This window comes from Pyxicephalus adspersus, chromosome 2 (assembly GCF_032062135.1).
Source record: "Pyxicephalus adspersus chromosome 2, UCB_Pads_2.0, whole genome shotgun sequence".
In the NCBI taxonomy this organism is placed as follows: domain Eukaryota; kingdom Metazoa; phylum Chordata; class Amphibia; order Anura; family Pyxicephalidae; genus Pyxicephalus; species Pyxicephalus adspersus.
The window spans coordinates 7,385,412-7,509,787 of record NC_092859.1 but is presented as its reverse complement, the minus strand read 5'-3'; the positions used below and the strand labels follow the sequence as shown (position 1 = coordinate 7,509,787).

The 124,376-nt window shown below is 41.0% G+C and overlaps 6 protein-coding genes and 2 non-coding genes across 13 annotated transcripts in view; 5 read left to right on the top strand and 3 right to left on the bottom strand.

Moving 5' to 3' along the window:
- The first annotated feature begins 3,448 nt into the window (after nucleotides 1-3,448).
- LOC140322302 (homeobox protein siamois-like) lies at nucleotides 3,449-5,447 on the top strand. The gene is made up of 3 exons (XM_072398882.1): nucleotides 3,449-3,767; nucleotides 4,346-4,566; nucleotides 4,891-5,447. The coding sequence occupies exons 1-3, from the start codon at nucleotides 3,449-3,451 to the stop codon at nucleotides 5,017-5,019; spliced, it is 669 nt and encodes a 222-aa protein (XP_072254983.1). The 3' UTR covers nucleotides 5,020-5,447.
- Nucleotides 5,448-12,317: 6,870 nt separating this feature from the next.
- Nucleotides 12,318-34,305, bottom strand: LOC140322778 (uncharacterized). Of its 2 annotated transcripts, none has more exons than XM_072399377.1 (6): nucleotides 34,244-34,305; nucleotides 26,259-26,476; nucleotides 23,647-23,785; nucleotides 20,247-20,386; nucleotides 19,262-19,314; nucleotides 12,318-18,535 (listed from the first exon to the last, which is right to left on the bottom strand). In XM_072399377.1, the coding sequence occupies exons 2-6, from the start codon at nucleotides 26,459-26,461 to the stop codon at nucleotides 17,667-17,669; spliced, it is 1,404 nt and encodes a 467-aa protein (XP_072255478.1). In that variant the 5' UTR covers nucleotides 26,462-26,476; nucleotides 34,244-34,305; the 3' UTR covers nucleotides 12,318-17,666. The 2 variants fall into 2 exon arrangements, with proteins under 2 accessions (XP_072255478.1, XP_072255479.1); XM_072399378.1 differs by lacking the exon at nucleotides 34,244-34,305 and adding an exon at nucleotides 30,619-31,102.
- A 7,129-nt stretch (nucleotides 34,306-41,434) lies between these two features.
- On the bottom strand, nucleotides 41,435-46,538 carry LOC140322777 (snRNA-activating protein complex subunit 2-like). 3 transcript variants are annotated; one of them, XM_072399375.1, is made up of 6 exons: nucleotides 46,273-46,538; nucleotides 45,277-45,480; nucleotides 44,639-44,758; nucleotides 44,481-44,549; nucleotides 42,793-43,441; nucleotides 41,435-41,818 (listed from the first exon to the last, which is right to left on the bottom strand). In XM_072399375.1, exons 2-6 carry the CDS (start codon nucleotides 45,463-45,465, stop codon nucleotides 41,571-41,573), a joined length of 1,275 nt encoding a protein of 424 aa, XP_072255476.1. In that variant the 5' UTR covers nucleotides 45,466-45,480; nucleotides 46,273-46,538; the 3' UTR covers nucleotides 41,435-41,570. The 3 variants fall into 3 exon arrangements, with proteins under 3 accessions (XP_072255476.1, XP_072255477.1, XP_072255475.1); XM_072399376.1 differs by lacking the exon at nucleotides 46,273-46,538 and having other exon boundaries at nucleotides 42,793-43,047; nucleotides 43,096-43,441; nucleotides 45,277-46,242; XM_072399374.1 differs by lacking the exon at nucleotides 46,273-46,538 and having other exon boundaries at nucleotides 45,277-46,242.
- TRNAL-AAG (transfer RNA leucine (anticodon AAG)) lies at nucleotides 46,500-46,581 on the bottom strand. Its single transcript has one exon. It is a non-coding gene; the product is annotated as a tRNA-Leu (tRNA).
- Nucleotides 46,582-49,879: 3,298 nt separating this feature from the next.
- Nucleotides 49,880-50,014, top strand: LOC140325076 (U8 small nucleolar RNA). The gene has a single exon (XR_011919659.1). It is a non-coding gene; the product is annotated as a U8 small nucleolar RNA (small nucleolar RNA).
- A 4,769-nt stretch (nucleotides 50,015-54,783) lies between these two features.
- Nucleotides 54,784-65,493, top strand: LOC140322775 (aurora kinase B-A-like). The gene is made up of 8 exons (XM_072399373.1): nucleotides 54,784-54,969; nucleotides 58,360-58,444; nucleotides 58,608-58,674; nucleotides 60,084-60,278; nucleotides 62,183-62,321; nucleotides 63,315-63,463; nucleotides 63,538-63,712; nucleotides 64,797-65,493. The coding sequence occupies exons 1-8, from the start codon at nucleotides 54,934-54,936 to the stop codon at nucleotides 64,968-64,970; spliced, it is 1,020 nt and encodes a 339-aa protein (XP_072255474.1). The 5' UTR covers nucleotides 54,784-54,933; the 3' UTR covers nucleotides 64,971-65,493.
- A 6,285-nt stretch (nucleotides 65,494-71,778) lies between these two features.
- On the top strand, nucleotides 71,779-92,792 carry VAMP2 (vesicle associated membrane protein 2). Of its 2 annotated transcripts, none has more exons than XM_072399371.1 (5): nucleotides 71,779-71,866; nucleotides 89,791-89,902; nucleotides 89,984-90,142; nucleotides 91,007-91,058; nucleotides 92,404-92,792. In XM_072399371.1, coding segments are annotated over exons 1-5 (342 nt in total). In that variant the 5' UTR covers nucleotides 71,779-71,864; the 3' UTR covers nucleotides 92,421-92,792. The 2 variants fall into 2 exon arrangements, with proteins under 2 accessions (XP_072255472.1, XP_072255473.1); XM_072399372.1 differs by lacking the exon at nucleotides 71,779-71,866 and adding an exon at nucleotides 76,235-76,253.
- A 15,943-nt stretch (nucleotides 92,793-108,735) lies between these two features.
- PER1 (period circadian regulator 1) overlaps nucleotides 108,736-124,376 on the top strand; it is a 45,492-nt gene continuing 29,851 nt past the window's right edge. For both annotated transcript variants that reach the window (XM_072399368.1, XM_072399367.1), the window contains exon 1: nucleotides 108,736-109,179. The gene's annotated coding sequence lies outside the window, so the exon portion shown is untranslated. The remainder of the gene's footprint in view (nucleotides 109,180-124,376) is intronic.

Sequence of the window (124,376 nt, the reverse complement as noted above, 5' to 3'; positions counted from 1 at the left end):
AGATAGATAGATAGATAGATAGATAGATAGATAGATAGATAGAAAGATAGATAGATAGATAGATAGATAGAAAGATAGATAGATAGATAGATAGATAGATAGATAGAAAGATAGATAGATAGATAGATAGATAGATAGATAGAAAGATAGATAGATAGATAGATAGATAGAAAGATAGATAGATATGGGATATATAGATAGATAGATAGATATTGGATAGATAGATATTGGATAGACAGATAGATAGATAGATAGAGGGATAGACAGATGGATAGACAGATAGGTAAATAGAAATGTAGCATGACTGATAGATAATGGCTAGACTGAGATATAGATTGATAGACATATATGAGATAGATAGATATACTGTGATCAATGGAAAATGGATATATGGATAATGGGTGGGCATACATGAGATGGGTAGATAGGGGAAATATAGTTACATAGATGTATATTACATGAATAGATAGATAGATAGATAGATAGATAGATAGATAGATATAATATACATCTATGTAACTAAATTTCCCCTATCTACCCATCTCATGTATGCCCACCCATTATCCATATATCCATTATCCATTGATCACAGTATATTTATCTATCTCATATATGTCTATCAATCTATATCTCAGACTAGCCATTATCTATCACTCGTGCTACATTTCTATTTATCTATCTATTATCCATCTATCTTATTATATGTGATGTATATTTCACCCTCATCTGATCTTAATGTTTGAACTCTGTTCTGTATAGAGAAAGGAAATAAATACAAAACTATCATCCTAAAATATTAAACTAGTTTCTATCCTAAAATGTGATAGAACAAAGATCATAATCCCCTAAAAAAATAAATCTAATAACAAACATTTACCCATACAACGATACAATTGGGAAGGATGGAAAATATTTTAATTATTGTCCTTTGATAAACTTTCCTTTGAAGTTCAATTTATGGCTAATCCATTTATATGAAGTGTTTTGAGGATCCACAGAGTTTTATTTGATATCAAAGTCATAATTTACACATTTCTTGCCATATTGTAATGAGGTGTGAACACAGGGAGACAAGTGGCATCTAGGAGGTTTCATTCTTGATCCACTGATTGACATCAAAGTAGACTGCCCAATCAAATCTACTTGACACCTCATGGCTCTCCTCTCTATATAAAGAGATCTGGACTATGGACAAATAGTTTGAGAGAAAGCTTAGAGGAGCCAACATGGAAAATGATCCTGAGCTGGACCAGGTGATCTGCAATGCTCTTTCCTTACAAGATGACTATCCTGACCTTTATCTGCCATCAAGTGATCATGACAAGTTATTGGGCTTCCCTGAAACATTTCCTGGATTTCTATCAGATATGGAACTACAGCCTCCCTTACATAATCCAAACATCCTTCAGGACACGCTATTGGAACTTTATTCAATTCTTGGGATTCCACATGAAACCAAAGCAAGTAGCCCAATGGCTACCATGAAAGGAGAGGAACCAACTACAGCCACATGCATCGAGGATCAACCCACAACTGGGTCTAAAAGTAAGTTGACAATGGTTTCTCCTATTTTTGTAGGAAAGATAGATATAAAGTGTCTATTTTGTCCAAAAAAGTTCTCTATTTGGAGTATTTTTTGTTCTGTTCTCAATGCCAAGTTACTGAGGAGTGGCACTAAATCAACCTACAGCAGGTCCTTAACAACCCATATTTTTTTTTTAATTTGATTTTTTTCTCAAAAAGTGGGAATTCTCATCAGTAGAGTCATAGGCAACAAACCAACAGAAATTATGACTTTTCCTGATTTTTTCTCAAAAATATCTGGCTGATTTTCAATTTTTCCATTCTTATTATAGCTTCTTGGGCGTTGTGGATTACTGTACAAAAACTGGTGCTTTGACGATATAGTTCAAGTTCTTTCATTTCTAACAGCAACATTGTACAATTTGTGAAAAGTTTATGTATATTTCAGGCCTTTTAGATATGATCTGGTTTAATTTGTATTATACTATTTTATCATTGTGTTTATCATTGACTGTTTTGTTGGGTGCCAAGTACATCCTTTTGTACATGCCATTTCTGTTCCTTATATTAATGTCAGGCCATTTTGGTTTCCCCAACAGGACATTTCACTACAGAGGAACTGGAAAATTCTAAGATGACCAGAGCTGACAAAGCAGAGCCGATCCCATCAACATCAAGTCAGAAGTCTAGAAAAAGAACCCTGTACAATAAGCAACAAACCCTCTATCTTCAAAAACAATTTACCTTCAATCCCTACCCGGACTACGTGAGCAGATGCAGCTTCTCCCGGATAACTGGGATCCCAGAGCCTAGGATTCAGGTAAGAATTTAATTTTTTTTGGTAAAGAAAATGTTATAGAGCAACAATATATGTCAAATAGATAGATAGATATATAGATAGATAGATAGATAGATAGATAGATAGATGGTTTATTTATTTAGATAGATAGATAGATAGATATATAGATAGATAGATAGATAGATAGATAGATAGATGGATAGATAGATAGATATGGAATAGATAGATAGATAGATAGGTGATAGATAGATAGATAGATAGATAGATAGATATGGGATATATCGATAGATAGATAGATAGATAGATATGGGATAGATAGATAGATGGATAGATAGATATATAGATAGATATTGGATAGATAGATAAATAGATATTGAATAGATAGATAGATAGATAGATAGATAGATAGATCTCCCCTATCTATATTTCCCCTATCTACCCATCTCATGTATGCCCACCCATTATTCATATATCCATTATCCATTGATCACAGTATATTTATCTATCTCATATATGTCTATCAATCTATATCTCAGTCTAGCCATTATCTATCACTCATGCTACATTTCTATTTATCTATCTATTATCCATCTATCTTATTATATGTGATGTATATTTCACCCTCATCTGATCTTAATGTTTGAACTGTTCTGTATAGAGAAAGGAAATAAATACAAAACTATCATCCTAAAAAATTAAACTAGTTTCTATCCTAAAATGTGATAGAACAAAGATCATAATCCCCTAAAAAAATAAATCTAATAACAAACATTTAGCCATACAACGATACAATTGGGAAGGATGGAAAATATTTTAATAATTGTCCTTTGATAAACTTTCCTTTGAAGTTCAATTTATGGCTAATCCATTTATATGAAGTGTTTTGAGGATCCACAGAGTTTTATTTGATATCAAAGTCAAAATTTACACATTTCTTGCCATATTGTAATGAGGTGTGAACACAGGGAGACAAGTGGCATCTAGGAGGTTTCATTTTTGATCCACTGATTGACATCAAAGTAGACTGCCCAATCAAATCTACTTGACACCTCATGGCTCTCCTCTCTATATAAAGAGATCTGGACTATGGACAAATAGTTTGAGAGAAAGCTTAGAGGAGCCAACATGGAAAATGATCCTGAGCTGGACCAGGTGATCTGCAATGCTCTTTCCTTACAAGATGACTATCCTGACCTTTATCTGCCATCAAGTGATCATGACAAGTTATTGGGCTTCCCTGAAACATTTCCTGGATTTCTATCAGATATGGAACTACAGCCTCCCTTACATAATCCAAACATCCTTCAGGACACGCTATTGGAACTTTATTCAATTCTTGGGATTCCACATGAAACCAAAGCAAGTAGCCCAATGGCTACCATGAAAGGAGAGGAACCAACTACAGCCACATGCATCGAGGATCAACCCACAACTGGGTCTAAAAGTAAGTTGACAATGGTTTCTCCTATTTTTGTAGGAAAGATAGATATAAAGTGTCTATTTTGTCCAAAAAAGTTCTCTATTTGGAGTATTTTTTGTTCTGTTCTCAATGCCAAGTTACTGAGGAGTGGCACTAAATCAACCTACAGCAGGTCCTTAACAACCCATATTTTTTTTTTAATTTGATTTTTTTCTCAAAAAGTGGGAATTCTCATCAGTAGAGTCATAGGCAACAAACCAACAGAAATTATGACTTTTCCTTATTTTTTCTCAAAAATATCTGGCTGATTTTCAATTTTTCCATTCTTATTATAGCTTCTTGGGCGTTGTGGATTACTGTACAAAAACTGGTGCTTTGACGATATAGTTCAAGTTCTTTCATTTCTAACAGCAACATTGTACAATTTGTGAAAAGTTTATGTATATTTCAGGCCTTTTAGATATGATCTGGTTTAATTTGTATTATACTATTTTATCATTGTGTTTATCATTGACTGTTTTGTTGGGTGCCAAGTACATCCTTTTGTACATGCCATTTCTGTTCCTTATATTAATGTCAGGCCATTTTGGTTTCCCCAACAGGACATTTCACTACAGAGGAACTGGAAAATTCTAAGATGACCAGAGCTGACAAAGCAGAGCCGATCCCATCAACATCAAGTCAGAAGTCTAGAAAAAGAACCCTGTACAATAAGCAACAAACCCTCTATCTTCAAAAACAATTTACCTTCAATCCCTACCCGGACTACGTGAGCAGATGCAGCTTCTCCCGGATAACTGGGATCCCAGAGCCTAGGATTCAGGTAAGAATTTAATTTTTTTTGGTAAAGAAAATGTTATAGAGCAACAATATATGTCAAAATAGCAAAAAAATTCCAAAATAAAAAGGTAAATTAAAAAAAATACAGAGATCAAAGATATCCTTTGGATTCCTTTCTTTATGTATTATGGACCATTATGTGCCTTCTCTGGGCCCTAATGCCTTGTCAAATAAACGTTTGTACTACAACTGAGTGTTTCCAGCTAGTCAAAGCCAAATTATAATGAAATTGTGGATTTAATATTTGTAGAATTTGCAATATAATCATAAAATATTGCCTCTAATATCAACTTTCCTTTCTTTGTAGGTCTGGTTTCAAAACCGAAGAGCAAGATACCTTGCAAAAGCATCCAATCCCCAGAAAACTGAAAATGCTGTAATGGTGGGAAGAAAGCCAACCCTTCTGTGTGCGGGATCTCCTTATCCATCAGTATGAAAGCATAGCTAAGGGCTTCTACATTGGATCTTTTACACCTGGATCAAAAAATATTAAGATCAAGGACTATTTATTTTTAATGTCATTTTGAGCACTATCTCTTTGCTCTTCCTATTGCCTAGTGTAATATCCAAAAACAGCCCTTTGCTATTTCTATCTAAGTGAAGACCCCGTGTCCACCACTTTGGGTTGTGGTTTTTAAATAACAATTATATGTTTAATTAAAAAAATGAAAAAATAATGAAATAAAAGAAATCTTGTTTTTGGAAATAATATGTAATAATATGTTTTTGGAAATGTAATAGTAATGTATAGAAATTTTAGCTTTTTTATGATAGCAAATATTATTATATTGTTCATATGAATATTTTCTGTAATGCAAATCTTTTGGAAAATAAATAATATTGAAAGAATAAAACCTGGTGAAATATGTGGTGTTTTTTGTAATATTAGCACAGTATTTTATTTACATCTACGATGCCCACAAATCAATTACCAAGAAATTGTCAGTTGGCTGTTTTTGCCCCCAGGCTAAAAAGAAAGTATTTTTTAATGTATTTGTGATAAGTGTTCTTGTAATATGTATTATATAATGTTTTTTTCTTTATTTTGTCTTTAAAAATTAATTCTTGTTATAATTGTAATATCAAGCAAATCTGGAATGGATTTTGAAAAATCGTTTGCTATTAGTTGGTAAATTATTTCAATATTGGACCAGATCCATTCCAAGTTTGCTAGGTCACCCAGGTTCTACCATGATAGTCTATCTTCTCCAGTCTTGGAGAACTTTAATAAATCATGCACAGAGTCTCAGTAAACTGGAGTCACAATAAAAACTAACTATAGACAAATACACAAAATACAATTTATTGCAATTAAACATTCACTAAAAATGTATTTATAATATAAATTTTATAATGGCACCAAAATATGTTGCTGTGTGCTGCTGTGGTCTATGTGCTAACAGTGAACATACATTGAGGGCAGAATGAGGAGACGGATGGATCTCTTTTCTGCTGCTTCTTCAATGCCCAATAAGCAGGATAAAGTGTGTAAAAAGGGTTAACATGTTAACTTTCTTATATTAGGACAGAAATTTGAATATATTAGAACTATGAGAAGCTGAAAGCATAACCACCATAATAAGTCAGCTTCAAGTAAGATCTGAGAACATTTGGCATGGGGAACAAATCTGGAACCCAGTTTAGGATTGAAAATACTTCCCAATTAATTGCAAATGATTTTTAAGAAATTCTGCTGGTTCACCCAAGTTATAACCCCAATAGTTAATCTTCTCTAGCCTTGGGGTGATTTAATCAAAATCAGGCCTATTGTGTTTTGCCATACATACATGTGTGTAATAGAACAAGAATTAAAAAATTAGTTACTTTATTAAATAAAGAAGATAAAGGTTTAGAAAACCGTTCAATTTGAAGTTTTATTCAAAAAGTACATAGATAATCAGGTTCTAATGTAAAAACAACTTTCACCATTATTAAGAGTGGAACTTTTCAAAAAAATTTTTTTTAATTTAAAATATAAGACAGGGTTAAATTTTAAATACAACTTTGTTATGGATACATGAAAAATGAATGATGTAAAATACAAAAACATTAAACTGTCTTAAAAATATTTTAAATTAAATAATTACATAAGATTTAAATAGAAATTCTTTTCTAAAGATAATATATTAGCATTTGTTTTATCAAAGCTTGTATTTTGGTTTGGACACAAGACAATTACAGTTTTTTCACACTCAATGTTACATATTTTTTATTACTCTGTAAGAGGGGTATGACAGGGATCAAAGAGTACCTACTTGTCCACACCTTCTCCATAATTTCAAAAACATCAAACAGGTGTTTTTATTTCAACCCCGGTTTACTGTCTGGTCTATAGAAATAGGCCAGTATCATGTATAGGTCACATGGTGGGCCTGATTTAATTAAGTTCTCCATGTCTAGAAAATATAGACTATCATGGGGCAACCTGGGTGATCCATCAATTCTAGAATGGATTTTGTAAAAATCATGTGCTATTAGTTGGCAAAAGTTTTCAATATTAGACCAGATCCCTTCCAAGTTTGCTAGGTCACCAAGGTTAAACATTAAAAATTCACAAAAAAATGTATTTTTCTTTAAAGTTTTTAATGGTATTAGATGGCTTTTTCTTAGTAGGACAGAAATATAATAATATCAGAGTTAATATAAGCTGCAAACACCACCACCATAGTTAGTCAGCTTCAGGTAAGATCTGGGAACATTTGGCCTGGTGGACAAATCTGGAATCCAGTTTAGGATTGAAAATATTTCCCAATCCATAGAAATGGGTCAGTATCATGTATAGGACACATGGTGGGCCTGATTTAATTTAGTTCTCCTTGTCTAGAGAAGATAGACTATCATGGGGAAACTGGGTGATCCAGAAAATCTAGATTTGATTTTGTAAAAATCATTTGCTATTAGTTGGCAAATCATTTTAATATTGGACCAGATCCAATCCAAGTTTTCTAGGTCACCCAGGTTCTACCATGATAGTCTATCTTCTCTAGACTTTGAGAGCTTTATTAAATCATGCCCAGAGTCTTAGTAAAATGGAGTCACCAAAAAACTAACTATTGGCAAATACACGAAATACAATTTATTGCATTTATGCATTAACTAATAATGTATTTTTTAATGTAAAGATTCTAATAACACCTGAATATGTTTTTGGTTTGAGGCTCTATACTCCAACCCTAATGGTTTCTGCTGTGGTTTATGTGCTTACAGTGAACAGACAGAGAGGGTAGAAAGAGGAGAAGGATGCTCTCATAACTCTGCTGCTCTGTGTGTAAAAATAGGTAACATGTTAACTTTCGCTTATTAGGACAGAAATATAATCATATCAGAGTTATGATAAGCTACAAACATGACCATCATAGTTAGTCAGCTTCAGGTAAGATATGAGAACATTTGGCCTGGGGACAAACCTGGAATCCAGTGTAGGATTAAATATATTTCCCAACTAATTACAAATTAGTTTTAGGAATGTGTGTAATAGAACAAGCGTTAAAAATGAGTTACTTTATCAAATAAATAAGATAAAGGTTTGGAAAAATGTTTAATTCAATACGTTTTATTTAAAAAGAACATACATAATCAGGTTCTAATGTAAAAACACATTTAAAGGTAAGTTAAACCATTAATAAGAGTTGCACTTTACATATAATTTTTTAATTTTTTTTAGTTAAAAACAAAGACAGGGTAAAATTTTCAATACATTTATGGTATGAAAATATGAAAATGGATGGTGTAAAATACAAAAAAGTAAAAATGTATTAAAATAATTTAATTACAAAAATACTTAAGATTTAAAGAGAACTTCTTTTCCAAAGATAATATGTTAGCATTTATTTTATCATAGCATGTATTGGGGTTTTGGTGAAAAGACAATTACCTTTATTTTACACTCAACTTTACATAACTTTATTACACTGTAGGGAGGGTGTCAATGTATAACAGGGATCAAAGATTATCTACTTCTCCACACCATTTCCATAACTTCAAGGAAACATCAAACAGGTGTTTTAATTTGAACCTCAATACACAGTCTGATCCTTAGAAATGGGTCAGTATTAAGTATGGGGAACCCGGGTGATCGAGCAAATCTAGACTGTATTTTGTAAAAATAATTTGCTATTAGTTGGCAAATAATTTCAATATTAAACCAGATCCATTGTAAGTTTGCTAGGTCACCCAGGTTTTACCATGATAGTATATCTTCTCCAATCTTGGAGAACTTTAATAAATCATGCCCAGAGTCTCAGTAAACTGGAGTCACCACAAAAACCAACTATAGGCAACTACACAAAAAACAATTTATTGCAAATAAACATTCTCAAAAAATGTATTTTTAGTATAAAGTTTCTAATGGTATCTGAATGTTTTTATTTTGAGGATCTATACTCAAACCCTAATGGTTTCTGCTGTGGTCTATGTGCTTACAGTGAACATACAGAGATGGTAGAATGAGGAGAAGGATGGTCTCATAACTCTTCTGTTGATTCTTAAGTGCCCTATAAGCAGGGTAAGGTGTGTAAAAGGGGTTAAAATGTTAACTTTTTCTTAGTAGGACAGAATATAATAATATCAGAGTTATTAAAAGCTGCAAACACAACCACCATAGTTAGTCAGCTTCATGTAAGATCTGGGAACATTTTGGCCTGGGAGACAAATCTGGAATCCAGTTTAGGATTGAAAATATTTCCCAAATAATAGAAAATGATTTTTAGGAAATTTTGCTGGATCACTCAAGTTATCACCCTAATAGTTAATCTTTTCCAGCCTTGGGGTGCTTTATTAAATCAGGCCTATTGTATTTTGCCATACATGCATGTGTGCAATAGAACAAGCATTAAAAAATTAGTTACTTTATCAAATAAAGAAGATAAAGGTTTGGAAAAACTTTCAATTCAATATGTTTTATTTAAAAAGAACATACATAATCAGGATCCCATGTAAAAACAAATTTCAATGTAATTTAAACCATTATTAAAAGTTGAACTTTACAATTTTTTTTAAATTAAAATAAAAGACAGGGTTAAATTTTAAATACATCCCTGGTATGGATACATGGAAAATTAATTATGTCAAATACAAAAAAGTTAAACTGTATTAAAAATATTTTAAGTTAAAGAATTACATTACATTTAAATAGAAACTCTTTTCTAACGATAATTTATTAGCATTTGTTTTATCATAGCTTGTATTGTGGTTTGGAAACAAGACAATTACCAATATTTCACACCCAATTTTACATATTTTTTATTACTCTGTAAGAGGGGTGTCAAAGTATAACAGGGATCAAAGAGTACCTACTTGTCCACACCTTCTCCATAACTTCAAAGAAACATCAAACAGGTGTTTTTATTTGAACCTCAACAAACAGTCTGGTCCATAGAAATGGGTCAGTATCATGTATACGACACATGGTGGGCCTGATTTAATTAAGTTCTCCATGTCTAGAGAAGATAGACTATCATTGGGAACCTGTGTAATCCAGCAAATCTAGACTGTATTTTGTAAAAATAATTTGCTATTAGTTGATCCCTGTAACTGTCCAGCAAATCTAGATTGTATTATGTTAAAATCATGTGCTATTAGTTGGCAAATTATTTCAATATTGGACCAGATCCAATCCAAGTTTTCTAGGTCACCCATTTTCTACCATGGTAGTCTATCTTCTCCAGTCTTGGAGAGCTTTAATAAATCATGCTCAGAGTCTCAGTAAACTGAAGTCACATAAAAAATTAACTATAGGCAGATACACGAAATACAATTTATTTAAATTAAATATTCACTAGTCAGGTATTTAAAATATTAGGTTTCTATTAGCACCTCAATAGGGTTTTAGTTTGAAGGTCTATACTCAAATCCTAATGGTTTCTACTGTGGTCTATGTGCGTACAGTGAACATACATAGAGGGCAGATTGAAGGGGAAGATGGTCTTCAGTATAAGGTTGAAAATATTTCCCAACTAATAGTAAATGATTTTTAGGAAACTTTGCTGGATCACCCAAGTTATTCCCCAATAATTCATTTTCTGCAGCCCTGGGGAGCTTTAATAAATCAGGCCTATTGTGTTTTGCCATTCATGAATATGTGTAATAGATCAAGTATTTACGAATGAGTTACTTTATCAAAGAATGAAGATAATGGTTTGGTAAAATGTTTAACTCAATACGTTTTATTTAAATAGAACACATATTATCAGGTTCTAATGTAAAAACAAAATTAAAGGTAATTTAAACCAATATTAAGAGTTTAACTTTACCACTGTATTTATTTTTTAATTTAAAATAAATACAGGGTTAAATTTAAATACATCTTTGTTATCGATACATGAAAAATTGAAAAAACATTTTAAATTAAAGAATTACATTAGATTTAAAAAGAAATTACTTTCTAAAGATAAGTTATTAGCAGTTATTTTAATATAGCATGTATTGTGCTTTGGAGAAAAAACAATTACCATCATTTCAGGCTTTATTTTACATATTTTTTATAACTCTGTAAGAGGGGTGTCAAGGTATAACAGGAATCAAAGAGTACCTACTTGTCCACACCTTCTCCATAACTTCAAAGAAAAATCAAGCATGTGTTTTGAACCTCAATAAACAGTCTGGTCCAGTGGTTTTCGGTCCCATGGACCAGTAACACTGCCAACTCTGGACCCTGCATGCACGGCGAGCCAGGTGTCTCTCAAAGGGGGAGGAACCTGTCCCACAGTGATGCCATGATGCCATAACCCCGCCCACTCTCCCATCGCAGATCTGAGCCTGGGATGAGAGAGTGGGCGGTTGTGTCCAGACAAAACCCGCCCACTGCCCTGAGCCAGGGATTTTTACGGGTGACGTGGTCCGCGGCTCTGGCTGGTGCGGTCTGCCTGTGGGGTATTTCTCCTGACCCCACTCCAGGGGGGTGGGGAATCGGCCAGAGCCGTGGACCACCAAAATTTTCTCGTGGACCACCACTTGGGGACGGCTGGTCTGGTCTACGAAAGTGGGTCAGTATCATGTATAGGACACATGATGGCCTGATTCATTTAGGATACTATTCATGTCAAGAGAAGTTAGACTATCATGGGAAACCTGGTTGATCAAGCAAATCTGGAATGGATTTTGAAAAATCATTTGCAATTCTTTGGCAAATGTAATTAATTGCAATTGAACATTCACTAATAAAGAATTTTTCATATAAATTTTCTAGTAATTTTCTAGTAGTTGAATATGTTTTAGTTTGAGAATCTATACTCCAACCCTAATGGTTTCTGCTGTGGTCTTTGTGTTTAAAGTGAACATACAGAGATGGTACAATGAGGAGAAGGATGGTCTCATAACTCTTCTGCTGCTTCTTGAATGCCCAACTAGCTGGCTAAGGTGTGTAAAAATGGTTAACATGTTAACTTTTTCTTAGTTGGACAGAAATATAATTATAACAGAACTATGAGAAGCTGAAAACACAACCAGCATAGCTAGTCAGCTTCAGGTAAGATCTGAGAACATTTGGCCTGGGGGACAAATCTGGAATCCAGTTTAGGATTGAAAATATTTCCCAATTAATAGCAAATGATTTTTAGGAAATTTTGCTGGATCACCCCAGTTATCACCCCAATAGTTACTCTTCTCCAGCCTTGGGGAGCTTTAATAAATCAGACCTATTGTACTTTGCCATACATACATGTATGTAATAGAACAAGCATCAAAAAAAAATTGTTACTTTATCAAATTAAGAAGAGAAATGTTTTGGAAAAAAAGTTCAATTCAAAAAGTTTTATTTAAAAAGAACATACATATTCAGGTTCCAATGAACAAAACAAATTTCAAGTAACTTAAACCATTATTAAGAGTTGAACTTTACAAATGTATTTATTTTTTATTTAAAATAAAGGACAGGGTTACATTTGAAATACATATTTGTTATGGATACATGAAAAATGGATTATGTCAAATACAAAAAGTTAAACTGTAATTAAATCATTTTAAATTAAATAATTACATTAGGTTTAAATATAAACTCTTTTCTAAATATAATGTTAGCATTTGTTTTATCATAGCCTGTATTGTGGTTTGGAGACAAGACAATTATCATTATTTCACACTTAATTTTACATAAAGTTTTATTACTCTAAGAGGGGTCTCAAGGTATAACAGGGATCAAAGAGTACCTACTTCTCCACACCTTCTCCATAACTTCAAAGAAACATCAAACAGGTGTTTTGAACCTCAGTAAACAGTCTGGTCTACAGAAATGGGTCAGTATCATGTATTTGACACATTATGGGCCTGATTTAATTAAATTCCCCATGTCTAGAAAAGATAGACTATCATGGGGGAACCAGCAAAATGGATTAGATTTTGTAAAAATCATTTGCTGTTAGTTGGTAAATTATTTCAATATTGGACCAGATTCATTCTAGGTTTGCTAGGTCCCACAGTTTCTGCCATGATAGTCTATTTTCTCCAGTTTTTGGAGAACTTTACCAAACTATGCCCAGAATCCCAATATAGTGGAGTCACCATAAACACTAAGTATATGCAGATACATGAATTACAGTCTTTTGCAATTAAATATTTACTAGACATGTATGTTTAATATAAAGTTTCTAATAGTAGCTGCATATGTCTTTAGTTTTAAGATCCATACTGAAACCCAAATGGTTTCTGCTGTACTTTATGTGCTTACAGTGAACATACATAGAGGGTAGAATGAGGAGAAGGATGGCCTCATCACTCTTCTGCTGCTTCATTAATTGTCCAACCAACAGGGTAAGGAGTGAAAAATGGTTGAGATGTTAACTTTCTCTTACTAGGACAGAAATATAATCATATCGGAGCTATGATAAGCTGAAAACATGACCAGCATAGTTAGCCAGCTTCAGGCAAGAACTGGGAACATTTGGCCTGAGGGCAACTACAGCAAAAGCTACGTATACACGTCCAATGCTTCTCGTCCGATAATCTGGTCAGGGTGAATATCGGACGGGAATCTGGTATGTGTACAGCGCCCGTCATCCATCATCCGAACAACTGTCCTGGCGGTTCCACAGACGATAGACGAGGAACGATCGTAATGGAAGTGAAGGGGGAGAACCCACAGCAGGGTGCCGTTCCGTTGTTCTCCCCCTCCCCTCTCCATAGAGCAGAACGGTGCTGTATGTACAGCCCTCGTTCATGCATCAGTCAGTCCTTAATCGTGGGAAAGGATCTTGAAAGATCCTTTCCAACAACAAATTTAGTGTACCAAGCTATACTGACTCTCGCTTGGTTGGCTTTTCTTTGGGCTGCAGAAAGTAATTGGTGGACATTGTGGTAGATGTAAATAAAATACTAAGCTAATCAGAAAAAATGCCTCATATTTCACAGATTTTTATTCTTTCAAAATTGATTTCCTTTGCAGTCTTAATAAAAGAGATTTAAAAAAATGATCCTGACAAACTTCCCTCTATCTGGTGCCGGTCTGAACAGGGATCAGGTAACTGTTTAATACTCAAAAGTTGTCTGATTGTGCTCTTATCTAGGAATTGTCTCCACTCAACCCAACATATATAATGTGAAATGGTCCAGGGGGCAAATTCCCCCTTTTTCCATAGCCCAATCTTTCTCAGCGTCTTTGCCATGCCAGCAACCCATATAAGTATTTCCAATAAGTTGGGTTTTCAGACAGTGGTATTATTTTTTAAATCTTCTTCCAAGTTTCTGCTTGGATTGTCACATCATGCAGGTAATACCAAGCAGCCATATTTGTTAAATGTTAAATTTTCCTTTGCAGGATCAAAGCCAATCTGATGTGTGTGATCACACCTCACCTCATTGAAGAAACAAGTTGACAAATAAAGAAAATATCACAAGTGATAGGCCAACAGACTATAGGATTATATAAAATTAATTCTCAGCAGACATTAATGTGAATTCATGTACTTAGAGGGACCTAATGGCTTCCTGGTGGAAATCTTTTGATGTTTGTGTTCTTCGAAGATACTTATGTGGTCAATTAAATATTCCAATGTGGAAGCTTCCAGTAAGGGCTTTCCCGTTATAATCAACGTCTCACTTTGTTCATGCAGCACAAACAAAAAAGTGTCACTTAGATGATATGCAAACCCAAATACAAAAATGTATTGCAGCTTATCAATCCTTAGATGTGGAGGAAGCTTTAGTTTAATTTTTTTAGCTTAAGTGCAGAGAAGTTTCCATTGATCCTGCCTGAAACCTAGCACCCTTGTAACTTCCTGTGAGCTGAACCGAAATCCCAAAGTATTATCCATTTTCACCTATCTTCCATGAACTACAAAACACATCCATCTATATTGAAGAGAGATAATCTATGGTTTCAATCAAGGAGAACAGCCTAGGATGATAACACTGCTCTTCCACAGGTACAAAACTCTAAGTGAGCAATGCCATCCTAGGGGATGGGTGATATTGGCAGGATCAATAGACAAAAAAAGGCCATAAATGCCACTGCCAAACATTGATAGGCTACAACGTGTTGCATTTTGGTTTTGGCTTTAGGTATGAATTAGCCCCACACTCCCCATAAGCACTTATCTTGCCTACCCATTCAGCTGCTAGATACAAAATAAAAATCCCAGCATTTCAGGGTACAGGGGAACCTCATGCCTCTTCTACCAGGTGAGAATAACGGAGCTTTGCGATTGGCTCAGCCTAATCACATGGGAGGGGGAAATGATTCCATAGCCCTGTGTAAGCTCCTAAAAGAGCTTACATAGACCGTTTTTCTCTCCAGCAGTGTTCTGACTAAGCAGCACAAAATTGACGAGAAGAGGTTGGAGCTGGGGAGATTTGTGGGGAGATAAGTAGCTTATTTGCCTTGTATAGACAACTGAAAAGGTCATATTAAAGTATAGATGTTTTTTTAATTTTAAATAGAGTAGGGTTAGTTAGAACTAAATTAAAAGATTTCATCTCAATGTCACAACAGGTAGGATAGGAAATCTCCCAAAATATGGGCAAATTATCCCTTGAATGTGTTCCCACTGGACATTTTCCCTTTTTAGCCCACTAGCGTTCTAATTCTGTCCGTATTTTCATGCAAAGCGTTACATTGTTTTGCATGTAAATTTATTTTACATTGTAGGCATATGATTCGTAGGCATAACTCACCGAAATATGTCCAATATTTACTACATTTTATAATAAACTTTAATAAAAAAAATATTATGTTTATATATATAATATAAAGATTTGAATCCAATACAAAATTTTTCGAATTTCCCACCGCGCCTCCCACAAGAACTAATGCATGCACCAATGTCACCGTGAAACACCGAAGAACATCAGTGCAGTCGCTGGGAGAAGATCGAAGAAGGAGGACGCCGCCTGAGGACCTGGAGGGATGAGCAGCATGGCGGGGGACACTAAAGGAACAAGGTAAGTGGGGTTTTTTATTGTTTTTTAGCGACCCTAAGTGTGACTCTGGATTACCTTTTTGCAGGTAAAATCTACACCTGCACACTTGGGTATACCGCTAGGGGGGTTAATTCTTTTCCGATGACAGTAAATTTTTGGATTTTCCATTTCCAGACTTCCCCATTGTATGCTGCTTCCCCACCACCCTTCCCCTTTTGACCCAAAACAAAAATATTGTTTTCAGATACATTTTAATGATAAGCAAATTCAAAAGGATTCCCACTGCTTGCAACCTACATACAACCTTATACAACCACACACAACCACAACCTTATATAACAACATACAACCTTATAAATAGCCCTAAATATAAGAGGAAGAATGAACATGGAGTTTACTTGAATTGTAGTAGGTGAATTAGCCATTGGGCATTCATTGATCCTGTAAGCTTGGCCTTATGGCCTTGCCATACCATCATAAGGTAGGTGCCCAAATATACCCTGGGTAAAATTGTGGTGCCTTGTTGACTCGTCATTATGCCAAATGGTCATTGAGTACAATGATGTTACATTTTATCTTCATATCAATACAGATGCAAATACAACCAAAGAAGGACCAATCTATTTGGTGATCCAATTTTATGGTATATGAAGGAGTCAGCTGGCTCAGTTTTTTTTGCTCTATATAAAAAAAACAATATTTCCCAATTCTAATTTAAAAATAGCTTTAGATTTACATATAAAACTGTCTAACTAGGCTGTGTAAATTGCTCCTAATGAGCATACAAGACACAAGATCCTAGAATCTCAAGAATCAAGATACATATCCCTTCTAAATTCTGTCCATACCGAAGGGGTAAGAATAACATTAAGCAGCAAGCCAACCACATTCCGTTTGTTGACCAGGTTGCAGTAGTGATGCCCTTGGAACAATAGCAGCTGAAGGGCTATTAGCTCACATTCAAGCTCCAGCCTATCACGGGTGATGGGTGAATCTTTCTATTCACTAGAAGTATGCCTCAGAATTGCTCTTTGTCTACAGGAGGCAGAGCATTGACCTTGTACAAACTTAGTCTTGCAAACAGCAATGTGATTTTGTTGGAATTACCTAATAGGAAGTGGAGGTGCTTTACAGCCTCTAGTCATATTTTGGTAGCTCATTGCTCACTTCAAACATCCCTCTTTAAAGAGGAAGAGAAGAATCCATAATCTAAGTTTTCAATATAATGAAGAGTAAGTTTTCCAAAAGTTCCAGATAGATTAATTTTGTTGAGCACAGGGACCAATGGTTCAAATCTTGGTGTTTCTGCAAGCCATTGGTTGTACTCCCACGGTGAAGGTGCTTCAAGGGTAACTCATATATCTGGCCTTTAAGGACTTCTTCATGGGATTCCACAAGCTTCTTCTCTGGAGGAAGTGGAGGTGCTCTACAGTCTTTAGTCATAATTTGTTAGCTCACCGCCCACTTTAAACACCTCTCTGTTAGAACCTGGAAGTTAAGCTTTCAATATAATAAAGGGTCATAATTCCAGGAGTTCCAAGCTGACTAATTTTCTTATGCACAGGGTCCAATGGTTCAAATCCTGCTGTAAGTGCAAGCCATTGATTTTAGCCCCACTGTCTTTCTCCAAGGCAGTGAAGGTGTTTCAAGGGTATCCCAGATATCTGGGCTTTTAGGTCTTCACGGGAATCCGCAAGCATCTTTTCTGAAGGAAGTGGAGGTGCTCTACAGTCTCTAGTTATATTTTGGTAGCTCACCTCTTACTTCAAACTCCTCTCTGTTCAGAATACGGAAGTTAAGCCTTCGATATAATGAAGGGTCCAAATTCCGGAAGCTCCGAGTGGACTCGTACAGTTTGCTTAGAACAGGAGCCAATGGTTCAAGTCTTGCTGTATTTGCAAGCCATTGGTTGTATTCCCATTGTTTTCCTGCAAGGCGGTGAAGGTACTTCAATGGTATCCCAGATGTCTGCGCTTCAAAGACTTCTTCACGGGATTCCACAAGCATCTTCTCTGGAGGAGGCAGCTTGCATTTACCCTCAAGGACGGACAGAAAAAACTGAGCCTGGCAATGAAAGAATGGGAAAGGGACAACAATTTTACAAGCTCCAATGAAGCCCAAAGTAGGGTAGCGAGCATGAAAGAGGTGCTTGTAGAGTGGAAGGAGGTGACCCTGCTCCACATTTGTTCCAACAATATCTTCATCCTCCAACAAGTCCACTTTAGCACAGAGCAATTGCACATTTAGCTGAGGGTTTTCTTCATTATTTTCCTTATATTCCAGTTCTTCTTTACTGTCAGACAACAAGAATGGGTAGTTATATTTATAACCGGTACAGAAAATCAGAGTGTCTGCTATAATTTCTGTCCCATCTTCGCAAATCAGACTGGTGGATGTCGCCCGAACCAATGGAGGCACAAATGAGAGGTTCTCTGGTGGTTTCCACTGAAATGAAGGACCTCTGTGGCTCAGAGTGACATGCTTAGCATGTGAAGACAGCTCCAGGGCAATATCAAGTCCAGATGGCCCCGCACCAAGGAGGACAACCGAACGAGAAGAGAAGACCTCTGGGTAGCGGTAATAATGGCTGTGCAACACTTGACCTGGAAAAAAAAACTTAATTACAGACCTCTTAATGTATGGATGGTATGGACTGACCTTATGAATAGCTTTATTGCCCCTTATGCCCCTCATATCCCCATTTCTTTCACAGAGGGTTACAGGGACAGGAAGTGAAGAAACATCTCCTCAATTTGCCAAAATTCTAAATTTTAATTATTTTTTTCAAAATTCTAAGTCTTAATCTTTCTATCGAGCTTGGCTCCAACGAAGAGACACATTTCTGTCTCAATCAAATAATCAAAACATTCATCTGCTGCCTTGTTGTGTTTTGGATGTCAAACGTTAGAGCTTCTAACCAAATTGCCTGACCTTGTTTCTGCCCACCTGGGGATTCCTGTCCACCTTTCTATGTTTCAGCAGGAAGGTTGGGCCTCATTACCCAGAAACTCATGGCAGGGATAGTGAGGAACAATGGCCACAGGAGCAGAAGCAGGAACTCAGCACAGGCTTGGTGAGGCTCCTCTTAATGGGCACAGCAGATGTACAGAACCAGGAACTCTGCACAGGGTTTGGAGGAGCTCTTCATAATGGAACCAGCAATGCTAAAACCCCAGGAACGGTGGGAACCCCATAACAGGCCAAGTAGATGTAAGGAACCAGGAACTCAGTAAGAGGATGGCGGGTAAATGGGAACCCCCATAATGAGCACATGTGTTTTCATTAGAAAATTGCTTTATTACATCAATTACACCCTAAAATCATCTCACCTTGAAAGTCTTTCAGTCCTTCAATGTCTGGCACAAATGGATGGGAGTAGTGTCTATGGAATAAAAGAAGATAATGTGAAGAGAATGTAGAGTTACAGTTTTCATTAAAATCTTCCTGGGGAACAGTTAAAAACTGTCACTGCAACCTGTATCCCATTGGGGAGATTTTCCATCACTTCCTTTCCTGTAGAGCGGTGGTCCCCAACCTTTTGCAGCTCGCAGACCACTGAATCTATGGACTCGTGACTGAGTCCTGTGTCACTCAAATGCCAGGACCTGCCCACTCTCCCATCGCAGGTCTGAGCCAACCCACCCACTGCCCTGAGCCTGCGATCCATACGGGAGACATGGTCTGCGGCTCTGGCCAGTGCTCCCCCTCCAAGGGGGGTCTTTCTCCTGATCCCGCTAAGGGGTGCACCGGCCAGAGTGCTCTCGCAGGCCCACCTAACGGACGATCCAGGGGTTGGGGACCTGTGGACACAGAAGGAAGTGAGAAGAAATCTCTACAGCACAAGGAAATACCCCTCTTAGACAGTTGTCACTGGAACAGGTGTCACCAATGGACGATTCTGCTTTATCGCTGTTTCAGTGATGCTCAAAATTTGTGGATTCTCTATCACAGTGTTTTTCAACCGCTGTTCCGCGGCACACTAGTGTGCCTTGAGAGATCTTCGGGTGTACCATGGGAAACCACTAGATGGCAGCAGGTAGCTAATTTACGTGTCTGACTTTTTGGTGGTGTTCCGTGGGATTTTTCTAATTGTAAAATATGTGCCGCGACTAAGAAAGGTTGGGAAACACTGCTCTATCACATACTCAGGGACGAAGATCACGAAGACATACGGAGGGTAAATCTCCCAAGCGGGGACATGGACAGCAATAAAAATCTTGCAGATATAAAGCTGTTGGGGCGATTTGTCAGAATGAAAAGACTTTTTGGCTCTTTGAACACAAAAAGGGCATCAGGTGGGCATTTGGTACTTACCCCACACAGACCATGATGGCATCAAACCTTTCAGTAACAGGATCACCGCTGTCCTGAGTTTGGGATGTCACATCCCAGGAAACGTTTTCATCCCTTCCTTCTCCCAGTACCGGGGTCACTGACACCACCTGGGTATTAAACTGCAAGACATAAAAGATCCGAAGATTAGATTTTGTTTAAAATACCACACCCCCTGCCCTTGGTGGTGGTGGGTTCACTCACTGGGCCTGATTTCCTAAAGCTCTCCAAAGCTGAAGAGGATACATTTTCATCAGCTGGGTGATCCAGCAAACCTCGAATGGATCTGGTCCAGGATTCAAAACATTTCCTAGAAAATAGCAAAAAACTCCTTCGAGGTTTGCTAGATCACCCAGCTTGACTGATGAAAGTCTTTGCCTATTAGACCCATTGAGAGCTGTAATAAATCAGGCCCACCGTATCTATAAATGAGCAGCGTTGTCACCTTGGGTTGCTCTGTACTTGCTGAAAATGTTCTTTGAAAAAAGAAACTAATGCATCTAAGGACTGTTATTCGTTTCTCAGCTAACATACCCTTAAAAATTCAAAAACCTAATTGCCTGCCATTTATTTTGGTAAAGCACTGTGCCAAAATACATTTTCATACTTTTTCATTCTTAATTTAGTGATTGGGTCTGGATCTAATGTAATGCTATGTACACATGCCAGACATTAGGAACCAAAGATGAAAGGCTCTGCCCTTCTCGGCAGTCACTTGGCATTGTTCATCAATCTGCCATGGCAGCTTGATGCCGTTCATCAATACGCCATGGTGGATTTATGAACAATCAATCAGGAATGACCACTGTTCATTCCTATAGAGGGGAAGACAGTGGGGTGCCACTCATTCCTCCTCCCCCTCTCTCTCCATTAAACAGAATGGCGCTATTTGTACAGTGATTGTTGATTCATCTATCACTGGAAATATTAACGAAAGATCATTTCCAGCAACAATTCTCTGATATCCATCAGATGTTTGTACAATGATTTACACTTTGCCAAAGTCCTATTTGCTAATAGCAAAATTCTATTTGCTAATAGCATAGCAAATGCATAACTTAAGTGATAGATAGTTGGTGCTAGATAATTCTGACTTGGAATCAGGATTAGAACTATTCTCTGAATTTGAGCAATTCCGGTCTGAAATTAATAAATCTGTCATTGAAGGTATAGCGGGGCTATCTGACAGACCCTTGATCCCCTTCCTTTCCTTTGTTTTATATTTTCTTGCCCTTACTAGTTTTCCGTTCTCCATATCAGATATCTCATTCTCCATATTCATGGCCAAAGTATCCTTTCCCCATCGGTAGCGGGGTAGTTCTGGAGCCTGGCACAGAGGGTACCACAGCACCCCCCCTAGTGGTTATTGTGATCCTTTCCAGGACCTCCAATGCACACAACAAAGCATTTACTGTGAGTTCCAGGATATTGGATATTTTTACTTGCAGTCAGTGGCCAGTGTTCATTTCATATCCTACCCCGTGCCAATCTGGCCAAGCACTGTTACTTACAACCCACAGTACACAAATCCTTCAATTCTTGTGACACGTGGCTCTGTAAAGTTCAGCATTTTGTAGGTTCTTGTGGTCCACAGAAGATTCATACCCCCAGCCCAACTAGTGGAATAGCTCCAGACCTACAGGCTCCAATGGAATGTGGACTTAAATGGACCTCCAATGCAGAAGTTGGACCTAATATCCATCCTTCCTAGAAGGGGTCAGATTGGGGACATTGGAGCCCAACCAAGGAAGTGAGAAGGAAGGCCCTTTCCTGAAACAGTGGCATTTTCTGGCAGCCAAAGGCACAAAAAAATAATTTGGGGGCAAATAAATGGGCCCGCCAAAAGATTTTTCCCAGCCCACCTGTGGACAGGTCCATTCCTGGTTTTATATTTCAATATTTTTATTAAGATTTTAAAACAACAAAAAGGTAAACAACAAAAGTAAGACAGTCAAAAAACCAACGGGGTCCAAAATATGGGCGAATAACCCAGCAACCAACATAAGATTATGTATGCCATCTTCGCTATATGTAGAACCTGTTAACAAGCCCCACCTGGAGTGTTATCTAGGACATATTAAATTGTAGACATTAAAATTGGCATACCAAGCAAGGTCATAGGCATGGGTTGTAAACAAATAAGCATTGCCACATAACTTCTCATATCTGGACCATAATTCTAAACATATAACATATAACATATAAGGGTTAAGACACAAAAGGACAAAAGGGAAGGGACACTAGGAAACCAGAAAAGACACATCAGGAAAGGGGGGGGTAGAGGAAGTACTAGAGCAAAGTATTCAAATCCCACGTTCCATGAGAGGCTCCCCAAGATCAAGATTTATGGAGTATTAAAGGAGATCCACGGCTCCCAGATATCCTCAAATTTGTCTAGAGAATTCTTCAATGTGTGTGTAAGTCTATCATTCACCATGATCCAATTCAACTTGGATACTATGGGGTCCAAGGAAATCGTGCCATTCCTGGTTTTAAACCACTGTCACTAAGGGATCTATTTATAAATTATTCCCTCTTCAGTTTGGCAATAAAATTAGTTAAATTCCTATTCATTTCCCATTGTGACAGCTGTGCACTTTCAACAACTGGCCACTAGGTGGCAGAACAAATCATTGTTTTATTAGGAGACCTGTAGAAAAATACAACCATAGAATTCACCACCAGGGAATTTCGGAGAATTTGGCTGGGGAAATAATTTATAAATAGAGCCCTAAATGTCCCTGTTACAAGAATTTCCATCATCTTGTGTTCTGTGACACTTTTAATATTTTGCAATTCCTATAACTTTCTTTCTCATAATAAGGGTACAAGCAAAGAGAAGAAACCTTGCTATATTAGATAAACCTATGGCTATACCTCTCCAATCTGTCTGAAATGTTTTGGCTGTAGACTCCTATTAATAAAGACATATCAGAACACTGTATTTTTAAGAGCATGGATGTTCTTAGGTATTTATGTTAGAGCAGAATTCCAAAACAAAAACAACAAAATAAAAATGAAAAGCCCACTGAAAGTTAAAAAATAATGTAAATTATACTCCAATAGTTATAGTTAATACAGAGATTTCCCTTGCAGTACTGCGTTTTTACCACTAGATGTCCTCAGTCTGATAGACAGCATCAGAGAGCAGTTATCATTAACCCTACTTTAGACTGTTCTGGACACGCCCCAACCAGTGAATGGACAGTAAAAGATGAAGCAGCACAGTAAAAAGCCAATCTCAATGTCACAATGCTTTCTCTTACAATCAGTATGCTTTATGACAACACATATACAATAAACCGATTAATAAACCGACTCTTCGTCCATACTTTTTTTTGTAGGGCTGGGAAAATATCTCTTACATTTCACCCCTTCTCACCTTGATGTGGGGTTGGATAGAGAACCTGTCTGTATATTCCTCCAAGTATTTCAAGACTTCTGAGTGGTGAATAAAGGATGGCAGAGATTGGTCAAAGGCAAAATCAGGGAACTCCATGATCTCTTTAGGGAGATTGGTTCTGCAAGCGAAAAGAGATTGATTAGACATATTAACGATCCATCATAGAATTTACTCAGTGGAAGGGATTTATCTAGATTATAGAGGAAATGAAAAAAAGCCTGAAAAAATAAAACCATTGCAGCCACCCCATCAAATGACTTTGCAATCTGCAATATGTAATATATAACATTAAGGTATGTATTTATAAATGATTCGTCTGTCAATTCCTTTTAAATTAATCTACATTATTTGTTTTATACCGGCCATCGATAATCCGGTTCCTTCAGTTTCCCTGCATGAATTTCGGATCGCATTTTCAATACAGGGGCTGTAGTACACTATTTGGCCATTTATGTTTTGATGGCGCTGTTCTGCAGAAACAGCTCTTAGGTCTTGCTTGCTACACTAAATACACATTGACTTCCCTGCTGCCTGCTCCCTGGAACTGAGCCAGATGTCCCTGGGTGCTGCGAGAGGAAGATTGTGTGTGGAGGTAGGTATAACTTTTAAAAAATCCACGATTTTCTCAGGGCCGGAGGTTGCCGGTTTTTTGAATGTCAAAATATATAATTTGCAATTGTGACATATTTGCACCTTGACAATTGGCCACTAGATGGCAGAATGAGTCATTGTTTTAATAGACACTAAAACAAAGTGTGGAGAGATGTGATACCTAAATTTTGGAGGAATAATCTATAAATGCACCCATAAATGTTTTTTCTGAGCAAAGAATCCTAAGAAAATATACCCCAAAAACAACCCACAACCAGTTCCCGATGAAGTAGGGAACACAATACTCCAGCAACCCTTAATGAAACTTTAAAATAATTAGAATTTATTATAATGAGAAGGGAAGAGAGTCAAGCGCAAAAACAGTGGTAATGTTCTGGGAAAGTCCAGCTGTACCTGTAAATTTTTTAAAAAAAGTCTGCAAGAAAGTGCCATGGGGATGCATTGAGGTATAAAATGCTGTAGCTACTCAAGTCCCACTAGTACTCCCCCTGGTGGTGACCTTGCGCAATAACCATGTACGGAAGGTTAAGGTTTTACAACAAACCTACAATGAGCAGAGTTCCATTCTCGCTCCCTGTTTCTATTCTCTACAACCATCCCTCTATTTCATTTTACATCAGCAGTTACCCACACAATATACCTCCTACAACTTCCCTGCAAAACACACAAAGAGCATCAATCAAAAGAACAAAAACATAAACCAGAGAACTGAAAATATTATTCACAACTACATAAAAGTCCTCCGAGCTGTACTGCACATGCTGTGCTATTTGTGTAGTTGTGATGTGCATTTCCTGAGTTAGCTGCAGCTTTACAGGGATTTTAATCCTATGAAAATTTCAATCAAGTAAGTTTGTCTCAACTAATACTAGGATGTCATATCTCTGCTGCAGTCAGGAGGAAGCATTTTCACAGTCACCCCACCTTTATACATGTCACAAGGTGTGAGGCTGCAGTAGTGGTTGATTTGTGTCAGGCATTTGTGAGCACAGCTGAAAATAGCACAGGCACCAGGATTTATATGACTGTATGATTTCTGAGCCAGCATCTTAGTCTAGGAAGAAGAGGCTGACCCTGGGTGATGCCTAAACAAAGATGGCACCGTTCTTCTGAAGAGATGAAGACATTGTCAGGGGAGAAGGGGTTCACTGACACATGACAGAGCCTGCATGCATGTAAAATGAGAAAATATATCTAATGCTAAGAAATTGTAGTTCAATTCAATACCATGTGGTCGAAATAACACAAACTGCAATTCAAGGTTCATCTAAATTGCAATTAAGTCTGCACCATCAAACTTTTCCAGTTAATTGCAAAGCCCCTAAACATGGCATTGCTGCCAACCCTGCAGAAAACATTCAGAGGAGCCTGTAGGATTATGATCCAAAAGAAACAACACTTAAAAAAATTGTATAAACCTGTACATCAATGTTAAAGTCATACTGGGAATACATTGCCTGAAAAGTGCCTGTCATTCTCTCATTTATCAACTAGGCTGCGCTGTGTTTTGTTTTTTTACAGCATTCTAGCTCGCAATGTTACAATCCTTGACATAGCAAGAAAGTATTCATCATAGAAAAACACAGCACCATCTAGTGGATGAATTGGAGAATTACAAGCGAATTTGCAACCTATGTATTTTTAACATAACTTGAAGTTTGATTTATAGAAAAAAAAAACATTTTCTCCACATTTATTTCTTTTGGAGCACCATCTACTCCGGCTATTTTTTGTGATAATATTTTGTTCCAGGTGATTACTTTGAAATCTGTTGTTATATGTAAATAGACTGGATTAGATGAATTGTATTTTGGCCTGCTTATCCCCATAGCCACTTTAAACTTTATCACCAAGTTTTGTGACCAAGGTAAAAAAAAAAAAATAAGACATAGCGGTGCTGTATCATTTCAAATGGCCTAACTGAGAATGAACATGTAGTATACAGTATAGAACAGTATGGTGGCACCTGGAGAACTTACTTCAAGTCTCTGTACATGCTGGAGTGGGTGTGTGTACTAGGGTCCAACTCCCCTGTATACACCCAGGTTCCCCCCACTTGTCCAGTCCTCTCAAACACAATGGGAGGTTCAAAGGTTATAGGTCGGGAGAGGATGTGATGGGCACTACAGAGTCCAGCTGCTCCGGCACCAATCACCGCCACCCGTAACTTGCCAGATGCCATAGTGTGTTGTTTGTGCTGTTGAGAAAACAAAAACTGAAGTTAGTTTATGAGGACCAATAAGGAAGGAGATTTTAAAAAACTCAAGATAGCATTCAATATGTGTGAAAAAGTAAGTGCACCCCATAGAAATTGTTGTCTTTATCAACCTATTGTAATAGGCAAAAATGAGACCTTTAAAGTTGACCTAAACCTGCAATACTGACCTGTCCTCATTCCATTGGAGGGCATCTTCTTCTCTTGGTGGAGAGGATCTTCGGCCATCTTGGTCCTGCCGGGATGATGTATTCCGCTCACAGTCCATTCACTAAGACTGGGTGGTCCAGCAAGTTCAGCCCAAGAGCTGATCGTTTGAAGAAGACTCCCAAACCCTCGAAATTATACTGCCGGATCTGGAGGTAGCTCTTGGAATGGCTCTTAACCCTTACACTTATGTTTGTAAATTTAGATTACTTGAACCCTTCCTATACATAGAAAGTTATTCATTGACCTACCACTGCCCCTGAGGAAGCCCACAATGGCGAAATGCGTAGGGTACTACGATTGATACGAACGATACTTACTAAACCATGTTATGGTGATGTATATGCGCTTATTGTTAGTTAAACTTTGTATAGTGGCTTAGAAGGCCATAACAAACTCTTGTATGTATCACAAGAAACTATTGTGACAAGTAAAAGTTTAAAAAAATTTTTCTGTATTATTGTGTAAAATTTGTATCACCAAATACAATTCTAATATTTTTGCTGAAAACTCATCTTTTCTGTTCTTTATTATAAACATGTAGCTCTTGGAATGGTCAGTGTCGATCTACATCAATCAGGAAAAACTTGCACCGATTTAACCTGGATGGGAGATGTGCGCAGAAAAAGCCCTTGCTGTCCAAAATGAACATCAGAGTATTGTTATATATTGCCATAAAAATATGGGGAAGACCTCGTAGAGAAATGTGGTGTTTAATAGAGTTGTTTGGCCACCGTAGATATGTTTGGCTCAAAAAGAAAACTATATTTCAGAAGAAGAATCTCATACCAACTGTGAAGCGAGGCGGTGGAAGGTTATTTGTGGTTAATAGCTAGTAGTTTTATCTTACAATAAAGCATATTTGTTGAGAATGTGAAGCCATGTGATCTTTAAACATGATATTGGTCTGAAGCACATCAGCATATCTATCCACTCAAAAAAAAGAAACGGAGGATTATAGACTGGACTGGCCTAGCCAAAGTCCTGATTTGAATCCCACTGAAATGCTGTGGAGTGATAATAAACGTGTTATTTATGAAAGCAAACCCACAAACATGTTACAATAGATGAAATTGTGAAAGACAGAGCAGTCAGATGTCACAAGATGATGTCAGGGAGTGACAGACCCTCTACAAGAGGTAATTTCTTCTGAAGGGAGATCTGCTTCTGAGGACAGGGGTGCACGTATTTTGCTTATCTTGTGTTCTGTTTTTACTGGCAGCAGGGAATCCTGGCCAGGAGGGGTCAACTAGAAATTAAGGGGCCTCCCAGCAAAATTTTGGATGGGCCCCAGGCTATGACCTATGAGGGTTTGTCCGGACTTCCTAGAGGTTACCGGTGTTTCTCACTTGCAAAGTATTCCAGGGTACTGTCCTTGCATTTTCTTATCCCTACCTCCTCCATTGCCCAATCTCAACAGAGGAGGAGGCAGAGAAGCAGCCCCCGTCCTTACCTGCTGGCTCCCCGTCTGTGGGGGTCGCAAGGTAGTTTTAACATCCTTAAACACTTACAACGTATTTCACTTGTCAGTTTTGTCTGTTCTCCATGTCATCTAACTGGGTGTTGCAGCCTCGTGGACCAATGTGGTACGGACTGATGAATCAAAGATAAAGTTGTTTGGCCACAGTAGACTTGTTTGGCTCACAAAGATAACTGTGTTTCAGAAGAAACTCATACCAACTGTGAAGCAAGGTGGTGAAACGCTTGTTAAAGGGTAATAGTAATTACTTCTCGATTAGGATAAAGTGTGTTTGATAAGATGCCACCTCACATTTTCTCTTCCCTACCTTCGCCTGTACTCATTCTAAACAGCAAAGAAGGAAGAAGCAGCCCCCTGGCCCCACCTGCTGGCTCCCTGTGGTTGTGGGGGTTGCAGGGTCATTGTTACATCCTTATACACTTACACAGTAATCCTTTTGCCGGTGTTGTCAGCATGTCGTGTCAGCTACACTGCCTATGTAACGGACAGCCCAACACACAGCAGGCTGACAACGCTGATATTAATTTCAAGACAGTGGGTTAGAGTTGTCACCCTGCAACAGGAAGTGCTGTTACTGGCAGAATCTCAAGATAAGACACAGATTTGCTTAAGAAAACTGTATACAGTGAGATGTCCTATTAATCATACTGAAAAATAGATTTTTGGTTTTACATACATGTGTGAACACAGCTGATCCCAGATACTCACCGATTCCAGGTTACTTTGCTGCTCTCACAATGTTCCTCCTCGTTGTCACAGGACAGGAGGTGAATAATGAACTTTGAGCCTCCCAGGTGACTGATCTACCGATTTCTCTGTTAATGGCAGAATTTGGCACTGAACGTGCAGCAACCCAATACCAAGGGTCACACCCTGATCTGGGGCATAAGCTGCATCTAAAGTCAAGAATTTCTCCTCCGCAGATACAATACAGTAAATCACCACAGTCACCCCAGGATAGGAAGTGTATTGCTGGCAGGATCACCATTTGGACGTAAAAGGGCAAGGGGAGTATGCTGATGCAGTCACCACATTCTAAACACTTAAATTCCATTTTTGCTTTTTATCTTATGTGCCCTTTTTTTGTCATGTGACCATTATCACCGGGAGAGAAAGTAAAGGTATAGTAACTCCATAATTTTTATCAATGGAAAAGGAGGTTAAAGGAAATTTTTCGATGGGCGCGCCTGTTCTATGAGGAATTTCCCCTGCATTGGAGACCCTGCAGCATGCTCAGTCAAGAACTCAACACCAACCTGCTGATTGGCCATAGAAGGAGCAGCAGAACACCTAGGAGTCATCATTTTTGCTTTGGATCTCCCTTATATGTCAGCATGGAACATGTGTATGCAGCTGCATCTGATTGGCTTTTGATTGCTGCCCCGCCTTCTAGGTTCGGATAGTAAGGTGTAAATGCTCAATTGTCCTAGGGGAGTTTTAAAATCGGGGAATACTTAACCTTCTGCTCTCTCTTTCAGAATCTTTCACCCTATTATTATATGGAGGTCAACTGGGTGTAGGGGGGTAAAAGAGAGGAGGTAAAAACTACTCATTTTTCTCTCACCCCCTCAGGTGAAGGACCAGTGAAAAAGAGCGACTTTATGGGACATGTACAATGGTAGGCAGTAGGAAGGTAAGTGGACCTTCTGCCTCCCCACCTAGGACTAAGGTAAGTATTCTTCCGCATAAAACTCCTCCATGAAAAGAGCATTAAATCTAGCTTTATGTGGAGGTCGACAGACCACTGAGCTGTGTGCCCACCTCTGCAAATCCCAAGAACCTCCCCAGCGGTACTGATCTCCTCCGAAGGCACATGTTAATGCAGCAGAACCTGATTGGGTTCTAAAGTTTTATAAAAGAAGAGTACTTAACCTTCTGCTCACTTCTTCAATAATTGGTGTTCTCCACCTACTCCTCAATTGGATGGGCCCTTGGTGTTCTCATATACAGCTTAAGACCGCTGGTTCAGCATTGTACATGATGTTGGTGAGGGGGAGGTCGTAGGACCGGTGAAGAGGAGTGACTTTATGGAACCCGTCCTCTGGTAGGCAGGAAGAAAGTAAGAGGACATTCTGCCTCCCCACCTAGGACTAAGGTAAGTATTCTTCTGCATAAAAACCTAGCTGTATGTGGAGGTTGACTTTGGGTGTAAGGTGGGGTACAAAAGAGGCGGCAAAAACTACTAATTTTTCACTTGCGCCTTCAATACACTGAGCTGTGTCCCAACCTCCTTCCGAATCCCAAGCACCTCCCCAGAGGTACTGATCTCCTTCAAAGGTTGTGCCCTCCCCCCACACCAATGGCACAAGCCCAATATCTAGTACCAGGCTGCGTGAACCTGAAATCTAATATTGCCCTCATGGTGGAAATACATTTGCAATCAGACAGGGCTTTGTTGTAGGAAGGCACATGCTTACCTGTCTGATCACTCCCTTACCTGTCAAAATTTGCACATTAGCATGTAGTTGGTTGCTGGCATACCCGGCACTTCCCGCCGGTGCTGGAACTAAAGGAACTCTACACCTGTGCAGGAGTTACGTCATTAGGACCGCACTAATCAATATGGTTGAAGATCTAAACAAAGAAGAGAAGGAAGAAGATGGTGGCAATGGAACGGGACAGCTCAATTTCACAGGGTTTAGTTGCGCTGTCAATGGGATATTGCTCCTGATCTTTGGTACATTCGGTTAAAGTCTGTAGTATGGTAGTGCATAGGCAACCTGAAAAGACGAATTCTTCCAATAGGGTCACAAATCAAACAGAAATTGTAACTACCCAATATTATCCAAAAGAAAAAAAAATGGCCTGGGCTTAAGAGTTAGAAAATTACAATTTTACCAAAATATTCTGCATGTGCAGCATCTGTCTAGACCAGGGGTGTCAAACTCAAATACACAGAGGGCCAAAATTAAAAACTTAGACAAAGTCGCGGGCCAAACTTGAAACTGAAATAGCAACGCTACTACAATTCCCTGCGTCAAGAAAACAGTCCATTGCGTGGCTTAATGTTATGAGTGGCTGGAATGCCTCTTCACTGAAATAGCACCACTACTACAATTCCCTGCGTCAATAAAACAGTCCAATGCAGGGCCACGCATAGGCAGAGTGGCCCCTGGTCTATAGACGCGAGTCATGCCGGGAATTGTAGTAGCAGCGCTATTTAAATGCAGCAGTGGGCCAGCTGCAATTCATATTTAGGGTTCCTTTGGGGACCATAAAAGAAGGACGTTGTGGGCCAGATTTGGCCCGAGGGCCAGAGTTTGACACCCCTGATCTAGATGGATAAAATTGAACATATTTTGGTAAATTGTACATTGAACTGTCTTATCTTTGGTTGACGTACACAGGAGCTAATATTAGTCACTGGTTGAGGACTGCAGGCTTCTGAGTGCTGATATTATCACAGGACCCCCCATCACATCCATGGCAATCACCGAGGACAATCTACGGCCATATATACGTAGAGTGAATTATGGGTGTGCAATGCTACGGTCAGGAACCAAACTTCCAATCAACACAACATTGCCATATATATTACAAAGCATGGTTTAATCCTTGTTTTAGGTAGTTGAGGAGCCATGCCAGTCATCATTCTTTTTTTACCATTTTGGCCAATTATGGTTCTATATGAATGAAGCCAATACAAGGGTGAGGGATCAAAGTATAGGCAGCATACTGCATCGGCAGTTTATTTTAAAGTGGACCTGTCACTCAATCCCAAGTCAATGCTTTCATGTAAAGAAATATGAAAGGGTCTCTTAATACTCCACCTCATTTGGTATCACCTTTTATCTTTCCTGTATTTTCCTTGCCGCCCATTCCCCTCCACGCCCAGAACTTTTAGTAAAGATCCCAGCATGTAACTTTATTGTTGGCCCTTGTCAGAGCTTACACCGGACTAATGACTCCACCCCCAAGATGCCAGGCCTTGTGAAGAGTCACATGATCACACATACGTGGAAGTACAGTGTGATCCACAGGGCTCTTCCTGGTATGTCGGACATCGGGGGTGCTGGGAAGTCAATTGTCTACCTCAGGGGTTTGAAACTCAAATACACAGAGGGCCAAAATAAAAAACTTAAGCCAAGTAGTGGGCCAAACTTGAAATTTATTGAAAAATTGCTTCACATTCAATCTAGAAAAAGCCTATAATATTTTTTTAATATTTATTTAAGAACAAATTGTATGCCTCTTTCTCTGTTTGTAGCCTTCTGAGTTAAATTTCAATGGGGTTACTGTGCCAAGGAACATATTTAGATCAATACATTGCATATTACTGCATTCCCATGTGTTCTTGTTTCTTCTTATTGAGAATAATTGTTTTAATTTTCCAGAGAATGCAATGTAAAACCAAATGAATTGCTGCATGCAACAGCTCTATGATTTCAACATTTAAAATAATCAGTAATAATTTGCAATGAGCTTACCTATTAGTATAAACTCCAATGCGGGGCCACGTATGGGCAGAGAGCTCTTCTAGTGACGCGAGTGATGCCGCTACTACAATTCCCAGCATTACTTGCGTCTATAGAACAGTCCAGTACAGAGCCACGCATAGGCCACTGGTCTATAGACGCGAGTGATGCCGGGAATTGTAGTAGTGGCATCACTCGCTGCAATCTATAGTAGAGGCGGGCCAGCTGTACTTTAAGAATTCTTTTGGGTGCGAAGAAAAGGATGTTCCGGGCCAGATTCCTCACACGGGCCAGATTTTGACACCCCTGGTCTACCTGAATGTTTCTCAACCAGTGTTCCTCCAGAGGGCGCTAGAGGTTCATTGAGGAAATATGCACCTCTCAGGTCAGTTTAGGGGACACCAATGATCTTTTTGGCTATCTGTAAGGGTGACATTCTTCCCAATTGTTGTAATACAAGAACCATTCTTCCCATTGACCACCATGCTAATATACTGTTAGACATCTAGAAGGGGTTCCCCAAGTTTCAATTGCCTCCTCAATGTTAAAAAAAGTTTGAGAAAGGCTGACCTACCTTGTCCAGTCTCTCCGGGACTTGTGAAGAAGAGAGCGGAGAACCACGGAGGTAAAGGTAAATACCTACAGACATTGGAATCAGGAGAACCTGTTACTTTGCCCAGAAGTATCTAGTTTGGGTTTATTATAAATGCAAGCTGGGACTCGTAATTCAGTCTTATTGCTGCATCAGCAGGATTGAACATATTAATTTTTTTTTCTTTTAAAAAAGTCCAAAAGTAATTTGGCAAAGAATGTCATGCAGGGGTGGGGAGCTTTCCTCCTAGATTGTAAGCTCTTCGGGGCAGGCTCCTCTCCTCCTCCTGTGTCACTGTCTGTATTCGTCTGTCATTTGCAACCCCTATTTATTGTACAGCGCTGTGTAATATGTCGGCGTTATATAAATCCTGTTTATTATTATTAATAATAATAATAATAATAATAATAATTCATAGGATATCTCCTAGATTGTAAGCTCCTCTGGGCAGGGTCCTCTCCTGCTCCTGTGTCACGGTCTGTATTCGTCTGTCATTTGCAACCCCTATTTAATGTACAGCGCTGCGTAATATGTTGGCGCTATATAAATCTTGTTTAATATTATTATTATTATTATTATTATTATTAATAATAATAATAATAATATTAATAGATCATAGGATGTCTCATAGATTGTAAGCTCTACGGGGCAGGGTCCTCTCCTCCTCCTGTGTATCTGTCTGTCATTTGCAACCCCTATTTATTGTACAGCGCTGCGTAATATGTGGGCGCTATATAAATCCTGTTTTATTATTATTAATTCATAGTAGATCTCCATTGAGAAGAGCCAGGAGATGTATCAAGTTAATAAAAAGTAATAAGTTTTGGTGGGAAAATAATTAATTCAAATTACATAATAAAAATGAAAAGGATTTAAAGATAAATCGTATATGTATGGACCACAGGATGTGATCAGAAAATTACATATGCACAGTTACAAAAACTTCCCCAGCTCAATGAATTGACTCTTCCAATATATTCTACAAAATATTATATACAATGTAACTTTTTTACACCCCTTTGGAAGAGAAACAAAGTTTCCAAAGCAGAACTCACCTGGAAATCGTCCTGATGATCTCTGGACTGGAAGGAGCACAAATCTGCACAGCTCTGACAACTTCACATCTGGCAATGACTTTTGCACACAAGTGTCACAGGCTTCCAATTGGCTGCTGGAGTTAAAGGAAGTCAGCTGATATGTTGCAAGGCATCCTGGGAAATGTAGTCCAGAGGGGAGGGTGAGCTTGCAGGACATGAGACTTAAAGGAACTCTAAGCAGTCCAATCTAATTGCACAAACTTCTATAGAGTAAATTATATTTTTCCAGTTATTTGCAAAGCCACTCAACATGGTATTTTCACTGGAAATTGCTGGGTGGGGGATTGCTGGAATTCCTTTCTGTATCTGGAAGAATTGCGTCCATGGTGGAAGTGTCCAGTATGCTGATCGCATGATGATCTTGCAGAAAAAAAAATGTATGACCGCTGTCACATGACTTGATCACAGAATGCTGTGTCATGCCTGGCAGCACCCAGATCTGTTGGGCAGCTGTGAGGAATTTAACAAATTTTATTTTGGGCTGTTACCTGCTTCTGTTCTGTATATCCTGGGAAATTCCTGAGAAATCACATGATCCACATCTTTCTTTCCTCAAGTTTTTCAGACTTTTAATAAACGAGCCAATTACAGGAGCAAGGGAATACTGAGATAACTGGTGCTTCCCATCTGCAGAAATATTTTATATATCATATTGCTGCAGGACCCAAAAAACCCCACCAATGAACAGCCAACGGGAAACTCTGGTGCATCACATGACCCACCATAAAGCCTCTTCTGCATGGGACTACCAGTGATCCAATGCTTGGGTGGTCTGGTTGCCACCCCTCTTGATGACATCATCACATTGCTGCAGTCATTGGACTTGAGAGGACCCCACGAATGATCAGCCAATGGGAAATGCCCACATCACTAAGGCAGGGCCCCCCTGTAGTAAAGACTCCGGAACTGGTGCATTTCATGACCCTCTGTAGGGCATCCCATTATCCAATGATGGACCAGGCTGGCTACCACCCCTCTTGGTGACATCAACAGAATGGTGTAGTAATCACGACCCAAGAGGAACCCACAAATGAACAGCCAACGAGAAGTGCCCATATTACCCAGACAGGACCCTCCTCCTCTGTAATACCGAATTTGGGGCTGGTGCATCACATGACCCTCTATAAGGCCTCTTCTACGAGACTACCAGTGATCCAGTGCTGGACTGGTTGCCAACCCTTTTGGTGACAACATGACATTGCTGGCGTAATCAGGACACAAGAGAACACCACCTATGGACAGCCAATGGGAAGTGCCCACGTCACCAGGACTGGGCCCTCCTCCTTTGTAGCGAAGACTCTGGAACTGATGCATCACATGACCCACCATAAAGCCTCTTCTGCGCGAGACTACCAGTGATCCAGCACTGGGATGGGTGGGTTGCCACCCCTCTTAATATTATCATTACATCGCTGCAGTCATTGGACCACCAAAGAACAGCCAATGGGAAGTACCAACATCACACAGGCAGAACTTTCCTGCTCTGTAGTGAAGACTTAGGTGCGAATGGATCACATGACCCTCTATTGCGCCTCTGCTGCACAGGACAACCAGTGATTCAGCACTGGGGTGGTCTGGTTGCCACCCCTTTTAGTGACATCATCACACTGCTGCAGTCATTGGACTGCAGAGGACCCTACCAATGATCAGCCAATGGGAAATGCTAACATTGGCCATGCAGGACACTTCTTAGTAAAGACTCGGGAGCGGGTGCATCACATGACCCTCCATAGGTTCTCTTCTTCTTGGATTCAGTTATTAGTTACTTTTAGCTTCATTTTCCTATTTTTTTTTAGGTAATTAGAAATATTAGAGAAGGACTTATTGGGGGTGTCAGGTTGGGGTTCCACTTTTTTATTCTTTTTACCAAGGTTGTACAAAATCACCATAACATCATATTACAACATGACTTGTGCAGCAATTATGTGAGAAATGTGTTTATGGAAGGTTTATAGCGTCACCCTTCCCCCTCTAAATAATTAGAATAGTTCCATGCATGCTTCATTTACACTCACAGTAAAACATTAATCATTGTTAGCTTAGCACTTAACACTTTTTTCTTTTTTCTTTAAACCTAACTTGTGATTTTCAGGTTCATTTAAGGCTGTGACGGGCAAAACAAAACATGCAGAAATACATTCATATGTGCCCATGTTTTAAAGACCCTGCAAGTACCGGAAAATACCCGTTCACCCAGCTTCTTCGTACTACTGGGGGCTGACAACACGTAGCATTTGTGTGGACGAAGCGTTGTCAGACCCCCACAATTTTCCCTGTGCCAGACCAGCGCATTCGCCCACGTCCAAAACATTTGGGCTAATCATTGTGTAGTCCCAGAATAAGGAGTGAGGGGATAATTAGAAAATACATAGGAAGTGTGCAGAGGACAGAATTTTCTGGTAGGTTCAACACTTCCAACAGAATATTTAACAGACCAAGCAGGAATGAATAAGGGAAGTTTATGGGTTTACATACACTTAAAGTGGAACTAATTCCTGGGGACACTCATCTCCATTCATTTTTTCTATAACCCAATCCTGTGCCATTTTGTATTTCAATATTTTTATTTGATTTTTGAAAAAAGGAAAAATAATCAAAACAGTGCAAATGGTGAACAGAGATTCATACAATATATATATATATATACAACTATATACAAACACAATAAATGACAATAGTCCAGTCCAAACTGTCATTACAACTGCAACAGTAACGGTATTTAAACATTTCAATCCTGGACCATTTTGATTGGTCAACCAGGATGACGTTACTCCTGTACAGGCGCACAGGACTTCACCAGCAAGGTTGGTTACTTATTGCAGAAAGCAAATTTCCAGTCTGTTTGTTCGAATACAATTTACTTTAGTTCCACTTCCTGTGGCTTTATATTATTGACTAAATGGGAGCATGTGACTGACTGTGACAGCGCCAGTGCATTTGGATTGGTCCAGTGTTGTCACATGGGGAAGGAGAGAGAATCTTCAGCCATGTGTAAGCTCAACATGGTTTCAGGTGACTCAGCAGCCAGAAAATGATCAGAAGGAGGTCAGCGATGGCATTTGGTTTTATGATATACAATTATTGTAAAATAAAGGGAATGTTTGGTACTGCACAACTCAGCACAATTTTTTTTGTTTTAGGAATACAGCTGACAGAGGTGTAACAGCACTCGAAATGTAGGGAGTGGGCACCCTGCTATGACCACAAGATAAGAAAAGTGCGAATCGACAGAAAAGGACAACTGAAGCCGACTACGCCTATCACATGTACATATTGATCGAGTGAACTGTAGAACAGGATCAGGGACAATTGCTATTAGTTATTCAATAAGGACCCCCGCTGGTAATTTCTTGGACTAAAAATGTAGGGATTCCACTTGGTGGGCATGATAGAGAAGTCAGGGTGAGTTAGTGGGAAAGGAAGTTATAAGATATAAGCTCCCAAGAAACTTTCACGTTTCACGTTTTTGGGCCTTTCAAGTTAACCTCAGGCCCACCAATGTTGGCGAAGCTTCAACTCTTCTCACATGGTATTGAAAAATATATTTTTTTGTTATTAGTAAACAAAATGGAATAGTTAGAACATGCCACGTGGAAAAAAAACCCACACATGATTATTTACACTGAATGATCTTAACATTAGTGGATCCTGGTATCATTTTTTTATTATATATATAAAACTGCAGTGAAATAGATTGTTAGCAGTGCGCCACCTATTGGCCAAGATTTGTAACTGCATTCAAGAAATGAGTATGTCTGATACAGGATCTCCAGATTCAGCAAGTGATCTTCAGCAAAAAAAAATTCTGCAAGCAAAGCAAACACCTCCTGAGATAAATATGTACGATGTCTTTTTTAAAATACGAATCAAACTCCTTAAAAGCAAATAATTTGTTATTTTCAATGTTTTAAAATATTTTTGGGCCCAATACATTTATACAATGTGTTATTTCATGTGTATTACCATGGGCTCTATTTATAAATAATTCCCACTTTAATTCGTACATAAAATTAAATTCCTTTCTATTCTTTTCCTATTGTGAAAGCTGTGCACTTTCGACGATTGGCCGCTAGGTGGCAGAACGAGTCATTGTTTTAATAGGAGACCTGTAGAAAAATAAACCATAAAATTCACCACCAGCGAATTTTCAGAAGAATTTAATGGGGGAATATTTTGGAAATAGAGCCCCATCTCTATGATATAGTAGATTAATGAGATTAGTAGTCTGCTGTGGCAGATTGATGATTGACAAGGTACATGTTAGATTTTTTTTCACATGATAAGTATTTGTAGCTATTATTATTATTGACCTCCCTAGCGGTCTAATTCCTTCTACAATGCCATGCAAAAAATGGTACAATTTTTGGCATGAAAATTTATTTTTCATTGTAGGCTGTAATTCTTAGGCATAACTCACCGATATTTCAAAAATCTAATATTAAACTTAATAAACAACACAGAAAAATCTGTTAAAAAAAAAAATAAAAAAAATATTTAAACATGTAATGTAACTGTATAGTAGCATAAATAGTTTATATATATAATATAATTATATATATAATTATATCAATATTTCTTTGTATTAGACTCAATACAGCTATTTTGAATTGAATCCAATTTGAATTTCCTGACGCTAACTCCCGGCTGCACCAACGCATGTACCGACGTCACCGGGAAACCCCGTAGATCTCATCTCTGCACTTCGCAGCTGGAGATTGGAGGAGGCAGACGTGTCCCCAGGACCTGCGGGGACCAGCAGGACGCCGGGGGACAGCGACGGAACAAGGTAAGTGGGTTTTTATCCTGCTGTTAGGTACCCTGAGTCTGACTCGGTATTACTGCTTTTTGCAAGTAAAATCGACCTCGAGTCAGACTCCGGATCACCGCTAGGGGGGTTAATAATAAACAGCATTTATATGGCACCAACATATTACACAGCACTGTACACTAAATAGTTGTAAATGACAGACACGGTAGGAGGTGAGGACCCTGCCCCGAAGAGCTTACAATCTAGGACTTCATCTTGGACAAGAATCATCTGTCATGCTCATGGCTTTATCCTGAGACAAATGCAGCACCACATTCATGGATTAGTAAGATTTAGTAAATGACATTTTAGGGTTTAGATAAACTAATGCTTTCTTTTTTGCTCAAAGCTAAAAAAAAACTTCATTTTAGCTTCATAAACAGCTAATCAAGTCAAACGAACATTTCCTACTGGCCCAGAGCTTGACAGATCACAATAGACTATTTGTTTTATGTTTATTACACTGACCACTGAAGAAATAAAAATGTATCATTTTGTGTTTAATCCAGTGTGCTGCCACCTATGTATAGGTCTCTGTCATTGCAGGATATGAAGACCCTGATTGGCTGTTATATACTTCATGTCAGTGTTTCTAAACCAGGGTTCCTTGAGCAATTTGTGCCTCTCAGGTCAGTATAAATGAATTACTCCCACTGACCACCACACTAATATACTGTGAGCTGTGGATATAATAATCATACAAGGGGTTGCCTGAAGACCTGAAAGTTATTTCAATGGTTCCTTCATGTTAAAGAGGTTGAGAAATACGGCTATATGTAATGTAATGTAATATGTAAGCAGCCACATACACATCTATAGATGGAATATGAACATGGTGCGGCCCCACATTGGGTCTCTCCAGGAACCTGGCAAAGTCTCATTGTAAGTAAATACAGATCACATGACTAGATTACCAAATAACCTTCATAGGATATTATCAGCTTGAATGGCACAGAGAAGTGTATCATAAAGCAGGAATTCTGAAATTTACTGAAACATCTCCTGGTGGAGAATCAATTACTGCCATTAAAATGCATCGACCTGGACCTGGAGATGTTTTAGTGAATGTCAGATTCACTGCTTTATAACTAGCCCAAGACTAGCACTGGAGTTCAAATAGCTAACAGTCTTGTTTTGCTAGGAAACAAAATCAGCAGCTAGCTCAGTTCTAAGGCATCATGGCTGGAAGTACCATCCGAATACAGTGGTACCTTAGTATAAATCCTTAATCTGTTCCAGATCCTTGGACTTATACCAAACAAATTTTTCTCGTAAGAAAGAAAAAGAAAATCATTAATCTGTTCCCATGAAAAAAAAAAATCTTATTGTTATTGGCATATTATACATTGATGGGGCTGTATGAAATAATTTACACTGCCTAATACTAAAATACATAAATACAAAAGTAATTAGATGAAATAAATGAAAATTTACCCTCACTTTACCTTGCTGAGAATAGTCGAGTGCTTACTAGGATGGTGCTGAGAATGGAGGAGGAGGAGATGTAATGTAATTCAGAGTTATAGCGCGGGTTGTTCACTGAATGGTGGAAACTGGCGTACTGACGCTCGTGGGCAGTCGTGTCTTGAGAGAGGTAAATAAGGGGAGCGTGCGGGGTTATAACTCATTTTGACCCATACAAGTTCTAGCACAAAGGTTGTATACCAAGCAAAATTTTTGGTGTCCAAACAGGAATTATACCAAGTTGGACTTATTCCAAAGCGGACTTATACTAAGGTACCACTGTATGAGGACATTAATGTTAATGTGAGGTCTTTATACTGTAAGAGCTGGGATTAATAGAGACCTGGTAGGGGGACCATAAGATCCTCATACTCACGCCATACCTGTAGAGATGTCATGAGTGTAATCCTCATGCAAAGCTGCTTCTGTAACCTACCATTTGTAATCAGTTAAGTAAATGTTATTTTTCATTCCAGTTACTATGCTGGTACTATATTGAGACTTCATTTGCATATATAATCATTTTCTTGCTGGTGATACTAGCAGCTTAGCTGAATAGTCTGAAATTGTGTGCAGAGGGTTGGAGCTACTCATGGTGGATTCCAACTAGATCTAACAATAGTCCAGAGTCTGCTGAGACAAAGGCTGCTCTGTGACTTGAAATGTTGTAATTGTCTCATCTGATAGATTACATTATCGAATCTGAAAATTTATAACATGCCGGTGTTAAGTTACAAAAATGACATCACAAGCCTTTGAGAACCACTGAAGTCACACAGAAGACCCAACAAGGGCCCAGAGCCTTCCTCTGCTCCATGCAAATCAAATCCATCGCCTAATCCATCCATCCATCCATCCTAAGGAAAAGGAACCAAAGGCAAAGTTTGCATTTTTTTAATATAACAAAAATAATTCAGAATCTAGGAATCATATCTGTACAAGTGTGGCAGAACTGGGAACACAATGAGAAGACGAAACAATAAAAAGGGCAGCAGAGGGTCTGGAGGCGGAGCTTCAGAAAGTTTTGTTTTTAGGTTTCAACAGTTCAACAGGCAGCTGAAATGGATTTAAAGGTGAAAAGCCTAATTCTTTCCAGTCTGCTGGTTCTGGGTTTGATGGAGTCTCTTTCTGTGTTTCCTCAGTTTTTGGTGCTGCGTTCAGGCGCGTGTAGGCATTACGAAGAAAGACGTTCAAGGCCTGATAGTCCAGTGTCTGCAGCTGGCCTGGGATGCAGTGCAGGAGGTGAAGGACAACAGCTGATTCTGGAAAGACAAAGACACGGTGATATGAGATTTATCATCTTTCCTTACCCTGTCTTCCTCCTGACAGTTCATCTTTCAGTTATTCAGTTCCTAAAATCCCTAAATTCTGACTTTGGTCCCCAATGAGGAATGGCTGATAAAGCAATATTAGGGCAAAGCAAACTGTCCCATTGTGCAGCAGATGCTGAAAAACTGATTCTAGTGAGACACTTGGCTCTCCACCTTCTATAGAGGATTGTTGTGTTCCCTCTAAATGATCAATTACGTCTTCAAGACATTCTAAGAAGCCCTAAATGGGAAAAGTGACAGGTTCTCTTTAACACCTATTTCCCCCCTCACGACCACCACCACCTATGTAGTTTTAAGGAGCTCCAATGTTGATCCATTTGTCTGCCGGAGCCTTTGGAAATTACTGGTGAGTAATAATCTTATAATTATTATTAATAATAAACAGGATTTATATAGCGCCAACATATTACGCAGCGCTGTACAATAAATAGGGGTTGCAAGTGACAGACAGATATAGACAGTGACACAGGAGGAGAAGAGGAACCTGCCCCGAATAGCTTACAATCTAAGAGATGGGCAAGCAGCATACAATAGGAGGGGGATATGTAATGGTGGGAAGTAGTGAGGGTTTAGGAGACAGAAGAAGACTGGTAAGCAAGTTTAAGGGTTTTAGGGATTTTTTAAAAGAGCAGAAAGTAGGAGCAAGCCAGATAGGATGAGGAAGACCATTGCAGAGATTGGGGGCAGATCTAGAAAAGTCTTGGAGCCGTGCGTGTGAGAAGGTTATAAATGAGGAAGTCATTAGTAGGTCATTGGAGGAGCGCAGAGAGTATGGTAGTGCATTTCTCTCTTTGCTCCCATGATCCAGTGTCAAGGATTACCAACCAATTACCAAGTGCATGTGAGGGAAGGAAGCCAACCAATAACCCTGTGTATGCTGTGACACAAGGATGACCTATACATACCACATTCAGACAGTTTGGGAAGGGCCTCCCCTGTAGCTGCTTTAGAAAGGTATTTGTAAATTTTCTCAAAGTTCAGATTCTTCCAGCGACTGTCAGCAGCTGCTGGCTCCTCCCCTGCGGAAGTAGGTCCTTCCAGTGCAGGCACTGGCCCATCCCCTGCGGTACCAGGTCCTTCCACTGCTGGAGCTGACCCCTCCCCTGCGGGAGCAGGACCTTCCTCTGCTGCAGCTGGCCCCTCTGCTTTAGGAGCAGGACCTTCCTCTGCTGCAGCTGGCCCCTCCGCTTTGGGAGCAGGACCAGGACCTTCCTCTGCTGCAGCTGGCCCCTCCGCTGTGGCAGCAGGACCTTCCTCTGCTGCAGCTGGCCCCTCCGCTGTGGCAGCAGGACCTTCCGCTGCTGCAGCTGGCCCCTCCCCTGCTGGAGATGGCCCCTCCCCTGCTGGAGCAGGACCTTCCTCTGCTGGAGCTGGCCCCTCCCCTACTGGAGCAGGACCTTCCTCTGCTAGAGCTGGCCCCTCCCTTGAGGGCTCTTCCTGCTTTGAGCTCTTCTTGACAAGACTTTTGGAGCGAGAAGCAGAACTCTTTCGGGGTAGTCTACTGGGTATGGAATGCTGGAGAGTCACCGGTTCGGTGGATGCTATTGTCAACATCTAGTAACGACAAAAAAAAACACAAATCATTAACTCAGTACAAAACCAAACAATTAGAAACATTTGCGTTTAGTTCACTATAAAATAATCCAGTAGATTCAGTTTTAGTCACTGGCCCAGGAACAAATCCACAGATCAGGAGTGTTGACTTTAGTCTAAAGGGTGTGTATTCCAGGGCAGTGACTAAAAGTATTCAGTAGTTAGCACTCTAGCATTTGCCCCGCTGGGTCTCAGGTTGGAATCTTAGCCAGGACTCTTATCTGCATGGAGTTTGCAGGTTCTCCCTGTTTTTGTGTTTGTGTGGGTTTCCTCCAGGTACTCTGGTTTCCTCCCACATTCCAAAAACATGCAGTTGGGTTAATTGCCTTCCCCCTAAATTTGACCCTAAACTGTAATAATGACATATGCCTATGGTAGAGACATTAGATTGTGAGCTCCTTTGAGGGACAGTTAGTGACATAACTATAGACTTTGTACAGCGCTGCATAAATATTGTGTAATAATAGTTATAAATTTAAGCCACTGGAGGAGCATTGCAGCTATCAGGTAACTGACAGCAATGGCAGCCTATATATCTTTCTCAGTGCAATCCTGCAGTGCAGTCCTACAGTCAATAAGATCGCAGACAACATTATGGGTTCTAAACTTTATGTTATGTCAGAATTCCTCTTCTGACAAATATTGCCCACATTACCCACAGGGTCACTTTACAGACAAATGCTGTGTGTACTCAAGAAAACCAATTTTTACTTTGTGTCCCCTTCCGACACTGAAACCACAACACATACCCAGTGTACGGGGAAGCCCTGCCTCCCTATCAGAGCCAATCACTCGGCCCATGCATTGGAAAGGGGAGGAGCTTGTGAATTCTGAAGCTTGAAATATGCAATAGAGGTTATTAGAGTTTTAATGAAGGCAGAGAGAGTGTATGGAGAGAGACTGTCTCTAGGTTATGGTACGTCCAATAAAGAGAACCTGTTACCATGTCTAGTATAGGACAGTAAGGTTGGTGGGATTACGAGTTTGTGAATTTTATTACCTGCGAGAAGGCAGCAGCCATGGCTTTCTCTGCTGGGCCGGACATTCGTGACACTAAATCTGTCCATAACTTCAGACATTTGAGAAAAGAAATAAAAGTTTAGATATTACAAATTGGTAAAATACATTCTGAGAATGAGGCCTTTCTTTTAGTGTTACCTCAATGGGTGCAGGGGGTTCGGCCTCCTGGGCTTTCCTTTCCTTTACCCAATTCTTATAGACCGTTTGGACGGCCTCCCGGGCTGCGCGGCTCCGCAACCAAGCGATGTATGACGCCACCTGGGGGAGGACAGGACAGAAAAATGAGAAGTAGTATTGTGCAGAAACTGTGCATACAGAATAAGGACAGATACCGAGAATTACATCCCGGGTATAGGACAAGAGGAGTGGTACTGTGCAGAGTCCATACATATAGAATAGGACAGATACTGAGAATTATACACGAATACAGGACAAGAGAAGTGGTACTGTGCAGAGTCCATACATATAGAATAAGGACAGATACTGAGAATTATACCCGAATACAGGACAAGAGAAGTGGTACTGTGCAGAGACTATGCATACAGAATAGGAACAGATACTGAGAATTACACCCGGGGTACAGGGCAAGAGAAGTGGTACTGTGCAGAGTCCATACATACAGAATAAGAACGGATACCGAGAATGACACTCAGGTACAGGACAAGAGAAATGGTACTGTGCAGAGTCCATACATACAGAATAAGAACAGATACCATGAATTACTCCCGGGGTACAGGACAGAAGTAGTGATGAACATATTGCTAGCTGCTACTTACCTGTGACTTGCTCCGCCCTTGGACAGGTGGGTTGGGGACCTTTTGATTCACCTGGGCCTTAAGACCCCTCAGAAGTTCCATTTTCTCCTTGCCCAACCATGCCAGGCGTATTGGGGCTGTACGGGCTGGAGCAGCATCGGCACCCTCAAAGCGCACGGGGGCTGAGCGTCTTCTCGAAGGAGGTTTCATTCTTCCAGGTGGACCCTGACACAAGGAACAGAAAGACAAGCACACTGCATTACTAGAGACCAACAATTTCCTACACTGGGTGAAAAAATAAAATGAACACCCTGTCCCCCACCCATATCTGAGAACTGGTAAGCTGCAAGACAATAAATTTGGGGTTTAGGGTAAAGTGATCGCATATTTGGCCTCTTCTATCCCCTCTCCACATTTAGACCTAGAGTCTGACTTTACTTGACTTGTGCCAGCAATCACTACACTGACCAATAGGAACGGACTTCCTGGCATGCGAAGAGAGCACACTGGACAGATGGGCGGACCTTTGCTCATTTAATGTACAGCTCTGTACAATATGTTGGCGCTATATAAATCCTGTATGATAATAATACACAGGAACACCTGGAATATATGAAGGTTTTTACTTTTATTACAAAGTCAGGGTTTTTTTTTTTTGGAGCATCAAAATAGAGCAAAAGGAGGGGGAGAGATGGGGGAGGGGGTAAAATGCAGAGGAAGAGGCAGAAAAGATGGGGGGATAAGGAAGAGAGAGAAAGGGGGAGGGTGTAAAAGGGGGGTATAAATGACATTTTAAACATGTAATAATCAATATATTTTGGTGTCTGTGGTACATTTGTGGACCTGCTGAGCCCCTCATATTATAGGACATGCTGGCACATGTTGTCCCCCATACACAGGAGTACTACAGTTTGCTGCCCCTTCCCAGCTCCACATTATTTACTGCTGGAGCTTGTAGTCCCACCATATGGGCGCCCAGCACCCCTCCAACTACCTTTACATAAACACCTTACCCACCTATACTCCCCTGACAACCAGGCGCAGGATCGGGCGCTCTCACCGTGACGTCATATCAGGGCAGTGAAGCCGGAGGAAGTAAGGGCGGAAGTGGAGCTGGGGTGACAGCAACAAGAAGACTCCTCTCTCTTCTTCGGTTCAAAATGAGCAGTTTGCAGTAATTCTGTTTCATGTTGGTTGGTGAAGCTTAATAGAAATGTATTATACTAGGGAAAACAAAACGATGATGGCAGCGGTGGGATTCGAACCCACGCCCCCGAAGAGACTGGAGCCTTAATCCAGCGCCTTAGACCGCTCGGCCACGCTACCTGTTGGTAAAATAGAGCTCAGAACACTGATTGAGCTACACTCTGTAAATTGTAAAGCTTGAAAATCTTCTTATATATGAAACTACAATCAATAAGGGAAAACATGTGCAAACTGAGAATAGCAATATGATGGGTTCATACATAGGCATATATTTAAACAGATGGAAGGGCCATAGGGGGTGTATGGAGCAGGAATGCTCTGCATTAGAGACCCCACTTCATATTTGCCCCGGACCCCAATTTCTCTAAAACTGTCCCAGAGGATAATAAATTTTCCAGCATTCTTTTTTTTGACAAGTTCTCAACTTTCCCCTTTTTAGAATATTGAACATACCATGGCCCTATTATTTGTAGTGCCAACAAAGAGAGAGCAGGCTGAATAATACATTTTTACAGATAATTGGGAACCATGCGTACAATAAACAATGTGGCAAACTGAAGTTCATGAGAGACGGTCACCAGTCCTATTATATGGGTTGAAGTGAGGCTTCTAAAATTGCTGAGTTCCAGGAGTGCAGGATGACGTTTCAGTTAGAGAGATGGTTTGATGAAATAGCAGTTCAGAATGGCAGCAGCAGAGGATGTGTTGGCGTCCAGGTGGATAAATCAGTCCAAAGACAGGAGATAGGATCAGCAGAGTAAAATAGTATGTCCAATTCTGTTCCAATGCTTGTGTCAATTCCCTGGATTAATTCCCATTGCACTTATAATTTGGGCACGTGAGCAGGGTTCCAACATGACCTTGCCTCTTGTTTAAATAGAAGAGCTTTGGGCCCTGATTATGGATAAATCCTGTTTTTATTAATATTAATACTAATTGTCTGCCTATTAGCCTATGTTCTAGCTATATATACATATAATACCAATCTATAAATGCATATTTTAGAACAGACTGTCTATATATAATGAATTGTGATGTAAAATGTAACATAACTTCCTTTTATGTATAAATAATACAACAAATATTATTTAATCTAACTGCATTCTATAGATCAATAACACAATGCGCTATATATATATATATATATATTTATATTTATATATGTGGGTGGGTGGGTGTGTGTGTAAAATAACTGCAATGTGAAAGTAATAACATAACTGCAGTGGTAGAATCTATAAAGTAATAATAGGAGAGGCTGTCTATGTACAATGCAAGTACAATATACCTATAAAATATATTATAATAAAACTGCAATCAATAAATAGCTATAAAAAGAGTCTGTCTATATACCGTATATTAAGTGCTGTGTAAAAAAATAATATTATAACTAATGTAATTATGATAATAATAATGATAATAATACACCTGCAATCTTTTAGTGGTAAAGTTTAAAAAAGAAATACAACAAGCTGGCTATGTACAATAAACCTTCAATATATAATATATCTGCAATCTATGAATGAATATAATAGGCTGTCTATATAGAATATTGCTAATGTAAACATTAATATTATAATATAACTAATATAATAAGAATATTAACTGAACTGCAATCTAGCAATAGTAAAGTCTATAAAGTAATAATAGCAGAGGGTGCCTATGTACAGTAGACCTGCAATAATATAACTGCAATGTAACTGCAAATTCAAAAAAATTATTAATATAACTAATATATAATATTAATATAATAATAAACCTACAACCTAGCAGTGATAGTCTACAAGGAAATATTACAATAGGCTACCTATGTACAATAGACCTGCAATATATAATATAACTGCAGTCTATAAATGAATATAATATATTATAATAATAATGTAATAATAATAATCACACTGCAATTTAGCAATAATACAGTATTATTACAATTATTATATAGGTTAGTGGTAGAACTGCAATCTATAATACCTGCAATATATACCAATGGTACCAATATCTATAATACCTGCTATCATGTACCTGCAATCTATAAATAATAATCAGACAATATATATATATATATATATATATATAGTGTGTAATATGTGATATAGTTACAATCTATTAATACTACAACAGGCTATCTTTATATATTATAAATGTATTATGTTATATACCTGCAATCTATATATAATACAACAGACTGTCTATATATGATATAAGTGTAATATGTGATATACCTGCAATCTATAAATAATAAACATGCTGTCTATGTAGAATATGAGCTCTATAGTCGTCTTTGTGTCCAGTAATGATCCCATAGATGTCTATGGCTGTGTAGGTCTATACAATGGCTGGTAGCGGCTCCATTGATCCCAGCGCTCAGCTCTGCAGATACAGCAAACAATCCATACAATGATCTCAAGTCCTTTTCTATTCATTCTACTTAAAAGGTGTCAGATCTGGCCATGAATTTGCTTGCAGAATATTACTAATATTTTAAATTGTTTTAGCACAAAGCTATTATGTAGCACAAATATAAAAAAAAAAATACCCTGATATAATATGTGACGTTTGACCCAGTCTCTCTAGACCTGGGCTTAGAATACAGGTATTTTTTTTTTAATCTCGTGATCCGTGCTAAAAATACACCCGGTGCTCGGCAAAAACACCACATAAAAACCGTGCACTGGGGTACTATTTGTGATCCCTCCTCTGAAGAGGAAGGGCCACCCTTTATCCCCAGACCCTCCGAAGCGAGGCTCCTGACGAGGGCTGGGTACTGAGCCCACCCAGCCAGAGCTGGCATAGACTTACTTACCCCACTGGCCGAAGCCAGACAGTGTCCTTTTCCCTATGGGACCCAACAGATACGAGGTGTTTGTATTTTGTTTTATTTAAATACTTTTTTGTTCAGATAAATGTGTGTAACCCCCCCTTTCCGCAAAAGCTTTGGGAGAGGGAAGGGGGTTCAAGAACCCCCATCCCAAATGCAACCCCCCATTGCAATGTTTTCTGGTGTGCTCAAAAAAAAATACATTCGCCATAATGCGGCAAATACTTTTAAACTCACTTTCTGTAAATTAATATATTATTATTATTCTATAATGTGCGATACTAATAAAAGGAAACTAAATCGTCTAGACGTAACCTGGCCGGAAAAAAAGAATATGCGTGGGGGAAAGGGGCGGATCTATGCAAATAATTAAAACTCCCATGTGTCGCTTCGGCTTAGATGCACAAATATTTCATTTAAAGGTCTATTTATTTAAAAAGTAATTCATTTAAACACATTTCATCATGCTGCATTACAAGCAATATCTTTATTTGTTGTGTATCATAAAATTTAAAGGAAATATCAAAACTGAGCAAATTGATCGCCGTTAGATGCACTGAGTGAGTCTGTGAGGCGCTCGGAAAATAGACGATTGTAACTTTATCATCAGGTTTGGGTCAATCCTTACCTGTTGTCTCCTTTTGGAGAAACAGCAATGATGAATGGAGGACGATGATCATGTGATTAATCATCTCCCCCACCTCTCTGACCGACAACTCGGAGTGGTGTTATTCTGATTATACCTGATGATCATTAAACTTTGTCAAAAATAGAAAACTTTATAAGTAAATACATTCTGTTTATTTTAGCTGCCTTTACGGCCCTACAAAACTTAGGCTTTTATACTTGACGTTAGAACACTACAAATTCCCTAATGCATCAGTTTGCTAACCATATATGGTTCTGAAATAATCCCATAATCCACTGCGCATTTCAGGTACTACACTGACTACAAATCCCCCAGTCCGTTTTTGGCACAGTTCCACACACGAATTTTAGTAATTCTGCTGCAGCCACCTCGTCAGCGGCCTCCACAGTTTTCCGTAATCACCACACTTTTTTTGCGTCTAACAAACAGGCGGCGTCCATTTCACTGGGCAAAGAAAATGGCCGCCACTGTTACCTCAGAGCTAGCGTCCAAACAAGTTTGCGTGACTGCGTGCGCGTCCCCGCCTCTTTCAGCGCGCTCCCAAACGTCAGGCTGGTCATCTGACACAGACCACGCCTCTTTTAAGCTTCGGTATAAAAGCAGAGCATCTTCTGTTGATGAGGAGAGTGTATTGTGTAGAACTTGTTATGAAAAGAATAGGAAATATCAAAAAAGTGTTCTTACCCTGGAATAATACTTTTCATGAATAAATGAATACTAATTTGCTAAAGGGGGAAACAAGAAACTTGGTATCCACACCGTGTCGATTCCCGGAAAAGATGTTTGTGAGGCTTCCCTCGAAGATGGGGGAGGCCATTGGAATATTGATGTGTTCATAGGCCAGTACCTGGAGTTCTAAACATAAAGGTCAATAATTTTGGTTTTCCCTCCATGATATGTGTTAACCTTCAGTTTGCAAGTTCCCAAGAAGTGTGACAGGGTTTTTGAGGTCCACCAGTGCTGGAGGTCTCTTGAAGCATGAACTGTCCTCAACTCGTAAATACAAGCCCATTCAGAAGTCCTTGATAATGAGGATGCAGATGGGTTCTTTCACCACGGGATGATAGGATTTACTGAGATGTACAGGCTAGGCATTGACACCATCATTCATCTTTTCTCTCAATAAATGAGCAAATTTGTACCAACAGAAGAGATTCCAATTTCAAGGCTTTCACCATCTCCCAACACAGTGGTACCTTGGTATACCTCATTAATCCGCTGCAGATCCTCGGATTTATACCAAACTCGAAGTATACCAAACTAATTGTTCCCATAAGAAATATAGAGAAAATGATTAATCCATTACATGAAAAAAAATCCTATTGTTATTGGTATATTATTCATTGATGGGGTTGTATAAAACAATTTAAACACTGCCTAATACTAAAATTAATAAATACAAAGGTAATTAGATGAAATAAATGAAAATTTACCTCACTTTACCTTGCTGAGAAGAGTCGCGTGCCTACTAGGATGGTGCTGAGGAAGGAGGAGGAGGAGATGTTATTGTTTGGAAGGAGAGTCCGCTTCCAATAAATTCTCAGGAATCTGAAATTCTTTGGTTATGATTTGGTTATGAGAGTTTTAGCGCAGGTTGTTCACTGAATAGTAGCAACGTGCGTACTGACGCTCGTGGGCATTCGTGGCTTTGTCCCAAGAGAGGTAAACAAGGGTAGCCCTCAGTCTGGTGACTTATTTTGACCCATACAAGTTCTAGCACGCAAGTTGTATTCCAAACAAAGGTTGTATACCAAGCAAAATGTTTTGTGTCCAAACAGGACGTATACCAAGTTGAACTTATTCCAAAGCAGAGGTATACTGAGGTACCACTGTATTTTCTTCCAAGGATATCCAGGAGAATGTATGTCAATCTCCTATCTATAACCTTCAGCTTGAAACCAACTATCTGCTTCATGCAGGGTTCCAGGATTGGGACCCCATCTGCTGGTGGCCAGTGTCCCGGTGGTACTGACTGGAGTGGTGGTAGGTGCAAATTGTACCATAGTTTCTGTGGAACAAAGGATGTTCTGATTCCTCTTGCCCTTGGCCATGGTGCATTTAAGGCGGGTCACTTCAGAGTTTCCTGGGCAGCTTCTCCTCGCCGGCTTCTTAACATTAGGTAACTCTTGTTTGGTCCTCAGCTCTTTTTTCTATGGTAAAACGATCATTCTGCTTCCAACACAAGAGGCAGTGATGGACGGAGAAGGTGGATCAAAGTTTCTAATTTTTGTTTGTTTTTGTTTTTTTTTTCACTTTCTCCTCAGACTTTTTTCAGACTTTTCCTCTGATTTTTTGCTCTGACTTTTTTTTTTTTTATCCTTTCACTTTTTTTTTTAACTTTTCCTCTGAAGCAACAAGTAGGTGAACCTGTATCCAATGGACAATCCTGCATGGCTAAGCTGAGGGTACACCTAAAGGTCCAAATGGCTTGGAGAGATACAAGTGACTCTCAACTTTCTAATCTAGAATGCTAGACACCACGCAAGGGCTGTTTAATGTTTGCCCTGAAATCATGAAAAGCCATCATAGTATACAGGCCAACAGGGAACAATCTCTGGTGCTGGATCGCGAGGACGGGAAATTTGGCATCATGTCCATGATATTTGGTTTAGGGCCTTTCAGTGGGCGGTTCTGGAGTTTATCATAAAAATACCCTGAGTATATTAATAATGTTATTTAATACTAAATGTTCCTTATGTATATATTTCTTTTTTTTACGTTCTATTATGTTATTGGACAGTTTATACTTTAAAATATGCAATCTACTACTACTATATATTTTTTTGCTATTTACTTATATGACATGCAGACATCAACATCAAGTTTCTTTTATGACTATTTAGAATAACTCAGTTTGTTATATACACCATAAGAAGCTAAATAGGTGAATTGTGTCGGGTCACAAGACATCCAACAGTACTGATATAATATTAGATTTTTTTTGTCTAGTTGCTTAGTCCGAACACCATGAAGGTATAACAGGCAGTAAACTTATTACTTGACTTATTGTATTTTATATACTGTTAACAACTTTTCAATACATGTGTTATATTTAGCCTTTGATCCCCTCTTCTCTTTATTTGAACCCTGCTTAGTGAGGAAAAGCTTAGCCATGAAAATCAGCATCCATGGTGTTTGGGGTCCACAGGGAGACTGAAGGTGGTTTACTGGTGGAATAATGGCAGACTGGTGGAATAATGAATGTGTTCATAGGGCTGTGAGGAATTAAGCAGCTGGGAGCTGGTAAATTTGGAATCTTCCCCCTCCCCCTCCCCATGAAGTTTGGCATCCATGTAGTTGGCGGTACCAAGGATAGCTCTGGGGATTCACTTGCATAATAAGGAGGAAATTGGCATAGCTTAGAGCCCAGGGGAGAGGATGTAAAATGGGGCAAATGTCATATCATATGTCACCTGATGATTTGGGTCCATGGGGCAGGTAAGGTGGGATCTGGGGATTCACTTGAAGAAGATGGCAGACAAAGGAGTAGTTTGGACCCCAGAGGAGAAATTAGGAATGTGTCTCCTAATTTTTTTGGTTCATGGGGCAGGTGAGGTTGGATCCGGGGATTAAACTAAATTAGAAAGTGGGCAATGGACTAGTTTGGACATTCAGAAGAGAGATTGTGAATGTGTCACTGGATGATGTAGGTCCATGTGGCAGATGAGCTTGGATCTGGGGATTTATTTGAATAAGAAGACGGGTAATGGAGTAATTTGGACCTCCAGAGGAAAGACTGCAAATGTGTCACCTAGTTATATAGGGCCACGGGGCTGGTAAACAATTGAGCCGTTTGGACCCTCAGAGGGGAAATTGCGTCCCCTGATTTTGTTGGTTCAGGGGGCAGGGAAGGTTTGATCTGGGGATTCACCTGTAAAAGAAGGTAGACGATGGAGTAGTTTGGAACCCAAAATGAATGTGTCACCTAATGATGTGGGTCCATGGCCCCGGGAAAGGTGGTTGCGAAGCTTCTTCTAAAGTCCAGGTATATTGTCTTTGGCACTTTTCCCTGATGTAAGCAGAGATGATAGGAGTACTCTTTAGGAAGCAAGTGGCAGAAAATGGTGTCATGTTGAAATATGGTAAAAGTATTGGTGAAATATCTCATGATGATACAAAGTGAAATTGATGGTGAAAGTGTCGGTAATATATGTCCTAGATTGTAAGCTCTCTGTTGCAGGGTCCTCTCTTCCTCCTGTGTCACTGTCTGTATTTGTCATCTGGAACCCCTATTTAATATACAGCGCTGCGTAATATGTTGGCTGTATATAAATCCTGTTTATTATAATAATAATAATAATAATAATAATGCTGATACATGGTGAATGTGGTGGTAAAATATGGTATGCTAGAACATGGTGAATATAACGGTGAAATATGGCACATTGAACTTGTAATTTTTCAGAAGCCTTATTGACATATATTTGATGAACAAAAAAATACATTGACTTCCAGTTCCATTTTTTATTATTAGTCTTTACTGACATCACCCCTCTCAGGAGGAAGTGTAAGAATAGCATATAATATATTAATAATGGGTTCCAGCTGGTCTAAAAAGGGGCAGCACAGACATTTGATGTTTAATGACTACACTTCACAGATTGCCAGTAACCATCAACAGAGCCTATGCTGCGTGACTTCGAAAATGGCTGAAACATGTCCACGTCACCTGACACTGGAGCGCTCAGTCGCAGTACGCACTGTCAGCGGCGGGGACGCGCACGGCGTAAGGCACGCATTTGACCCGCCCATCTCCACCTCTATTGGTCTCAGCGAGATAGATTCGCTTCCCTATAGGCCGATGTCAATTTAAATCCCCTGCAGTGTAGCTCTTCTGATTGGTTCGTTGGTAAAGGCGCCTTTCCTGGAGGAGGTTTGAATACTTTGAGGCGGTTGTGCGCGCGAGGCTGAGGAGAGCTCGGGGATAGCGGGGGTGTGTTACCGGCAAAAGGGGCGGACACCGGTCAATTCATTCTGCGCGTCCTAACCGCGTATATTTTTCAGCACGATGTCCTACAAAGAGAACGTAAACCCCTTCTACAAGGTAATCACTTCTGTAGTCTTGTTCTCCTTCGTTCCCACCCTACCGGAAAGTGAAGCTGTGCCTGTGGCGGATAATGCATTTCCTGCACTGCTGCATTCTAAAATCTTCTGCATGTCATCCCTTTGGAATGCCTTCTACCCCCGTTATGATTAGTGGTTCCTTCCGCCACCCCTTGTCTACTATTACATGTGGAAGAGACCACTGATTGCAACAGGGGACGCCAGCATTTAACATACTCTAAAATATTCAACATTCTGCAGCAACCTTGGCTCTTGAGTTCTTATGTCCAAACTTCTGTCACACACAGTGCGGGCATCTAGTGAAATATTGCTATATTGAGTGGCATTAGTTCTCATTTTATAATGGTGATCCTTCTTTTATGTTTGTGCTCTGCTTTTTTATTTCTGTTGAATTTGCTAGAAGTAGGTCTTTGTTGTCAGCCTTGGTGACTACGCTAACTGAGCAGCTGCAGCGTTGTCACCATAGCACGCATGCTCACTTAAATCCCGCAGTGTGTCACCCCATACGCCTTCAATTGTTGGTGCTGCAAATAATGAATCTGCAAGCTTAATGGACCCCATGGGCAGCGCCTGTGACAGCAACCCTGTCATGTGTCTGCACCCGATATGGGGATAAGGTGCCACAGATGTCCACAAAAGGGGCACAGGGTCACACACAGCACCGGCATTTCAAATAAAATGTCACCAATAAACAAAGTATAAAGTGGCACCTATTGGGGGTATGAATGGTGCAGCAATATATATTATGGGGGGGGGGGTCCAGTTATACTTCATCACCTGAATCACAAATGTTATAGATTAATATGTTAAAGAGATCCGTCTCTTCGCTGCCATATTCTCTTCCTCCGGCTTCTTCTTCCTACTTTACTACACTTTAAAAAGTTTTATAAAAAAAGTGGCTATTCCTAATAGGAAGAACATGTGTTTTTATCTTTTCCTCCTCCTGGAACACTTACGTCACATGCCAGGAGGCTGTGGGCTGCTCCTTCTGCGCATGCCTGAGATTGAGCATGAGATGCTATTCTATAATGTGTGACACATGTGCAGGAAGACACTTTGCCTTGTGCAGGTGTGATGGTGAGAGGAGAACCCGGAAGAAAAAAGATGGAGGTGGTGGATGGACTAGTGAGCCCCAGAAAGAAGAGTTCTGCTTTAGGAATACTCGACCGGTTTTCTTTTTCTGACCCCACGCATCATCTATAGTGGAACCAGTGACTGCTGGACTTGTTGTAAGAGTGCCACAAATTAGGCTGGGTACACACGTGCAATAATTGTCCTTGGAAAGTATCTTTTACGGTCCTTTCCAACAACAAAACGGCTGAATGATGCATGAATGAGTGCTGTACATGCATTGCTGTTCTGCTTTATGGAGGGGGGACGGAGCTGCACCCTGATGTGCTCTGTCCCCTTCACTTCGATTACTATCGTTCGTTAGTCCACCAGCATGGATCCATATACAATGAGCGCTGTACACACGTCAGATTCTCGCCCCATATCAGCCCTGAGGCAATAATTGGAAAAGAATCATCTGACGTGTACATAGCCTTACCCTTCTGCAGCACGGGGGGCGGCATTTAGTGTAAAGTTAAACCCTCTCATATCTGCGCATGTGTCTGTAGCTTCCTTCCACTAAAGTCCTGCAGAATTAAACATCAAGCAGGTGGTCTTTGTAGAATGGGACAAGAGATGTCACTTCAGCAGTAACCCAACTTATCTGCCTGATTGCATTGGTGAAATGCGAACAAGCGGCGTTGCGCATTGTCAGATTTGGTTGCCTGGGAAACACAGCAGTCCCGGGCTTCCTTGCATGTCCTGGGGTAGGCCAGCATAGCCAATCAAGATGGCTAAAGGCAAAGATGGCCGTGCCCTACGATGGATCACAGGTGAATTGTGGGGCTTTAGTTCCTCTTTCATGCCCATCAACCAGCGCTGTGATTGGCATTAGACAGAAAGGAAGGGAAAACTCTGCTTATTGAGAAGAACAGACTACAAACTGAAAAAGGCAGTAGTAGAAAAGTGTTTGTATTCCTTTATCAGAGGGTAACATGCACAGTTTTTGAATAAAACAAACCTGATGACTTGTGGGATGTTTAGATAAACACAGCAGTTATGCCTCTAGTATTATCACCTGTTGATCCCATAGGACCATTCGGGGACTTGGGACTGACACTGAATTCAACCGCAGGCTCAACCACACTCCCTTAACAGCAGAACTTGCATTCAAAAACAAAAATCACTTGTGCTTTCTTGCTGAAGGATGTTAAATATTGTACATGATCCACCTAGTGTATCCTGTGCTGTCTTGCTTTCTAGGACTCCCACACCACCTCTTCTGCTTTCTTGATGCTCTCTCCCGATCTCTCACTGCACATGTGCAAGATTAGGCAATTCTTGACCTCAAAAGTAAACAAATGAGCGCCGGTCTCGCTCTGCCCATTTGTAAGATTGCTCACTTCAGTGTTCTCCCCAGTCACTTCTAGCTGGGCGCAGCGCCCAGCACTTTTCACCAACCACTCGGCTGTTTTTGGGTGATTACTGAACAGTTGGGTTGCATTACAGAGCCTGCTACCTGCTTACAGCTTCTTCCCACCCAGCTTAAAAAAAAAAAAAATCAGGGTTGAACACTGCACTTGTTCATTTACATTTGAGGAAAGCTCCTGACGACACGTTGTATGATTTCAGACATGGGCAGGAGGAACAGTCTCCTGGAATATGTGGTTTAAGTACCTGAAGAGGCTGCTGGTTTCCCTATCAGTCTTCTTATTGGCATGAAAATTTAAAAAAGCAAAGGTTTTATTTAAAGTGAAAACATTCCATTTACCTTATCAGTGATCTCTCCAGGCACACCACCCAGCACTTTTCAGTAACCACCCAGCTGTTTCCAAGTGTTTACTATAAAGTTGGCTAACAATAACGGGGTTGCCACCAGCCTACAACTTCTGCATGCCCAGCTAAAAAAAAATCTAGGCAGAATGTTTTCACTCTGATAGGTCCTCATAACTAAATGGTAGCAATTGGGAACCATTGTGTGCAGTTTGCAGTGCAGTTACAGAAAGATAAGTAACTTCTGCCGCAGGGTTGCTTTTTCACCTCTGGAGAAAGAATCGCATCTCAAATGCACAAAGAAGCAGCTGCCGGCATAGTAGCTGAAAAGGGGTGGATGATGGTCGGTCTTCAAATGAAGTCTGAAAGGGGCCTTAATTTTTACATCTTTGATTATTTTTATTATTTTATTAATATTTTATTTATTATTGTTTAAGATTAAGTTGGCGCAATATTTTCGGATTTGAGATTTTTTTTTTTTTGTGTAGATTCATCATCCATGTTTTGGTTTGTTCGATTATAGTAATCCTTGTAATTTATTTCACAGTTCACAACTCCATCCAGTGCTTCGGGAGCACAGAGGGTGATGAGGAAAGAACAATGCCAGTCAGCTTCCAGCTCCAACACAGGAGGTATGCTGCATCCAGTGAACACAATGGTTGGCAAAGGGCTCTGGTTATCCATGTGCTGCCAGTCCTTTATCATTACTGTAAATTGTCATGGGGGAGAATAAATATACTGACTATGAGAAGATATGCACACCATGCTTTATTCTTCTTTGTGTCTTCTCTGCAGTAATGGCTGGCAGGGTGCCGGTGACCGAGAATCAGACAGAGAACCAGCCTGACAAATCATCAGAAGGGTGAGTTTCTCTAACTTTCTGTGGCACACTGATATTGATCTCTCATGGCAATAGAGCTTAGGCTTTCATAACCTTTTTACCCCAAAGGACCTCCTAAAATATTTAAAATCCTTAAAGCTGAATTAAACTGAAAATAAAAAAAATCACACTTAGCTTCAATCCCGCAGATCCTCGATGATGCTAGACCTTCCCATGGTCCGGTCCTGTGTTGTCCTCTAATTTCTCTTCGTCCCCGCGCTAAGCAAGTGCTGGACGCCGCCATCTTTGATCTTTTACGGTGTTCTTGCTTTGTCACCTAATATTGCACTGCAGTTGTGAGATCAGGGTGATGTAGCCTGCTGTACAGGGAGAAAAAAAAGAGCCGATCTCGCTGCACATGCATAAGATCACCATCTTTCCCCCTAGTGAAAAAAATGCCCCTTCTGCGCATGCCCAAAATCAGAACATGCGCAGAATGAGCTGCCAGAGCCTCCTGTGGTGTGTGGTGTATGTATCCCAAGAGGCTTTATGCTCCCAATCAGTCTTGATTGCCGCAGCTAAATCAATCATTGGTGCCTTGCATCCAGCTCCACCAGTTGGCATTCACTCTACAGCAGTCAACCCAGAAATTATAGGCAGATGGCAGCACCTGTATTGTGACCCAACTCCCAGGTATAACCATTCAAAAACAGCCCGGTGGTTAGTGAAAAGTGCCAGGAGCTATTGGCTGACATCAGTTTTGGTTACATCCCCACTGGTAACTGGATTTTATTACCTGTTCACCCTGCCTTTAGATTATTTTTGGCCATTACCAGGGTGACTGAACAGCATAATTGTCACCCTCAATTATTAATAAACATTATTTATAAAGCACCAACATAGTACACAGCGCTGTACATTAAATAGGGGTTGCAAATGACAGACAGTGACACAGGAAAAGGACCCGGCCCCGAAGAGCTTACAATCTGTAGAAAGGGCATCTTTAGATGGAATGTAGTTTCGAGGTCAAAGCAGCAAAGCTGAACGCCAGCTAACATTTTATTTTCCAGTTCCAGAAAGATTTAAGGATTGAAGCCATATACCGTAAATCACAGCTGAGCATTGTAAGCACTCCAGGCAGTGTTTTATGGTTTGTCCCAACTGCAGCAATTGTTGCTTTTTTTTTTTGTAAGTGGTTTTTGTATAAATGGTTTCCCCAGAAATTTTTTTAAGCTGGGTGGGAAAAAGCTGTAGGCGAGTGGTTCGTCCAGCTAAAAAGGGACAGGGAAAACGATGGACTTTATTAATTGTATTCCAGACCTTGACTGAAAAATTGTATTTATTGAAATAGAATAATAAATATGAGCGTATGTTGGGCTCTACAAATATCTTGATGAGATTGGCCCTGTTTTAATCCAGTACTAAATTCCTATTTCTTTTTCCTCATTTAGGCACAAAAAGTTCAGCATGGACGACTTTCAAATCGGCCGTCCTCTAGGTAAAGGCAAGTTTGGAAACGTCTACCTGGCCCGTCACAAAGAGACCAAGTTCATTCTGGCCCTAAAGGTTCTCTTCAAATCACAGCTGGAGAAGGAAGGTGTGGAGCATCAGCTGAGGAGAGAGATCGAGATCCAATCTCATCTCAGGTATGTGGCGTGTTCCTATTTTCCTGATGGACTTCATGACATGTGAAGGATTAAAGTCAGTGTCTGCCTAGAGGTGAAATGTTTGTCTCTAGACAGAGAAATTACCTCTGGGTGCTACTATGTCACGGGCTACTTTAGGGAGACATTTTGACTTCTCAGGATTTGGGTTCCTTGTCTGTCATGATATTTTTTGTTATGATGCTTTGTTTAAAGCAGAACTAAACTGAGAATTAACAAATCACAGTTAACCTTTAATTCTGCCAATCCCTCGATGGTGCTGGACCCTCCTTTGATCCAGTCCCGCGTCGTCTAGAATTCCTTTTCGTCCCGGCGCTTCTGCCATCTTCAATCTTGTCGTCTTGTCTTCTTGCTACGGTCTCTCACTGTGCAGATGTGAGACTGGGTGATGTAGCCAGGTGTAAAGGGGGAAAAAGAGCTGATCCCACTGCTCATGCGTGAGGTTGGCATCTCTTTCCCCTTAGTGAAAATAATGACCCTTCTGTGCAGAAGGTGCACGCAGGATGTGTGATTTGGGTATCAGAGGAAGCTCTTCACTCCCATTTGCAGCGATCAAGTCGTTTTTGTTTTTTTTGTCAACCCTTTTATGTAAAGTGAAAATGAGTTTAAGTACTTTAAAAAACCTGGCACAAGCATGGCGATCACTAATTACCTGGTATGCGAGGGTGCCTAGGCCTTTGATTAAAAGTCTCGGAGTTTCAGCTGAGTTTCTATTCTTGCTGCAGTTTCTGGTATTGGGGAAGAGACGCCCTGCCAATACCAAGATGACGGTAATAGAGGAAAGAATCACATTTCTTTTTAGAATTCTGACATTTTTGCCCCTGCTTAGACTTTTATCCCCTATCTCACAAATGTTCTCAAAGGCTAGCATAAAGGACGCGAGACATAGAAAAAAAAAATAGCTGCCAATATGTATCTGTACGTCAATACTTTGAAAAGGTTGAAAGATAGTAAGTGGGCCTGAGGGCTGTAAAAGCCACCCAGTCACTTCTAGAACACTTGGAAGGTGCAGCCAGAACACCATGCTGTAATTAACGAGCATTTTTGCACTTTCTGGCAGCCTGGGACCACAAAGAAAAGGCCTGGGTGGTAAGTGGAAAGACAGGAATGTACATTGTCAGCCCCCTTATGTAATGGTAAAAAAAAGTTTAAAAAAAAAAAATTGGAAGAAAACAGTAAATTCTGCCATGTGTGCATACACTCAATGTGCACTCCTACCTAGAGTGCAAACACATATAATGGACAACCATATGCAGCACATTGGGAATAGTAGTGCACAACAAAGTAATATAAATGGCAAGTCAATAAATTAGTCGTCTTTATGGCTCATCAAGTATTTTATTTAATGTTTTTCCTATTGGTCCTTTCAGGTACAGTACTGTAATTCTTACTGTTTTGCATGTGCAACAAGTGCAAAGTCTGCTACAAGTGCAGACTTGGGCTGCATAGACAAGTGCAATAATTGTTTTTGGAAAGGATCTTTCATTGTCCTTTCCAATGACAAACTACTGCACGATGCATGAACGAGTGTTGTACATACAGCACTGTTCTGCTCTATGGAGAGGGGAGGGGAAGAATGATGGCGCAGCACCCCGCTCTCCCCCTTCACTCCCATTAAGATCGGTCATTGTTCGTTGATCCGCCAGTGTGGTCATTCAGATGACAGGCGCTGTACACGCGACAGATTCCCGTCGGATATTGGCCCTGAGCTGAATATCAGAAGAGTACCATTGCAAGTGTTGTACGTAGCCTTAGTGTCTAAAATGATTAAAATTACCTGGCAGTGAAAAGGCTTAAAAGCATGCTGACATTTGCTATAGATGTGTGCACAATTGTCTTACTGGCATATAAATCCTTCTGACCATTTACTCGCGTATTTCTTCCAGGCATCCAAATATCCTCCACATGTATAACTACTTCCATGACCGCAAACGTATCTACCTGATGCTGGAGTTTGCACCACGTGGAGAGCTGTACAAAGAGCTGCAGAACTGTGGACGATTCGATGAGCAGAGAAGTGCCACGGTAAGTAAGCTGATCATAGACATGGAGGAAGCTATTGCTGACTCTCCTGCTGCCCCAGTAATGTTTTATAAAGCTGTGAAAGGCTTTTGACTCCTCGTATGTTTAGAATGCGGTGAGCTTGTGGTCACTTTAAAAGCTGGAATGGTTAAAAAAAGACCCAACATTAGGTTTTCGATCCAAAAGATAGTCACACCCCCATTCTAGTAATTATCTTCAGATACCTGTTGAACTTCTTAGTTTCTATGTCCATGCTGTACACAAGGCTTCTGTTCTGCTATAGGCAGCTAGCTGCAGCTGGGAACTAACATTGGTCTTCAGGTTCCTGCAGTCCCTAGGTCTAGGCTGTTTATATGAAACCTTTGTTCCCCTGCAATTGGACTAAAGTATGGTTTGTGCCATATAAATTGTTAAAAATATTTACCAATATAGTTGGCATTTGAAGGAAACCTGGCTTTGGGCATAAGCCACCACCCCTATGGTGAATGCTTTGGCACTTTTATACGCCTGTGTGGTGCAGCAGCATTGTATTGGATGGGCTTATAGTAATAATGCTCTCTTGGTCTATTTAATATACAATTGAAAGTGTTTACATCTGTTGGATGCCATAAATATCTGTACCAAGTATACACTACTAAAATCTAAATGACTGTTTGGTTGTACTGTGTGTGGTTAGATTTTCTGAGGACTACAGAACAACTTTCTTCTGTTAAATATAGAAAATGGGAGGGAGGTATTTGTAGGCTGGGCTATGCTGCAGGTGAGCTAGCACCCTTGATATTTAGGTGGTAACACCATCAAAAAGGTGTACTTTGCACTTCTGGTAGGTTCACCTGGTGAAAACATTTAAAACACAAGGATTTAAAAAGCAAATACAGCTACCATATCTGACTGGATGGTGTAAATGTACATTCACAGGATAAATCCACGTTCTTTAGTAGCCGGAAAGCTCTGTCTTGGTGTTCTATCTTCTATAAACTTTTCTTTTCTTGGCAGTTTATAGAGGAACTTGCAGACGCTCTCCAATACTGCCACGAGAGGAAGGTTATCCATAGAGACATCAAACCTGAGAATCTTCTGATGGGATATAAGGGAGAGCTGAAGATTGCAGACTTTGGCTGGTCGGTGCATGCCCCCTCACTCAGGTATGTCCGAAGGCTGTAGTATGGAGCATATGTTTGAGCTGTGACTATGAAGTACTCACCATGTTGTGTTACAGACGGCGCACCATGTGCGGAACACTGGACTATCTGCCGCCAGAAATGATCGAGGGCAAGACCCATGATGAGAAGGTGGATTTGTGGTGCACAGGCGTTCTTTGCTATGAGCTTCTGGTTGGGTCGCCACCTTTCGAGAGCCCATCTCACACAGAGACCCACCGTAGGATAGTCAAGGTGAGCGGGTAAAGGTTTTTTTAAAACATAGGTGTGTGTAGTCACTCTAAATACCATGCTTGCGTCTAAATAGGCAAATCGGAACAGGACTTTAGATTTACCCCTGGATGCAGTTTGTGTAAGAACAAGCTTGTGAAAAGCATATGAAACCTTTGAGCAGCATCAATTCAACTCCACTTTGGGGATGTTAAACACATTTTTATGGGGTGTGTAATGCATTCATTTAAACATGCTGCAGCAGTTGTCCCTCGGGCCCTACAGATCATTTGTAAATGACAAAACAGATATATGCAGACAACCTAGAGGTGTTGGCTTTACCTGGACTTTATTATTAAATCACAGGGCCTTTGATGCTAAATTCTCCTAACAATGTAAGTTCTCGATCTGTCATGCTGATGTTTTGTCGTCAAGGCAGTCATATATGAGGAAGAAATTACTTAAAGCATGCTTATTGAGATCTGGTTCAAAAATATATTACAAGACCGAAAACCTGCCCTTTCTAAAGCCAGAGGTTATTATTATTACAAAGTATTTATATAGTGCCATCATAATGTGCAGTGCTGTACAAAGTCATGTCACTAGCTGTCCCTCAAAGGAGCTCACAATCTAATGTTCCTACCATAGTCAGTCATATGTCATTATTACAGTCTAAGGACAATTTTTGGGGGAAGCCAAATAACTTAACTGCATGTTTTTGGAATGTGGGAGGAAACCCGCACAAACACAGGGGGTGAACCTGCAAGTGTGTGTGTGTGTATGTATGTATGTATGTGTGTGTGTATATATATATATATATATATATATATATATATATATATATATATATATATATCCTGCTGGGTAAAGATGTAGCATGGTGCCATGTTTAGAAAAGTCTGGGGAGTACAGACCAACAATTGGTTGGTTGGTTAGTATTGTTGTAAGTAACCAAAGTTTAACTGCTGCTTGACAGGGCTGTGCATATCTGTGATAGTGTCAGGACTAGATACAGAGTACAAATCTTTCCCAGAACTGCTGTATTTTGATTCATCTGTTTCTTTATAACTTTATCCTGAATTTTTAACTTTGGTCTCCCCCCTCCTAGGTCGACCTACGTTTCCCTTCCTTCCTATCCGAAGGATCTAAAGACCTAATCGCCAAGCTTTTAAAATACGTCCCAGCACAGCGCCTGCCACTTAAAGACGTCATGGAGCATCCGTGGGTGCGTGCCAACTCCCGTCGAATCATGCCACCAGGCTATGATGGCCTGGCCAAATAGCCTATGCCAGGCTGCTATGTACTGTACCACATGCTCACATCTACCACCTGGTCACATGATGTAGCTCTGCTCCATGACATCGTCGTCCTCACCAGAATCTACTGTATATACTGTTAAATGGAGAGCTCTGATGGGTTATATGGTGTGATGTACATATTTATATGTATGTGTGTTCTTGTAGCACAGGCCAAGCTGTTCACGAAGGAAATAAAATGCCTGCTGCTTATTACTCTGTATATTTATATATTAGGTGCGTGATTGTATCCATCTTCTGCGAAGGGAATGAGCTGAGCGACTGACATTACAAACAGCTGAAACAAATCTGAAACCCAAGATGCCTTACCTATTAGTTGACGTGCAGAACTACATATCCCAGCATGCCCTGGTGGCACCCATGCTGGAATCTGCAATAAAGAAAAGTTCCTGTTTTAGATTGGTGTTTTGTATGTGAAAGGGGCTCAACTTTGTGTATTTTTACCGTTACATCCTGTTTTTAATATAAATAAAAATTTCTTATTACTGAGTTTTGAATGTGTTCTTTAAACACATGTACCTGGGTAAACCAAAGAACATTTTGATCTTTATTTTATTGATGTGTAGTTCAGCAGAATGTTTGATATAGTAGGTAAAGGGTTGAACCTTCTGAGGTTTATCATCTGTGTCCTATTAGGAGGTATCCAATTTTTTTCTGAAGCGTTGGGGCGCTCCTAGCTTGGTTCCACATCTATGTGCAAAGTCTAGCAAGGTGGTGGGGGATGTACTGTATTTTCAGGCACTTGCATAGCTTGCATTCCAGATGCAAGAGCTGATATCCTAGGGCCAACTTATGTTCTCATTTCAAAACTTCCAATGCCTCCTCAAGGACTGTGGTGGATCTTCATTAGCCCCTTTGTTTAGGCTTTCTGGACCATGGAGACCAAAGCCCCAGTCTATGTTGCAAAATGGTTTTAAGGATTTAGTTGTAACCGGTTACTTTTCCAAACTGTAAAGAAGGCAATTCATCTTATCCTGGATGAAAGCTCTAAATCAGTGTTTATCGATCAGGGTTCCTCCAGAGGTTGCTGGGTTTCCCTGGACAATCAGCAGTTTGTACATCTCAGGTCACTGACACCATGTTTTTGCCCATCTGTAAAGGTTTCGTTCTGCCCAATTCTTCCTACTGACCACACTAATATACTGCAGCTATAGTAATTATAGCAGGGGGATACCTGAAGACTGCAAAGCTTTTTCAAGGGTTCCCCTGGGATGCATGATGCAGGTATGGAAAAGGGAGGGTTTACATAAAAAAAATAAATATATATATATATTTGCTTTATATAAAAGGGATGTCTACCCTTTTATGTAAAGTAAAAATGTCTACCATTTTATGTAAGTTAAGTAAAAACTGTCTGCTTTAATTACACATTACTTTCTGGCAATGTTTTGCTGTAGGGCCTCTGCCTTTCTAGTTCATGGCCCTACATTCATGCTGACCTCTACACTCCGAGTATTCATTTGAATCCGTTAGATTTGCTCTTCGACGTTCCAGTCTCCAATTCTAACCGTTTATTCCAGACGCTGTCTGACTTTTGTCCCATCTACAGGAGTCTTCGGGCTGATGGTGACCTCCCATGAAGCTGTTTACTTTCCCTGGTTTTAGTTGTCATCTGCAACACAATATTGTGTTATTGTGAGACAAATTGGCCCAGTCCCAGGAATTGGGGAAGTCCTTTCTTCTGTCTTTTGACGATTCTCCCAACCAATGGTGGCAGCTGGGTAGCTCGTTGATGTAGAATTCTTGTCTCTGAATAATATTTGGACATCAAGAGATTTGGCTGTTCCACTTTAGCATTGGACCAACCTGTTGGAGAGTCATCTGATAACCTTCAGATAATTTTCCTAGACAAAGCCATGGAGGTGGAATACATCACTCACCAGGGCAAAACAAGAGGTCCTGCAAAGCAAAGGAAGAGCAAATCCTGTCCTGTGTAGGACTTCCCTTTCCTGCCTTGTCAGACGAACATTCCTTGAGTAGACATTTATACAGCAACTGGACCAAAGAACATGATCTCTATACTAGGAATGTTCCAGGACTTGATGTTGACCTGGTTGAGGAACTCGAGGTTGACTTACAAGCCTCAATGTTCAAGGTGGTACATTTAATAGGGGTTGCAATGGCATACAAATACAGACCGTGACAGAAGGAAAGGACCCAACTAAAAACAGGACAGGTTTATATCCAGATGTAGATATATCCAGATGCAGTAGATGCTATTGTGACTCAATGGGGTCAGTATTACTTGATCGCTGCCTTTCCTTGGAACGTCTACCTTGTCTGCTCCACGGCATCAAAATGGAGAGTTTTCTGGTGATCCATATTGCTTCTTATTATCCCAGATAGGAGATCTAGAGGACTTCTTAAAGATACACCATAAGCATTGCCAGATTTTCGTTACTACTGTCCCAAAGGTAGATTTGTCATTCTACTTCTCGGTCACTGGCTTTAAAGGGATGGCTGTCTAAATGGAAGCGGTATCTTCATTTAATGCTCAAGGCTTGGAATTCCACTTTGTTCAGTGCTTGCTACTCCTGTACTTGTTCCATATGGGGACCCAGGGGTCCTAGTGTCTAGCCAGGGGCAGGTTGTATACACAGGCCAAAAAGTATGACTTGCAATGGACAACTGTGAGTAAAATCTATTCTGCATGCTCATTTGTAATGCTATACTCCCTCATCCTCATACAACTCTCAGTTCATATTTAAACCGCTATTGAATCCATTTATGTTAGAATCTGGAGGAGTTGCTGCCTATCTTCCTTTCCATGGCTGTATCGTCGAGAAGATGGAATTTTATAAATGGAAAACGATGGGGTGGCTAATCTGCCTTGCAAGGTTTCCTTTGGATGGCCGGCATAGCCACCTCTACATGCATCTCCCTGATTGGGGGCAGCACACACAGACGTTTAGAGGTGGCACAGAGTTGCTTCTTGGGCCACCAACTTGTGGTTATTTTTTCATATGAAGTGCATTAGACTGGATCAACAGGGACAAATGCACTCACTAAAGAAGGTTTATTACAGCTTTTGGTATCTGCCCATATACACACACATACAATCTATAAGTAAATGTAACTCACAGTCTAAACTGATATGCACTGTCTGTGTAATGCTCTATCACATAAGTGCACTGGCATTTTTTTTTCATTATTTCATTATTTTGACTATGTTTTTAACTATTCAATTCCTTCATTATTTTGACTATGTATTTTTTAGCCTGAACTATTGAGCCCTGTAAACACAAGCTTTGTGCAAAAGGTGATTAAGAAAAACTTGAAAAAGTATTCATACAGCTCCATCTGCTGGCTAAAAATAAGAATACAAAATATTATTCAGCCATATTTTTTATTTACTTAAAAATAGGTTTTATATAACATGCTGGCAAAATGTAGGAGGGAGGGATGCCAGTTCCCATCCAGATGCCCTAATCTTCTATTCAGATGATGCTGCAAGTGTATGATCTTTATCATCGTAAACAAAATAAACATTCCAGAGAGCTGAAATGCCGTCATTCCCACAACCCCCTTCTTTCATTTCCCCAAAGAGAAGCCATGATTCATATGCCAACAACTAATTATTCTGGTAGTCTGGTTTGTGGGGGAGCTCATTTGCATTTTAAGGATTTGAGGTCTCAACAGGTACAAAAATATTAAAATATCAGTGCGTGTTTACAGCCTGACCATGTAAATCTATTTTTCCTGTTTGAATATAGAGTTTTTCTTTTAACACCAGGACCCTTTCAATCTGTCATAGGGTTGGTTTATTATGAAAAAGTTAGGTTCAGAGGGGCGGTGGGAACAGAGGTGGTACCAGGGGGCTTCCTGCGGTGACCCCCAACTGTTGCTCCAGTTCCAACGAACCAACATTTCAACATTTTACAGTGACAGTACCGGTACATGTCACTTCCTGCATCGTTCAATCCATCGTATCTAGTGTGTGTTCAGTATTGATGGATTATATCTGAACATTACTAAATAATTGTGAATATTCATTGATCTGTCGTTTTCTAACGACAATTATTGCACGTGTTTTACCTAGCCTACTACTCAGGAACCAATCAGCAATCAGATTCAGATATGCTGATAATATAATATTTACCTCTTGCAGAGATACACTGACAGCTGAGGCCAGCAGGTTACAGCTGTCACAGTGTAAAGGAAAAAAGTCAAAAAGATTTGATCAAAAACTGGTGTGTGTATAGTATTGAAAATGCATTTTAAAGCATGTTCAGTGTATTTATAAGAATAATGAAGTCTGAAGCTAGGTGTAACGCCCATATAGATTATAGTTAGTTTTTTTAAGCATTGATTTAAAAACACCTGTCTTTTTTCAGCCTGATACGCTTTTGACTAGCAGATCTGAATTTATTATAAGAATAATCTCTGAGCTCAGAAGCCAGGTGGCTGGATGCCTTGGTGATGATTTACTAAAAGAATATGAACTGTTCACATGGCATAGTGAAGTGAAATCCCCTTACAAAAGGATATTTCAGCTAGCTTTCATTTTAGCTTAGTAAATAAGATGAATCTCTGCTGACTATACAATCATGGGCATTGCATGCACATGCAAATATTTCTCTGTTTTAATGGCAATTGTTGAGTATACATTTTTTCTTTTTTGCTGCCTAGCCAGTAAGTGTACTGGGAATTTTTGTTTTGTAGGGTAAATCTCAGGACAGGATTGAGGACGATACTAATCCTTTGGCAGGTAAAACATCTTCTATTATTATTATTATTGTTAATTAAATACAGTATTTATATAACACCAACATATTACGCAGCACTGTACAATAAATAGGGGTTGCAAATGACAGACAGATACAGACAGTGACACAGGAGGAGAAGGCCCTGCCCCAAAGAGCTTACAATCTAGGAGGTGGGAGAAGTATCACACAATCCGAGGGGAGACATTTTCTATATATGTATTTTATCCGTGTTATTGAGCCGTCTGTCTCATGGATTGTTCATACGGAGAGAAGAGTTGTTGTGTGGTTATCCCCATGCAGGCACCCAAAATCAACTGCCAGTGAACATGGTTGTTAAAGTTGGTTAACGGGCGTTTATGACGCGCCTGTGAACTGCTATAGAAAGAGACGCAGGAGGAGGACATTTCCCAGACCCTTTTGGAACCTAGGGTTTTGGACAACCATTATGCTGTGAGTGGATGGGGATGATTGGACCTCCATGCTGGCCCAGTATTGTACCCTGTGATTCTATGGTGGGGGGGGGGGGGGGGACAGCAAGATGGGACAACTATTGTTGTTGGGACCCCATGCTAGGCAGCTGTTGCTCTTTATGAAAGGAACTAGTGTGATGGGACCCCCACATTGGGCAACTATTGTTCTGTACAAATCCAGCAGGAGATTGGATCACTATAATGAACTCTTTGAATGCTCAGCAAGTTGATGGGCCCCCCATATATTGGAAAACTATTGTTGAACTTTTGAGGAGCCACCCATGAGATGGGGCCCCCATTCTGAGCTACTATTGTTCTCTATACATTTATAAAGGGTTCACAGTGCAATGGGACCCCATCTTGTTTGGATAAATCTATAGGTTGTGAGCAGGAGTTGTAACCGCCATTCTTGGCAACTATTCTCTATGAATGAGGAGCCATTAGTGAGATGGGACCCCCATCCTGTACAACTATTGTTCTGTACGGCCTGCAAAATGCAATGTTGCAACTGTCACCAATAACCATGCATCGGATCTGCAGGAAATGTGGGAATGCATGTTGTGTCTCTGAGTGAAAATCAGGGAAATCTATCAGCCAATGACTTATTTTAGAAGAATAAAATATTTTTTTGACATATATGTATATTCATTTAATATATAGGGATCCACGTGGTTAACAGGAGATGGAACCCCCAATCTTGGCAACTATCTTCTATGAATGAGGAGCCACCAGTAAGATAGGACCCCCATCCTGAGCAACTGTTGTTCCCTATGGATCCATGAGCGGGACCAGCAGCGAGTGGGACCCGTGGCAATGTTCACTATGAATCTGTAAAGGGCCCACAGTATAATGGGGCCCCCATTAGGAGCAACTGTTGTTTTCCATGGATCTGTGAGTGGTGAGCAGGGAATAGGACCCCAATACTCAGCAACTATTGTTTTCCATAAATCTATGGGAGCCACCGGTGGGATGGGACCCTTTTTCTGGGCAAATCTTGTGTTCTATGAATCTACAGGGGTGAGCACGGTAATGGGACCCCTATATTGGTCATTGGAACAGTTCAAGGGGTATGCTGGAACTTTTAGACATGGCATGAAGGGGGGCCCAAGCAATTTATTTATGGCAATTTTTGATGGTGGCCCTGCAGATCTCCATGAACCTTATTTCCCCTTGCAAATTCTCTTTTACTTGCTGCAACATCTGCGTCTACATATCCTCAGACCCTGTTGTGGTTGCAGCAGACGTTGCATAAAAAAGCAATCTAAATCAGCATAAGGTCCGTTCTCCCTGCCATGACCATCAGCAAATACATGGACACCTAAGCACCCTATCCTCACCCTTATGACATGAGCATGGCCTGCAAAATGCAATGCTGCACCTGTCAGCAATAACCATGCATCAGATCTGAAGGAAATGTGGGAATGCATGTTGTGTCTCTGGGTGGAAATCAGGGAAATCTGTCAGCCAATGACTTCTTTAGGAAGAATAAAATATATTTTTGACATATATGTATATTAATTATATATCTAGGGATCCAGCCCTTCCCCTCCCCCATCACCCCCCCCCCCCCCCCTCCATCTCCCAGGCCCCGGATGTCAGTGACGTCACTGAGAGCCATCTTTTGTCAGAGGCTGGAGAAGAAGGAGCCGCAGCAGCACCAGAGACTGAACAGCACCCTGCAAAGATGTGAGTGTCCCCTCCCTGCACCCACACCGCCATCCCTGCACCACATCCCCCTAATCCTACAAATCTGCCCCGATCCGGGGTATCCGCACTCACTGCACCCAGCTGCTGTCACCCCATACACTGCACCCAGATGTGTCGCACCCAGGCACCGCAGCCACGATGGGGGATTGTCCCCTGCGACACTGCAGTGCGAGGGAGCCCGGGGTGTGCGCCTAGCATGGGGCGGCATTGTGCAGTGCGGGGGAGGCTGCGCCCGGGTGAGGCTGCTGTGTCACATCCATGGGAAGATGGCAGCCGGGGAGCAGTGCAGCATGGTGCACCACTGGGGGTGGGGAGAAGGGGCAAATCCGGGGATTGTGCATTGCAGAGGGATGGCGGGACACACCGGGGCCACAGACTACTCGAGGGGCCACAGACTGCTAGGGGCGGGGGTATTACCTTTACTAGGGGGGCAACACATTATGGTGGAGAGGCATATACACTGCACTGACCTGGAGGGGCCACACACTGCTAGAGGGGCCACACATAACATCCTGTTGGGGTTTGGGGCAAATTGCACTAATCTAGAGGATGGACACATACATACACTCTCTAATCTTCTTCTTTCCTCTCTTCTCCACTACTTCTTCTGTACTCTGCTGCCTTTTCCTCTTCTCTCCTTCTATCATCTTGTCCTCTCTACTTCTCTTCTCCCCCATTCCTCTTTTCCCATCTCCTTTTTTTTATTAATCTTCTCTTCCCTCCTTTTACTCTTCTCTCTTACCCCCATGTCTCCTTCTCTTCTCTCATTCCTCTCCTTTTTCCTTATCCTGTCTTCTTCCCTCCCCCCTTTCTCTTCCCTTCACCCCCTCTCATCTTTCTTCTCTTCCTCTTTATCCTTTCCTCCTCTCCTCTCATCCTTCTCCTCTTTTTTATCCTTCTCTTCTCTTTCCCTCAGCCCTGTCTCATCTTACTTCTTTCCTTTCCTTTCCTCCCATCCTTTCCTTCACCTACCCCTTCTCCTTTTCCCCTCCTCTTCCTTATCCTCTTTTCTCTTCTTTTCTCTCCTCTTCCTTTTCCTATTCCCCTTTTCTTTTCTCTTCTCACTCTTCTCTTCCTCTTTTTCTCCTCTCCTCTCCTTTCCATCTTTTTCTCTTCTTTCTCCTCTCCTCTTCCCTTTCCTGTTCCTTCTCCTTCATTTCCCTGTCCTCTTCCTTCTTCTTCTATCCTCTTCCTTCTCCTCTCTTCATCTTGCCTCTCCTCTTCCTTCTCTCCCTCTTTCCCCTCCCCTCTTTCTCCATTTCCCTGTCCTCTTCCTTCTTCTCCTATCCTCTTCCTTCTCCTCGCTTCATCTTGCCTCTCCTTTTCCATTTCCCTGTACTCTTCCTTCTCATTCTCTTCCCTCACCTCTTCCCTGTCCTCTTCTCTCGTCTTCCTTCTCCTCCTTTTCCCCCTTCTCATCTTGCCTCTCCACTTCCTTCTCTCCCTCTTCCATCTCCTCTCCTGTTTCTTCTCCTCTTCCCTCTCCTCTTCCTTCTCCTCTCCTCTTCCTTCTTCACCCCTCTTCTCTTCATTCTCCTCTTCCTCCTTCTGTCCTCTCCTCTCCTCTTTTCTTCTCCTCTTCTTTCTTCTCCTCTCCTCTTCATTCTCCTCTCTTTTTTCTTCTCTCCTTTTCTTTCTTCTCCTTCTCTCTTTATCTTCCTCTTCCCTCTCCTTTCCACAGGAGTACACATAGCACAAATACACACCAGAGTATTAGCAATAAACAATTCATTAAAAACGAGTTCCTCATCTACAACTCGACTAAGAGTCGGCCAAACCTCCAACACCGTCTGGCGTATCCTCTCTGTACATTCACCCAGAGACATAATTTCACCCTATCATTGCTGATACAATTCACATTTTAGTCATTTTGTATATATGAATGGCATCTGGAACAAAATGAGTGACAACAGACCTATACAAATGTCAGGTGACCCCCGGGTGTCCTCCATACCTAGCGTAATTACCAGATTGTAGAATGATGCTGTATATGATTCCATATATTATATATATAAAACGTTCCTTGTGTGATGGCGACACGTCACCCACTGCGTCCAGCTCCGTGTCAGCATAACGCACACAAGCACATGGGGAGCGGATGGTAAAATTGGACGTGACACACCAATCCCATTTATATTCACCCGTTCGTCAATGTCACACACATGCACGCACATTTATGTGTACGTGGAATTCACCCGTACGCTTATGTCACACATCTGTATGACACCCGGGTATATATCTATTCTCAGGGACACACAATATTTCTGATTCTGGAGGGGTAATTCTGGTCGGTGTTGCCCATTATGCTTATTGTTCATTCATGACACGCTGTATTACTTGGGACACGTTTGTACGGTTCAAGGGTCAGATTTGTAATTCAGTCAGATTGTTACTATTGGTAACAGGTCTCATTTACAGGGGCCTGCCTGTAGACACATTATACTATCGCACGCAGCGGGCTGCTGCTGGCTAACATCTTTTATCTAAATTGTATATTACTGATATGATAACATTCTGTTATGTGCAGCAAAGTGGTCAGTGCAACGGCCCATAGCAACCAATCAGAAATGGCTTAGCTGCAACCGAATGAGGACAAGATGGATTCCATCTGGTTGCTATGGTTGCATTGCATTGGTCATTTTTTCTAATTTGATAAATCTTTATGTATACCTGTACAATTTGTGCACGGCATGCTGGGACTTGAAGGCCACCCCTGAGAAGCCACATTATGGGGTAACATAGATGCCCCTCGCTCTGTGTGACAATGACACACACTAGATGCCACATTTCGCACACACAGATGGCCTGTGTCACCCTGACACACAGACTGCCCTCTGAGGGAGGATTGTGTTACACTCAGAGTGGGTTGGGCCTGTACATCCTTCTGTCGCCTGAGGCAGTGGTGTTATTGCAATGCTATTGTTGTGTACAAAATGACACACAACAAGCAACAGGCTCCATTTACTACGCAATAACTAACCTTATCTGCCATAACTTTTTAGATATGAGGGCCTAAAATCGCAATCATGGGGGTAAACAATGGTTGTTATGGGCCTGTGACTTTCATTTGTTTGATGGAGGAAGGTTGCTATGGACATTTGGTCTCTTTTTTGTGGTCTAGGCCATACCAGTGAGGGTATTTATAAAGTGTTACCTAAAGCAACTATTTAGAATCCGTGTATCTTTTGCCAAGACCAACCAGGAATGCTTGTATATGTCCCTAAGGTTGTGCTTTATTAGCTTGTTGCCTTTTCTGTGACAAGAAATACCGACCTTTTAATCTCCTCCTATTAGGATGATTGAATAGGTATCCAATTTTTATCGGTCAGTCAATAAAATGCCGACCAACCGATAACCCAACCCATTGTCATGGCAACCAATGCTATGAACATTTCTAGAATATGCATTCGGTTACTAAGGGCAATTACAATGTATAGCCAACCTTCACTAAACCATAAATATCGATTGCAAACACCATTGAGAGAAAATCGTATTGTGTATCCCTGGCAATAGGCCAACCAAACCTCCTTGGGGCCTACTCTGACATACAAAGCCTGCCTGGATTTATGCAGATTGGATCGATCGTTTAGGTCCGTCCATTCTATTGCTCAATCCAAAGGAAGATTGTACAATCAGACTGTATAGAACCCCTGTCTGGGGGTAATTTAAAAAAAAAAACAAGGGCTGAAAAAGCTAGCAAGCCAACATTTTTTCATTTTAAAAACACGTGTCAAGTGACACAAAATTAATGACAAATAAAGTTAGAAATGTGTTAAATGACGCACAAATACACACGATTCAGGAAAAAAATAGGTAATTGGAGATCTCCCTGGTGTTTGCAGCTCACCTTTGTTTTCCAATCCCCCCATACTTGGAATTCTGCATCAGGATTCCCCCACTGTCATTTTATTATGCATTTGCACAAGATGGCTGCCTGTGAGTGTGGTGCATCATGGGTAATCCAGGCGTGTATCTGTAGATGGTGTACTGCATTATATTGGAGGGCGTGTAGGGACAGGGGCTTATGTTTACGGAACGACGGCGTCACGCCGGATCACCATTCAACGGGCTCTGTTTAGCTATGGGAAGCGCTTATAACACCTAATCCTTCCTGAATAAGGGGAAAGAAAAAAGATAAAAGGAGAATGTTACTTAACGCGCTCATTCGTAATCATGGCAGGCGAGACAGGAGCCCGGATATTATGCAGCATCATAGGGGGAGAGGACATGTTCTTAAAGGGACAGATCCCAACCCTGATCTCACAGCAAGACACAGCCTCCACCTACCCAACCCCCTCCCTCACCGCACCGCTCAATGACATTTCCAGCTCTGCTTCAGTTCCCATCGCCGCTCCATCGCTGCAATGTACGTAACGTGTGCGAGTGTGCGTTCATGTGTTCGCATTTATATCTGTGTGTGGAGATTGATGGTCAGGGATTGGTTATATATTGCTTTTATCTATTCTATCTGTTCATCCTATATATGTCTGCCCTATCCATCAATCTATCTATCTTTCTATCTATCTATCTATCTTCTATCTATCTTTTTTCTCTTTCATCTCAGTCTCTCTCATTCCAATTTTCCTCTCTCTCTTCTTTACGTCTTCCCTCTATATACCAGTTATCTCTCTCTTTCTTTTTCTCCCTGTCTATACAAGTGATCCCCGCCTGTCTCTCACCATCCTACCATTGATATTGTGTATTGTTACACTCAGCCATATCTGTAGGATTTCTGTTCAGTAGCCAGACAGCTTGGCATTGTGTAGCGGAGGGTGATTTGTAAGTGCTGACTTGGGTGGGGAAGTCGATATTTGCAAACAGCTTTATTTGGAGCTTTATTTATTTGTTCAGTTTGGGTGACTTCAGCATCATACAATCTCTCATCACTCCATACAAATACACCAGGCAAATGGCTGCATACAATACAGGAGCTGTTTTACTTGCCAAAGCATTAGTCATTTGGTTCATTTAGTCTAGCAGTCCAGGCAAACATCAAATTCTAACTTTGTTGCCTTGGAGGTAATACATATATCATAGTCACCAGATGGGCATGATAGAGCAGAACTATACTAAATGAAATGTCTCCTCCTGTCAGCAAGCTCCCACTGTCAGATTAACAACATTGTCACTACTCCTTATGTTGCCATGGCACATTGATGGAGTGTGACAACCAGGGTCACATGATGAATTGGAGTCATTGGACCCCCTAGTGGCCAACACTAATGCCAGCTGCAACAGAACGGAGCGAGGTGAACTCCTTGGATTAAGGAGCCTGTTTGAACAGAGCTCATTTTGTCCTGAGCAGGAAAGGTGACATGGTCTCTTTAATAATTTAGACCGCCTTAACACAAGTACCAAGGGCACGTTCACCTTCCAGTCACCTCCAACCTTCAGGCAAGAGGTACTCGGTACACATGTCTGTGTGTGCCATACATTTCTATAGCAGCACAGGAAAATGGCAGCAGCAATAGCGGCGTCTCCTGCCACTTCTACATCTGCATGCCTAGTGAATGCAACTTTAAAGAGCCTGTTCACACTTCACATGTGGGGGTGCAGATGTTCCCTATACATGTGTTATAGCACATTTTATTAATTTGTGCTTTCTTTTTTTTTAGACAGGCAAAGAGAAAAAAAAAAAAACAAGTCAAAGTCACTCTGCAGCAATGCATCATTAAATTATGTTACATGCAAGCTGTATGTATCAGAAATAGACAGGATATCAGCTTTTTACAGTTTCTGTACAGCAGAGCTTAGAAAAGGTTGGCAGGGGCAGTGCAAGGTAGGAGGTGATTGGAGGAGAAAGCAGAATGACAGAGAAATGAGCTCATCACTGTGCTACTTGTCTTGCAATGTCCAGTCTCAGGCTTAGGGCGACCTGCACTCTGTTGTTGGCTGGAGCTCTGCTTTAAATGTCTCCTTAATTCCAGGTTTGGAATGCATTGAAAACATGTGATATGTGTGGTTTGCAATAATAAAGAGTAAGGCAAGATTCTACTATACGTCTGGCACATCGATAGCTATTGTTTGTAATTGTAATGTATTTAAAGTTATTGCACAAATGTGCATGTATTGTGGAGATATAAAAATATGTTGGTGATATTAAAAGGTAACAGTTATCAGGGCAGGCAGGTTGGCTCAGTGGCTAGCACTCTTTGTAGCACTAGGTCACTAGTCAAATCTTGGCTAGGACACTTTATGCAAAGAGTTTGTATGTTGTCCCTGTGTTTGTGTGGTTTTCCACTGGGCACGCTGGTTTCCTCCAACATTCCAAAAACATTCAGTTATTCTCCAAAATGTTTTTAGATTTAAAGGAACACTCTTGCCTTGGTAATTTAGGGTGAAGTGACAGTTCCTGTTAGCCCCACCCCCGAGCTATAACCACCCATTCCTACACACCATTCCCCCCCGCTTTAATCCCTGCTACATAAGAGTGGTCTCACCATTGCATCCTGAGTCTTAGGAGGCATGTGACCTCCTCCACATAACAGGGCTTGTTCCTAAACACCCCGTCAACTGGCTTCAAGGCTGTCACATGGGGAGGGGGTCAGTGATATTCACTCTCCATTATAAGCTTTGGCACCATTCGCCACTGGAGCTTACCTTGGGTGAAACTGGGAGGAAAGGTGGCTTTCAGGCCTATTGACACCAGTCCACCATGGTGTATTGCAATATTGCATGCATGTCAACCTGCTTTATATAAGACATTAGAAGCCCATTCATGCATGGGCATCCAATGCACCGGAAGGGATAAAAAAATTGGACGTGTGCTATGTTTCCTGACACAACATTGCAATGCATCTGGCCTGGGTAATGCGTTGGGGTGCAGATGAATGTCACTACGATGTTCCAAAGCACAAACATGCCTGCAATAATGCAATCGTTAGTGCAACATGCCAGAAATGGGCCATTAGGTGAATGCTTAGAATTGCAGGAGGAATCTCACACATGGCTTAGGGTTGCAGGTCATGTTTTTGGCTCCAAGAATAACGTGGCATTTTGTTTTTGGTACAGCAATTTCCTCTCACAAAATTTTCCTCTGTATACCCTAACGGCCTAAGTGAGGGTACCCTCTACCGTTCAGAACACCTAACCTACCCCCTACAACTAACTCTTCATCCTTGATGACCCCTTTAACCTAAAACTTCAAAATAACACTTAGCAGTCTATTTTAAAAAGTTCTCACACAAGTTCATCCATATTCACACATTTATTCCAATAGAATGCAACTAAAAAGTGTGAAGCTTGTGTGAAAACATTTATAAATAAAGTTTTTGTATCTAAACCCGAGAACAAAAATGTAATATATTTCGGCTTACCAAGCCTTCCATCTTGTGGCTGTAGGTAAAAAAATCCATTTTGATCCTGACAAAAATACCATGTCCTTGATGCTTCCTGTAGGGTGAAAAAATTCCAACCTGATTCGTTTTATTGTATAAGCTACTACTTCCATGATACCAATAATGGCAGGGAAGACATGTTTCAAGTCCAATGTGACCGCTATGGCTGGCCAGTAGATATAATGGAGGAATGGACAGATTCAGCCACTACAACCAAAGAAAAAAACCTGCATGGGAATACTTACTTCACTCCTTCTGTACCTCGGGGGCAGGTCATCATTAAAGCAAGCAATGGCAGGAATGTTGAATAGCCCAAGAAAATGTTGCAGCAAAGTGTATATTATTATTCTAGCGAGATTTGGGGTATTCCTCAGAATCTTACCGGAAGGTTGATGGGATCCTCCTTACCCAGAGCCCGCGGCAAAAGGATTGGGGGAAACATAATTCCAACAATTTCCCCCTCAGCAATTTTATTCAGCATTTTAGCAAAGGGAAGGGCCAACTTTAAATAAGCAGGTTATGCTTTAGGTCTACTTTAAAGTGAACCTTTGCTCTACCCATTTGGGCAAAACCACCAGATTCCCTGGCGTACTCAGCCCCCCACATACGTTTATTATGATCACCTTACATTGTCCTTTTTGGCCACAAGCTCGTGATTAGAGCTTAGCAATGATCTCAGGAAGCTCTGCCCCATGTGACAACACTAGCCAATCGCCAAATACCAACACCATCACATGACAAGAAGTGGAATGTGTCACATGTTCCTTATACTTGGAAGTACCAAATATGACTCTTAAATCCCAGAAGCTGAATTGAACAGTGAGGGTAAGAAGGTTGAGCTTCATGAGTTAGTTGAGCATCTTGCGTTGATCTGCTTAGATTGAGCACAAGTTCTCTTTAATCCCATATTTCTTCTGAGGTTATAGTGTTTGCCACCTTGCATTGTGATTTGAGCTGAAAGCTCCTGGTCCTATGCCAAGGTCCAGGCATTGACAGGATGATGGCTTAGTTTATCAGCAGGGAACAATGTTGATCAGATTTTCCTGCATATCTGATTATGTGACTTAATTGAATGGTTAACTAGGACCATCATAAGGTACCACAGATATTAGATGATCAGTTGGTCCAGCTGGTTGTGTACACGCATTTCATGGCTGGCGATACTCTTTCATGTAGGGTTATCCTTTAAGGCTGTAACCCACAGCAAGTATTGTCAGTCTGACATCCAAGCTCTTGCAGTTGTTAGTTGGGCTTTTTATGTAATAGACAATCCATTAAGCCAACTTGAGGAGCTTGACTGGTAGGCTAATTCGAGACAGTGGGTTGGGGTGGTCAAGCCACAACAGGAAGTGCTGTTACTGGCAAATTCTCCAAGAATGAAAATTTGCATTATATTATTGGACCCAGTGTACACATTTGGCATCTGTCAAGGTAAATGAACTCCGTTGCATGCATTTAAAGTCATTCATTCTTATCAAGGTGGTCCAGTGTGGTTACACATCACTGGATATATGGTTTCCACTTTAGGCAACTGTATGCGGTTTGGCAAAATTTACACAACACCAAATATACAAAACAAAAGGTTTGTTAGAATGAGCAAATATGATACACTACGGTTGCGAATCATCTACGTATCTACCACTACCTAAGACCCACCTGACTTGGTGCTGATTGAAAGCAATGTTTACGTAGGACCTCACATCGCTCATTTTACACTTTGCTGGCTGTATATGTGTTCCGGGTCAGGGACTTCCTAGGCCAGCCATTCCTAAGATTCTGTGAAACCTTCATGAATCCTCCAAGGGTTGCTAGGGGTTCCCCAAACTGTGAAGTGTTATTCTAGCCACCACTGTAGGGTGGATTCTAGCTGAAATGAGCTTATTGATTTGTAAAATTGTGGTATCTGGTCCATTCCAGCAATTTTGTGAACTCCCTGTGCAACCCCTTCACACCTCCCCCAGCCGTAATTCATGCCTGGGTATTAATGGTTGTATTGAAGGATGGGGATGGGGTGGAGCTGACCTCAGGTTTCCAAGATGGAAGACAATATCAACACATACAGGCTCCTTGGGGATCCCAACTGTTAGTGCTTTGGTAGATGAACACATGAGTGCAATCTTGTGGACTGGATAGTGTCAGCCTCTACCATTTGTCTTTTTGGTAAAGTACTCAAACCCTCCTGTTCTCCTATTCTCTCTTGTAGAATCTGAAATTTCTGATTTATTTATGATTATTGGGAATCAATAAAAGTGAATCAATAAATATTACCAGAGGGACAAGAATACAGATGGGAATTATGGCAGGAAGACTATAAAAGTTGGAGTGTTGAAGACATTTTACTCATGGTGGTGCGTTGAACAATGCCTATCGGCTTGTTTGAACCGGCCTTTGGGGAGCTGTTTCTACCAATGATGGAGCTCTGTTTGCCCCAATGATATGTGTGATAGGGCACTATTCCTTCTAATGACCCCAATGATGGGGCACATACCCTCCCACTGATGCCAGGGATAGGGCAATGTTCTCTCAAATGATGCCAATGATGGCTCCCTATTGCATCCACTAACAACAAACATGGGCACTCTTTTTCCCACTGACACCAATGATGGAGCACTGTTTGTTCCAATAATACCAGTAGAAGGGCATGATTCCTCCTATTGACCCCAATAATGGGGCGCAAATTCCCCCAATGACATGAACAATGGGGCACTATTCCTCCCATAAGCCCCAGTGATAGAGCATAAACCCTCCCATTGACACTAAGGGTTATACTGTTCCTTCCAGTGATACCTACGTTGGAGCACTTTGCCTCCTACTGACACCAAGGATAAGGCACAAATCCCCCAATGACACCAAAGACGAGGCACTGTTCTTCCCACTGACACCAATGATGGGGCACAAATACTCCAATGACACCAACGAAGAGGGCACTATTCCTTCCACTAACACCAATGATGGGGCACTATTTTCCCCATGACCCCACTGATGGGGCACCATTCCTCCCATTAGCCCCAATGATGTGGCACAAATCCCCCCACTGACACCAAGAATGAGGCACCATTACTCCCCAGTGCTCAACCCAGAAATTTTTTTAAGCTAGGTGGGAAGAAATTGTAGGTGGGTGGTAGCCCCTGTATTGTGACCAAACTCTTTGGTAACCACCCAAAAACAGCCGGGTGGGTGCTGAAAAGTGCCGGGTGGTGCACCCAGCTAAAAGGGCCTGGGGAGAACCCTGCTCCCCATGACACCAGCCTTGGGGCACTATTCCTCTCACTGGCACCAACGATGAGGCATTATTCCTTCTGTTTTCACCACAGAGCCTGGGGCATTGTTCATATTTTCCTTTTTTTATGTATGAACTTGAATGGACCACTTTGCTGATCCCAGTTGGCATAAGGAGATATTGATGGACATCTGTCAGAGCTGGTTGACTAAGGTGGCCATATTGAAGCTGTGCAGATGGACAGAAGCAGTCATATTAAGCTTAAAGCAAAACTCCAACTCTCACCTTCTGTTGGATTCAGTAGGGAACAGTTACATCCAATTGAAGTTCTCCAGCCATATCAAATTTATAAATTTGGGTTTAGCGTGGTCTTTGGTGTATTTATGTGTATCATAGTCCGAGGTTAATTAGGACTGCCCACAGGCTCCAGGCCAAAGTAATCCTTAGACAATACAAGCCTAGACTTAAATAAACGGTGGCAGATGTAACTAATCTTTACACACCACACAAAAAAAAGAAAAGCAGCAGTGATCAGGTTTCCCTGTTTAATCATTTATAAAGTGACAACAATGTCAATTGTCTCAAAGAGCACCTGTCATGTACATGATGTAAGAGCAACCATTTTGAGGTCTGAAGAAGAAATTGTAGGACCGCAGCTAAGCAGCCGGCCAGGAATGTGGATTCTTGTGTGTTAGTGGGGTGGACTATGATTGATGGGGTGATCACGTTGATGTTCCTATTGCCTCGGTGTGCATAATGTTGGCCTATTGTACAAAATGGCTTACATGTAGGTGTGGTTTTTTAATATTATTCTTTAATTTAGGGGCATATAGATATAGGTCATCATCTGTGTTTGGCCTTGGTGATCACCCACCAGGCTTGAACAGTACTTTATAGGAAGCGGGTACATACGTCCCCATATATAGGAACACCTCTAATATTGCCGAAGGTGCATAAGCTGTCAGGGAATCGCTTGGCCCACAGCTCCACAACGACCATAGGTTGCTAACTATCAAGTGTCAGAGATTATTCTATATGGTTTAGTCTGCTTGTTGTGTGGGGTAGAGATCACCGCTAAAGGTTCATTTGTCTGCATCCCTGGTCTTCAAACTTTATTGGAGGAAGCTCAGAAGATGCCACTTTGCAAAGAATTATGGGTCACCTCCTCTCATTCAAAGCACATTCAGATACTTGCTAATGCTTCAGTCCCATTCAAATCTATGGAATCGGTTCAACGATGGACTGCCCAGAAAACGAAACCATACCCCCATCAAATGCTTGCTAAAGAAGGCGATTCAACTGTTCCCAATTGTTCCAATGATAACCAGGTATTTAGCGTGGTTGAGGATTGGTTGACTGTAGTGAACAACAGCCGCTATAAAGAGACCTCCCAACATGACAACATCCCCTTACCAGGCCTGAGAAAGCCTCCACCTAAAGCAAAGCTATATAGGGTAGGTGTGAAGGTCGCCATAGCTGACCACTGTTTTTGGAAATGCTCAGCTCCTGGCTGCAATGTGATGGCTGGAACAAGTATGCAGGGGAGGATTTTTGGCATTGCTTGGACGCCTCTGCGGCAATGAGTCAGTCATTACAGAAGCCAGAAAAGGAGAGATTTTCCTGGCCAGCAGTAGCAGACTTCTCCTGGTGTCATCTGTAGATCTCCAGGTCTAGCTCTCATCAACTGTAGTGCAGGAGGCACCTAATGCAGTGCAGGGCATGCGTCCAGCAACATGGAGCTCTACAAGAACTCTTCACTTTTTCAATGAAAACCTTGCAGCAGTAGAGGATATTAAGCACTTGCATGTTGCTTCCTGACTCTTTTCGTTTGTTCAGACCCGTGTTTGAATCTGACCACTTCCTGGAAGTGTCAGTTCCTGTCTGCCTGGGCCTGGGCCCCTGTGTTGGTTGAGGGTACCAGCCCATGCAACTGTATATTGGCCAAGTGCTCACAAGCAGAACTGCTGTCAATTTTACCCTCAATCAACCAATCCAATCAATTTTCCTATCAGCCAGAAAACACTGCACGCACATCTATGATATTGTACCCTTCTGTTCACCTTTTTTGGATTGAGATCGATTGGAATTCTGATCAGATTTAATTGATTGTTGTGACTAATTACACAGCAGTACCGACACGGTATTCTCCCCAGATTTTGTTTTAAGCTGGGTGGGAAGAAGCTTTTGGTGGCCCCTGTAATGTGACCTAACTTTTCAGTCACCACCTAAAAACAACCAGGTAGTTACTGAAAAGTACTGGGTGGTGCGCCGAGCTAAAAGGGCCTGTGGAGAACACTTTAACAGAGCACAGCCCTTGGTGCATGAGACTGTAGATAACTAGGGAAGTGTCGTTGCTGGTGTTGGGATGGCCATACACTATTCATTGTCTTTCATATATTGAATACAAATTTGGGTCCTCTTGCTCAAAAATTTTGAGGAACATTGATCATTAATGCCCATTTTTTTTGTTGGTCAAGCACAGGGAAGAACATTGGGTGACAGCCACTCCGGTACAAAGCTAGTTGTGGCGTTTTGTTGGATTTCAGTAATGGGGTTAACCAATCAAGATGGTAAGACCGTTTACCTGATTGATTAGACAATATCAATCTTCTGGTGTGTGGCCAGAAATATACAGTGCTGTGCTGTAAGTGAGCTCCTACGATCAGCATGTCTGCCATCATCAGATAAACAAGAGGCTGTTGGTGAGCCTCAAATGGAAAAAAAATGCCAGCAGGGGAATACTTGTAGAACCTTTCTCAACCTTTTTAACATGGGCCAACTCTTGAAATACCTTTCAGGGAACCCCGATTATAATTACTATACCCACAGCTCACAGTACATTATCATGGTGGTCAGTGGCAAGAATGGCTCTTGCATTGCCAGCCATTAGGAAGAAGGCCGATAGCCAAAAAGATGATTGATGTCACCTAAACTGACCTCAAAGGTACAATATTCTCATTGCTCAAGGAATCCCTAGTAATATCTGGGGTAACCCTGCTTGAGAAACACTGGTTTCACCAATCCTACCCCCCCCCCCCCCCCCCCCCCCCCCCCCCCCCCCCCCCCCCCCCCCCCCCCCCCCCCCCCCCCCCCCCCCCCCCCCCCCCCCCCCCGCACCAATGGGGCATCCCTTCCACTGGTCATCAATAGAAGGCAACAAGGGGGCATTCTTTTCACTGACCACTAATGGAAGGCTCCAAGGGGCAATCTTTCCACTGCCAATGAAAGGTGCCAATGGGGCATTCTTTCCACTGGCCACCAATGGACAAGGCTTTTTTCTCACTGGCCCCCAATAAATTTTGCAGGGATTCCTCGAGACCTGAACATAATTTCAAGGGTTCCCCAGGGGTGAAAAAAGTTTGATAAAGGCTGGTTTATTATCATCACCTCAATGTTGTAAGATGAAATGCAGCATAGAAATGTGATAATGGGATGTTGCCGATATTATTAATATGCTGACAGGGTCTCTTTACACCAGCATCATATACCCTCTAGTAAATGGCGCCCTGGGCATTGCACATGTTGGTTAAAGGTTCTCTTTAGAATTGATGGCATTGACAGTTCACCTGTAAAATCTAATCTGTATTTTCTGCATTGACGTCACACCTGACTGACCAGAGAGCTGAGATTTATTTGTGCTTATCTCTAACGAGCCACGTCTACACATCGGCTCCGGCCTCCATTTTGCTGAATAGGCTCATTCGAGGACTGAGTATAAGGTTTGCCGTTACAAAGCCAGGTTTTCAGTTTAATCAAGCTTTTTTATATATTTTTTTTTCTCGATTCTGAGTCACTAAAATTCGCTCCTTCCAAGGGTTGGCTGCCAGAGATTTAGCCCTGAATTAGCTGTAAGGCCGCAGCCAAAGCCTCTGCCTCTATGGCGCATAATAATCTTTGTCTGCTGTTGCTTGGCTGTATGTTGGCCACTAGGGGGAGGCAAGGTACTCTGCATGAAGCTGATCGGTACTGCAGCATTGTAGCATAGCCGCAATCTGATCTAGGTAAAAATTCAATAAAAGCAACAAGGTAGTCAAAGGACAAGACACCTTATAATGGTGAGGTTGCAGTCCGTTTAATGCTTCCTCGTGCCAGGAATCTTCGGGAGATGCTACATAGTAGTGTACAGTACATGATCTTCCTGCAGAAGCTCCATAGAGAATGAATAGGAGCAGCATTGAGCGGTATTCAAACCGTGTGAGTGTCCGAGTAGCTGGCAAGGCAAGGAGCCGTGCGAGATCTTATCCCATGTTCAGACTGGCATGTGTAACAGGAATTCCCATGCAGGTCCTGGCAGCTCGTACCTTGCCAGCCGCTCACCTGCCCGCCCCACTGCTCAGGTACTCCAGCATTCAAACATCGGAGTGTTGGTACTTCCAGTTGTAGAACAAGGACCTTCCTGGCAGGATCACCAGACCTGCTCCCAACTGCTTAGTCTTCTGCTGTGTCTTCTAGGTTTGTCAGATACCTACACCCCCCTTTGTGCATGGTGGTTACACCCTCCAGCACTTGGTTACTCCATAGCTTTAACAGCCGGTGGGTGCAACCAAAATCTGCAGCGGGGGGAGCAGGCGTTTGACACAACCAGAACTGTCAATCAGGTCACAAGATTTCCAGCAGGATCACCAGGTATTTTTTAAGCTGCTTTTTTTTATATTAAAAATTACTTTTGAAATGACTAACATTGATGCTTATAAAGGATTGTATAGATTTATACAATTCTATATAATCTTATACAATCCTATAATCGTCATACATTATAGAGTACATAAACATTAGATAGTAGATTGTATAGGGTACATATACATTAAAGCAGACCTAAACTTAACATTTTTACTTAATATAGGGGGTAGAAGGGTAGTGCAACATCCTTTTTAACAAAAAAAAAAAAAAAATGGTGCATCACCTCCCTTTTAAATCTTGATCACCACGGCGTGGGACGGGTTTGTAGGAAGGACCAGAGCAATCGAGGGATCTGTGGGATTATGGGTAAGTATCATTTTTTTTAATTTTTTGTTTAGTTCCGCTTTAAATATAGTACAGGTCTGCTCTCCACTGCTCAGCCCCCTATCATGTCTTCAGATACCTGCACCCCCTTCTCTGTGCTATGGTTTCACCCCTCAGCCCATTCTCCCTCCAAAGCTTTTTTAGCCAGTGGTTGCAACCATATTCTGCAGCGGGCGGATCATGCATCCAACACACCCAGAACTGTCAATCAGCTCACAACATTTCTAGCAAGATCAGCAGATATTTCTATGCACTTTGGCATAATCCACAATCCAAAAGCGAGCAGATGTATTGTTAAAATTGACATACACTTTATATATAGCACAAGCAGTCATTTGACTCCTCTCTGGAGGGAGTGCTGACATTAAAATGGCCTCCAGATTTACGTGAGAAAAAAAGGAGAAGCGCCTTGTCAGTCAGGGAGAGGTGTGAAGGGAGTTGACACTTCACAGTCAGGCTGCGATGTCACACATCCGCGTACCTGGTGCTATACGAAAATCTCACTCCGGCGATTCCACTTAACTCTTTACATCCTATTGCATTGAAATATTTGTAGGGTATGATAAAGATGGGTATGTTATACCCAAATTTCTTGGCATTGAGTCTCAATAATCATAGTCTATGCTCACACTGGTCACAGTGCTCTTACCTATTCCTCATATCAGGGAACCGCTGCTTTTGGGGAGATGCTCCATCTCCCGGCTGCAGCTTCATAGAGAATATTAGGGAGAAGCAGTGAGCCACGTAGAGAATAATAGGGTGCGGAAGTGAGCAGCACAAGTACTGCTCACTAGTGCCAACTATCAAATTTGCCGACGCTGGTAACAACCAGCGCTGCGTCGCAGAGTGCAAGCTGCTGGGAGCCGCATGGGGTCACTCAATCCAGAACCTGCCCTAATTTGGGTTCAGTATGTTCAGTAATCCCCACCCTGGAACGAGCATGCGGTATGCCAGATCTACTCATCTCTATATATGTTCAGGGTCAGAGTCTCAGACTGCATTGAAATCAAAGCATCAGAATGACAGCCACGCATTGGGCATGCCCAATAGGGTGTTTACCAAGGGCCGTCTCGATGCGTCGCGGTATTGTAATATCAGCGGACAATGTCATCTTATAATCTTGAAATAGTTGCACTTGGATGAAGCTACGGATGACCAGCACATGGGAAGAAGAAGAAGGGCAGCTGGTGTTATCCTTATTTGTAGGGTTTTGAGATGCACCGTATGCCGTGAAATCTCCACTGCGTGCTCCTGACACACTGCGCCCGGCCCTCCAGGTGTGCCATCTAATTTGACCTGGCAGATTACTGCACCCATATAACTAGGGAGTTTAAAAATAGCCAGATTATTCTGATTGTTAGGTGGCCAGAGATGCTATATTTGGTAAACCCAGCTGCCATGGCCATTCCTGTACCTAATTTGGTGCTCAGCATCTTTTTTTGTGCGCTTTTTAAAAATTCCAGTGTCACTCACATTGCTCTTTGTGATCACAGTAGGAATCCAAGCACAAAATTTCACTGGGCTGTGAGAATGTCAAATAACTTTGTGGAAGAGCACTAGGAATGTGCAACCATGTGTGTTCTCAGTGATTTTGAACCAACTTTATCTGACCAGCTGAACATCAAAAAACACTGCTCATAAAAGCAATAGGCTTCAATTTAGAGGTGCCAGTCCATTGGGTTGCCAAACATTGGTCGATTTTACCCTTGGATTGGATATTCTTTAGTGGATAAAGCCCATGCGTTTTTTCTACAAAGGGGTGCTATGGTGTATTATTAGTGAATGGAAATACCAACATCTATTATTACCCCCTTCATCTTAGCGTCCGGCATTTTATCTCAAGGGGCTTGTTCACACTTTTCGATCCAGGAACGAATGCATTAATGTTTGCATGTTGACTCTTGTTATGTCAGAGTGTTGCCTTGCCATTTGTTGAAAACATTACCTCATCGCATGATTTGCAGCACACCACAAGCATGGTAATGCAGTATCCTGTGATTGTGGTGCATCGGTGCAGGTGTTCCATAATCACTAAACATGTGGCTGCTAAGAGAACCAATTTTTCTTCTAATGGGGAGGAGGCAGCAGGGAGCCTCTCACTTATCCTCTGTTGCTGTATGTCTGAGTTATTGACAAAGGATGACATCTTGCTAACTGAAAGAGAAGGAAAGTGATAGATTAGCTCATCAATCTGCTATTTCTCTTTTAACGGTCCAATCACATGTTTCAAATAGGAAAGCAGAGCAGGGGGATTTGATTCCAAAACTTGTGGTATGGTGATCATTTTCGCCAAGACAGAAAGTTGGAAAGTGAATTCTAACCAATGCCATCTTATTTTCCAGGTCTGCCCCAGCTGCCGGCCCTCCCGCTGCCCCCGGAGAAGGAGGAGCATCTCAACCCCCCAATCTCACCAGCAACAGAAGGCTGCAGCAGACCCAGGCGCAGGTCGATGAGGTAAGTTGAATGAAACACAGGACGTAAAGCCGTACCAAATACCTAAGTGTATTCTGAGCGGCTTGTCCTTCCTCCCCACAGGTTGTGGATATCATGCGTGTCAACGTAGACAAAGTGTTGGAACGAGATCAGAAGCTGTCCGAACTTGATGACCGCGCGGACGCTCTGCAGGCCGGAGCCTCGCAGTTTGAAACCAGCGCGGCCAAACTCAAACGCAAGTACTGGTGGAAGAACCTTAAGGTGAGTTCTGCTTATTTTATATAAATACCAGGCCTTTGTTCTAAATGATGAGCAATATACTGAACAAGGATTCTGAATAACACAACAGACAGTTTTGAGAGACCTTATATTTTCTGCTGGACAATAGAGGAACACCCCAGAATGCGTGGCTTCACGCAGGTTTGTTAATCTTTTCATCTTGGATCTACTACCTTGTATTTTTTCACATTTTCTTTAACCTGTTTATTCTTTACCCTAATCCCTGATGATCTGGTCTCCCTTTGTCCTCCAAACCTCAGTTCTGCTCCAGGGTCTTCTCTTGTCCTCCATCTTGTTGGTTGTCCATGTCTGTTTATCCTGGGTTCTCTTCTGTCCTCCATCTTGTGTATCCTCATCACTTCATTTTTATTGCTGCTCCTGTCTTCCACCTTCTTTGTTTTGCATTTTTGTTTTTGGCCATCCTGGGTCATCTTCTGTCCTCCATCTTGTCTCTTCTTTGGGTATTTCTTTGCTGTCCATCTTTTCTGTTTTTCACGGTTATGTTTTATTCTAACAAAGCACATTACATGCCAGCTTGTTTTGTTGAAAATCTCTATTGTATCTGCCTTAGATGTTCTTCCTCTAAATAGTTATTTGGCTACCTAGTTAGCTATATTCAATGATATCTCATTGTTGGTTTCTTAGAACAATTTTCCCTTTAATTTCTGACTTTTATACTATATCAACTGTGTGGACAAAAATCATATTTCTAGTTTTGTATGGTACAGAAGAATGCTGGGTTCTGGAGGTTGCTCATTGGGCAGTAATCTGTCTTTTGTAGCATTATGTGGCCTTTCACTGTTACTTTTTCTTTCATCTCATACTTTGTGTTTTTTCTCTCCTCAGATGATGATCATTATGGGAGTGATATGCGCCATCATCCTCATCATAATTATTGGTGAGTTATTGTCCTGTTGTGCGTCAGTGTTATTAGTCTGTGTGTCTATAGTGTGTATATCTATATATGTGTATGTCTATGTGTATAATATATATACTGCTTGTTATCTATGCTTTATACACATGGCTGACTATACTAACCGCTTCTTTTTCTCTTCTCTCTCCCAATGCTTCCATGCTGTGTTCCAATTACATCCCTGTGTCTACTGTATGTACCACACACCTTTATCTTGTTTTTTTTTTTTTTTTTTTTACATATATTGCTTGTTTCCCTTACCCTTCTGTTTGTCAATACATCCTCTTATGTTCTTCATTACTCCATCTTGTCTGTCCCTAACCCTTTTTCCTGCTGACCCTTTGTTTTCCCCATGTCCAATTTTCTGCCCATCCTGGGTATTCCCCTTATCTTCCACTATGTCAAATGTCCACCATTGTCCTCGTTTTTTGTCCCCAATGGTCCTTTATCTCTTTTTTTTATGTTCATTCTTGCTTGGTCGCTTCTCCTGTGTCTTTCTTTCTTTTTCATCTTGCCCTCTATGCTTCTTCCTGCCTGTCCATGTTGTCTGTTCTTATCTGCCTTCCTTCTTGGGCTTTTTGTCCTCCCAACCTATTCATGCTTTTCTTGGGTCTTGTTCTGTCCTCACTCTTTTTTACACTTCTCTCTGGTCTTCTTCTGTCTTTTATCTTATTCATGTTTGTTTGATCTTCCTCTGTCCTCCATTCTTTTCATGCTTCTCTCGGGTCTTCTTCTGTCCTCCATCCTCTCTCACATCTTCTGTCCTCCATCCTTTTAATTCTCCTCTCACATCTTCTGTCCTCCATCCTTTTCATGTTACTCTCACGTCTTCTGTCCTCCATCCTTTCATGCTCCTCTCACGTCTTCTGTCCTCCATGTTTCTTCCTCTGTAATTCTCTGTAATCTCTGTCAACCATCTTGTCCGTTATTCACACTAACCCTTAATTATTTTCTCTTCCCCTTGTCCTCAATCTGAACCGTTGCTCACTTTTCTTAATAACTTTGTTCTTCACTTCACATTACTCCTATAATGTGTGCTTTGCTACTCACCGATTTTTTTTTTTCGTTGCCCCGCACCTTGCCCACATCTGATCCTTTTCGTCATCTCTTCGTCCTCATTATTATCTGTTCGCCATTTCTTTGTTCTTCACCTTGTCTTTGTTGCTGACCCTTCTTCTTGCTCCTCTCATTAAACCACTCATTTTTGTTCATCCCTTTGTCTTGCTCACCCTGATGTCTACCATTTCTTCTATTGCTCTGACTCATTTTGTGCTTTTCTCGCTTCCACCTCTCCTCCGCATCCCAAACATTCTACTTTTGTCCTCTACAGTTTACTTCAGCACCTAAGGACAGAGTCACTCTCTCTTCCCGTCTCTCTGTCTCTTTTTCTCCCCCCAAGCCAGATCTCTCATCTACCCCAGCTGGGACCAGACACAAAAAAAACTTCGACATAAAACTCCCCCTCTCCTGCCTCTCCCCCCTCCCCAATTAGGGAAGTGGGGACCCCTGCCCCATTAATTGTGCAAAAGCTCTCTCCCTTCTTACTCTCCCCTGTAAATACCCATTGACTGAAGGACCCCTTAACTTATATACACACACACACACATATATATATATATAATATTTAATTTGTCCATGTGCAGGTTTTATTTGTTCCCCCTTGTTTCCCGTGAAGCTGTGTGTCCGTGATGTTTATAACTCCCCCAAGGGGGTGGGGGGGGGGGGGCAACCAGTGAAAGTCACATGATCTCTGCTGCCATATTTTCCAAGAACATTTTATTTTTTGTTGTCATAAAGAGCTAGCAGAGTGGGGAGTCCCCTTCTTCCGCTACTCTGGAGGGACGTAGTGTAAAGAAATTGGACCAAACCACTCTGCAGCCCCCCCCTTTGTCCTCACACTTGTGACTGCGGAAATCCGCTGGCGTGCCTTTGCAGGAGGCAGAATCGCCAGAAGGCGCAAGGATAGCAGACAGAGCTGGCCGAAAGAATGTAGGTTTGGCTGTGTGTGACTTTGGGGATCAGTGCAGGGAAACAAAGAGGATTCCCCAAACCTCCCCCCCTTTTTGCCACTTAGGAGGGAAGCGGCATTTAGGGGTGGCGTTGGATTCTGTTTCGTAGACCCCCCACTGGTCGGTGACACAACAGAGGGCGTCATAGCCATTGCCCCGCTACTACTCAATGAAGTGAAAAAGAGAAAGTTGGTGGGAGTAGCTGTGTCAAATCCCGCCGAACCCCCTACACCACTCCATGACTGTAATAGCAAGAGAGGCCCCATTTTGTCCCTTTGCCCCTTCTATTTAATCCCTGCATGGGACCAGCCATGACGTAGCTGCGACCAGCTGGGGCAATAAGGCACAAACCCCGCAGAGACGTCTCCACCCCTTTTTATTTGTGCCTAATTGCCCGATGCGCCCGCAATGTCTGAGGAGGGGGGGGTGAGTGTGGCCAGGGGCATTAGGATAAATAATCCCCCCCCTCTCCTTTATACCCGCCCTTAATTCTCCCTCCCCCTCCTCCTATTCCCACAACATAAATATTAAAATAAATGTTGTTTAACCAAAAATTTACTGTGTCTGTGGTTTATTCTTTGCTGATGGGGACAAGGGAATAATAAAGTGTATGGGAGGACCTGAGTGATTCTGAAAACCTGGAAATGTTTTAAATCTTTGACCAAATCCATTCCAGATTTGTTGGATCACCCAGGTTCCCCCATGATAGTCGCTCTCTCTTGTTCCTCCTTATGTGTCCTGGTGACCACTGTTCCCAAATCTAAAATGCTACGGTTGTCACCGGAACAGAATGTCAGTGGAAATCTTTTATTGGGGAAACTGGTCTGGTGATTACAAAGGGAAATGAACCGCACGTTGTTAACATCCCGCCTCACTTCTCCGGGGGAGAAAGTAAAAGCTGGCCTTCATCCCTCCCCGGCACTATTGTACCAGCTCTTCTCCTCTATTGCCTACTCTGATTTTACTGCAAACAGTGAGCTTCCCATAATTGGCATTAAAAGCTGCAGCAAATCAGAGCCCGCCTCATTTCCTGTCTGGAGGACATCCAGCATTATCTAACTCCTCCCAACATGGCCTGTCCCTGGCGTTGAGATGGGAGCTCAGCATCACATGTGAGGGGTCTGCATGCAAACACACCCAGCCTAGGAACACCCCCCTCCCCCCCAGTTTAACACCCACCCCTCAAGACAGGTTTATATTTGCATAACTCCTTCCAAAACTTTTGTGCTCTTTCCCCCCAAAACTCATCTTACTGCTTGCCTAAAAGACCTTGAGAGGAGTTCTGGCTATACATCACCTTTAATACACCATCCAGGATGAGCAAAAAAATGTTTGTTGATCCTGCCAGAAATCCTGCAATGTCTTGTAAACTTTGCAACATTATCCTAAACATTATTATAAGCCCTGCCCTGTTCAGTTCTGTGCAGTCGGGAACTCTATACATGTTGTAAAGATATAATAGAAAGGAAGGGTTTCTGTAGTCCTGTCCTAGGGTGACAATGTTGATCCGTAGATCGAGTACAGTGAGCGAGTGTTGTCATCTTAATACAGGAAGTGTGTTACTGCAGGATCACCAATAAAGGGAAAATAGGAAAATCACTACATTAAAGCTCATATAGAAGCTTGGTTGGGATTAGTGTATCTGTTTCAGCATCCCCAGCAGATGTGTTTAAGCATCTTCACCAGGTGTTTTTCAGCATCCCCAGCACTTGTGTTCCAGTTTCCACACCAGCAGGTGTGTTTCAGCACCCTCACCAGGTGTGTTCTGGCATCCCCAGCATAGTCATAGCCACATTTACAATTTTCAGTTTAACCAAAATCCACATTTCACCAACATGCTTATCCCTGTGCTCTTTGCTCCAATCTGCAAGTTTCATTTGTTAGATTCACAGCACTGTGCAGTGAAATAAAGCCCATTTTCCTGCAAGGCCTGCCTTAAGTATCACTTTATCTTTTTCGTCTATACAACTTACTTGTGTTGTTTTCATGTCATTGCTTTGGACCAAGTGTGTTACAGAGTCACCATTAGGTGGGTTTCAGCCTCCCCAGCAGATGTGTTTAGGGAACAGGTGTGATCCTGGATCACCAGCAGTTGTGTTTCAGCATCTCCAACAGGTTTGTTCCAGGATCCCAAGCAGGTGTATTTCAGGATCACTAGCATTTGTGCTTCAGAATCCACAGCAGGTGTGTTTCATGATCCCTATTGGTTGTGTTTCACCAAATGTGTTCCAGGATCACCATCGGGTGTATTTAGTAGTGACATGCCAGTGCACTGTGTGCATGCGTACAGCTGCTTGCTATTCCATTCCAAACAGTCAACATTTACTTAGTAATTCTTATAAAGAAGGGCTTGGAGTCCTTGTGACTTTGTACAACTGATTATGTTTCATGATTTAACAGTGGTCAATCAAGTGCTTAGATTTACAAAGCCCTGACCCATAGCATGGTCTTGGTGCCCTGCCTTCCTCTGCTGCATTTAAGCAATGTGGCTTACTCAGCTCCTTAGTCTGGGATTGGATAGTGGGGGAGCAGCAGCATTATACTACCCCTCCACCTGCTCTGCTCATCTAAGAATCTTCCATGTAATTGTAAATACATGCAGCCCACCTTATTGGTCCCTAGTGCTGCTTCTCTCTCTGAGCTGTGCTGCACAAGGGGCTATCGAAAGGACATCAACTAGGTGCTGAAAATCATCTTTTTTCCCAAGCCTGACCTTGCTGCTGAATCTTTACATAAATGTTAGGTATTTATGACTGTTCTCTACACCAGTGTAAGAAACAAAAAACTCACTGACAAGTGAAGTGATGACACCGGTGATCTGGTTACAATGGACCCTGACAGGAGGTGCGATATTGGGAAGCAATGTATAGTCAGTGGAAGTGATGTGTTAGAAACAGGAGAAATGGGTAAGTGTAGGGATCAGAGGCACTCTGACATGTGGTAAAATACAACAAATGGATGGCTGGGTTGGAGAATCTCCAAAGCGGTGTATCTTGTGGGGCATTACTGGTGTGCAGTGGTTAGTACCTATCATATGTGGCCCAAGATGGGACAATGGGTGAACCAATGGCAGTCAACCTACCAGAAATGACAGTGACCTACCAGAAGTGGTCCAAGGAAGGAGAATAGGTAAACTAATCACAGTCAGCCTACCAGAAGTGGCTCAAGGAGAGACAATGGACAAACCAGTAATGCTCAACCTACCAGAAGTGGTCCAGTGACAGTCATCCTACCAGAAGTGGTCCAAGGAGAAAGAATAGGTGAACCAATGACAGTAAACCTACTGGAAGTGGTCCATGGAAGGACAATGGGTAAACCAGTGACAGTCAAACTATCTAAACTGGTCAAACTATCAAAAAAAAGGAAAGACAATGAGCAAACAAGTAATGGTTAACCTACCAGAAGTGGTAAGGGCAATGGGTGAATCAATGACTACCCACCAGAAGTGGTCCAAGGAAGGACAGTGGGTGAACCAATGGCAGTCAACCAATGGCAGTCAAGTGGTTCAATGAAGGCCAATAGTTGAACCAATGAGAGTGTACACACTGAAAGTGGTCCAAGGAAGGACAATGGGCAGACCAATGATGGTTAACCTACTGGAAGTAAGGGCAACAGTGACCTGAGTGTATTGTGTATTTACCTGAAATGGTCCAAGGAAGGACAATGGATGAACCAGTGACAGTCAATCTACCAGAAGTGGTCCAATGAAGGACAAAGTGTGAACCAAAGACAGTGTACCTACCAAAAGTGGTCCAAGGAAGTGACAGTGGGTAAACTAGTGATTGTGTACCTACCAGCAGGTTGGGTCTCTAAAACACATATTGCTGAAAAACCTGATGTTAGAAAAACTGGAAAAACTGTGTTAAACCATTCATAGGGCCCATTGTCCACCACCATAGTTGCCTACAAGGGGGGCTTCAGTACCCACTTGACCATAGAGCAATACAAGATTCTGATGACATTAATTGGCGCTGCTCTCCCTCTGTATGCCCCCCGTTGTCCTGTTTTATATTTTCACACATTACCTTCTAGATCTCTCAGAAGATCCAAACTCCCCCTCAAGCCAACTCTTGCTACTTCCTTCTAGAATTCTGAATCTCATTATCTTACTAAACGTGTCATCTGTGTATACAAACGCCCACCCATATGCATTGTAGCTATGTCACAAAATTACACAACATGTAACTAACTGATTCACACAAATTCTGGAAGCAAGTAAAAAGTATTCAGCGGTTAACAATGTCCAAGGGGTTTCCTACCCTATCCAGATCATCAAGAGGTCTCTTTGAAAGCTGTGTTGTGTCAATCATGCATAATATCTGTGATGCATTTCTTAGTGCTGGCATGTTATACATTAGGCTTTTTGCAACTGTAAGCTAGGTAGTAGGGTGTTCCTGCATTCCCAGCAGGTGTATTGCAGTATAACCAGTGAGAATGTTGTAGAATCACCAACAGGTATGCTCCAGCGTTATTAGCAAGTGTGTTCCAGGATGCTCAGTATGTTTCTTCACCATCTCCAGCAGATGTGTTCCAGAATCCCCAGCTTGTGTACAGCGTTGCTAGCCGGTGCGTTTCAGAATCACAAAAAGGTGTGTTCCTGCATACCTTGCTGGTGTGTTTTAGCATCACCAATGGTTGTAATCCAGGATCGTCATCAGATGTGTTTTAGGTTCACCAACAGATGTGTTCCAGAATCACTTACCGTTGTAATTCAGCATCCTGAACAGTCGTGTTCCAGGATCACCGCAGATGTGTTTCAAAATCACCAGGAACTGTGTTCAAGGATCACTAAAAGGTGTATTCCAGCACACCTAACAAGCGTGTTTTATTATTGCCAATGGGTGTGTATTAGGTTTGCCAACAGGTGTGTTCAAGAATCATCAACTCTTGTAATTTCACATCCCAAGCAGGTGTGTTCAAGGATCACCATCAGATGTTCACCATCAGATGTGTTTCAGGATCCCCAAATTACAGACCATGGAGAATGTCAGTGTATTAGTGCAATTCAGCCATTCCTTGATAAAAAGTTAATAATCTAAGCTGAATTTCTTGTATGCATCTTAATATTTACTTTAAACATTTTCAGCCAGCCAACTTTTTTTACAACTGCAAAAAAAAAAAAAAAAAATAACACTGGTCAACAAACATTTTCTTGCCAAACATAATAAAGTCATTTTAGGTTTTGTTTGATGCACAGATTCCAAATATGGTATTTTTTTGCTAGGTTGGCTCTAGTTTTTGAAATAATGACCTCAATATAAACCTCATAGAAAACTAATGAAACATGAAAAATAAGCAAAATTAAACTGGATATGCCTACGTATACAAAATTAAATTTTTGAAATAACTTTTGTCAATATATTCTATATTTGGTATATTTACAGAACTAATCACAAGGAAGATGTTAAAAACTGTTTGTATGATTTCCTTTTATGCTGATGATCAGGACAATCACGTTGAAGGCTCCAGCAGTAGTCGGCCATCATGTGTCTATCCCATCTGCCCTGATACCTTTCTTCCATCACCTTTATATCTTGATGGAACCTCTCCCCTTGTTCCTCACTGAAATTGCCAAGGTTTTCTGGAAATTTTTGCAAATGGTGATAGTTTACCTTTATGCCCATAGCAGCACCCACATTTTTAAAGTTTAAGAACAAATTTTGTACCAATTCTTCATAATCTTGTGCTTTATGGTTACCCAAGAAGTTCGTGACAACCATGACATAGCTGTGCCAGGCAGAAGCTTCAGTATCAGTCATTTAACTTGTAAAATTTGAATCATTTATCAGTTTACAAATCTGGGGTCCATCAAAGATTCCTGATTTTTGTCATGCACAGAAAGACAGGACCATTAGGGGGCGCTATGGCTTGTATGGAGGTGGTGTGAGCCCTGAGAAGGGCCAAGGTGCAGAATCTAAGCCGTAACCAGGTTTTCTCCAGAGCTTTTGATAGTGAGGGTGTTGCACTGCTGGTTACGGCCAGGTTCTGGTCCTTGGGCACACCAAGGTGGGCAGGCACGGTACAAAGTTACAAGGCAGGTGGATAGTTGAGGAAAGCCTGGGTCGAGACAGGCAGCAAACAAGAGGTCAGGTCACACACCAGGGGTCAACTGCCAGGGATCCAGGAGACAGACACTAGTGACACAGGGGCCACTGCGGGCACAGGGAACACAGGAGACACTGGAAGCAACAGGATACTCAAGAATATCCACAGACTGACAGGAACACTGGAACAGCACAGGGAAGTTGACTGGGAACCAACAGACTAGACAACGAGCTGTTAACGCAGGAGCTGGTCAGAGGCAACACTGAATTTAGCCACAGGTTAACAGGAACTAGCTTACAGAACTAGGGGCTCCAGACACGTTGCACCAACACAAAATACAGTCTGTGAGCTAGCTAAATAGCTGGGGCTAATCAAGAGGCTATTTCCTGATTGGCCAGCAGTTTGGACGAAGTTGATAAAGCTTGGAAACAAAGGCACGCCCAGCAACAGAACTGCAAGCATGCGCAGGAGAGTGAAGCCTGTGCTTTAGTGAGGAACAGGTAAGTGTGACAATTTTAATTTTTCAGGACTCAATCCAGCGAAGAATCTACTAATGTATTTGAAGCAATCACCATTCTTGTTCAGAGCTCAAACAAATTGCTTAATTAACCCCAACTTTATATGTAGTGCAGTGAGAATGATTTTTTTTTTTGTCAATCATTGGCTTGTAAACCTCCCTAGCGGTCTAATTCCGTCCAAATTTCCATGCAAAAAGCGGTACAATTTTTGGCATGATAATTTATTTTTCATTGTAGGCTATAATTCTTAAGCATAACTCACCAATATTTAATAAATTTAACAAATGTATTAATAAACTTTAACAAAATACAAAAGTCTGTTAAAAAACATGAAAAAAATAAACATGTAATATAACTGTACAGCAGCATATATAGGATAAATATTATAAATAATAATAATAAAATATTAATTTAATAATATAAATATTCCTTTGTATTGAACTCATAAAGCTATTTTCTATTGAATCCAATACAAAATTATTGGAATTTTCCCGATGATCCTCCCGCCGGCACCACTGCATGCACCAACGTCACCGGGAAACCCCAGAGAACGTTGCTGCATTCGCTGGCTGGAGATCGAGGAGGATTCACCTGGAAAATCCACCCCAAGTCACACTCTGGAATACCGCTAGGGGGGTTGATGATGTTCACTGCACCTTTTTTATGTTTTCCCTTGGAGGCCATGTCACTTCTTTCCAGTGATCCTGCTTTGCTCTACTATCCCACAAACAGATGAAACATGGGTATTTTGTGTAATCCACTTTGCTGTCCAAGTAGGAAGTTTACCTTTTTTAAATCAACACATCTGGACCATTGGTGTTCATGATAGCAAAACTTTTGTTAGACCATTTTGATATTTTCATATTCATCTTTAAGTTTTGTTGAGTGATCAATAGGAATTGATGTATAGCAGTTTCCATTATGCAGTAAAACAGATTTCAAACTTCGAGTCGATCTGAAAAGCCACCAGTCTTCTGCTCGGTATTCTGGTCCTCCCACATGGGCTAGTAGTCCAGGGGTGGTACAACAGTACACAAAGTCTCCATCTTCACTGAAATATGGTCGGAGTGTCACTTCTCTTGTCCTATAAACCGTTATTTTTAACTTCCGGTCTCAAGTTCTTTTCTTTTAGCCTGGATGCTTGTTTTGTTAAGATGCTTGTTTTGACAGACTTAGGTCACGTATTAAATCATTAAGCTCTTCTTTGGGAGAACTGCTGGTTTGATGAAACACTTCCTTCAGATTCACTTCCACTGCTAACTCCTGGATTACACTTCAAACCCTGTATATCCTCCATGTCGGATACAGGAATATCAGGGAGTGTACTGAACACTGGTTTGGGAACATAGGCACCATGCAGCACAGGTCGTCTTGCTGATTCAAAATCCGGGTACTCCCACTTGTTTTTCTTCTAACGATTGAAACCATTTACATTCACAGCACAAAAATAACAATCATTATGGTGATTTTTGGGCTCTTGCCATACCATAGGTACACCAAATTTCAAACTTTTCAGATTTCCATTTTTCTACTGGTGTAGACACTACACAAGTTTTGCATACCATATTGGGAGCCCAATACTTATCTTGGTCCCACAGTTTAATACCAAAATATGCAAGATGTGCTTGTTTCACAATTTCTGAATTTTTTTCCTCTGTTTTTGCTTAGAATATTCACCACAAATGTAACAAAATACATTAGGGTCAATTAACTTCTTGAAGAACTCATGTTTCTGTAAAAAAAGAAAATGTATGAATAAAAAGAAGTTAAATGAAAGTTTCATGAAAATAATGCTTTATTTATTTATTTAAAATGCAAAACATCAGTGTAAATAAAGATTGATAATAATATGCTGTGTTAACATTTGTTGTTGGTAAAATCGTCTATTCTGATTCCTGTATAACAAGAACTAGAGCCAATTCAATGAAACTGATGTAATTTCTGGATTCAGTAGACCTGAAATACACTAAATATATTGAGCTGTGTAATATAAAAAAAAAGGCAGTGCCCCAGTGACTACAGGTGAGGAGGAAGTGAGGTGACATTAATGAAAACCAGAAAGAGATTATATCCCACCCTCTCCATCCTGGACCTAGACTCCTTTCTATCCTGCAAAAATGGCTGAAGTTACACTTTAAGTGAATTTGTAATTTTTATATTTTTTATTATTACATTTTTTCCTTTTTTTTTTTTTTTTACTTTTCTGCTCTTTCTTCACCCTACACTTCTTTACTTTTCCCAATCTCACCCCTGTCTCTATTTCCCATCCTGGCTTCCTGTGATTCTCACACTCACTGCCACGATTATCCAGCTGACTTGCGACTGCAGCCATTGGCTGTTGCTTAGACACACGTACACAATAACATGCTGCATTGCGTGACGCATTTTATGCATGTGAGTCATCGACAAACATTCTCATTGTCTCTGCATCTCGCTCTTATGCTCTATATTTTAGGTCTCCCTTACTGAGAAATTTTCCCAAACTTCTTTTTTTTTTAAGAAAATCAGAGAATTTTTTTTCTTTTTAAAGCATTGTTATTAGGTTTTCAAATGATGATCGCAACATTATGATAACGAGATATAAATAGGATTCTGTGAAGTGGCCTTAATGATAATTTATAATCAAAGTGCTATAGTAGCTATTCTAAAAAGACTCAATGTGAAACTTTAGGCCCCCCAAATGCATGCTCACTCTATGCTACTGCAATGCATGGCATTCCAACGGGTCTGATTGTGAATATGACATTCACCAAACATTCTCTATTGGAGAATCAGTCACTGTCTTTAAAAATTTATGGACCTCAATGGCTACCTACACACGTCCGATGATTCTCATCTGATAATCACCTCCGGAACAATCTAAATGAAAATAAAGGGGAAAGAGCGCAGCAGGGTGCCACTCTGTCTTCCTCCCTGCTCCCCTCTCTACAGAGCTAAACGGATCTGTATGTACAATCCTTTTGTTGTTGGAAAGGATTGTGAAAGATCCTTTCTAACGATAATTATTGCACATGTGTATGCAGCCAAAGACTTTTAACCAGAGAATGTTTAGTGAATGTTTATGACATGATCTCCAGGGTAAGAGGGATACCATAGATTTAGAATGGAGCCACAACGCACAATGCAATGGGTGTGACTAGACCTTTATTGCAATGGAACTCAAATTCTCCATTTGGTTTTTGTTCTGTTGCTATGCCTGGGGAGAGACCTTTTGTTGTTTTTAGTAAAGCTAGCCCGTCTAGGTTTTATTCATAGCTCACTGGTCAACAAAATAAATTTTTGAATAGCAAAAGGTACCATATTGGCTAGAGTATGCTAATGTGTAGTGAATATTTAGAACCTTTGTTATTTGGGATCATCACTTCTTGTCCCAGCGACAATGGTCACCTGGATCAATAGGGTGAATCTCAACAACAACAGCAGTAAAAAGCAAGAATTCTAACTACTCCATATTGTGCCAAAACCAAAAAATAAACTTGTTCCTGAGATATGCTTTAAAGAGGACCCTCATTAAATGCATCAGTTTATTAGATCAGGACTATACCACCACACCATAATTTCCAGTTGAGGCATTATAGCTGTAAAATGAAAAAAAATAAGTCTACTTGCCCTAGCATCATCTTCTGCAGTGGCAGATGGGTGAGGGTAGAACCACAATCCTCCCATTCTGGAAATGGTAAAAGATCTGAGATCTCATGAGAAGACACTTTTGTACAATGTTGGAGAGTCTTTGGGATTGTAATAAAACATGGTTCATAGGTAGAAGAGAAAGAAAGAGTTTTGAGGCTCGAAGTTTTGGGCAAAAAAAGTTGTTGAATTGTCTATTTTTCTATTAACAATTAGTACATAAATAATTATACAATTTATGTTTTTCATTATATATCCTGGTAATGTCACAGGGTTTGGACATTTCTTTTAGACATAAATTTACTAACACCATACAATAACAGTGACACAGAAGGAGAGGACCCTGCCCGAAAAGCTTACAATCTAAGAGGAAGGGGAGGTAACACACAATAGGAGGGGAAAAGATTGTGTACAAATGCTGAATTTTTGTATGAACATTCATGACAATCCAATATCTGTACAGCTTTCAACTCAATTGGCTGAATTCAGCCAAACAGCCATCTTGGTAGATAGAGTTGTTAAACTTCTGTGGATTTTGGATTCAGGACATCTATTTGGATCTTAAAAAAATCTTGAAAGAAAACTCTACAAAACATTGGAACTTTTTACTGCTTCCCTTCCATGGTTCAGGCTTTATTCAGGCTCGTGATCTGTTTGGATGTACTAATGAGGATCACTTAGGTATAAGATCTTTACATACCCCTTTGCTTGTCACATAACATCAAACAATGCAGAGATTTGGTGATGTGACCAAAATGGTGGACATTTTAGATATTTTTGCTCTCAATAAATCACCTGTTTACCTATTATGTGATTGGCCCCAGGGGTTTATGATCAGGTCTTTGCTTGGCAGTGAAGGGCCACTAATAAACAATAGTACAAGTAAAAGCAACCCCTTACTTTAGTCGTAAGTGTATATGGGAGATAATCCAGCATTGCTCAGTGCTCTAGGAACCTCAGGAGGTGAAGTGTTTAGTTTGCTGTACCCCAGAATCTCTCCTAAGATACAGCTGGGGACTGACTTCCTTTACCTACTAGCCCAAATGGTGAAGTATTCTGTGTCTCATTGCCAGTAAATCTGGAGGTGAAGGAACTGCTGTCTGACACCACTTTTATATTACTGACAAGAAGCACAATAGTGGAGTCATGAAGAAATCCTCCTTCTCCCCAGCTCCAGAAATGAGCAGTATCAAGGATTGCTTCACCAGTAAGAGAAACTTTCACTACCTGGCAGACTGACATCTTGTATTTAATGGCCTGCAGGTCCTAGAGGTGTACTGCAAGATCTGCACAAATGCTGGGGCACAGATAAAAGCTATTACTCTGCTAATACTAAGCAAAGTAACAAAATGGCTTTATATAGACTGCCACAAGTGGTGAGTACTTACCTTTCCCATACTGGCAGACTGCATGAGATTACTGTATATATGTAGGAAGCTACAAAGGACTACACATGCAATGTGTATAGGGCTATGTATGCAATACACATAGGTGTACATACTCAATGGGCTACAAATGCATTAAAAACATGCAACCCTTTGGCATCATTATACACAGGGCTACAAATGCAATCGGTATAGGACTATGTATTCAGTATATACAGGGCTACAAGTGCATTATACATTGGCGACCATCTGGCTTCATTGTACACTGGGCTACAAATGCAATCGGTATAGGACTATGTATTCAATATATACAGACCACTCTCAGGCTTCATTATACATAGGGATTTGCATGCAATATACACAGTGCTACCTATGCATTGTACACCGGGTCATACATGCATTATACACAGGTAACTCTCTGGCATCATTATACAAATGGCTATGCATGCATGTAATATACACTGTGCAATGCATGCATTATACACAGGCAATTCTCTGGCTTCATTATTCATAGGGCTACGCATGCAATATACACAGGGCTACGCATGCAGTATACACAGGGCTACGCATGCATTGTTCACAAGGTCACACATGCATTATACACAGGTGACCCTCTGTCTTCAAAATACACAGAGTCACACATACATTACACTGGGCTATGCATGCGTTATACACATGGCTACCCATGCATTTTACTGAGGGCATTGTACACATGCACACATGCATTTTACACTGGGTTATTCATGCATTATACACAGGTGACCCTCTGACTTCATAATTACACAGGGTTATACATGCATTACATTGGGCTACATATGGTTTATAAACAAGAGTATGCATGCATTATACACAGGTCTATGACAGCCACCTGCTTTCCATTGGATGAGGGTCAGGCCTGGCATTTAGCCACTCAGCCATTGATGACTATGTCCATGGGAATCAGACAAGAAAACAAGCCATGGAGGAACATGATAAAGGGCACCTGTTACTTCACCTAACTCAGGAAATCTTCCCTGAGGGACATGACAAAAACATGGAGGAGACCATTGCTGCAAATGTTGACGATCTGGTTGTTGGTGAGTTCAATAGCTGACCTAATACCACTATTCAAGAACCTACGACTCTCCTTTAAAATGTACAAAAAAAGTGAAAACTAGATTTCTATAAACATTTCTCTCATATGTCCAACCAAAACATTGTTTAGTTTTGTAGAGACCCCATGTTGGGATTTTACCACTATTGGGGCTCCATGAGAGAGATTTCCTCCCTGTCTGGTGAAAATTGTTGGGGGTCCTCGGCCTTGAGGTTTAGCTTGGATCACCTTGGACATTGTCCTTCATCTTTTGTCCTCCACCATGCAGAAGGTTGGCCACAGTCCCATGGACCTTCCTCATATTTAAAACAGTTGTCATGGCAATACCAAGCCATTTAGAAAAGGCCTCATAGTCCATAACATACAGTTAGGTCCATAAATATTTGGACAGAGACAACTTTTTTTCTAATTTTGGTTCTGTACATTACCACAATTAAGTTTAAATGAAACAACGCAGATGCAGTTGAACTGCAGTCTTTCAGCTTTAATTCATGGGGTTGAACAAAAAGATTGCATAAACATGTGAGGAACTTAAGGCTTTTTTTACACAATCACTTCATTTCAGGGGCTCAAAATAATTGTACAAATGACTCAAAGGCTATTTCATGGGCTGGTGTGGGCAATTCTTTTGTTATGTCATTATCAATTAGGCAGATAAAAGGCCTGGAGTTGATTTGATGGGTAGGTGCTTGTTTGTGGAAGATTTTGCTGTCAACAGACAACATGAGGTCAGCTCTCTATGCAGGTAAAACAAGCCATCCTTAAGCTGCAAAAACAGAAAAAAAACACCCGAGAAATTGCTACAATATTAGTAGTGGCAAAATCTACAGTTTGGTACATTATGAGAAAGAAACAAAGCATTGGTGAACTATGCAACGCCAAAAGACCTGGACGTCCATGGAAGACAACAGTGGTGGATGATCAGAGAATTATTTCCATGGTGAAGAGAAATCCCTTCACAACCGCCAACCAAGTGAACAACACTCTCCAGGAAGTAGGCGTATCGATATCCAAGTCTACCATAAAGAGAAGACTGCATGAAAGTCACTGCATGAAAGTACTGCAAGGGGCAAGCCTCGCGTAAGCCTCAAGAATAGAAAGGCTAGATCAACCTTTACCAGAATGATGGCAAGAAAAAAGTATGGAGAAGGCGTGGAACAGCTCATGATCCAAAGCATAGCACATCATCTGTAAAACATGGCGGAGGCAGTGTGATGGCTGCCATGGCACTGGGACACTAATGTTTATCCATGATGTGACACAGGACAGAAGCAGCCGAATGAATTCTGAGGTGTTCAGAGACATACTGTCTGCTCAAATCCAGCTAAATATAGTCACATTTATTGGGAGGCGTTTCATAATACAGATGGACAATTACCCAAAACATACAGCCAAAGCAACCCAGGAGTTTATTAAAACAAAGAAGGTGAATATTCTTGAATGGCCAAGTCAGTCACCTGATCTGAACCCAATTGAGCATGCATTTCACATGTTGAAGACTAAACTTTGGACAGAAAGGACAGAAAAAAACCTTGGACTTTTGAGCTCCTGAAATGAAGTGATTGTGTTAAAAAAGGCTTTAGTTTCTCATATTTTTTTGCAATCTTTTTGTTCAACCCACTGAATTAAAGCTGAAAGTCTGCAGTTCAACTGTACAAAACCAAAATTAGAAAAAAGTTGTCTCTGTCCAAATATTTATGGACCTAACTGTACATGTCTGTCATTTTCTGACCTCCTCCGACATCTCTCATGATTGCTTTCTCTGGTCTGTGTTTATTGTGGGGACACGCGGTGACCCCCAATTCTCCATATTAACAGGCCAAAATGACAAATTGCATGGTCGAAAACGTATCTGAGTCATTTATACTATGTTGATGGAAAAACAAAACACTTTATTATTATTGTTTTTATTTATTTTTGTACTTTATTTGTTATTTGTCATCATTTTTTTGGAATAAAACATGCAGTTAGGTTAATTGGCGTTCCCCAAAATAGACCTTAGACTGTATTAACCTCCAGAGCCGTAACCCCGATTGGCTTGGTGTAAAAATAAATAAATAAAACAGATAGCGGTAACCCTGAGCCACACTGAGTTCCGTGCTTGTGTTGGTGGGTGTGGGAGCGTGACGGGAATAACTATTGAATCCAATACAAGGTAATCATATTATATATATATATATATATATATATATATATATTTATATATTTATGCTACTGTACAGTTATATTACAGTTTCAGTATTTTGGATTTATTTATGCACCCTTGTTGTTGTTGTTAACAGAGTTTTGTGTTTTTTTTATTTTAGTTTATTAATAAATTGATTGTTTATTATTGAATTTATTACATTTTCGTTAATTTATGTCTAAGAATTACAGGCCTACAATGTAAAAAAAATTTTCATGAAAGACAATGTACTGCTTTTATAGATATAAATGCGTACAGAAATGAACTGCCCAGGAAGCTAAGGTATGACTATGGTAGGGACATTGGATTGTCAGCTCCTTGAGGGACAGCTAGTGACATGACTATGGGCTTTGTACAGCGCTGTGTAATATGATGGCGCTATATAAATACTGTTTCATAATAATAATGCACTTTTTCAGTGAGCTGTGAGGCTGTAAACAAATGTCTATTTCACTTGATAATTGCGTTATTAGGAGTATGTATGTCTAGGAGTATATATTGTGCTGCTTTCGGTAAATATGATGGAGCTCTCGGTGAATATATCAGTGAATGTCTCTGTCTAGTAATCCTGTCACACTGCACATTGTGTGTCATACATTCTACTTCACGTGTCCCCTCACATCTCTGTTTCCCCGCCTAGCCGCCAGCCAATCAGCGCGCTGGGGGCGGGCGTCGGTAACTGGGACAACCAATCGTAGCGTGAGGAGGCGGGAGAGAGAGCAGTGCACTCACGTGGAGCCTGGAATGGTTGTGAGATGCTGATAAGGAAGTCACTGACACAGTAAGAGCTGAGACACTGACTGACCAGGAACTGAGAGACACTGACTGACAGAACACTGAGACCAGGGGGCCACTGAGAGCTGAAGCACTGCCTGGCTGAGACCAGATGGGCCCTGGCATTGAAAAAAAATTCTGCCAGGGTGACTGAAACTGAAATCTGTCACAGGCACTGAAAATACAAACCAGCCACTCAGTGACAAACACAGATCCTATAGTAAAGGGACCCCCAGATCTGAAGGGCGCCCCCCAGAGACATTGATAATAAATAGGCTCAGCACCGCCACCCTCTGACCCTTGGCCGTGGCACCTATGAATCCCGCACTGACATGGCCGCACTGTAGTTCTTTAGGCCTGTTTAGGAAGCGGCTGACCCCATAGAAGTACAATGTGAGGAGAACCTGTACAGGATCCTTCCATACACAGGAGATCTCCCCAAACCTTCCATAGAAGGAAGACTACACCGTGTAAGTAATTCTTTGTTGAAATATGTGACTGTCTGTAACTAGTTTTGCAGGTTGGCATTAGTCATACTTTCTGGATCTGCCGTGACACATGTATGTATATATGTATGTGGGATGTATGTCAACCGGTATCTGGCATGACATGTGTTCCCCCCCCCATATACGAGGGGGAGGTACATGTGTGCTCCATGCCACCCCCCTCAAATATAAAAGAAGGTGGTATAGGTATGTTCCCTAAGCCCCCTCCTACCCAAATACAAGAAAGAGGTGTATGCATGTACCTTACCCCCAATATACAAGAGGTAGGTATGCTCTTTCCCACCCCCCATCATATAAGAAGGTGGCATCTGTTTCTTACCCCCAGCATACGTGACGATGGTGCATGCATGAGCTATGCATGTTCAATATTCCCCCCGTACAAGAAGGTGGTGTCTGTATGTTTCTGCCCCCTGGCATGTAGGGGGTGCTAAATACATGTTGCTCCTTCCCCATTGTTTTGTTCTTACCCCTGCCGTACAAGAAGGGTGTGTGTGCAAGACCCTTACCCCACCAATACAAGAAGGGGGTGTATACAAATCCCTTACCCCACCATACAAGAAGGGGGTGTATACAAGTCCCTTACCCCCGCCCATACAAGAAGGGGGTGTATACATGTCCCTTACCCCTGCCCATACAAGAAGGGGGTGTATACAAATCCCTTACCCCCGCCATACAAGAAGGGGTGCATTAAGGTCCCTTACGCCCTGATTCCCGACTCCGCCCTCTTTAGTTCTCAGAGAGGGTTTGTCATGTGGAATCACATAATCCCTGTGTAGAAGCTGTGTCTGATTCTGGTTGCAAAAAATTATAAACAAATTAACAGGAAACAAATGGGAATTTTGTAATTTCAATGTTGGTGGGAGAGCATGTGTCGTTCACTGACTTTGTTCTCTGCTCTGCTTTGTTCTCTCTTACATTTTGCAGTAATAATAAAAAAGGAAAAATTGGTCTTACAACTCATTAAGGACTGCATGATATCAATAGTATTCAGACAGACCCTGTCTGGTAAGGTTGTAGTAAGTCAAAAAGCTGTGCAACTCATAAGCAAAGCTTTCCTATGAAAAAAAAAACAAATCTTGGGGTGATTGATTGAACTACCAATTAGATCTCAGATGAAGCAGCAGGGCGAAAAAGAGGAGGATTTCTTCTCTGCAATCATTCAGCTTGAGCTTCAGCTATTGAGCTCTGTGGACAGCGGACTTTTTCTATCATTGCAGAAAAGAATGGACAACTAAGAGCTCCACCTACTTTCCAGATATGAGAATTGAATATATACTTAGGCAGTATTACCTACCGGTATTTACTAGAAAAACGTGAATTAATTTAGGTATTGTAATGAACTATTTAATAAAAAATAAGTCCTATTCATAACAACGTACAAACTGTCCCAAAAGCATTTATATAACAGTGCATTAAAGAGACCCTGTTACCTTGCTTAATCGGGACCCTCCTACCCAGTTGTGTGCAGCTTCACAGCACTCCCTTTCCCCTCCTTTGGTCACATGACAAAATCCAGGGCTAGTGATTGGCCAGAAGCCCAAGCACTGTCATACTGCAGAAGGTCACATGCTTCCCCCGTACCTGGGTCATCACTGGGTAATTTGTGGCAGCTGCAACGGGATTGGCGGGGTCGGGGAGCGGTGTATGACTTGGTCTGGGCTTTAAAGAGGCCATGTCACTTTGACCGGAATAGCTGGGCAATTCCTGATTGGAAACCTCATGTTACCTAACAGTGCTCAACCCAGAAATTTTTTTAAGCCGGGTGGGAAGAAATTGTAGGTGGGTGGCAGCCCCTGTATTGTGACCAAACTCTTTAGTAACCACCCAAAAACAGCCGGGTGGGTGCTGAAAAGTGCCGGGTGGTGCACCCAGCTAAAAGGGCCTGGGGAGAACCCTGCCTAAACAGAGCGCTTACTTGCTGTCCCTCCCACCACCACTTTCCAACACCCAGAAACCCTATTAGTAAGGCCAGAAGGTTGTATGAAAGTCCTCAATTGCTTTGGAAATGTTGAATGCTTAAAAAGTCCTGGTGGCATCCGACCGACAGCCAGGGTTACAATTTGAAAGGAGGTGCATTTGAGACTGCAGAAAATTGGCCAATTCACCTTTCACTTACCCCCCCCCCCCCATTCCCCAAATCCAGCAAATCCAGCCCCGAGCTGTACGTTCTTCAGCATCTGTTGTCCCTCAGTCCTGTAACACCAAAGCTTCTCTGCTGCTTCTTGTTATATCATACCTCGTCCGATTATATAACGACACACTGACTCGGATAACACGGCCCTTCTCACTTAGTCATCCCCATGTTTCCCTGAATGTGGGGATTAACGACTGTCGGGAACCACCATCTGCATTCTAATATACCTTAGAAGAAATAATGACCTTTATCGCATTTCGGGTATTAAATAACTCAATTATAATAAAATGTAATAATATCTACAGCAATAAAACTACAGCTTTGTCTGAAGATGAAAATGAAGGACTTTGCTGTCTGTCGTACAGTGTCTTCAAAATGCCACCGAAACAGCCTTAGAAGTTGAATAAAGTTTAGTGATGCATCAAAAAGAGAGAGAAGAAATTACTCCGAATGGATTTGGGAAGCGGGCCCTTTAACCACCAATAAAAATTGGTATTTGGAGCCTGTGAATTATAACAATCGCTTGAAGAGATCCAGGCGGGGCAAGTTGTTGCCACCTACATTTTGTATAACTAGAAAGATGCCAGTTTTGCACCTGCCAGGTTACTCTTGGGTCTAGTTCAAACCTACGGTAAACTGCAGTGGTTTAATTTGCACTCAACTGCTCCCATTCATCTGTATGATTGGGAACTATGTGTTTCACGTGGTTGCATCAGTTTGCTGTCTGTCGTACAGTGTCTTCAAAATGCCACTGAAACAGCCTTGGAAGTTGTATAAAGATCAGTGATGCATCAAAAAGAGAGAGAAGAAATTGCTCCGAATGGATTTGGGAAGCGGGCCCTTTAACCACCAATATAAATAGGTCTTTGGAGCCTGTGAATTATACCGATCGCTTGATGAGATCCAGGTGGGGCAAGTTGTTGCCACCTACGTTTTGCACCTGCCAGGTTACTCTTGGGTCTCCTTCAGCCCTTCGGTAAACTACAGTGGTTTGATTTGCACTCAACTTCTCCCATTCATCTGTATGATTGGGAACTATTTGTTTCACGTGGTTGATTCAGTTTGGGTTATGGTTCCTGGACACAACATGTAGCTTCTTCCCACCTATTTTTAATAAATTGAATGGTCATGTGCCCCAACTGTGGTAAGCTGCAGCTTAATGTGGTCGCCTTGCGTTTCTTGACAGAGGCCTGGGGATGGCCCATAATCAATTTTCCTAAAGTCTACTGAACTTTTACGCACCATAAAGCATTTATCAGTTTCTGTGTGGTCTAAAAAATGGTCCTAGGAACCTATAGGACCTGAAAACCATGTGGTTTTGGAGCACACCCACAAAAACATGGAGACATGAAAACAACTGGGAAAAGAAAAGAAGAGGAGACGTTGGCAAGTCCTTATAGTGTAGTAATAATTTGAGTCAATTTGGTCAATTTAAGCTGGGTGGGAAGAAGATCTAGGCAGGCGGTACTCCTGTATTGTGAAAAGTGCTTGGTGGTGCACCGGCTAAAAGGGGCTAGGGAGAACACTGCATTAGTGTGAAGGGTTCTTGGGTATCGTCTTTGAGTGGTTGTGAACCACCAAGGGTAGGCAGTTGTAACCTTGAATATAGCTGTGTGAAAAAAAATCTCCAGCATAGGTGTTAGTGGTCACCCTGGATAATCAAGTCCTGGTCCTGGTTGCACTCCTGTGGCTTCAGGATTGTGGGATCAATACATAGTTGTTGGGCTCTCAAGGCCGTAAATGGCCGACCTTGGTAGAGACTCTGTATGTCAAGTGGTATCTAACATGTCTTTTCTTATCCTGATGAAGCAGCTCATGGCCATGAAACGTGTCGTCTGCATTATGTTTTATCATGTGGCTTGACATGCCCCTGGATACCTCTAGATGAGCCTTTCTTTTCCTTTTTAACACAGGGGAACCAAAAAAACTTTCAGGTCTTCAGGGTATGCTTTCTGTAATTACTAAATTCACAGGTCACTGGAAAAAAAGCCTCCTACATGGTTGGCCAGGGAGAAAAATGTCGCCCTTACAGATAGCCAAAAAGATCATTGCCGCCTAAACTGACCTGGAGGCAAAAATTGCTTATTGCTCAAAGAACCCTTCTGTAGGGACCCTGGTCTGGAAACATTGCTGTAGACATCAGAGACCTCTGACAAATTCTTCCATCAATGGGCCTATTTGTCCTACACCAATGGCCTAGTCTGTTTCTGGGCAAAAGTCCCCAGAATTCTTACTCCTTGCTCCTTCAATTAGGTCACTACCTCAGATTGGAGGCAGCATGGAGTATGGCGTCACCTCTAATATAATAAGGTTTACTTGGGAGATACCTAAACAGGGATCCTTCATACCCTTTGATTTGTATACTTTGCAGTCATGATGTGATATGTTTGTCCCCTGTCCTAAAATTTGGGACCATAAATATTTTTGGGGCTTTTTAGGCCTTACTGTTCCTTGTAGTGAGATTACCGATTATACCTTTTGAAATGTGCCAGCAAGTGCATGGAAATGACCTATTTCAATATCTTCATGACAAAATCAGGTCAGCATCCTGGCTTTTCTGAAATCCCCAGCGATATATAAAAAATTGACATGGAAATGTTTTTTTCCCTGTGGCCTTTTTGTGATCTTTCCATAATTTCATTCTTAATGTTGTTCATTTCAGTACAATTAGCGTCCTTTGTTTCTCTCAGTCCCTTCATATGTTCTTTGCCTGCTGACCTATTGAATGGCAGATCTCTCTGTGACGCACCGTTTTTTACCGTATAATATCCGCCCCCACGCGTGCCCGTGTGTTTTCCTTGTCAGCGCTTCACTCCCATTGGATGCCCTACTAACCTAGCTGACAGCCTGAGGCGAGGGAGATGGATAAGGAAGAAAATTTGGAGAGGAGAAACCAGACAGACAACAATGCAGTCCAATGTGCAATTCGGTCAATCACGCCCCTTGTGTTTAAAGCATCCAATCAGGAACTTACCCCGCCTACCATTATGAGGTCACTAAGGCATCCTGTCAATTAAGGTCATATCTTACAAAAAGTTGCAACTTTATTTGTTGAATTTTTTTATTTTGACATGATCGTAAATAGAGAAAACTTTTTTTTTTCTGTAAGCTGGGATTCATGCAGTCTGCCATTGTCTGAAGTTGAATTTTAGAAAATATTAAATTTGCCTGAAGCGTCAGTCATGCCCCTTGTGTTTAAAGCATCCAATCAGGAACTTACCCCGCCTACCATTATGAGGTCACTAAGGCTTCCTGTCAATTAAGGTCATAACTAACAAAAAGTTGTAACTTTATTTGTTTAATTTTTTAATTTTGACATGATTGTAAATCGAGAAAAAGTATTTCTTTTTCTGTAAGCTGGGATTCATGAAGTCTGCCGTTGTCTTAAGTTGAATTTTAGAAAAGATTAAATTTGCCTGAAGCGACTTGGCAATAGGTCAAAGACAAAAAATAACACGTACTGTATGTGCAATGCTATTATTCTTTTTTGCTGTCAGTAAAAGGCTCAAAGAGAACACATTCTGATCTAAATTAGGGTGAATTTTGAGTGGGGGTGTTTTTAAAGTAAATGTTGAAAGATTCACCTGATTATATAATTTGATGTAAAGTAAATGTACACTGACCAGAATATGAGTGAAAGCCCCAGAACAGTGGTTGACATAGCTATCAGTAGGCCCCTGTGCAGAATTGACTTGAAGCCCCCATTTTAAACTGACTTAGGATTCCTGTGGGGGCCCCTGTTGGCTAAGGAGGTCCCAGTGCCTTTATACAGTGGCACATTTTGCACCCCTGCCCCAGAGCCAACATCGATGCCAATCTCATTCTGAAGTCCCTAGGCTAATGGTGGAAGCTAAACGTATCCAAACCAATGAGACCATCCACAATTGGACCCATATCTAAATAGACAAAATGCTTGAGAATTAAGCTTTCTGAGGATGCCCAGTGGTCAACGGGCCATGACCTCATGGAATCACATGGAATCCAACTTTGTTACTGGTATCCCATGAGGCCTTGTGGTACATGGACAGCCTTGGGTAGGTTCACTCTCAAACTTTTTTTTCTAGGTATGGGTTCCACTGTGGATAGCTTCTTTGTTCTCTTAGGATAGTTTGGCTTCCACCATTGGTGCTGCCACCCCAAAATGAGATTGGCTTTAAAGTTGGCTCTGGGGCTTACTCTCATATTGGTAGATGCGTGGAACTAATTCTCTGCTATATTGGAGGTGTTGGGTTTATCTATTGACTTCATGTAAACCTCGAGCCAAGGAGAGTTTTTATGTTTGTATCTTACTCTTGGGAAGGAACTCCAGTCAATTTCATAGGTGTCTTCTCCTTTTACCGATTGGTCTTGGCCATAAAGACTACAACGTCAGCCTTGCCTAGACATCCGAAGTGCAAGACGGGTGAAGGTGATTTGGGGAGGGGGATTGGCCAACGCTAGTGGACTTTCCATTATAGTGGAAGGCAGGCTTTCATAGCTAGGCCATAGTCCCTCTCTTTTTCTATTGGTATTTGTAAATGCTTCCTTCTGTAGTTATATATAAATCCGAAAATGTGACCAGCAAGCCATTCATTCCACAAAAATCTCCCTATACCATTATACGCGCAATAAATGTAATATTGCATTCAGATTACATGAAAAAGCGTTTCAAAAGTGGTCGGAGTACTTCTGGGTTAGATCACCTAAGTGGCACTCCCATTCCAATTTAATTCCCCTTTCCGCCCCTACCAGAAGCTACATAAAATGGTCATTTACGAAGGGCAGTGGGGGGGAGAGTTATATCTTGGGTCAAAACCCTAGCATTGATGTCTCCTTTTTCTTTTTTTTTAGTCTGTTATATCCGTTGGTTTAATGCAAAAGATACCAGTTAATCCTGACATTCAGTGAGCTTGTAACTTCCTGAGCTGACATTGTAAGGCCTCCGCTACTATAAAGTCTCTAGGAGTCCAACCAGGCTTGTGTAGTTAACCTCCTACAGGAGACCTCCCAAGTACATTATGGAGATAATTGGTTGTTCTGTAGCACTAGCATGATTCTGGGAGGAGAAACTGCTGCTCCATAAATGCAGTAAGCATTGTCACTCTTTTACAGAAATTGTGTTACCGGCAAGATGACCAGGTAAAAATAAAGTAACAAAAACGTAAAAGGTATAAAACTAATTCAGTCGCCACATTGAGGTAGTGGTAAGCTGCAGCCTGTTATAGCTAGATATGTTTTTTAAACAGCAATTAGAAACCAGAAATTTTCATGGATTGTTTTTGTAGTGAGAATGAATTGTAATGAATTCTGATGTTCTATTTTCAAGGCTTCTATTTTCCATGGCTGGATGGTATAATACGACATTTCACATTTCAGTCTACGCACTCTGGCGCACATATGACAGAATGAGTCACACTGTCCCCCGCATTTGCCGTCACACAGAGAGTTGTGTATTCAGGGATACCCTCAAGAAATCCTGCTAATTACGGGATCCATGATATTGATAAGCTCGGATACTTCTGTGAGATAATTAAACATTGCTATAGTGCTTCAAAATCTGAAGTGTGGAGATACCAGGCATAATAAAACGGTACAAGTCAGTGATTTTTGCCCCATGGTCATGCTCATCTTGGGTGAAAATCTGACGTGTACAGTGGTCCTCCGACCTCGCATATCAATCCGCTGTGATCGGAAATGCATTTGAATGGAGGAAAACACAGCAGAGTGCCGCTCGCTTTTCACCTTCCCTCTCCATAGAACAGAGCGATACTGTGTGTACAGCTCTTGTTCAATGTCTGTATAGGGCTTTACATTCCCAGAAGTCCTTACTATGAGAAAACTTTTTAACAAAAATTAATAAAAGATTTAACAGGTCCCTAATCACAGCATCCTGGAGTCAAATGTTTCTATAAAAGGTGAGCTGCACCTCCTTATACCGTTGCTGGTTAACAGTTCTGTTCCACCTAGTACCTCTATCGGTGACTTACAGCCGACGTTCTTCCCAAATTGAAGCTTCCCTCTAGCAAATTCTAATTTAATACAGCACATTCTGTGGTAATGTGCAATACCTAAAGGTAACATACAGTTCTAGTCTCTTTGGTCAAGAACCCTGAGTCTTGGTCACGACCTAGGACAGCTTCTTGCTCCATATATTATGGGCCCAACCATTTCAGGTTGTCCATGTGCAATATCATTGCCCATTGACAAGTGAAGAAGAATGCCCATCTGGTGCTACTGGTTTGCTGTAGAGAAGTACGGAGGTGACTCCGCAAAAAGATGACTCGGTTGTTAAAGAGCTGTAACTTTCAGCTAGTTATAGCCACCAACTAATGAAAGAACCTCAAAGCCCACAACAAACATATGTGATGTTCTCTTGGACTCGTGGACCTATTATATCACATTATCATTGCAGTGCTTAAAACGGAACTCTGGATGTTTTGGATGGAGTGGAGAACAACTTGGTTATGTTTTCATGTGTTGCCATTGGGAAGGTCCACCCTCCAAGTTCACCACTGTCACCATAACAGAAACAGTAAAAAATAAAGATCATGGTTGTCACTGCAATAAGAACAGAGAGTTTGTATCCTAACAAAGACACCTCTTCGAGGACAGAGATGGTGATAAAACCTAGAACAATAATTTGTTTTGATTAGTTTTTTATTACTTTTTAAAGTGTATGATTTCAAACTATTTTATATATTATTTGTATATATGAAAAATATATATTTAATAGATAGGATGTTGTAGTTGTGCATTACATGCTGGGCTGTCAAATAGGAAAGCCCAGCATTAGCTCTGCACTCCTGCTAGGACTAGTCGGCAGTGATCTTGTAGAACAGGACCCAACTTGGTCGAATTACATTACTGCCTGGCTGATCTGTAACTCTGTTGTGTTGCTTCTACTGGATTCCTTAAACATGAAATTTTATTTTAACATGAAAATTTTCAGGCCTTATTGTTCACCTTTACTTGACAATTCGGGATGATCTGACTGCTGTTTCTTTTTTCAATATTTTATGTTCACCTGAATAATAATTTTATTGTTATTTGCAGTCTACATGTAATACCAAAAATATCAACACATAAAATATGTTTTCCAGTACTCAACTCTTGACTCAAAAAGATGCCAAACAAATTGAAAATCCATACAAATACCCCAAAACAGGAAGAGGGAGGGACTTTTCAGATTTGAATACCCATGAAACGCGTTGAGTTGAAAAACCAGTCAATACCATAGTTAACCTTTTCCATGGACTATTTTAAATTGTTTTGAATTTTTTAAAGAAATAAGGTATTAAAGTTTACTGGCATTTTATAGTTTATTAGTTAAATTGTGATTGGATCCTTAAAAACTCACTCTCTCTTCCCATTTCGGGGTATTTGTATGGATAAAGAAAATAAATGAAGATAATAAAAAGGATGAGGTCTGTTTATAAATTGAGAAATCTGAAATCCTGCAAACATTCTATGCGGGAGGATAAATTGCTGGCAATGAAAAAACATGAAGCTTAACATCAGATTCACTGCTTTATAAATAAATTATATAAAAATATTATATTATATTTAATACTTTGGTTGTATTTATTAAAAAAGAAAATGATCTAGTAACATATAAGCAACACAGCGATCGTAAACACACAAGTCGTTCTACCAAAGAATGATTGAAGAAGAATAAAGTGAATGTCCTGGAATGGCCAACCCTGACCTTAATCCCAATGAAATGTTGCTAAAAGACTTAAAGGAAGCAGTTCATATGAGGAAACCTACCAATATCCAAGAACTGAAAGCTGTTCTGTATGGAGAAATGAGTCAATCTGTCAGACTAATAAACAATTACTTCAAATGTTTAGTTGCAGTTATTGCTGCAGAAGTCACACCAAATACTGAGGACACGATTCTCTTACTTTTTTCACATGTAGAAATGTTTTTGGATCATTTTTTTTTTTCACTTTTTGACTAGATTTTCTTCATCGTATTTTAGGACTTGTTAGAAATTCAGATGACTGGAGTTGGAGCTCCCTCTATAATAATGTCATCCATTAAAGTTGCAGAACTGCAAGTAACAGAGAGGCGGGGCACCTAGAAAACAATAAACATTTTGCGGAAATTCAGGTCCGTCCGTATGCTTTGTAAAAAAGCTGCATCAGTGTCTAGTTGCCAATTCATTTGTATAAAGTGTATGCTTGTTTTGGCACAGACTATTGTCAAGGCGTTAGAAGAATATAGAGGAATATAACATTAAAGGGCTAAAAAAAGCCCAAACCCACTGCACGTATTACCTGCTAATATTAGATTATTATTAAGGTGAAATACTTACCTAATTCCTTGCTCCTTCATCAGTAGGTTCTCTTCTCTGCTATACCATGCCCTAAATTGTGGGCGGGCCCTCACAGTGCAGGACTGCTGCTCCTGCATTTTACAGGATGATAGTAGAGAGATGCAACCATTAGAGCAGGAAGAGGAAGAACTCACGAATAACAGGAGTGGAGCCTTTAGCTGAGGAATTAGTGTTCCCAGATTCTGCAGACAACAAACCTTAAAGAAATATGAAATGGTTGGGGTGAGAGAAGCCATTCTTTAAACTCAGAGACCATGTAGTAGGGCATAGGTTAACTTGTTTGAGATACAAAGCATATGGATTAGTGGATTTCAGTAAAGCCCAATGCCACAGGTGCAAATGATGGGAGTGTGCACTCAGGAGTAAGCTCTGCCCTAGAATTAGCAGCACTTCTGGAAGTCAGGTATGGGGAGCCACTAGTTAAATCATCTTGGCTCAATGCTTCAAACTGATTTATCTAATCCATTTAGTTAGTGTTAAGCCAAATCTTAGGCTAAGATGAAAGTCGTTCTAAAGGGTAAAGTTTCGGAGTTACTTTAGTGTTTTGTTAAATGTAAAGTGAGAGCTTGAGCTATTGAACTTTGTAAATGCCAGGCTTACTACAACAGGAAGTCAGGAATACTTAGCAATGTAAAATAAAGCCACCCATTGACTGTCTATAAAAATGTTACAATGTTTTATATTTACGTAGATTTTTTTAACCTATTTTAATGTACACATCTACCATACAATACCTTTATTTTACAGGCAGCCTATGTCTTTGATAAGTAATCACAATTTTCTAGGTACATTGTGCCTTTTTGTTTTAATACTTTACACCAACGTCAATATTTTCTATTCCTCTGCAGGGATAATCACCCAGTCATGGAAGAAACTGTAGTCTCTTGTGGTTTATGGTTTTCAGGCCGGCTTACTGCGTTAAATTAGTTGGCTGTGTCTGAATGCACAGGGTCTCTTTTACGTAATAAACCTATTTAAATGCTCTGAGCTTGTTGAGATTTGGGACCGCCAATAGTTCATAGCATCTTTTTGGAGAATTAGCCAGCTTTTGTCTTCACCACCGTGAGTTTCTTTCAATTTTTTGCCTTGTTCACAGCTGTGATGGCACAGGATAAACTGGATGAGTGTATAAATAGATCAGACATTTGTTCAGAAGTCAAAAAGATGAGCGGCCGCATTGGACGATGGCCACAACTCTTTTTATCTCTGCGTGAGCTTGTTGAGGAAAAACATTTGCAGTAGGTTTGTGAATGAAGTGTAAGCAAATGATTAAAACACCATCGGTACATTGTCACGAGTTAGCATTGTGGCCAGAGATGTGTGTTCTACTCATTAGTGACCTTTTTATGTCAGTTATTGCCAAGTACCATTGGGCTCTGCTTATGCTCTGGCAAAACTTGTGGTCAAAGAAAAAAAAGACATTGAGTGATTTATGGTTATTCCCTGCAGACCAAGACTAAAAGATGGCTAGTATCTCTGATATAAAGCTTTTTGGTCCTGATAAAGGTTCCATAAAGATGGTTGGTTCCAGTTTCATATATGATGATGGGTGGCAACAAAACAATTGGCTACCACCCTCATGTTTATTGAATAATTAGATTGTAATAAGTTTGAGATCAGAACCCAAAGAGGCCCACTTGGGACGGTGATTTTGCTGGTGGAGAATTCTATAACTACAAAGTAAACCATTTTTTTGGGTATTCAATGAAAGGCTTCATATTGCACACTGGTTGTATCTTGGAGGGTCTTGTCTTGGTTCTTCAGGTGCCTGAGCTTCATCAGTGCCCATATTCACATGGGTAGGTCATTTATGAGATGTTCTTGTTACATTTGAGCCCCTAACTTTGTTTGAGAACCTACACTTCTGGTCTACGCTCCAAATTGGCTTTTGTAGAATCATTTATTGCATACATTGGGATGAATTTCAATGGGTTTAGAGCTCAAACTCCTCCTAGCTTTTGGAGATCATCCAAGATAATCAGATGCACGGGAAATCAGCATTTTCTAGTACATCCTCTTTCTGCATTAGTTTTCTTGAAGTATTGGAGGATCAGCTTCTGAACTGGGCTTTCTTAATGTACTGGAGGTCAGGCTCTGTAGCCCATGTAGTGGTTATCCTTTTTAGGAAAAAGAAAGATCATCCTTCTGCTCCTTGAATAGGAAGATCAACCTCCTAGATGCGTGGAGAGTGGAACCTTCTTGTGATGTGATGTTGACCTTCTAGATGTATCGAGTGGTGAACCCTTTCGTTCATTGCAAAGTCAACCTCCTCGATGTATTGGGAGATGAACCTTCTGCATTGCGACGGGAGATGAACCTTCTCCTCCATTGTGAGGTCAACCTCCTCTGTGCGTCGGGAGAAGAACCTTCTCCTGCATTGCGAAATCAACCTCCTTGATGCGCCAAGAGAAGAACCTTCTTGTGCACTCTGAGGTCAACCTCCTAGATGAATTGGGAGACAAACCTTCTTGTGTGTTGTGAGGTCAACGTCCCAGATGCATCAGAAGAAGAACCTTCTTGTGTGTTGAGGTCAACCTCCTAGATGCATCAGGAGATGAACCTTCTCATCTCCTGAGTGATCAACTTCCTTGATGCATTGGAAGTGGAACCTTCTCGTGCATACCGAGGTCAACCTTCTAGATTGGTTGATAGAGGAACCTTCTCATGCACTGTGAGGTCAACCACCTAGATGAATTGGGAGACAAACCTTCTTGTGTGTTGTGAGGTAAACCTTCCAGATGCTTTGGGGGATGAACCCTCTCGTGCATTGCAAAGTCAACCTCCTCGATGCGTGGGAGGAAGAACTTTTTCGTGCATTGCGAGGACAACTTTCTTTCCCACAACTGCAAAAAACAAAAAAAACCTGCTTACCTTTAATACTGCAGGACAGTCCGATCCATCCGGAGGTCTGTTCCGTCGGGTCCCGTGTCGTCCCGGCATTCGTCCTCGTGCCGCCATCTTTGTCTCTTTTACCTGTTCTTCTTCCTACGTCACCCAACCCAGACGCAAGATCCGGTGACGTAGGTTGGAAAAAAACTTGCCGATCTCACTGCGCTTGCGTGAGATCGGGAAATTCAATTCCCCACGAAAATGCTCCATGAAGAGCCTCCCTGAATGCGTGAAGTAGGTATCCCAGAAAGCTTTGCACTTCATGGAGCTTTGCACATTTATTCTCGATCACCTAGGCGAAAGAGGGGACAATGCTACACTCTTTAAAAATAAAAAAAGAAGTGTTGCACAAAAAAAAAAAAAACAACAGAATTTTTACTTAACATAAAAGGGTTGTCTACCCTTCTATGTAAAGTGAAATTTCTGAGTTTAGGTACGCTTTAATATTGAATTCAAAGTGTACAGTCCAGCCTCCTGCTTGCATTAGGTATTTATTACTTACAGGCTGGTCAGGTGTTTGTACCGTAGAGTTTTGTAACCCTCTGAACTGGAGACCATGTGCTAATGATGTAAACCCATCTCATAGCAGAAGAAAAAAAAAAAGGTTTGGTATAGATACCACAGGTCTGCAATGAAGAATGCCAAAGTATCTCATTATCCACTGTCACACCGCCGTGCACACTTTTACATAATGGCCTTTATATAAGCCGCTATCATGACACCGTGGGCTGCATTGCCTTCTGCTCTCCTTTATGTAAGGCCTGATCAAGCTTTGTATTACCATACACCTGTGGGTGGACATTGTTCCTGCTTGATTATCCAGGGGTCTATGATGTCATCTGGGGGATCCCTGAGATTTTCCCCCTCCCCACAGTCTTTGCAGTCTCTCCCTTTTTTTATTCCCACAGTCTTTGCAGTCTCTCCCTTTTTTTTATTCCCATCTCTCTCTCTTTTTTTCCCAGCAGTGCAGTTTATTCTCTCCGGCAGTCTCTCTCACTCCTTTCTCCTTTCATTTGCTTTTCTGGAACACTATGTTCTTGGCACAGTCCCTGTCTGTCTCTTGCTGGGGTGTGTCTCTCTTCTCAGCAGATGTTGTTGGTTTGCATTGGGCGAAAAAAGAGTTAAAGGGAAAATTGCTTGTTATAAAAAATTGTATTAAAAAAAAAATTATAGAGAAAAATAAAACAAATGCTCTAGAAATCCCTGGAACTATTTCTAGATCCCTGTCTTCTCCCAGTCTGGCTTCTTAGGAAGCTAATATAAAGACAGATTTAAATGTTTATACTAACTGCATTTGAAAGCCAATTAATTTGTAAACAGGTTGAAGGGTTCCTTTTTTAAATTTCCCTGGAGTGCTGGTTTAAAACAAACCTGTGCCCAGGTTCTGCGCTCCCTAACATTGTCTGGACAGCCCCTTTATTACAATCCCCCATTCATCTCGGTGTCTATAAGTATTGCGAGGAAACTTGTTTTTAAAGTTTACAACACAGGCGCTGAGTTTTTGTTATGAGAATAGAAACATAATGCCTGACTTCTAGAGAATTGGTTGTGTTCTTTGAGAATAAATACCTGCACAGTACCAGCAGCTAGACAGTTTGAGGATGGCTTGTTTTATTTTACTGCTTAATAAAACATATATTTAAAAAGTTCCAGCTTCCGTTTAGTTTTGCACAGTTGTACTGGCTTCTCTGCTGCACAGAAATGGCTTACTCTGATTTGACTGCACACTGTGCATCAGAAGCTGCAGCAAGTCCGAGCCCGCCTTATTTCCTGGCTGGAGGATGTCCTGTATTATCTGGTGAAGGTGAAGGTCTTGAAGGT

Excerpts from the sequence above, each read along its gene's own strand:
- LOC140322302 (XM_072398882.1), top strand. The coding sequence starts at position 3,449 with ATGGAAAATGATCCTGAGCTGGACCAGGTGATCTGCAATGCTCTTTCC. Across the intron at positions 3,768-4,345 it reads ACCCACAACTGGGTCTAAAA|GACATTTCACTACAGAGGAA; the intron begins GTAAGTTGACAA and ends TTTCCCCAACAG. Across the intron at positions 4,567-4,890 it reads TCCCAGAGCCTAGGATTCAG|GTCTGGTTTCAAAACCGAAG; the intron begins GTAAGAATTTAA and ends CTTTCTTTGTAG.
- LOC140322778 (XM_072399377.1), bottom strand. The coding sequence starts at position 26,461 with ATGGCATCTGGCAAGTTACGGGTGGCGGTGATTGGTGCCGGAGCAGCT. Across the intron at positions 23,786-26,258 it reads AGCATGTACAGAGACTTGAA|AACCAATCTCCCTAAAGAGA; the intron begins GTAAGTTCTCCA and ends TTTCGCTTGCAG. Across the intron at positions 20,387-23,646 it reads CTATCCAACCCCACATCAAG|TTTAATACCCAGGTGGTGTC; the intron begins GTGAGAAGGGGT and ends TATGTCTTGCAG.
- LOC140322777 (XM_072399375.1), bottom strand. The coding sequence starts at position 45,465 with ATGAAACCTCCTTCGAGAAGACGCTCAGCCCCCGTGCGCTTTGAGGGT. Across the intron at positions 44,759-45,276 it reads AAGGGCGGAGCAAGTCACAG|GTGGCGTCATACATCGCTTG; the intron begins GTAAGTAGCAGC and ends GTCCTCCCCCAG. Across the intron at positions 41,819-42,792 it reads TCCCAAACTGTCTGAATGTG|AATCAGCTGTTGTCCTTCAC; the intron begins GTATGTATAGGT and ends TTGTCTTTCCAG.
- LOC140322775 (XM_072399373.1), top strand. The coding sequence starts at position 54,934 with ATGTCCTACAAAGAGAACGTAAACCCCTTCTACAAG. Across the intron at positions 58,675-60,083 it reads CCTGACAAATCATCAGAAGG|GCACAAAAAGTTCAGCATGG; the intron begins GTGAGTTTCTCT and ends TTCCTCATTTAG. Across the intron at positions 63,464-63,537 it reads GTGCATGCCCCCTCACTCAG|ACGGCGCACCATGTGCGGAA; the intron begins GTATGTCCGAAG and ends GTTGTGTTACAG.
- VAMP2 (XM_072399371.1), top strand. Across the intron at positions 89,903-89,983 it reads CCCAGGCGCAGGTCGATGAG|GTTGTGGATATCATGCGTGT; the intron begins GTAAGTTGAATG and ends TCCTCCCCACAG. Across the intron at positions 90,143-91,006 it reads ACTGGTGGAAGAACCTTAAG|ATGATGATCATTATGGGAGT; the intron begins GTGAGTTCTGCT and ends TTCTCTCCTCAG.